Raw genomic sequence first — 141,525 nt, forward strand, 5'->3', positions numbered from 1 at the left:
ATTAGAATATGATCAATCCCGTGTGCGTGTGATTACGTTGGGAGGATAGGCGGGCTGAAGGTGGGGTGAGAGTGCAGCTGTCAAATAGGGCCAACCACCGAGTGACCCCAATGGGAATTAAGAGGTGAGGGCTTTAAACCAACCACCTAGAAGGAAAACACTGAGAAAACTGAACAACAGCCAGACACAAAAGCCCGGTACGCAGAAAGACGGACGTCTGGGAGGTAATGGCCTTGGAGACCCCAGAGGTCACTAGAACTCTTACTCCAAGGGAAGCAGAGAGACAGCGGCGGGGGAGGGGGTAGAAAGGGGCTGACTGGGATGTTAAGGCTCACTGCAAGCTGTGCTCTGATAGGCCGCAGGGGGCTTTGGGGCCGTGACAGCTAAATGCACTTTCTAATCTCTGTGACTGAGCTCTCTCTGCAACAAACACTCCAGGAGGGGGGCTGAGGCTGAGGGCGCTCGGCGAGCCGTGAGGTCCCAACATAGCAGAGGGCGGCCCCGGGCCTGGACGCCGTGAGAGGCGGGTCAGTTCCTCAGGCGGCAGCTTGGGCTACCCGGCGGCTTTTGCCAACTCGGTGACGGACCCCGAGGCGCTAACCCAGCCATCAGCTGCAAACAAAACCAAACACGCGGGCGGCCCCAGCGGTAAGCGCCCCGCGGTGCTCGCTACCCCTTTGGGTGCTGACGAGCAAAGCAAAACAAAAGCCCGCCCACCGGCAGCACCAATCCTGTTAGCCGGACTCTTTTCGCCCTCCAATGAGCTGCCAGGGTGTGGTCGTCACGCCAGGCTCTTCTCGCCTGTGGTTGGCCGGTGTCTTCCTGGTGCGAGTCGCCCTGACCAATCAACATCCGTCAGCTCACTCCGCGAGCCCGGAGTTCAGCGGCGCCAGCGCCCGAGGTCGGTTGAGGTGGGCGGGGAAGTAGGCGGGACACCATCGCCCTGGACCCGCCCCCTCCCCGCCCACACGCCGAACCGCCTCGGCCCGGCTGTTCCCCGAGCGCGGCGGGTGCGAGCGGGAGATTGCCGGAGAGGTGATCACGGAGTACGGACCCTGGCTGCCGTGATGGAGTTCTTGAAGTGCTTGAGTCACCCGGAGGAGTTCTACAACCTGCTGCGCTTCCGGCTGGGGGGCAGACAGAAGGTGATACCCAAGATGGACCAGGTGGGCCGAGCATCCTAGCATCTCCGCCCGGCGGGAGGCTGCGCGCGGCGGCGGCTTCCGCGGCCCGAGGCCTCAGGCGCCTCCATTCCCACGGGGAGAGAGCCGTCCTGCGGCGGGGTTCGGTGGACTGTGTCCTGCTGACCTGTGGCCTCGAGGTCCCGAGGTGCTCCGTGGGGTTTTCAGGGAACTCTGCGTCACGCGGTGTGGGCGCAGGGTTCCAGAATAGAGAGGATCCAGACAGGTTAAGTGGGAGAGCGAGCTTGTAGTCATTTTTGGATATGTGTGACCATGATGAACTGTGCCTGTGTTACGTGAATACCCCTTCTGGAATGAAATCTAAACGTTTTCCATCATGCCACCTCTTGCATCAGGCTGCTGCTCCTCGGCCGCTTCTTGTTTGACACACCTGCGTCTTTGAGCTCTTGTGCTGAGGACTGGCAGAGGTATCGGTTGCTTGGAGGCCAGAACCGGATTTTATTGATGGCTCATCTGCCTCCTGTTCATTTTCTTTATTGAATGAATAACTTCAGAGGTTTTTATTTCAACAGTTATTCTTACCTGATGCACACATACAGTCCCATCAGTAGTTTTATATCCCCACCAGAAATATCACCAGTACTACACTTAGTTTCAGTGGACCTCTAGTTGGGTTTTTGTTTGTTTGTTTATTTGTTTTTAGTAAAAACACTTTAATTTTATGTCAGAGAAGTAATTTTCCCCTTTTGTCTTGTAACTAAGAATGCTTCTTATCTTTTAGGGTGAATGCTGCTGGCTGGTCAGCACTTTTGGGCACCTGTCCGCAGGTCTGGCATTTTTGGGGTGCAACGTGACAGAAAGACACCCTTGCCCAGCTATCTCACCCAGCTGCCAGGGCAATGAAATGTTATGAAACTGTAGAACACTTTGAGAAGACAACACACCCCTTAGCTGGGTTGTCTTCTGCCCCTCTGTTGGGTTGCCTTGGCTTATCTGTGCATTGGTTTTATAGTCCCAAAATCTTTTCAGATTTGAGATCTTCTGATTCTGAGGTTTAAGCTATTTGCAGATAGGAATCTTTTTTGGATGTGATCTGTCTACCGTGCCTGATCACAGTAACCTGTCAACACACATCAAGGTGAATTAATGCGCAAAGGATGGGCGCCCCGCCTCAAGGAGCTATTTTTTTTTTTAAAGAAAGTAAACAGGATAGGAAAAGATAGTAAATGTATAGGATATTTACAAAAGGAGCAATTCACTGTTGGCTAGCTAGCATAGGAATATAATTTGTTGATGGCAAGAAACCTCAAAGAAATACAGATTAAAATTGTTCTTGTATCTTGTTGAATAAGTATTTGTTTAGCTAGAGATTCTTATTGGGATTTTTTACTTAGGGTATGCTGGAGATTATTTGCACATATAGGTTGGGAATATCTCACCTGAAGACCAGAGTTCCAGAATGCTAAAAACTTTTTGAGCACCAAGTTGAAGCCAGGAGTGGAAAATTCCACATCTGGTCTTGCGTGACAGGTCATAGTAAAAAATACAGATGCACTAAAGACACTGGATAAAATTATCTTCAGACTCTGTGTATCAGGTTTATGCAGCAAATGAATTTTCTGTTTAGCTTGTGGCTGATTTCAGGATGACCCTCCTGCTTAGGGACACATTCTGAATCTGAGGTTCAAGCACTTCTGTTTCCAAGCACCTCAGATAAGGGATCAACTATACTTGTTATTGTACATTTAGTTTTTTTTTTTAAAAAGATGTATTTATTTTATTGGAAAGGCAAATGTACAGAGAGGAGGAAAGACAGAGAGGAACATCTTACATCTGATGATTTACTCCCCAAGTGGCCGCAACGGCCGGTGTTGCGCCAATCCGAAGCCAGGAGCCAGGAACTTCTTTCTGGGTCTCCCACATGGGTGCAGGATCCCAAGGCTTTGGGCCGTCCTCAACTGCTTTCCCAGTGCAGGGAGCTGGATGGGAAGTGGAGCTGCCGGGATTAGAACCAGCGCCCATATGGGATCCCGGCGCGTTCAAGGCTAGGACTTTAACCATTATGCTATCGCACTGGGCCCATATATTTGGTTTTGAAAGTTTTTTTTTTCTTTGTTCATTTTATTTGAAAGGCAAGAACCAGAGATTGTTCATCCTTTAGTTTGTTCCCCAAGTGCCCACAACATTTGAGGCTGGGCCAGATGGAAGCCAAGAGGCTGGGACCCAAGTGCTTGACCCAGCCAGGCCACATGCCTTCCCACATTTGTACATCCTGTGGGGAGGAGAGCTGTGTTCTCTGTTGCCATATTCTTCCAAGGGATCTATGACCTGAACCCAACAATATAGGGTGTATAATTTGCTGAATACCTCTACTGATATTTCACTGCCTCTGGAGGCGGCCAACAAAGTTTCTGGGTGGTTCTGGCATTTGGAAGTGTTACCTTAGGGTAAATCGCACTTTTACACTTTGTTCCCCTTCCAAACCAGAGAATCTAATCCCTGTTTTGTAATCTAGCACTTTTAAGTATTTTAAGGGAACTCTCATGTTCTCACTTAAGAATCGTGATGTGCAAATCCAGTGCTGTAGGTTCTTCCTCTCGATGTCGTATGTCTCTCTTCCCCAGTGGTTTACTGACCTGCTTAGAGTTGTACAATACTTTAGGTGTGGTCTGGCCACTTCAGAACTTTACATTCTTTTCTTTTGGATGTTGTTCATTTTATTTGATATAGTTTAAGATTGCTTTAATTTGCAGCTGGTGTTGTGGCATAGCTGGTAGAGTCGCTGTGTGTGATGCCAGCATCCCATATGGGGTACTGGTTTGAGCCCTGGTTATTCCGCTTCCTGTCCAGCTCACTCTTCATGAGCCTGGGAAAGGCAGCAGAAGATAACCCAAGTGCTTAGGAAGCCCTGCTACCCTCCTGGGAGCCCCATCTCAGCCACTTGGGTGGCCGTCTGGAGAGTCAGCCAGCAGATGGAAGATCTCTCTTCTGTCTTGCTTCCATCTCCCTTTGAAACTCTGACTTTAAATGGATGAGTACTTATTAAAAAAAAAAAAAAAAAAGAAAAAAAGATTTATTTTATTTATTTAAAAGAGAGGTGGAGAGATATCTTCCATCTTCTGATTCACTCCCCAGATGGCTGCAACAGCTGGGGCTGGACCAGACCAAAGCCAGAAGCTGGGAGTTTTCTTTGAGTTTCCTAAAGTGAGTGCAGGAGCCCAAATACTTGGGCTGTTCTTCACTGCTTTCCCAGGTACATAAGAGGGAACTGGCTTGAAAGTGGAGCGGCAGGGACATGATCCAGTGCTCGTAAGGGATGCCAGAGTCACAGACAGCTTTACCGTACTACACCACAACTCCAACTCCTGGATGCATAACTCTTCAGAAAAAAAAAAGTTCCTTTAATTTAATTTCTTTAAAGATTTATTTATTTTTATTGCAAAGTCAGATATACAGAGAGGAGGAGAGACAGAGGAAGACTCTCAGTCCGATAATTCATTCCCCAAGTGAGTGCAACAGCCAGTGCTGTGCCGATCCAAAGCCAGGAGCCAGGAACCTCCTCCAGGTCTCCCATGCAGGTGCAGGGTCCCAAGGCCTTGGGCTGTCCTTGGCTGCGCTCCCAGGCCACAAGCAGGGAGCTGGATGGGAAGTGGAGCCGTGGGGACCAGAACCGGCGCTCATATGGGATCTCGGTGCGTTCAAGACGAGGACTTCAGCTACTAGGCCACCACACCGGGCCCTAATTTAATTTTAATTTAAAAATACATTTGTGATTATAATATATCTCAAATGAATAGGGAAATTCTGAAAATAATGATATAAACATTTTGTGGCCATCTGTGAGATAAAATATACTTTTTGCCATATTTGCTTCGTCTTTTTTCTACAGCTAACTCCCTTTTTCCCCCAGTCTCCCATAACGGTCTCCCACTGAAAGACCTTTTATTTCTTTATTCTTTTTTTTAAAGTTTATTTATTTGAAAGGCAGAATGAGAGAAAGAGAGATAAGGAGAGAAAGAGATCTTTCATCTGCTGGTTCGCCTCTCCAAATGGTTGCAGCAGCTAGCTCACCACATCTCCACATGGATGGCAGGACCACCACTCAGCTGCCTTCCTAGGCCCATTAACACAAAGCTGGACTAGAAGAGGAGTAGGCAGAACTTGAACTGGCCTTCTGAAGTCAGGTAACAGTGTCCTCAGGGTCGCAAGCAATGGCTTAATCCCCACAACACCCGCTCCTGGAAGGCTTGCTCAAAATTTATTTATTTTTGTTGGTAAAGGCAGATTTACAGAGGAAAGGGGAGAGAGAGAGAGAGAGAGATCGTCCATCTGATGAGGTGATCTGAAGCCAGGAGCCGGGAGCTTCTTTCTGGTTCTTCCACAGGGTACAGGGTCCCCAGAACATAGGCCATCCTCCACTGCTTTCCCAGGCCATAAGCATGTAATATTTAAACCTCCAATGACCTTATGAGGAAGTTGGAGTTGTTTTACCTAATTTATACATGAGGAAGCAGGTACAGAGTTTAATTGCCGAACACCCAGTAGCTTTCAGTGGCAGAGCAGCCAGGGTATAACTCTGTATTCCAACTACAGCGCTCACTCCCTTCACCTCACCTGTTCAGAGTTCAGACAGGAATTGTGTAAGGGAAGCAGTCTGGCAGGAAGTGAAAAAGGTGACTAGAAAGTTCCATTAATGTGTAGGGCTTCCAGAAGTGGTGTCTACTAAGTGAGACTCAAAAACAGTGTTTTTGGAACCCTAATTTGGCAGGTTATATTGACAGTTAAAGTAGCCAAATTGTGATTTTATTATGCATAGATTCTTCACTTGATCTTAGCCAAAAGGCCGAGAAGCAATATGCATAGATTCTTAAAGAATTGTTCACCAGGCATTACGCTAAGCTCTTGAGGTCTGTTGCACCATTTAGCTGGTGTTGAGTGACACACCACCCCACAACTTAGTAGTTCTGGAGTTGCACAACAGTGTAGGTGAATGTAGTTAATACTATTGAACTGCCTACTTTAAAACCGGCTAAAGGACAGGCCTTTGGTCTAGTGGTTAAGGCACCTGAATCATACACTAGAGTGCATCATATATCTAGTTCCTGATTCTGACTTCCTTGCTGTGCACAACAGGCAGCAGCAATCTCTCGGGTAGTTTTGTCCTTGACACGCATGTAGAAGACCTGGATTGAGTTCTTGGCTCCTGGCTCTGGCCTGGCCCTGGCGTAGCTGGGTCCTTGTCACTGCTGTTGGGGAGTGAACCAGAAGATGGGAGCTCTGTCTGTCTCTCTGTCTGTCTCTCTGCCTCCAATTTAAAGAAATGTGTAAATAAATTTAAGGTGGACATTTTTAATAAACATTTTTGAAAGACACAGCAACAGAGAGGGAAAGCCAGATCTTCCATTTGCTGGTTCACTCCCCAAATGGCCCTATAACCAGGTCTAGGTCAGGATTAAGCCAGGAGCCAGGAACTTGTTCTCAGTCTTCCACATGGGTGGTGGGGACCCAAATACTTGTACCAGGTACGTTAGCTGAGAACTGAAGAAGAAGCAGAACAGCCAGGATTTGAGCCCTCCACACTGATGATATTGGACACTGGCATTGTAAATAGCAACTTAATGTGCTGTGCCACAGTGTTCATCCCTAGGATGATAAATTTTATGTTTTTTTTTTTAAAGATTTATTTTTTTTGGAAAGTCAGATATACAGAGAGGAGGAGAGACAGAGAGGAAGATCCTCCATCCATTGATTAAACCCCTCAAGTGGCCACAAGGCTGCAGCTGAGCCAATCCAAAGCCAGGAGCCTGGAGCCCCCTTGGTCTTCCATGCGGACACTGGTCCCAAGGCTTTGGGCCAACCTCAACTGCTTTCCCAGGCCAGAGCAGGGAGTTGGATAAGAAGCGGGGGCCACTGGAATTAGAACCAGTGCCCATATGGGATCCTGGCATGTGCAAGGCAAGGACTTTAGCCACTAGGCTACCGTGCTGGGCCCTATGTTTTTTAAATATATGCATATATGTAGTACAACAATTTTTTAAAAAGGTTTATTTTATTTTTATTAGAAAGTCAGATAGACAGAGAGGAGGAGAGACAGAGAGAAAGATGTTCTGTCCAATGATTCACTCCCCAAGTGAGCCGCAACGGCCAGTGCTATGCCAATCCGAAGCCAGGATCCAGGAACTTCTTCCAGGTCTCCCATGCAGGTGCAGGGTCCCAAGGCTTTGAGCTATCCTTGACTGCTTTCCCAGGCCACAAGCAGGGAGCTGGATGGGAAGTGGAGCTGCCGGGATTAGAACCGGTGCCCATATGGGATCCCAGTGCGTTCAAGGCGAGGACTTTAGCCACTAGGCCACGCTGCCGGGTCCACAACAATATATTTTTAAAGATTTTTTTGAAAGGTAGAATTAGAGAGATCCTCCACCCTCTTTTTTGCGCAGCAGTGAATCAGATATAGTTCCACAATTTTTTAAAAAGTTATTTTTTATTTAACACGCTTTTGTTTTTCCAATATGAAATTCAGGCTGTGTTCTCCAGTCATGATATTTCCTGCATAAATCACTTGAACTTTGTGCTACGAATCCAGTTTGGAGCTCCTGAAGGGAGACCAAATCTCAAAGACCAAAATGGAGCCACAAGCTTAGAGTGGGGAACCTCCTTACAGAATTTGTCGTACGAAGCCTAGACCAACAAAACCACGTGATTGAACTTGTTTCCAGCTCTATCTTTGGACCATTTCTTTTTAGCCTCACCTCCTGGTTTGATCATGGGGTCTTTATGTTTCTCGGCCGACTTTACAGCGTCTTTCTCCACGTCCTTGGGCAGCGTGTGAAGTTTGCAGAGCTCTGGGGACTACTACTGCAGCCTTGCAAGATGTCGGACAAAAAGCTATTTGGTTGTTTTTCATTTGATTTCACAGGCAGAATAATAGAGATCTTGGCATTTACTTTAAGTTTATGCCCTAAAGTCCCCAATAAACGATGCCTGGGCCAAGCCGTCATCAGGAGCCAGGAATTCTCATCTAGGTTTCCCACATTGGTTGCAGGAATCCCACTACTTAGACCATCCTCTTCTGCCTCCTGAGATGCGCTGTAGCAGGGAGCTGGTTTGTAAGCAGAGGCAGGACTGGATCACAGGCAATCTGATTTGGAATGTGGGTGTCCCATGTGCCCTCCAATTTTACTATAATTTTTGGAAAACCAAGCTTGTGACTTAGTTCCAAGAATTCAACCATGAGTGAACCTTGTCGTGGCAGTAGAAAGGGGGCAGGGAGTGTCCTGGTATGGACCAGCTGGAGATGGTACCCCACATTGGCGAGGGCTCTGCAGGGTTTGTGTTGCCTGTTTGGTAAAAACACAAAAAATCCTTAACACTTCTGTGCTATGTCTGGCCACGAATGTCTCAGCAAGATTGTGGGCCTATGATAACCTCCCTTAAAGGCTTTTAGTAAGGATTACAAGCTACATATAGGCTGCCTAACTAACGGTAACTCCTCTTTTTGCTGTACAAGTTTGTAGGACTTTGTGGGTTCCCAACCCCCCCTGACAGAACCTGCTTTTTCTCAGGAAGGAAGGCTGTGGCACTCTTTTAGCTTGAGCTGGACCCCAGATCTGGGAGTTCGACCTTGTCCAGGAAGTCCCCCCTCTGCCGGCTTCTTTCTGTACTGTGCCCTTTGGCTGTTCTCTCACTTGGCAGTGCTGGGGAGAGCACTGTCTGCCAGAGATCCCTAGGAAACTGCCTGAGTTCGGCTTTAGGGCTAGGCTGGCAGTGCCCCCTGGAGCCGACCAGTAGTGGGAAACGTTGATGGTGAGCCCCACATTCTCAGCTTCCTGTATGGCGTTCATTCTTTGTAGTTTGAGGGACTGAAACAGATGACCCAAAGGCAGTTCTTGAACATGTCCCCTGGGCTGGAGCTGTAGGGAAGAGGGAGAGTTTTGAGACTGTAGCTGTTCAGATCTACTGAGACTATACATTTGCATTTATTCATATTAGCTCCAAAAGCACTAGTTGCAGCTGCGGATAGAAAGTTCTGGCAGAGCAGTGAGGAGCTCCCTGGAGCTGGAGCTCAGGCAGGTTCTGTGAAGGTTCTGCAACTCCAGAAAGAACATCTGCTCTTGTACCATAAAATCGTGTCTGTCCCCCGTTTGTGGTGCACTTTTCTTTTCTTTTTTAATACTATTTTGAAAGTCAGAGTAACAGAGAGAGGAGGAGGTAGAAAGACAGAGAGAGAGAGAGAGAGAGAGAGAAAAGAGAAGAGAATATCTGTCTGCTGGGAGTTTGTAAGACTGGGCCAGGTGGAAGCCAGGAGCTTCCTCTGTCTTCCACATGGGGGATGGAACCCAGCACTTGGGCCATCTTCTGCTGCTTTCCCTTGTGTATTAGCAGGGAGCTGTACCAGAAGTGGAGTAGCCTTGACTGGTACTGGCCCCATATGGGATGCTAGGGATGCAGGTGACTTGGCTGTGCCACAGTGCCAACCCCTGGTGAATTGTTCTCAAATATGCTGAGTGCATTCATTTAATCATCAAGCCTTCAAATAATAGTTTTTGCTAATAATTGTTGGAAATGGCAATAAAATGAAACTATCCACACTGTATGATTCTTTTTAAAAGAAAAAAGCCTTATTCTTTTGGAGAAGATACTATTCATCAGTGAGGAAATTTGCAGCGGAGGAGTGGAGATCAGTACAGTGGCTGAGCTGGCTAATCCTGCATTTGCAAGCACCAGCATCCCACTGTTCCACTTCCTATGCCGCTCCCTGCTTATGGCCTGGGAAAGCAGTGGAGGATGGCTCAGGTCCTTGGGTCCCTGCATCCAGTGGGAGACCCAGTGGAAGCTCCTGGCTCCCTGCTTCAGATCAGCCCAGCCCCATCATTGTGGCCATTTGGGGAGTGAATCAGGAGATGGGAGATCTTTCTGCTTGTCTGTCCTCTCTGTAAATCTGCCTTTCAAATAAAAAAAGAAAGAAAATTTTGAAAATGTACATGAGAAAAAACAACATAGTGTGCTGTGATCCCCTTAGGACCCGCTTAATATTCCAGTGTGACTTCATGTGATTTCCTACTGGTAAATAAGCCTTGTATGTCTTTTTAATCACTCATCTGTTATGTATTTCCAGTGTCTCCCAAGTCTCTTAAAAACAGGTTGGGCCTGGGAACCCAGGGCAAGATGACCCAAGTCGTCTGATGCCACTCGTGTGGGAGACCCAGATGGAACTCATTGACTGAGCCCAGGCTGTTGTGGCCATTTGGAGAATGAACCAGCAAAATCTCTCTTTCTGTCTTATCTCTTTCCCCTTCTCTGCTTTCAAACTTTTTTTTAAGAAGGTGGAGGAGACTTATGGGGAACTCTTGGTACTTTGTACTCAAAACTGCTTTTCAAAGGAAAAGCCTATGTAACAGGCTACACACAGAGAAGTGGCAATTCGTTGAAAATAAGGCTTTCCTCTCTCACCCCCCAGAAACACACTGTTTGTTTTCTTTAGGGAAGAGCAAAGTTCAGGAAAAGGCTCACTGCATTTCACTAATTTCAAAGGAAAAGGCAAGAAGAAATCCTACAAGAGGGAGCCAGCTTCCAAAAGACTCTAGAGGCTTCGCAGGTGTAAGAAAAATGACAGCTAGACAGTAATGAAGTAGTAAAAGCAGAGTTGTATTTTGGGGGGAAAAAAGATTGCAACAGGTAGAGAAAAGTTGTGTGGAGAACTGCGCATAGTTCCAAATATGTACAAAGAAAAAGGGAGGTCACAGTGGCGCCCTGGGTGGATAGGAGGCCAGGACGGAAAAGGGGCGGCTCCGAACCAAGGTGCAGGTAGAGTTGGGAATTCAGCGGAACCCGTCTGAAGTTCGGTCCTGGAGAGACTGTTCGAGAGGAAGCCCAAGCTGCGCCCAGATGGCCTGGGTTCCTTCTGCAGCTACCGGGGTGGGCGGGGCCTGGGGCGGGGAGGCCTCCACGTGTGGGGCGGGCGAGCGCTGGCCCAACTCGGCTGTGATGGGAGGGGACTGAGTGGGCGTGGCCTGGGGCGGGGCGGGGCGGCCTCCACGTGTGGGGCGGGCGGGAGTTGGCCCGACTCAGCCTACGCAGTTTTGTGTATTCGGAGATCCCGTTGCGCCCCTCATTGGGAGCTTCCCAGCTCTGCTGGGCTCTATGGAGGAAAAACTCCGCTGGGCCCTCCATTCCCATGGCCTCAGCCGCTTGCAGCACCAAGACCATGGCCCTGTTCAAGCGCACCTTGGTGCTGAGCCCCGCTGCAGCACCCAGGGGCCCCAGCACTGGTGCCCCACCGAGGGGCTGCCCCTTGCCTCCTGCCGCCTGGCCCTCCAAGGACTGGCTGCGGGGAGAGGGCATTGGCGGCAGGCTGTGGAGCCCAGCAACAGCTGGCCGCCTGCCCCAGTCCCACTCCTGCTGCTCCACGCCACCCAGCGCTGTGTGTGTTCTCTGCCCGCAGGACTCGCTCAGCAGCAGCATGAAAACTTGTTACAAGTATCTAAATCAGACCAGTCGCAGTTTCGCAGCTGTCATTGAGGCGCTGGATGGGGAAATGCGGTGAGTGACAGATGGGCGGTGAGGCCTCAGTCTTGGGGGAGGAAAGATTTTCCAGGGACCGTTGAGTCATTGGAAACTACTTTCGGAGCGCTTGCTTACGACTTGGCCAGAACGTGGCCTCGCCTGCGTGCAGGAACTGTTCGGGGCTGGAGATGTCTGTGTGTTTACTTTAGAATGCCCTTCCAGGCACCTAGCCATCTACTAGTGTCCCTGTAGGCCCAACGCTTTCAGGGAGAAGGGATGGGGGATGGGGATGTTTATTCACTTTTTTTAGTCCTGGCTGCTGAACCTACCTCCTAGTAGGTCATGTATTTCCTTTGCTTCCCTTACTCTGCCTTGCGTTTCTGGCATTGCAGGTTAATTCCTCTGAAGCTGCTTTTGTGCGGAGTATGTATAGCAGTCTACACCAGCTGCCTTTATGGCGATCTCTTGTATAATGAGTTGTGTTTTTCTTTGTTTTTTTGGTGTGCAAGTCAAATTTCTATTTGCTCACTTCTTGCAGTTGAAGTAGTCTTTAATGCCATCTTTGTCCTGAGGGAATTTTGCCGGAATCCTTCACCACCTGCAGCCGGCCACTTTATGGGGTTGCCTTTCGATCAGTTTTACAGAGGACTATCCATTGCCCAGGTTTCTTGTCATCAACCTTTATAGGGAGGATCTGGTGGTCAGCACTCTGGGCCTGTGCCAGCTTGGCATCCATGGACCCATCATGATTACATGCAGGTGCCCAAAGGTGGGTTTGGCACCTGGCTAAGGCCTTGGCAGCTTCCTGACTGCACATGCTAGGCCATTGTGGATGAGGCCAGTCTTTGATACCTCTTGTAAAGCAGCAGTAATGTCCATGGCCCCTGGCAGCAGCAGTGCCTTCCTTGGCCATGGTGGTGGGTTATGGGTGAAGCTGAGTCTTGAACGCAGCCAGGCCTCCACCTCCATGTGATGTGAGCAGCAGGCAAAGAGGCAGCTTTCTTTTTGGTCTGCAGAGTATTAGTTTGGTCTCAGCATTGGGTCCATGCAGTTGTTCTACATCAGTTAAATTAACTCATGCCGGAAGTTAATAACTCAGCTGGTAGTTTTATTTAAAATAAACTGCAGAGATCTGTTACAACTAAGAAAAGAAAGCTAGTGTAAGATTCATTTAGTGTGAGAGGCCTTGGGTATCCTTTCACAGTTCTATAGTGTTGAAGTAACGGTAGGTTTAGAAATTGACCTGCAGGACCCAGCGTGATAACCTAGTGGCTAAAGTCCTCGCCTTGTACATGCTAGATCCCATGTGTATACTGGTTCTAATCCTGGTGGCCCCGCTTCCCGTCCAGTCGAGGACAGCCCAAAGCCTTGGGATCCTGTACTCATGTGGGAGACCTGGAAGAGGCTCCAGGCTCCCGGCTTCGGATCGGCACTCCAACCATTGTGCCCACTTGGGGAGTGAATCAGCAGACAGAAGATTTTTCTCTTTGTCTCTCCTCCTCTCTGTATATCTGCCTTTCCAATAAAATTAAAGCTTAAAAAAAAAGGAAAAGAAAAGAAATTGGCCTGCATATGGGGCCAGTGTTGTTGCATGGTGGGTTGAGCCACTGTATGCAACTCTAGCATCCTATATGGGTACTGGTCCATGTCCCTGTTGCTCCAGTCCCAGTCCAACTCCCTCCTAATGACCTGAGAAAATGAGTGGAAAATGGCCCAAGTGTTTGAGCTCTCACATGGGAGACCTAGATGAAGCTCCATTCTTGGTGCTGGCCCAGCACTGGCTGTTGGCAACTGTCTAGGGAGTGAACCCATAAAGGGAGATCTGTGTTGCCCTCTCTTTGTAACTCTTTAAAAAAAAAAAAAATCTTGGCAGGGTAGGAGGGTAAAAGTAAAAGAAAATGGCCTGCACAAATTAGATGTTATTTTGAGCTATGTGTCTTTGGATGTTCTATTGTGTTAATGGTTCCTCCTTTCTCACAGCCATGCAGTATGCATATTTTATCTGGTTCTCCGGGCTCTAGACACCCTGGAAGATGACATGACCATCAGCGTGGAAAAGAAGATTCCACTGTTGCACAACTTTCACTCTTTCCTTTATGAACCAGAGTGGCGATATATGGAGAGCAAGGAGAAGGACCGACAAGTGTTGGAGGACTTCCCAACGGTAGTGGCATTCATTCCATGGCTCTTCTGCCCACATTTGTGTTTGTCCTGGGTTCTATAGTTGTCAGCCTGCATGCCATGGAGAACAGTAAAGTCAGCAGTGTGTGAAAGCAGCACACAGGGATGGGCAAGGACCTGGGCAGCCAAGAACCTGGAGCTGACTGCCCGGGTTGCTATCCTGGTGATTGGCTTTACAGTTTCTGTAAGCCTCTGTTCTTTTCATCTATAATATAGGGAGTGTGGTGGTACCTACTATATAGCATTGTTGTGAGGATTAAAGGAGTTGATAGAGGAAAGTTCTTGGAACAGAACCAGCTGCTGTTTGATGGCCAGTGTGTTGCATTGAAATCCAGTGTGTCTTCCTGTGGTAAAATGCATCCCAATGGCAGTGTTGTGGAAGATGGACTTTGAGGATAGCTCCCACACTCACCATGTGATATGACTGAGTTCTAGAACATGCTGGGCCTTGTGGCATGAGATTGCTGCTCAGGAGGGTTAGGAACATGGGCGGGGGGGGGCGGAGCTTGTTTCCCAGCTGGACATAGGGTTGAGAAGCAGGAGGGTGCTCAGCTGTGTGACCCTGGGAGTAGTGCCTCACTGTCTTTTTGTAAAGGTAGAAGTGTGCGGATCAGATAATTCCATACCTGTCATATACTTAGAGTAGTGATCACACTTGGTGCATACTCATTGTTCTCTGAATATTAACTATGTTGTCCATCTTGGTGGATAAAAGTTGTAATTAGAACCTTGAGCTATAGTGTTCCTCACATTTGTAGTGTGTGACTGTGTCCCGCTTTCCTAGGATTTTCATGTCTTAGCACATAAATAATGGATTCTTCCTTTTTGTATCAGTAAAAGTTGGATATATCAAAGTTCCTTAATAGCCTAAAGAAGTCCATGTTGTATACATTTGCCCGACTTGGGGAGCAGGACAGTGCTTGTGTGGGAGGAAGCTGCGTGTGCAGCGGAGAGTCCACTTACTACAAAAGGACATTTCAGAAGGCTTTCAGACCAAGGGCTACTTCTGATGGCTGAAGTCGCATGTCTAGTGTCAGGGTCCAAAATATAATACGGAATGATCCCAATAATAAAGAGTCTGTGAAGATTGAGACATTAGAGCTGCAATCTAGGACAGGTGCTGGTGATTTAGCTGTCACGGGACTCCTGCTGACCAGGGCAGGGCCCTGACTGGACATCTGTGACTGTTGACAGATGAGCCTTTGGACCCTTTAAGGCGGGTTTAGTGCTGCAGATTGGGCACACACCACTCATACTATGTTTTTACTTAAAAATAAACTGGTGTCTGCCAAAGGCAAAAATAGCCTTTCCAGACTCCTTTTGCATTGATTAGATTCTGTACATATAATTTATGGTCATGGGATCAATGCTTTAGGTAATACAAAAAACAAGGCTGGGATGGGCATTTGGTATAGCAGTTAAGGCCTGGCTTGGGGCACTCGTACCCATCATATGGGCATCCAGTACCAAAGTGCCAGAGGAGTCCCAGCTGCTCTTCCAACCCTGTCTTCCTGCTAATGTGTACCCCAGGAGGCAGCGGGTGATAAATCAAGTATGTGGGCCCCTGCTACCTGTGTAGGAGAGACCCATGTTGAGTTTCTAGTTCCTGGCTTAGTCTAGGCCAACTTTTGTTGGAGTAGACGAGTGGATGGAAGATTTCTCTTTATTTCTCTCCCTGCCTTTCACATGTTTGTAGAAAATAAACAAAGTGATAGATTTTTAAAAATTGACTTGAACAATTTTGGGTAGTAAAGCTGATACATTTCCAGGCACTATTTCAACATATTTGTCAAACTTAAGACCCTCTGTATTTATAGCATCCCAGTGAATATGAAATGCATCTCTTCCGTTTTGGGTAGTGGGAATAGAAAGCAGAGCTACAACTCCTTGAAAGCAGAGGCTTATCACTACAGACAGAATAAAGGAAGCAGAAAGCTCAGGACAGGTACTGTGGTTGTGCTGGTGGTTGTTAGCTTTTTATAACCTTGGAATGTCAAGCTGTATGAAGCTACGTTTTGTGCACATGTATGATTTTAAGCTTCTTAAGTCTGAGTTCCTTTCAGTCTGATTCAGCAGGAGATAGGAATAGATAGAAATTGTCTTGTTAGGAAATGACCTGTGCATGCGCTGGTGAGTGGTTCAGTTAGTTGCCTGGTGTTAGGCTACTGTTAGGTTTTGACAAGGTCTTAGGATAGAACAAGTAGCTTAAAGGATTGGGAGTTTGGCCTCATTTGCGTAGTTCTGCTCTTAGACTTACTTAATTTTTTTTTAATATTCCCAGGATCCAGGAACTCAATCCAGGTCTCCCACAGATGATAAGAACCCAAGTACTTGAGCCATCATCCACTGGCTCCCAGCTCATCAGTAGGGAGCTGGAATGAAAGCACAAAGTACCCAGGATTCAAACCTGTACCCCAAAATAGGAGGCTAGCATCCTACACACTAGCTTAAGACTATCACAATGCTTGCCCTAAGGGGCTCCTCAGTCTGCCTGACTCTGGGCCTCCTTGCCTCAAAGGTGCAAGGAGTGCCTGGAGCCTTGGGAATGAATTTGGCCATATCTTATGCCCTTCCTCTTCTCAACCACTGTTATGGATGTCTGGAATCCCTGGTCTCTGTCATTCCCTGAGGCTGTGTCCAGGGTCTGACTCTGCTTCCTTAAGATCATGTCTTCTATAATGGAACATGCCACCAGAAACTGTGCCCTGAGGCCTGAGTGATGACCAGGGACTGTGTTTGGGAGGATTATGGATGAAGCTGTTCCTACTGGCTGGAGTATCCTTACAGACAAGTGTGAAGTCCTACCCAGGGCCATACACAGAACGGGGGTGGGATGGGAAGGGAGCTGGGGATCCACAGTCTCTGCTCTGCTGCATCTTGGAGCAAAACTGTTAGGGACCAAGCATTTTAGATTCAAACCTGAGCCATCCAGGCTGTCAGGGCAGGAGGAGAGAACATACTTAACAAGTTCAGTGCATTATTTCAGACGTTTTAGCTACGTTTGGTATATGGGTCGCCATTGCCCTTGTGTCCCAGGTCCACAGAATTCAGGACCAAGCCTAGATAACATAATCTAACCAAGTAACTTGACCTCTGTACAGCCCGTTTATGTCTTGAGATTAAACCTGGTGCTTTAATACTTAGATATCATTTTTTGATACTATTTCAAGTCATGCTTCCTAGAATTCTTGTGTAATATAGATCCAGTTAAAGGGTCGTTGTCCCTTGGTCTCTGGAGAAAATCACTGGATATGCAAGTCCCTTGTACAAAGTGGTACAATATTTGCGGTCTTCCCCGTGCTTCAGTCCTGCCTAGACTTCTGATATCTCATGTAGTGTATACCCTATGATCATTACTGTACTGTGTAATCCTAGGGGGAATGACACAAAGTCTGCATGTTCGGTATCAACACATTTTGTTTAGGAATGTTTTCAGTGTGCAGTTGATAGAATCCAAAGATGTAGAGCCCATGCATATGGAAACCCACATAGCATCTTACCGCAAGTCTTAGTGCAGGGAGTAATATAGTGTTTGACTTTTTAAAATTATTTTTATGTCATTTTGAGAGAGAGCACTTGTCCATTGATTCACTTCCTAAATGTCCACAATAGCTGAGGCTGGGCTGGCCTGGAGCTGGGAGCAGGAATGTCATCCAGGTCTCCCGGATGAGTGGCAGGGACCTCATTGCTTGGATCACCTGGATTAAATCCAGGCACTCTGATGTGGTACACAGGCCTATTTTCTTTTTTTAAACATTTGTTTATTTTTATTGGGAAAGCAGATTTATTGAGAGAAGGAGAGAAAAAGATCTTCTGTCCACTGGTTCACTCCCTAAATGGCCACAATGGCCAGAGCTGAGCCAATCCAAAGCCAGGAACCAGGAGCTTCTCCCTGGTCTCTAACATGGGTGCAGGATCCCAAGGCTTTGGGCCATGCTCTACTGCTTTTCCAGGCCACAAGCAGGGAGTTGGATGGGAACTGGAGCAGCCAGGACACAAACTGGCACCCATATGGGAATCCCGGTGCTTATATGATGAGGATTTAACTGGTTGAGCCATTGTGCTGTGCCCATACACACAGGCTTCTTAATTGATAGACTGAATTGCTTTTTTTTCTGGCCAGAGCTGAGCCAATCTGAAGCCAGGAATCAGGAATCACCCATGTGGGTGCAGGAGCCCAGCAACTTGGGCTCTCCTCTGATGCCTTCCCAGGTCATTAGGCAGGGAGCTGCTTGGACTCAAACTGGTGCCCATATGGGATGCTAGCCCCCTAGGTGGAGGCTTGGCCTGCTTACAGTACCCACAGGCCTCATATCAGTGTTTTCTATGATTACCTGTGAAGTGGTAGAATCCAGATTCAAATTCAGACTGTTTTGTACTTGATCATTGAAATAAGTAGCTGCCTGTTATAAACTGTTAAAAAAAAATCAAGCAAAAAAAAAAAAAAAAAAAACAACCCACTTCTAAGTATATTAGCATTTGAAAAACAGTGTTCCACCATTTATGATAAGGGGAGTTAGAATTTACAGGGGAATTGGGATTTGGCCTTTGCCCATTCTGCCTGTGGACTGCCATAACATGCTTGCTTTGTGTGCTCATAGTCGCTGGGAAGTGGCCTGAGGACCGAGGCATCCCCTGGGCTAGAGCTCCTGGCTGGAGGGGCTGCTGAGGGGCTGCCCTCTCACAGCAGCACTGGTTGCTGTGCCTGTGGAGCGTGCACAGCTGGGCACAGAGCCTGGAGCTGGCAAAGCCCTCTTCTGCCCTTGAGTTCACTCACTTCTTGGATATTTTTATTTTCATGTTTAGAATTGCACAATTTAAAAAGTTACTGGGGGAGGGGGCGTCATCTCTGTCTCTGCGGACACAAGATGAGTGCAGGAACGTCTCTGGCCCACCTTCCCCTGCTGTACCCACTCTGTCCCTCAGTGTGTTCCTGTGGCTTCCTCACCTTCTAAAGAAACGGGACAAAACAAACAAGCAAAAAATGTTTTGATTTTTAAAAAGGGGCATTGCAAAAGAAGTGAGAAAGTGTTTATTTTTAGCTCCTCCTCCCCACCCTCACTGGCCTTTTCTTCTATAAATAGAACTGGGCTGGCCAAGGATCTGTGTAAAGAAGAGTCCTAGAGAGACTTGGGGTTCACAGAACTCCAGCACGAGGTGCACATGTGTTCTGTCCTCGCTTGGAATCCCCTGTGGGCTGACTTAGAACAGCTGTTCTGGAAGGAGCAGGGCTTGGAAATTGATTTTATCGGTTTTGGGGGATTTAACAATGGATTTAACAAGTGTCATGATTTGTTAATAGTTTATTTTGATAACCTCAACATTTTGAATTTAAACAAGATGTTTCTGCAGTAGCAATGAACTTAAATATCAGTGCTACCGTTCTTTTAAATTTTTTTTTTAAAAACTGGGTTGCATAAAGGGAAGGAGCGACAGATCTTTCTGCTAGTTCACTCCCTAAATGGCCCCAGGAGGCTGGGCCTGAACAAATCCAAAGCCAGGAGCCAACAGCCCCCTTCAGGGTCACCCACGTGGGTACAGGGACCTGAGGCCTTGGGCCATCACCCACTGCTTTTCTCAGGGCATAAGGAGGCAGTTGGATCTGAAGTAGAGCAGCTGGGACACAAGATACTGCCTACATGGGATGTCGGCGCTGCAAGAGAGAGGCTTAGCCTACTGAGCCACCTCGCCAGCCCCCATCACTGTTACTTTCCTACATCAGAGCTTGGGCCACTAGAAGAAAGAATACTACCTCATATTGAGTCAAGGTGCTTAAGGAAATTAAATATAGCCTTATATTGAGAGGATACACTATGGCTTCATGCTATGGATTCAGAAACTGATAACTAGGGTATGGCTGGCCGATCTCACAGCTAGAATAGGACCAATAAGGCTAGAAGTTTGTGTTTCTCTCCCTAATGTCTATTCCCAGTGCCTAGAGCAGGACTTGTCAGATAGAAATGACTTGGTACATGGACACACAAATGAATCTTGGCCATAACAAGGTTTCTGTGAAGCAAGACATTCTTCCTAAAATTCTTACACGTAGGTCCTACTATGTGTAGAAGCAGCTCATTCATTGTGTATCAGAAATATGAATGTACAATGAGAGTTTGAATTTCATTTGAGTCTTGAAGCATTAGCATTTCAGTTTTGTTTTTTTATGAAATGTATAGAGCTTATTATTTGGAATATAGGGAAGTATAATTGGGGCAGGCTGTACAGATTAACCGTTGGGGGGACATCCTGAGGGAGTGGCTCATGTGTTCTGTTTTCTCTCTGCTTTTCAGATCTCCCTAGAATTTAGAAATTTGGCTGAGAAATATCAAACGGTGATTGCTGACATTTGCCGGAGGATGGGAATGGGGATGGCAGAGTTTTTGGAGAAGCACGTGACCTCTGAACAGGAGTGGGATAAGGTCAGTGTCTGTGAACTAGTGTCTGAGCATGGGATGTGGGCTGAAACCCAGTGGTCTTCATCTTGGAGTGAAGAACAAGGAAGAAGTGTGCTAGCTCCAGGTTTTCTAGTTTGACAAGTACCTGTTAAGAATTAAAAATCACATTTACTGAGACCTCAGCTGAGAGATGAAGGGTTTTACTAATGTTATAAAAGTATAGCTCTTAAACTGGATTTTCTGGTTTTGGATCTCTGGCGTCTTGGTTTCCTCCTCTGTGATATCATGGTGATAAGATGTCCTTGATGACTGAAAACGCAGAGTGCTTCCAACAGTGTGAAGGCGTGGTCGGGATACTTTGTTCTGAGTTCTCATTAGATGGCGGTCAATGTTAAGTCTTCTGTGCACAGTCCTTCCATGTGCCGGCACATACTTGTTTACTTGTGTTTTATAATCAAATGAGATCTTGAACATTCTGCTTGGAACCTGCCTTTTCTGTAACTAATTATCTCTGATGTTTCCATTTTGGTTAGCATGACTACTGAAGTACTTTAAAAATGACCTTTTACAGTACTGTCACTATGTCGCTGGACTGGTGGGAATTGGCCTTTCCCGGCTGTTCTCAGCCTCGGAGTTTGAAGACCCCTTAGTTGGTGAAGATGTAGAGCGTGCCAACTCTATGGGCCTGTTTCTGCAAAAAACAAACATAATTCGTGATTATCTGGAAGACCAGCGAGAAGGGAGAGAGTTTTGGCCTCAAGAGGTAACAAGATTCAGAATATTTGGGGGGGAAAAATACTTTTAGACATGCTCTGTAAACTAATCATAAATTGTTTGTAGTTGGAAGTGACAGAATGCAGGTCAAACTGCCTTAGGCAGTGTAGTGTAAAATAGGTGAAGATTTAGTCTGCTTCGGATAGGCTGATGCTGCTGAGATCCAGGGAGGTGAATGTTAGACTATAGACCTGCTTGTTCTCCCCACATGTGCTTGTCCTGCATTCTTACCCGATGGAGCACTCTAATGTTAATCATTTATTATCTTAGGCCTGGTCATCTTGGCAGTGTTTAATGATGTAGCCTGTAGTACTGTTGTAACTAATTTTGTTTATAGATAGGTGTTGTTTTTTTTTTTTAATTTTCAGGAATAAACTCCTCCTCAGTTGAGGTCATTAAAATACTGCTTTGTACATGCTGCAATAACTGTCTCAAAGGACATTCCTATTAACTCACTCCGGCGTTGTGATTGGGCCCTGAATGGTGGTTTTAAATGGCTATGGCATTGAAACCTCCCTGGAGTTGCTAGATGAGTCAATGGCAAAGGGAATTTTTACTGTGTATTACAGTTCCTACTCCCAATGATCCCTTATTATCATTTGTAAATTCACCCCTGCTACACGTGTTGACTCGCTGTTTATCTGTCTAGGTTTGGAGCAGATATGTCAAGAAGCTGGGGGATTTTGCTAAGCCAGAGAATATTGACTTGGCTGTGCAGTGCCTGAATGAACTGATAACCAATGCCCTGCACCACATCCCAGATGTCATTACCTATCTTTCAAGACTCAGAAATCAGAGTGTGTTTAACTTCTGCGCTATCCCACAGGTATGGAAGGGGGCTCCTCTTGGTGCCAAGGCGAAGCAGGAGCTAAAGGGAGCAGGGTGCTGGTGAGGGTGGGTGGGTGCACTCAGTGTTTGGCTCTGCTGTATTTCAGGGGTGTGAGTCCTTTCAAAGATGCCCATTTGCTGTTGCTGCTGGACAGGAAGTGATTCACAAGCCCCCCATTGTCTCCCCGCCATTTTCTTAGCTCTGCCTCCAGGCTAAGTCTACTCTCCCTTCCCCCTCCCCCCAGCTTCCTTTTGGACTTTTCTATCAATTTTTTTTTTAATTGGAAAGTCAGATATACAGAGAGGAAGAGAGACAGAGAGTAAGATCTTCTGTCTGCTGATTCACTCCCCAAGCGACTGCAACTGTCAGTGCTGCGCCAATCCAAAGCCAAGAGCCAGGAGCCTCTTCCAGGTCTCCCACATGGGTGCAGGGTTCCAAGGCTTTGGGCTGTCCCGGGCCACAGGTAGGAAACTGGATGGGAAGTGGGGCCACCGGGACATGAACCCGGGGCCCATATGGCATCCCATTGTGTGCAAGGTGAGGACTTTAGCCTCTAGGCTATCACACAGGGCCCTTCTGTCAGTTTTTCTGAACTCACTAGATCAAGTATGTTGAATTGAGGGCTTCAGTCTATTTTCATTGGGAGTGCTAGGTAAAAGTTGATGAAGTTGTTACTGAGCAGCTTATGACTACTGTCCTTTTTCTAGATTCGGGATTACAAAACTTGAGCTTACAGACCTAACCCCTGATATTCTAGGAGTTGACCCCAGTTGCCTTTAAAGGTTACTTCAATTATTAATCAAATAAGTGAAGAAAGTAGTAGGATTTAACTGATTGGGGAAACTTGGCTGTTCTTGTTCTAAGGACCAGCTTTGAATTGTAGCTGAAACTAAAATCTGTATCCCTGCCTTAGGTCTCCAGCTATTCTAGAAATTACCTTTGAGGAAATCATCTCCCTCTGATCACCCTCCTGTATTCTTTTGTTTTTCATTTGAAAGGCAGAGAGGCAGAAAGATCTTCCATCTACTGGTTTATTCCTGCACATGCCTGCAACAGTTAAGTCTGGGCCAGGCTGAAACCAGGAGCCCAGAACTCAATCCTTGTCTCCCACCTGGTGTTGTTGTGCCGGTTTCTGAAATCCCCAGATAATCATCAAGTCTGAAGCCGGTGCTAAGGCATAAAAGTGGTTTATTCAGATCAGCCCAGGTCTCCCAGCCACCTCCCCCAGCCCAGCATGGCCGGGCGGGGGAGGGGCAGCCGCTGCAGGATCCGCAGGGCTAGCAAACAGCAAGCCCGCAAGCCAGAGAGAGCTCGAGAGAAAAAAAGACCCCGAGAGCCCAAGCTCCCCAGTTTTTATACATTTCAGGCTATTAATTAAACAGTTATGATCTAGCAGGCTTCTATTGGTGGGTTTGAAACTAGCAACTTTCAAAAAGTACAAGTCGATGAGCTATAGGGCGGTGGATCTTATCAAACACCAGGTACCTCCTTCCTGAGGAGTGGTCTGCCTACGTGACCTGCCAGGTGTCCTGCTGGGTGTCAGGCCTAGAATCCACACAGCCCCCAGCCAAGCCATCAAGGCGGGATCACAAAGGGCAGAAAACTTCCAGGCTCTTCAGTGTCAGGAACCCGGCTACTTCAGCTGTCCCCGCGGCCTCCCAGGGTATACGTTAACAAGAAGCTGGATTGGAAGTAGAACTGGAACTCAAACTCAGGACTCTCATGAGAGGTGCAGATGTCCCAAGTGATGTCCCAACTGTTGCATTAAACATCCTCCCCTCCAGTTTTTAATATACAGTGAATGTTCGTTGTAGGAAAAATAGGAAAGCAACAAAAAATAGAAGAACTTTTCCTGATACCATTTTGAAATGCATATTTGTTATCGAATAACTTTATACTGTTACATGGGAAGTGTGTCGTTTGCTCATATTTATTTCTCCCAAATAAAGTGGAACCACTGTGGCTAAATGACAGAATCATTTTGGATTGAAAAAACTACTTGATGGGCTGTTGATGCAGCTTAGCTTGAGCCACTGTCTGCGATGCTGGCACTTGGTGTGTGTACCGGTTTGAGTATCAGCCGCTCCACTTCCGATCCAGCTCCCTGCTAATGCACCTGGGAGAGCAGCAGAAGATGGCCCACGTGCTTGGGTCCCGGCCACCCAGATGCAAGAATCATTAGAGGCTCCAGGCTCCTAGCTTTGGCCTGGCACAACCCTGGCCATTGTTCTCATATGGGGCATGGAGCTGTGGATGGAAGATATTTCTCATTTTTTCTTTCTGTATGTCTTTCTGTCTGTAGGTATATCTGCCTTTCAAATAAAAATGTAAAAAGAAACAATAAATTTTTTTCTAAAAGACTGCTTGATTGTGTTGGCGAAAAAAAAGGGAGTGGGCGATACTTGTGCTGTAGTGTGGCTCGCTAAGCCTCCACCTGTGATGTCAGCAGCCTATATGGCCACCAGTTTGAATCCCAGCACCTCCACTCCCAAACCAGCTCTCTGCTAGTGGCCTAGGAAGGCTACAGAGGAGAGCCCAAGTTCTTGGACCTCTGCACCTGCATGGGAGCCCAAGAAGATGATTCTGGCTGCTGGTTTCAGACCAGCCTAGCTTTAATTATTGTGACCATTTGGGGAACGTACTAATGGATGGAAGAACTCTGTCTCTCCCCATCTCTCTGTAATGGGAGCAGTAGGAAAAGTATTAATCTTAAAATACTGTCTTTACGGATAATTTTTCTTGACTCATTAGCTCTTTGCGTTTTGGATGTTGTTCATTTACAGAAAGTCTCAATCTTTTCCTGAGGACAACTGCTTGTAGCACCATTTCTAGTTTTTTATCATGAAATGAAATGCATTTGGTTTTCTTTCTCATTCTCCTTGTCTTCTGTAGGTAATGGCCATCGCTACTTTGGCTGCCTGTTACAACAATCAGCAGGTTTTCAAGGGGGTCGTGAAGATTCGGAAGGGGCAGGCAGTCACCCTCATGATGGATGCCACCAATATGCCAGCCGTCAAAGCTATAATATGCCAGTATATGGAAGAGGTGGGTTTCACCTGGATGAGTTGTAGTTACTTTTGTGATCTAAGTCATGCCAGTATGTAGTCATGTGATATGTACTAACGGCTTACAGGAATCTGTATCCTTCCTAGGAGACAAATATGTGCACAGGAGCTGGGTTCAGAAGTGCTTGGGGCCCCAGGAAGGGGCCCGGCAGTGGAGCCAGGGCTAGGCCTCAGCTAAGTGGAGTTGTGTGTCTTGAGCTGGGAGGTGGGGTTAGAGCCCCCTGGGCTCCTTGTTTCAGGGTGAGGAGTGTGTGAGGCAGAACTTGGGTGTGCTTGCATGGGGCATGACAGAGTGGACCTCAGGCACTGTCCATGTCCTCATCCCCGACTGTTGTGCCGTAGCTCAGCTGAGAAACTACAACCTGGAATTCCAGTGATTGGGAAGCTTTCTTCTGCAAATGTAATTTCAAATTCCAAACTATGCGACAAAGCAAAATATGCCTATTCAGGTCATGTCTCCGACCGTGAAGGGTTCAAAAATGATCTTCCCGGAGGCCTGAACTCTAATTCTGGGCCCCGAGGTGGTTCTCCGAGAGGACTTTTCCTCCTGCCTTCCTGTGTTGCTCCACTGCAGCTGCTAGGCGGTCAGTGTCTGGAGAGTTTCTGTGTGTCATGAAGAACAGGAACAGGTGCTGTGGCAGCTGTCGAGGTCTGACATGATCCTTAGATATGATCTGGTTGACGTTGGACATGCTACAGAAGTTTATGAAAACAAAACAAAAAAGACCCTGGTCTTCCCGAGGCTGTGCTCCCTCCTGAGTGAGCCCCTCAGCAGTCTGTGTGGCCTGCCAGGCCCCTTGTTAAGCTTTTGTAGGGATATTGTTGGTCACAGGGCTTTCCTCTACACAGAAGCCCACTGCACCACATATTCTCCTTGCATTACCTGCTGCATTTCCTCCCTGCCTTCCACCTGACAAGTTGTAAACCTCAACCTTTCTGCCAGAGGCATCTACCTGTTTGTGGGCTAAGGGAAGATTGAAGCTTTGTTTTAACACCTGAAATGTTAGTGGGTAGATGTGCACATTCAGCCATTGGTTTAAAAACGATTACTGCTGGAACAGTCGTCATCAGCATGCAGCAGTTACAGGAAGCAGACAGCTGAGTGCTGGTGTTGCCAGGGAGACTGGAGGCCCCAGCTTCATGGCCAGACCCAGCGCTTGGAGAAAGGCCTCTCTAATTTCACAGCCTACACTGTTGACCATGGTTCTAAGCAGCTAAATTACCTTTCTAAATAGAGTAGTGTCACACTGTATGCTGTTTCTTCATTTTCTGTAAGTTAGAAACATTTATATAGTCTGTTGTTAAGGGAGCATTTTGATTTTCTAATTTTTTTCTTTTTTTTTAAGATTTTATTTTATTTTTATTACAAAGTCAGTTATAGAGAGGAGGAAAGACAGAGAGGAAGATTTTCCATCCGATGATTCGCTCCCCGAGAGACTGCAAAGGCTGGAGCTGAGCCAATCCAAAGCCAGGAGCCTGGAGCCTCTTCCAGGTCTCCCACACCGGTGCAGGGTCCCAAGACTTTGGGCCGTCCTCAACTGCTTTCCCAGGCCACAAGCAGGGAGCTGGATGGGAAGTGGAGCTGCCAGGATTAGAACCGGCACCTATATGGGATCCCAGCACATTCAAGGGGAGGACTTCAGCCCCTAGACCATTGCACCAGGCCCTCTAGTTTTTTTCTAATATATATTTTTTGAAATATTGTTTTTATTTAAAACGCTGATTTGCAGAGAGAAGAAGGAGAAAAAAGATTTTTCATTCACTGGTTCACTCCTTAAATGGTTGCAGTAGCTGAAGCTGAGCCAATCTAAAGCCAGGAGCTCCTTCCAGGTGTCCCATATGAGTGCAGGATCTCCCACCTTACCAACCTCTGCTGCTTTCCCAGGACATAAGCAGGGGGTTGGATAAGGAAGTGGAGTAACTGGGACTTGAACCATGTGAGAAATTGGCACTGCAGGTGAAGGATAAGCCATGGTGCCAGCCCCACTAATTTTTGTGTTTGTTTGTTTTTTTAAGATTTGTTTACTGGGGCTGGTATCCACAAAACCCACGTTTCACATCAGGGTTCAGCTCTAGTCTTGGCTGCTCTGCTTCTGATCCAACTCCCTGCCTATGTACCTGGGAAGGTAGCAGGAGTGGACCAAGTACTTGGACCCCTGCCTCCCACTTGAAGTAATTGAATGGAGTGAGTTCCTGGTTCTTAGCTCTAGGTTGATTCAGACCTGGCTGTTTGAAAGGCATCAGAAAAAGAGGGAGAGAAATCTTCCATCTGCTGGTTCACTTGCCAAACAACTGGCTGTCACTAGAAGGGCTCATTCAGGTTGAAGCCAGGAGCTGGGAATTCCCTCTGCATATCCCACATGGTTGGCAGGACTCTCCATAACATTTCTACTGCTTTCCCAGGCATATCATCAGGCAACTGGATTGGGAACAGAGCAACTAGGATTTGGACTGGCACTCTGGTATGGGATGCTGGCATTCCAGGTGGTGGCTTAACTTGCTATACCACAATATCAGCCCCCAAAGTAACTTTAAAAATTTTATAATTAAAAAAAATTATTTTAGGGGGCCAGCACTGTGGCATTCCACATTAATACACCAGCTACAGAGTCAGCATCCTATACATGCCCAGGGTTCAAGTCCCAGCTGCTCCACTTCTTTTTGTTTGATTAAGAATATGTTTATTTTTTTAAAGAAAAACAGAATAAATAGCCTATTTATTTTTCAACTCCAATTTTGTTTTATTTAAATTTATGAATGACTTATTGATTACTGTTTTAAAGAAACCACCCTTACCCCTTTAATGTTTATCATCTACTCGTGCTGAATCCTTCCAAAGAGATCAAGTAGGCTGCCCCACTTCTGATTCAGCTCCCTGCTAACGCACCTGGGAAAGCAGTGAAAAATGGCCTGAATTGCTTCGACTCCTATACCCACATGGGAAGAAGCTCCAGGCTCCTGGCTCTGGCTTAGCCTAGTCCCAGCCCCAGCCATTTCTGCCATTTGGGGAATGAATCAATGGATGGAAGATTTCTGTCTTTACCTCTGCCTCTCTCTTTCTATAACTCCTCCTTTTAAATCAGTGAATCAGTTTTTAAAAAATGATTTTAGAGGGTGGCCATTTGGCGAGGAGTTTTAAGCAGTGCTTGGGACATTTTACCTAATAGCAGAGCGCCTTGGTTTAGGTCCTAGCTCTGCTTCTGGTCCAGCTTCCTGCTGATGCACCTCTGGATGACAGCTGTGGATGGCTCAGGTACTTGAGTCCCTGGACACCCGTATGAGAGACCCAAAGTGAGTTCTGTGATTTCAGCCTGGCCCAGCCCTGCCTGTTGTTGGCATTTGGAGAGTAAACCCGTCCTTCTCTCTGTCTCTTTGCCTTTCAAATTAAACAAACTGAAAAAATAGATAGCATTTAAAAAATAGTTTTCTGTATTTGAAAGCTAGACAGGTATGTCAGGTATGTCTTATTCACTGTTTTATTCCCCAGATACCTGCAACAGCTGGAACCAAGGCAGGCTGAAGCTGGGGCCAGTATCTCGTTCTGGGCCTCTCCCACATGGGTGGCAAGGCTACAACCACTGGAGTTTTACAGCTCCTCTGAGGGCATTAACATGCAGCTGGGATAGGAATAGAGGCAGGATTCAAACTCAAACCCTTTGGTGTGGGATGTAAGCATCCATGCTGGGTTTTAACTGCTGCCCCAAACACCTAGCCTGTTATCTAATTTTGGGAAATTTCCCATCCAACTCTCCTTTTTTTCTGAGTTTTGTGGGGAATCCCATTACCATCCAGGTTTTACTTAGATTTTTCTTAAGTGTTGGAGCTAATTCCTAATTGTGATTGATACTTTGAGAGCAAAGTTGAGTAAGCTGTGGTTGGTTGACTCATTGTTTTCATAAATGAATCTTTGCTCTTCCTCTTGTCATACCTGTTTGTTGATTATTTCATCTATGGCTGTTGTCATGGTGTAATGACAGAGCTGCAACAGAAGGTGGCCCAGCAAGCTCAAAATGGTTCTTGGCTCCTTAAGGGAAAATGTGCCTACTTCACACTTAAAGGGTTATGTTGTTCAGTGTGACTCTAGTGGAGCTCAGGTTAATTTGGAGGAAATGTTCACATGCAAGTTGATTCCACTTAGAAAAGTCTCGGTTGTAAGTCTAACACAATAGAATCTGATAAATGTTTTCATGTCAGTACTAAGAACATTTTGCAAAGAAGGTTTTAAATAAAAACTTTCCATGTGAGGTCCATGAATGATCTGGTCTTTTGCTGGCTTGAAAATATTAAAACTCAGCTTGTCTCTGCCCACTTATCACGGATTCAGCCTCTAGGCTTGGTTGTGGCCTGAGTGCCCCTGAGATGGCCTTTAAAGAGGAGCTCCGTGTGCAGCAGTGATGCTTACATGAGGAGATGGGATGCACACTTGGTCCTCCTGAACAGGTGGACATGACTCTGCAGGGCTGTCTGCTCCAGCTGGAGCAGCCTTAGCTGGAGACCAGCCCATCTGATGGCTCAGGAGATCACCCGACTTTGTGGGGAAAGAACAGACACATGGGCAGACAGCTGGACACTTTGGTTCTCCTCTGGCCAAGTGAATTCCTTGGAGAGCCAGGAAGCTTCCAGGGCCACCTATCCTCCTGCCCACGTTTGGTCCTTTGTCCAGCAGCATCCATGTCCTTGGGGGCTGTGACACCCTCAATCCTTGCTCAGAATGACTGAATTAGAATTGTCCTGGGTTTTGGAGTGGTGTTTGTGCTCTATTGGAACTTTACACATTTACTCGTGAGATATGCAAGTAGCTGGGAGGCTGTTCTGTGTGCGGCTGCTGACATCACTTGCACTCGGAGAGGAGCTGTCTGAGTGTGCCACTATTTCTATAACATGTAATCAGATCCAAGTCTGCTTGACTCAGACAGTGCTGGCTGGGTGTTCCTGTGAAGACTTTGGTAGTCTGCCCTTGTAATGCAAATGGAATTCCCTGATTGGGACAAGCAGGTCCCTGCGAACAAGCTGTGTCATCTCATGAGTTACCAGGGAAGCAGGAGCTGAATAATCACACAGGGAAAAACCCAAGATGCAGAGTGAAAGTACAAGGTAGCAGGTGAACAGTCACTTGGGCCTCATTCAGTGTGGATAGCTCACCTCTGCATGAGCAGTGTTGGTAGCCTCCCCCGCGAGCCTGCCACCTGGGTGTGAGACGTGACGATCAGAAGGACTCACAGTTTCCTCACTGATCTTCCTCCCAAGGGTCATTGGCAGCTAGTGTTGCTCTATGTTTGTTCACCTTTCTGTCGAGGGAGGGTTTATTTAAATGCTTTTGGAGTTCTCCAGTTTTACTATAATTTTTATTTTTGGTAATTGATTCCAAATAAACCTTTTTCCCAAAAGACAAAGCAGCTTATAGTTATACATGGGGTCCAAAGAGGCTAACAGATAGTAGCAGGTAAGAAAAAAAATAAAAGACTGAAGTTAGGAGATCAAAAAGCCCCAGGAATGTAGCCAGTTATGATTGTATAATTTGATACTACTGCTGTCATCTGATATATGCACATTGCTTGTAAAGGTACAGGATACATCTAAAGTATTTTCAAATGTGAAATTTGAGGTGAACTGTTTTTCAAATATCCTGTCTTAGCTAGAATTGAGTTTACAAGCTTCTTGCTAATAAGAGGTTGTTATTGTTGTTTTTTAAGATTTATTTATCTTACTTGAACAAGTTACTGAGATAGAGAGAGGAGGAAATAGAGATCTTCTGTTTGCTGGTTCTTTCTGCAAATGGCTGCAATAGCTAAAGCTGTGCCAGTCCGAAGGCAGGAGCCAGAAACTTCTCCTTGGTCTCGGGTACAGGGGCCCAAGGACTTGGGCCTTCTTCTGCTATTTTCCCAGGCCATTAGCAGGTAGTAGGCCTCAAATTGGCATTCATATGGGATGCTGGCACCACAAGTTGAGGGCTAACTTGCTACAGCATTACACAGATCCCAGGTAGTTGTAGCTGTCAGGTTTATCCTGTAACGGAGCAGGCTATAGTAAGCACTGCCCTTGTATAGGCCACAGCTTATTTTTCCTTGGGTATCCTGACTGGTCCTTTTCTGTCTATCTTTGCTTTCCTGTTTGTGCCAGTGGTTCTCAAAACTTTGCACTTGGGAGGGTGTTAAAACACACAGATCCCAGCCCCCTCTCAGAAACTGGGAAGCGCCGGCCAGGGGCTACAGCCAGAAAGTCTGCATTTTAGCTCTCTGATTATGTGCCTGGGAAAGAGCAAAGGATAGCCCAACTGTTTGGGCCCCCACACCCACATGAGAGACCTGGGTGTGGTTCCTGGATTCTGGCTTCAGACCAGGTCAGCTCTGGCCATTGCTGTTGTTTGGGGAGTATGAACCAGGGAATGCAAGTTCTTTTCTCTATAGCTCTGCCTTTCAAACAGATCACTTTTTTTAATGCCCACCTGTTTAGTATCAAGCAAAGCCATGCAGTGTGTGTGAAGAGGCTGGTCGCTGACACCCAGCACTGACTGCATCTCCCCTGCCTTTCACAGATTTATCAAAGAATCCCCAACTCCGACCCGTCCTCTGGGAAAACCCGACAGATCATCTCCAGCATCAGGACACAGAACCTCCCCAACTGCCAGCTCATCTCCCGGAGCCACTACTCGCCCTTCTACTTGTCGTTTGTCATGCTCTTGGCCGCCCTGAGCTGGCAGTACCTGAGCACCCTGTCGCAGGTCACAGAAGACTATGTTCAGACTGGAGAACACTGAGTGGCAGGTGCCTGAGCTGCGATTCACCAGAACCTGGCTTGACCTGGCTTCCCCTTCAGGGACCGATGTTGGCTTCTCTTTTGTTATATTGTTTCTTCCGATTTTAATCTCCTTGGAGATGTGTGTGCTTGAACCTTTGAAGCTGTGAAGTGCAGTTAAGACGACACACACACACAAAAAGGAAGGTCGCCTGGCCCCCCGCTGGCTCCCACAGTGACAGCTCTGAGTCCTGGTTGCAGCTGAGGTGACTGACGCAGCCACATGGGGGACTGTCCCAGCATGTCAACCGGAGTACATCCAGGCTGGAGGGATAATTAAATATATTTAATTTAAAGCAACCTTTGAGTACCTATCATAGTGGAAAATGAAGTGAATTCTCTTTCTGTCCAGTTCCTGTTTTCTCGCCATTGTTTCATTTGTCTGAATGTGGCACATCTGAGCGTTGAGGGTTCCAGGTGACATTTCTGTGCTTCCCTGGAATGCAGGCTTGGCTTCTGCTTCTGAAGGCTGGGAATAAAATTCTGGGTGTCCTGATATTATTCTCTGTCTTAAAGAGGGTAGGGCTTTCAGAGACAGCAGGAACGCCTCAGACCTCATTTTAGAGGCTTGGCCTCCAGCTAAGGCTGACATTTCAAGGGGGAGTTTTAAAATAAAGAATTTAATGATTCTGTATTTGTCAAGTGCAGTTCACTTGAAAGTCTGATGAAAGGGATTAGTGACTGAGGAATGGGGAGCCATCTGCTCTCACTGTTAACGCCAGCCAGCGGGAGCCGGGAGGACATGCCGCTGGCCACAGCTGGCAGCCGCAGCACCTCACAGTCACAGTCACCACCAGCCTGTACCCAGGGCTAAGTCTCTTAGCAACATCCAGAAGTTTTACTTTGCATATTACTATTACCAGCTATGTACAGAAATCTGAAGAAAGGTCAGGGTATTTTCGGCCATTGTGCTTGATCTTTTCCTCTTGCCACAGTGGTATTCCCCTTCCTCTTTCTACCAGCATGGCTGGGATGTGTGGTGTATTCTCAACAAGAGCCACTCACAGAGATTCTCAGCATGAGCAAAAGAGAGGATGTAGCCCTTTGCCAGGGGTGTGTTTGGGAAAAAAAAAAACAAACATAGGTTGAAAAGCGGTGCCATAGGTCATTGGAAGACTGCAGAAGCCACTGATGCGCTCGATCTCTGGGTTGGCCTGAAGCCGAGTTCCGCATTAAAAGAAGTGTAAGTAGCTCATAGGTTTGGCTGTCCAAGGGCCGCCCCATTGCTGGGGCTCTGGTGAGGGCCTCATGGCAGAGGATATCACAATGGTGGGCGCTCGTACAGAAGAGATGGCATAGTGGGATAGGAGCATGGAAGAAGGGGTAGGCCTCCTCTTCTTTTTTTTTTTTCAGGATGTAAAGAGTAGTCTTTATTTTCAAAAGCTTTATTTTTATTGGAAAGGCAGATTTACAAAGAGAAGGAGAGACAAAGATCTTCCATCTGCTGGTTCACTGCCTAAATGGCCACAATGGCCAGAGCTGGCCGGATCAGGAGCTTTTTCTAGGTCTCCCACACGGGGTGCAGGGTCCCAAGGCTTTGGGCCATACTCTGCTGCTTTCCCAGGCCACAAGCAGGGGGATGGATGGGAAGTGGAGCAGCTGGGACTGAACCAGAGCCCATTTGGGATCCTGGCACTTGAAGGAGTAGGAGTAGCCAATTGAGCCATCACGCTAGGCCCCAGCTTTCTCTTTATAACACGGCTGACTTGGGAAAACTGGCTCACTCCGAATCATCACTAATCCTTTCTGGGCACAAAATCCAGTTGCTAAATCAGGCAGGTGCCATTCCATGGAGTATAGCTAGATTACAAGCCAATCCAATAATTGATTAAAACTTGGTTTGAGGGAGGTGTTTGGCTCACAGGTTGGGGAATACTGCTTGGGATACCTGCAGCTTGTGTTGCAGTTTTAATCCCTGAGAGGCTGCAGGTAAGATGGCCAGGGCCCGCTTCCCATGTGGGAGCTCCAGACTGATACACCTAGCTCCTGGCTCCAGCCTGGCTAGAGATGCCAAGGTCAGTTGTTACAATTCATGTGTCAGAATCTGGGATTCTGTTCTCAGGTTCACGGTAAGACGGAGGACTGCCTGGTGAAAGAGCCTTGACTGGGGGTGCACATACTGGACGCTAAAGCTTTGTTAGTTTTTCCATCACTGCCTCAAACTAAGGTCTTCTTAGCTCATTCAGCAGCTCTTTGAAAGACTTGCTGCGGTTTGAACATTGTCCTTCAAAACCTAATGGCTTGCTCTTCCAAAATCTGAGACTCATGGTCTTGGGAGGGCAGAAACAATGCACTAATGATATTTGGAGGTGGCGCTTTGGGAAGTAGTTTGGGTGGGGTTGTGATAAGATCCTGGTAGCTTATTTCATGTGATACCCTGTGCTACCCTGGGACTCTGCCAGCAAGAATGTCATTGTCAGGCTAAACCTACAATGGAGGCCGCCAAAGTTAGCTTACCAGTCAGCTGCCTTAGGCATTTCATTATAGTGATAATATACTAATAACATTGGTTTCCTAGGTATGGAAGGTTACCAGGAAAAATACAAGTTGCCCAATTAAACTTGAATTTCAGATTAAACTTTTTTTTAGTATAATTATATAAATGCATAGGACATTTATACTAAAAATTATGTATCTGAAATTCAGGATTTAGTTGTACACCTTCTATTTTTACTTGGCTAAATCTGGCAAACCCACCCTCCAGTCTCCACCTCTAGTAGGTCTTCAGTCTATTTGGTTCCTATTTAACCGCTGAGTTTTATTCAGAACACCAGACCCATTTGAACGCGGCTTAAAATAAAAATGACATTGGGAGCAAGAACCTGGTCTTGGCCTGGGGTACTTGTGCAAGCCTAGGTAAGACACATGCAGACCCTCTGCCCCTGAGTTGTCTGGCCCCCACTGAGAGGCTCCCCCCATTGTGTCCCAGGGGCTTGGCTGTACAGAGAGGGACAGCCAGGCATCTGCCAAATAAAGCATTCTGAACATCAGAGGCAGAGCTGCAAGGCTGTGAGCTTAAACCTGTCAGAGATCTTCCAGCCCTGCAGCTGCTGCTGGCCAGGGTGCTTGTGTACCATGCATCTCAAGTGCATCTCCAGCAGGCCCTTGGGGACGGCCAGGCCTGCCGTCGGTCTGCAGACAACTGGGAATAGCAGGGCTTGCCGAGGCTTGTGAGAGAGGAAAAGGCTGGCAGGCCTGCCTACCTTTGCTGGAACCTCTAAATCCTGACCGCCTCAAAGAATGCCCTTCTCTAAGGCTATAAAGGCAGCGCCAGCATCATCTGTCTTCCCCGCCATGGGCAAGCACTGAAGAAGGCACTGAACTGCGACAATTCATGGGAGGTGCATCTGCTGAGAGCTACCACGGCCACCACAGGGCCAGGGCAGGTTCCTCCACTACAAGCTGCCTCATGTGTAGGGATGCCTCATACTTCCTATTTTACTGAACACATCTCGGTTGGTTCCAAGGGGCAAGGGTAGAATTGTGGTAAGGGGGGGGGGGGGGGAGAAAGCAACACGGGAGTAGAAGTACTCAGTTTGGGGGCAGGAAGAGCTAGGTCTGAGCAAGGAACTCGGAAGCTATGAATTTATTTGAAATCCCAAGAATAAAGTGACCACACGGAACCACTGTTAATCGCAGGATCACAGTTTTTTGCTCATGACATTTGGGTTTTGAGAGCTTACTTGAGAAAGTGGAGCGCTGGCAGAAGCCAGGCTTTCCATACTTCGGCAAAGAGCCAGCCCAACTCAGGCACTCGGCTAGAAGGGAAATAAAAGGCATTGGAACTGGCCAGCAGGATTTTGTGTGGATTCTTCTGGTCTCTGTTTCCGTGCTCTGGGTTACAATTCTCAACCAGCATGAAACAATGGGAAAATTCTTGACCAGTAGAGTAAACCAGTGACAGAGGCAGAAAATTCTCAAAATGCTGTACACAGGGCTCTGGCTCCACCCACCCTGAGGACCCCCAAGGGAACAGGTGCCCAGGTAGGATGGCGTCTTGGTTCCCTGAGACACGGCACGCCTGCCTGTTGCCAGGCAGCATCCTCTCTCAGCCTGGTTGCACTGGTTTGCAGTTAATATGCCCTTCATGTTGGAAGGAGGGGCCAGCATGCCAAAGGCTGGGATGCATGCAGTATGTGGATTTACAGACCGTTGAGGGTGGCAGGGAGCTAAAAGGACGCTACGGCCTGGAAATAGGTTTGCATGGTGAGAGCTTTAATTGCAGTAGCCAGGACATATGGTTCCACGCCCACAGGATGCTCCCTTTGTGGGCAGGAGTGCAGAGAGCAGCCACTGGGCTGCAAGGTGAGCAGGGGTCAGACACCAGCAGAGCACAGAGCTTGGGTGGAAGGAGAAACCTTTTATTGGCACAGTCATTCCTTGTTAAACTGACAGGGCAAAGCAGTGATTTTTATCAAACAGTAAAAGCTGGTTTCTCCCACGCTAGTCTCACTGTGCTAGTTGATGTCAGGAGAGACCAGCAGCAAATCCAGGCCACTGGGGTTTGTTTTTGTTCTGTTCTAAGCCATATCATTGGGAGATGATCTGTCAAACAAGTACAGCTCTTCCAACCCTTACATCTGTTTGTTCACATGATCAGTGGAAGTATGCAAAAAAATAAAACTTCTATTAAAAAAGGACCATGCTGAAGACAAAGCCAGAGGGGGTTTCTGACACTGCAGAGCTTGCCAAGGTGCAGGGACCCTGGGGGAAAGTGGCTTTTTGGGTGGGCTGCTGCCTCCCTCTCTCCTCCAAACGAGGTATGAATCCAAGAGGCCACTTGCTCGGAGGTGCTGCGCCGGAGGGATAACAGTCGTTGTCAGGAATCCCAATACTGACAGGTCTCTGGAGAGAGGAGGGGCAGAGGGTAACAGCCAGAGCTGGGAGCAGCAGGGGTGACAAACAGCCTAGTTTATGGGGGGGAGGGGGCGACAGGGAAAGGGAATCCTGTGCTCACAATGGTGGCCCCCAGGGCCTGTTGTGTCATGACCACTGTCTGCCAAGCAGGCTAGAAGGGGGCCGGCCTCTGAAGCATCTCCGTGGAAGAGATGCTTTGACAGTGGCCACAAGCTGGGCCCAGTCCAGTCCTTCAGGCCCTGTCAAAAATCTCCTGCATCTTGTGTGGAAAGACATTCCTACCCACCCCCACCCCAACTCTTCTCATCCCCAGCCCGACTTGGATACAGCGAGGGGTGACTCCCCCAGGATGGGGGAGGGGGCTGGCCAGTCCGCCACCCAATTAGATCTGTCGCCAGTACTGATCGGTGCGTGGGATTCCGGCCACCACTTCCGACTCGATGCCGCAGTGGTCTTGCCCTCGGAGGATTTTGAAGAAGCCTACGGGAGAAGAAAAGGTGCTTTCACGGTGGGCCTGGGACCTGGACTCTCATCACAATGGACATCCTCATCCCCCAAGAGACCCAGGAGGAGCCAGCCACCAAGCCTGTCCCAGACAGCAGGGTCTGTTCCATGATGCAGCCACCTGGTGTGCAGGGAGCCACATGCTCCTGGAAGCAAGGACCCAGCATGGCCAAGCAAAGTGTACTCCCGCCAAGTCCTGGTCACCAGCTCCCTGCCTTTGGGTGGGAGCAGGCTGCCACTCACCTTTGTCACCCCAGTCAGTGTTCCATGAGTTGGCCACCAGCCAGTAGGGGGAGCCGTCCTCCACGCCCCAGCCCAGGATGCGGATGGCATGGCCGCCCATGATTTCACCGGTCAAGTGCTGGTACACCCCTAGGGAAGGCAACCAGCCCCGTCACACCTGTGTCACCACCCTTCCTCCCTCAGCATCCGCTCTAGGAGACACAGGCTCCAGTGGGACCTGGAGACTCCCCACAAGGGAAGCACCCATCCCCTGACGTTCCTCCCCACCGAAAGCAGGCTTCTGTGACCCAGGGTCACTGCTCGGCTGTAAGAACCCACTAGTAGAGTAAATGTCATCATGAAAACATTTCTCGGCCATGCATACCAAGGCCTTCTACAATGCAGGCCCCTCCTACTCGGATCTGCCCAAGCAGATGCCTCGGGAGTGCCTTCCAGCCCTACCAAAAAGGAAAATGAGATTCTGACCAGGCTACTGTGCCACTTTGGGCATGATTCAAGACCTTTCTGTCTCCTACCCCATACCAACCTTTTTTTCAAATAAATAAAAATACGTTAAGAAGACAGACTTGGCATCTGGTGCCAGCTGGGCTGCCTTGAGGCAGTAGGCAAGGCCGGGTCTGCTGCCAACCCCCCAGATGTTCCTTTCCCACCCCCTGGCATGGAGCTTGGTGGCCCCCACCCTACATCATATGCACACACCTGACTTGTACATCAGGAAGTCTGAGTACACGGTGAAGGCGCCCTCCACGGGGCCGTTCTTATAGATCTCCGCCTTGATCTCATTCTCGTCGCTGGTGACACTGTATGAACTGTAGCCTAAGGAAGCAACCAGGCAAGGTGACCAGCTGTCACCCACTGATCTCCTGCTACCCAGTGGAGGTGAGGGACACAGGCTTCCCAGCAGTAGGCTTCCCTGAGGACAGGTACCCTGCGGGAAAGGCCCTAGGAGGGTCCCTGGGAGCTCCCCACCCCTTCCAGCTCACAAGCAAAGGTAAGAAGTGTTCCTCGGCCTCTGGCCAGGCAGAGCCAACTGGCTGTCCTTCCTTCCTCTACCCTGTGGCTGCAAGAGGGTGCCAGGAGCCCTCCAGCCTGCTTACCGTAGTGCTTATCGTCCTTGTAGGATGGGGCATAGCCAGGCTCGCAGGTCTTGCTGCACCTGGGTGTGTCTCCCTCTCCTGTGCACGCGGGCCGGGTGCCATTGACGTGGTGCTCGCACGGAGGGATGGAGTAGGGTTTGCAACCTAAGGCATCCAAGGAGAACAGCAGAGGTCAGCCAACAGCCCTCACTGAGACAGAGCCCCACTCCAAGGCAAGGTGAGGCCAGGCAGAAGTAGGCGGGTCTTCTGTCTGTGGCAGCAGCACAACTGACTCTGCTAGTAAGAGGGCTGGTATATGTCTACCCTGCCATGCAGCTGGGCCTGTGCCCTGAACTGACATTATAACAGAGGAGGGAGCCAGCATAACTCAGAGCTTTTCCAACCCTCCCTCTGGGCAACCCGGGGCTCAGGGTGCACACTCACCAACGTGGGAGTCATAGAGGCCTCCGGACACCAGGCCTTTCTTGGTCCAGAAGTTCCAAGCGCCAGCGGGGTAGCCACCATTACAGCTACAATAAAAAAGTGGGGTGATGTTCTTGTTAGAGTCACTGTGAGACCTTCTAGTGGCTCTGCAGACCACAGCCAGGTACCAAGGAGCCAGGGGCACACCTGAGTCCATCACTGCCTAGGGCACCTGGCACGGCAGCCCTCAAAGCCCCTGCAAACCTCAGCCCCTCCGCCTGAGAGGTATGTCTCTCCTCTAGGGGATTGCCCACACCCCCCCCACTACGGAGCCTCAGGAAGATGGGACTCACGTCACACCACACTAACACTGAGCACCTTCTTTTTCTCTCGCTGCACTTCCCCAAAGTGAATATTAGCAGCCCCCTACAGTCCACCCCATCATCGGCGGGTTTCGTATGCTGCAGCTTCAGTGACCCGTGGCCCATCACATCTGGAGAGTGTCCACGCCTTATGCACACCCTGCCTGTCAGCTACTGGGTGCTTAGTTTGGTGGTTGGATCAACCACAGTAGCGCAACAGTGACCTGCCTTCAAGTCACCCTTGCTTTACTTCTTAGTGGGCCCGTTTGGGTATGGCAAGAACGCGAAAACTGCTTTTCTTTACATGAAAAAGTGTGTGAAGTATGAAACGGCACAGGTGTTGCGCATGTTTATGCACTCAGTGAAGATGGATGAGGCATTGCGAGTGTGTGCACGGATGGAGAAAACATGATGGACCTGGCACAGGCAGCCACCAGGGGTCTTTAGCAAGTGCCTCACAGGTAAGAGGGAAGGGGAGCTCCAGACTTCAGACAAGCTGCCAGGGCTGCAGGTTCAGATTCCGCTGGTTTGGGACAAGCACTCATGTGTTCTGCTTCCCCTTCCTGCTAGGTATTGTCCATCTGTAGCCACAGCAGGAGAGCCCAGGCCCTGGGAAGCCCTGTTGCCCATGTGGGAACTCAGCAAAGCAGCCGACAGGGGTACTCGTGAGGATGAAGAAGAACATGGGGTGTGCTGCTTCCCCAAGGTTTAGGAGATCCAGCTTTGCCAAGACCCTGGATTTTGGCCCCTGCTGGCCGATGGCCTCCCTCCCAGCCCAGTACCCGTGTCTCAGTCACAATTGGCTTTGGATCTCAGGAGTGTGCCCCCCTCCAACACCCAAGTACCCCCAGGGTCCAGGGAGGCAGACTCACCCATCCCCACACTGGCCGCCACAGCAGGTGAGCATGTCCTCAGCCGACACCTCCACGTTGACGTGTCCATTGGTGTGGATGCAGATCCGGTCCGAGATGGCTTCCACGGCCCCAAATGCCTGCAGAACAAAGTCCCTGGCATAAGGAGGCCGCCTCACTGGGTGGTAGGTGGCCCTCTCCAGCTGGAGGACTCCAGACCTTCCAGGGATGAGGGAGCCAGGGGTGGGTGCTCTCTCTGTACACTGGGTGCTCAGCACCTGGGCTCTAACTTGGCTTTTCCATAAGAACTACCCAACCCTGTTTCCGAGACATGTAGGGTTGGCTGGGTTCTTCTTAAAGAAGTGCTCCAGTAAAGGCACAGAACCAGGGAGCAATGTGGGACTGGCAGGGCTCTGCGGGTGTGGAGAGCAGTGTCGGCAGGTATGGGGAAGGGACTGAATGCAGCTGGACCATGGGCTTACAAACGGCCATGAGGCTTCCATGGCCCTGCTCTATAGCTCTTAGTACAAGGAAGCAAAGCCCAGACAGCATACTGGGACCCTTTCCCGAAGCCATGGTCAGAGCTGCTATGATGTGCTGAGGAGGTGGGCCACGGGGAGGGACTCAGCTGCACAGCCAGCCTGCAGGTGCTTCTGCACAGCTGTGGTCACACCTCATCTGCACCACAGCTCCCGATAAAAACAATGCCTAAGATTGTTTGAATGGATGGAAACAATGGCTCTGGAAATTTCATGTGGCTGGCTTTGTCACAGCTGGTCCTGCCCCTCAGTACTCCCTGCTCCAGGCAGCTCCTGGCTACTCAGCATCAGCGACTCACCCAGCAGGAGCCGCAGGAACCCTGGTCTCTGATCTCCTTGATGGTTGGGCAGTTCGGCCACTGCTCCCGGGCGTCGAAGCTTTCAGGCAGTTGTATGTCATCAGCAAACTGAACTCTGGTTAAAAAAAGGTGTTTCTCAGCCATGCTCATCCCATGACTTAGTCCCACCACCCCACCCTGCAGGGTCTGCTCAGTTTAAGCAGCAGTTGACTAGCTGGGGCCGGTGCAGTGAATTAGTGGATAAAGCTATTGCCTGTGGTACCGGCATCCCCCAAGGATGTTGGTTCAAGTCCTGGCTGCTACACTTAGCAATCCAGCTCCTTGTTAATGCACCTGGGAAAGCAGTGCAGGGCAGCCCAAATGCCTAGGACCCTGTGCCCATGTGCAAGACCTGGAAGAAATCTCCTTCCCCCTATCTTTGGACCATCCCAATGCCAGCAGACTGACGTTCTCTTTCATTCTTCTTCTTTTTTTGGTTTTTTAGGATTTATTTATTTTTATTGCAAAGTCAGATGTACAGAGAGGAGGAGAGACAGAGAGGAAGAACTTCCATCTCATGATTCACTCCTCAAGTGACTGCAATCCGGTACTGCACCGATTCGAAGTCAGGAGCATGGAGTCTCTTCCAGGTCTCCCACAGAGGTGTAGCATCCCAAGGCTTTGGGCCGTCATCGACTGCTTTCCTAGGTCACAAGCAGGGAGCTGGATGGGAAGTGGAGCTGCCGGGATTAGAACCAGCACCCATATGGAATCCTGGTGCATTCAAGGCGAGGACTTTAGCTGCTAGGCCGCGGCGCCAGGCCCTCTCATTCTTTCTCTATAACTCAAACTTTCAAATAAATAAATCTTAAAATAAACAGAGAAGAGCTGGCTTGGCTGGGCTACACTTACCCAGACAGGAAATGAGGCACAAGATAGCATGAAGTCTGCAGGGATTTTGTCCTTGGCATTTCACAAAACCTAATTATTTTGTTCAATGCGACCTGGCCTTTTGCTGGCTTCCTTCCAGAGCTACATCATGGTACAACCACAGGGTGCAGACATAGCTTCCTGTTTCTCCCACTCCTAGTCACACACACACACTCCCAGGCTCCTGACATCACTATCTTCACCACCGTATAGATGGTGCAGTCCCAAAACTCAACTGCCCCAGCCTCAGGGAGACACCTGAAGCCTACCCGAGACAGTATCTGTGGGAAAATGTGCCCTAAAGATTTTGTTAGGAAAGGAAAACTTTAACGGCAGATCACATGGTTTTTCTTAGCTCTCACCCTGCAGACCCAGCAGACCTGGACCAATGCCATCACACCTGGGGACTGCCCCTGGCTCCGAGACCCCTGGGAGCAACCCAGCAGGAAACTCCAGCACTTGACGACAGCCCCTCACCTCCTGTGACTTCGGCAGCCCTGTGGGGTCAGCAAGTCTCAGGAGCATTCTCTGTCCCCTCCTCCCCACCTGTCCAACAAACACCCACTGGCTTGGACAGGTGTGCTCACCCCACGATCAGACACTCACCTCCGGGGCAGCTTGGGCCCACCCAGGATGGTGCCGCACAGCTTCTTCAGGTAGCTCACCTCCACATTGTAGAAGTTGTGCCCAGCCTAGAAGATAGTCGTCCTCCCCGTCAGCCACCACCAGACAGAGGAGATGCCTGGGATGGGGATGCGGTGGGGTGCTGTAGGGAGGTACACTGCCCGCTCTGGAGGCTGCAAGCAAGGGATGCATATCCAGCCCAGGAGAGCAAGGGAGCCAAGGTAGAGTGCAGGCAGACTGGGGAAGAGCCACAGGAACCCACAGGCAGAACATGGCCCTCAGCATCCCCTCTGACGGCCACTGTCTGCAGCTAACCAGGCCTGAACTTGCTCCCCAGCCCTGAGCAGTGGCCAGTACTGATGAAGCACTGTATGTCCTCTGAGAGGGCTTCACAGGGCCTCCCTGGCAGTGAATGTTTCTGAAGCTCACTCACTCTCCTGTCCACCCCCCACAGACCCACACACACATGCCCTCTAACACACACATAGCATACAGGATGGGAAGGCAAGGGCATGGTCCTGAGCTTTAACTGTCCAAGACAAATGGCCTGTGGCCAGTGTGGGCATCTGTGTGCAGAGCCACAGCCAGAGCAGCTCCCCCGCACCTGCCACGTCGTGTTCTGCTTGTTGATGAAGTTGACCAGCTCATCCGACAGTGGGTGCAGATGAGAGTTGCTCCAGGCACTGGTGAGTGCCAGCAGGCAGCAGAGAGGGGCCAAGAGCCGCCACATCCTGCAAGTTGGATCCTCGATGGCCCTGGGGAGGACAGGACAGCAAACATCAGTCTGTTTCTCCTTCACTGATCTCCCATGCTCTGCTCACAGGGTGCCGTCTAGGTGGATCCTCATCCCTGCTCTGTCCCCTCTCATTTCCTCTTCAGCAAAGCCTGATGGGAGGGCAGCAAGCCCTCAAGAACCACAGATGTCCAAAGGGCTCCCAGCTGTGTCTCACAGTCTCACCCTGTGCCCAGAGCGCACAGCCACGTGTATGCCCTGTCTGGGTCAGAAGTGCCAGAGCCAGCCTATAATGCACCTACAGGGAGACAGGGCCCAGCTCCTCGCTTCCTTCCTTCCTTCCTTCCTTCCTTCCTTCCTTCCTTCCTTCCTTCCTTCCTTCCTTTCTTCCTTCCAGCTTCAGGGACAAGCAGATCTGTGGAACAAAGCTTGAGACTTAAGCTGCATCAGAGATCTGAAAGAGACAGGTCTCTGCAGAATTATGTCCTAAGACGAAGACTAAAGGGATAGCAGAAACCAAACAGAAAAAAACTGTGACCCTGGAGCCCCATTCGCAACATAACACATGCAGGCCCAGGTGTGCCTGGCGAGGTGCCAGCCTGGGCGTGCAGCTGGTCTGGCCAGTGGTACCAGTCTCCAGTGTTCTACTCTGGATTTTCTGGTAAGCCCAGGGTTCTGCTTCCAGCCTCCGAGATGAAGCTTATGGAAAATCCTCACATCCATGCCACAGTCTTTGACCTTTGACTGGCTCCTTGATTAAGAAACCAGCGAGCTGCAGCTTGATCCCATGATTCAACCTCTTGCACAAGTGGCGGGCACAAAGGCAAGAAGCCCTCCCTGAGGCCAGCACCTGGGGCCTCGTGAGCACCTGGCCCCGACCTGACGCAGGTGCCACGTAGATGCTCTGCCTTGCACACATGGAGTCCTCATTGCAGGGAAAATCTCAGGTTCACTGTGCCTTAGTTCATACAACCATTCATGTGGAAAGGCAGATGTGGGAGGAGCGCAGGATCGCTCCAGAAAAGGGGTTCTTTTTGTTTTTTTTTAAAGATTTATTCATTTTATTACAGCCAGATATACACAGAGGAGGAGAGACAGAGAAGAAGATCTTCCATCTTTTGATTCACTCCCCAAGTGAGCTGCAACGGGCCGGGAACCTGGAACCTCTTCCGGGTCTCCCACGCGGGTGCAGAGTCCCAAAGCCTTGGGCCGTCCTCAACTGCTTTCCCAGGCCACAAGCAGGGAGCTGGATGGGAAGTGGAGCTGCCGGGACTAGAACCGGTGCCCATATGGGATCCCGGGGCTTTCAAGGCGAGGACTTTAGCCGCTAGGCCACGCCGCCGGGCCCAGAATATGGGTTCTGATGGAAGCCCAGGCCTCCAGGGTAGCCAGCAGGCACCACACACCATCAGGCAATGCTGGCCCAGGAGCCAGGCCACCAACGTGACACACAGACGCACAATGACTGGGTGGGAGTGCACACAGGCCCTAGGCAAGGCCACAGAGGAAGGTGTTGCCTGCACCACTGCTGTCCATTTAAGGGTGGGGGGTGGGAAGTAAGGTTGAATCCTGACTCCTAAAAAAAGTACCACCAACAAGATAACTATAACAAATGCAAAAAAAAAAAAAAATTTAAATCAAAAGTTTTATGAAGAAAATCAATGTTCTATCAGAATTGTAGCTTCGTTTTAAGGAATGCCCAAGACTGATACACAATAGGGCCTACAAGGGGAGATATCTGATGATGTGAAAAAGTCTCTAAAGAGAAAAATGAAAAACAAACAAAGAACAAAAAAGTTTTAAAAACAAATACCAACAAATATGTAAGACTTTGTTTCCTTGATCTACCAAAGGTTGTTGGGAATCAAAAACTAAGGTGGGCATGAAATCTAGCAGCAAGAATGCCTGAGCCCTGTATCAGAGAGCCTGGCCTGGGGTCCCAGCTTCCTGCCAGTGCAGATGGCTCAAAGCTGGAATCCTGCTACCCAGGGGGGAGACCTGGACGGAGTTTCTAGTGCCCAGCTTCCACCTGGCTCAGCTGCTGTGCTTATTTGGGGAAGTGAACCAGCAGATGGGAATTCCCCGTCAATCTGTCTCTTCCCCTCTTTAAAAAGTAGCAACATGGGAATAGCACTGCGGTGAGCTTGGCTCAGCTGCCACCTGCTATGCTAGCACCCCGTGTGAGTGCCAGTGCCAGCCTATCTGCTTGACTTCCCAATTTAACTCTTTGTTAATGAGACTGGGAAGACAGCAGGCAGGCACTTGGGCCCCTGCCACCCATGTGGCAGACCAGAGTGGAGTTCCAGGCTCTTGGTTACAGCCTGGCCCAGTCCTGATTATTGCACCCATTTGGGGAGTGAACCAGCAGATGAAGATCTCTGTCTCGCCCTCTCTCTGTAACTCTGCCTTTCAAATAAATTTGTAAATGTAACAAAAAAAAATTCAGAAAAACAGAAGCAGCATGATAAAATAGGAAAAAAAAAAAGATATAAAGTGACTTTATAGAAAACTACAAATGGCAATGTAGATATACAAATATTCAGCCTCAGAGGCATGTAGATAAAATCAAGATGTTCATTACAGATCAAACAGGGAAAGGTCGGACAGGTTTCTTACTAATAACGGGTACCCAGGGGCAGGGCCAGCCATGTCGGGGCCAGCCTGGGATACCTTCTATACTGCTTCAATTTTAGTGTATGTGCTGCCAAGGTGAGCACCTAGGAATTCTTCTAATCCTTAAATCTGTCGGCTGTGGCACCCAGCAAGTGAACATTTAAAAAATTCACCTGACGTTTATATCAACTCCTAAAAGCATAGATACCATTACAGGATTTTCACAAAGTAGTCCTGGCTTGTAGTAACAAAACACCAGAAACAAAGCCAAGTGCCTAATAACCAAATAACATGACTTACAGTAAGTGATCAAATGGAATACAAAGTAGCCACTGAAGAACCACGCAGGCTAAGTGGTTCTATCACAGATAGAATAAAACGCCCACACCAAACCGGAAGTGTGAAGGATTAATCTGAGTCCATTACGCAGTGTGCACAGGTGGATGCATCCTTGTTACCAAATCCAAAATAACACAGGAAGGCTGCAAGAGTAGTAAGGAACTGTGGGAGGGAGACTTGTCACCACACTCCCTTCCAGTCCCTGGGTTCAACACCTGACTCCTGTTTCCTGCTGGTCATGGCTAAGGTACTCGGGTCCCTGCCACCCACAAGGGGCCCCTGGATTGAGCTCCTGTCTCCCAGTTCCAGACACTGCAGGCATGGGGAAGGGATGTGATGAACTAGTGGATAATGGGAGACCTGCCTGCCTCTTAAGTAAGTTTTTTAAAAATGCAAGAAACTGGGCCCGGCGGGCCGGCGTGGCCTAGCGGTTAAAGTCCTCGCCTTGAAAGCCCCGGGATCCCATATGGGCGCCAGTTCTAGTCCCAGCAGCTCCACTTTCCATCCAGCTCCCTGCTTGTGGCCTGGGAAAGCAGTTGAGGACGGCCCAAGGCTTTGGGACTCTGCACCTGTGTGGGAGACCTGGAAGAGGCTTCAGGCTCCTGGCTTTGGATCAGTGCAGCTCTGGCTGTTTCGGCTGCTTGGGGAGTGAATCAAAGGATGGAAGATTTTTCTCTCTGTATATCTGACTTTCCAATAAATAAAATAAAATAAATCTTTAAAAAATGCAAGAAACTTGTTCTTGCATTTTCAAGTTTCATTTCTTTTAGGAAGAATGGTGGGACTGCTTCCAAGACCTCAGACCACAGAACCAACAGACATCTGCTTGCCACACGTGTTCTCAGTGATTTCCGAGACTGCTTCCTGGCAACTCTGGGTTCACGCACTTCACCTCGTGTTTCCAGTGACTCACAGAGACTGAATGTCACATGACCACATGTCAGCTACCCACACAGCCTCCAAGCTGTTAGGTAAACGGGTCGCTGGGCACCCAGGCATGGGAGGCTGGTTCTTTTCTCCTCGGTGGCACCCTCTGACTTACATGTGACACTTTAACCTTTCTGCAAGATGGGAGAGGCAGGTGCAAGAACACCATCACCAGGGTATCCACTTCCTGCAGGTGGAGTTGGGCACACAGGGCTGCCACCCCCGGGGTTCTCCGGCCAGGGCAGCCCGTGGGACCTGGCTGGGTCCTTAGGGAAGCCTCCCACAAGGCAGGATGCTGCACACAGGCATGTCAAACCAGAGTCGAGTCGGGCTCCAGGGCTTAGAGCAGGGAGGAGCCCTGCTTGTGGGTCCTTAGCTCTGCCACCTGTTCACTGATCTTCACTAAACCTCAGCTTTCCCCATCCCCCTCTGCCTGTAAAACAATAAACAGGCACTGTGTCTCTGGGAGGAAGTCAAGAATGAACTGAGGGTGAACAAAGCTCCTGGCCTGGGGCCTAGTGAGAATGTAATGAAAGCAGCTTTGCTGCCCTCCTTTCTTCTCTTCCTTCCAATTCTAGCCTAGGTCAAATAATTCCCTTCACTCCAAACTAACTGAAAGTAACTCCAGGACCCAGCGCAATGGCTCATTTGGCTAATCCTCCCCCTACAAGCACAGACATCCCATATGGGCACTGGTTCGTATCCTGGTTGCTCCTCTTCCCATCCAGCTCCCTGCTTGTGGCCTGTGAAAGCAGTCGAGGACCGCCCAAAGCCTCCCTGTACCCATGTGGGAGACCTGGAAAAAACTCCTGGCTCCTGACTTCAGATCAGCTCAGCTTTAGGTACTGCAGCCATCTGGAGAGTGAACCAGAGGATGGAAGATTTTTCTGTCTCTCCTCTCTATATATAAATCTGCCTTTCCAATAAAAAATTTTGAAACGAAAGAGAAAAAATACTTCCAACATCACAAAAGTCTGCATTGAAACAAGCTTTGAATCACACCTATTCTGCAGGCTCAGTGCCCCAAAGGGCATCCTTGGTACTTTGAAGGTCTCTGAGACTATAGAAATCCCAAAAAATATGAAGCCAGGTGTCCCTTTGCATGTCACACCAGTGAGCACCTGTCACGCTGGACATGGGCAAGGGGTGAGAAGGCCAGGCCACGCTCTTAACAAGCCACTCCTGGGCACCCCAGGCCTGAGCACAGAGCCATGCCCGACCATCTCTTCCCCTTGGGGAAACAAACACTCCCCTTGATTTCTCAATCCCATGGTTTTCTGTTTTCTAATCCTAGGAAAGGAAGAACAGAAAGTACTGATCTCATGAGGAAAGGGGAAGAGGCCCAGGAAGAGGGAGAGCAGCTGGGAAGTCAGCAGACCCCTTTCTCCGGAAGGGGCCCGGGCGGGGACAACAGCTAGGAGCAGATGCTACTTGCAGTGCTCAGGCCCAGCTGAGCTCTGGGGCAGACATGGCTGCCACCACACTGCTCTGCCCATTCCCTAAGCCAATCCCAGGCAAAAATGCACATGTGCTACTCATGTCTTCCCTTTTCAAACCCATGCACAGCACTCAGGGGCCACTGTGTGCCACAGAAGGCACGTACAATGTTGTCATTGCCTGGATCACCTTCTGCTCGTGCCAAGTTGCAGGAGGAATGGCATATTGGTACCTTTTAAGGAGCTGCCCAGCCTGGGATGGCTGCATCCCAGATCAGGGTGCTGGTTCTAGTCCTGCCTCCTCTGCTTTGGATCCAACTTCCTGCTAATGCAACCTGGGAGATGGCCAGGGTGTCTGGGCCCTTGCAAGCCTGTGGGAGCCCTGGATGGCGTTTATGGTTCCTGGCTTTGGACTGCCCCAGCCCAGACTGTTGTGGCCATTTGAAGGAGTAAACCAGTGGATGGAAGTTACTCTCCCTCTGTTGCTCCACCTTTCAATTAGAAGGAAGAAACTGAGCATTTTTAAAGAAGTGAGTGAACATCTAATGACATGGTGTAGCGGCCAGTGGCGGAAGTGGAAATAGTGCTGGCTTCTTCTACAGTCCACTCTCAACAATGAAAAAAACCAAGTGCCCATGTCTTCCCAGCTACCGCCATGACACAGCTGCTTACAGACATGTCCTAGATTAGGGGGATGGTGAAGGTGGGAGGGCAGGGAGGCCTGGGCAAGCCCTGGCCTGAGAACCCCCGAAGCCCTTCTATTCTCTATAAAAGCCTCGGGGCTTTACCTCTCATCAGAGGCAGTGGTTTTGAGTGTGGACCACTTGAGCACATCTCCAGCCAAGGCCTTACTGTTCTGCCTTCCTGCTGTGGCCTAGCTAGACACAGGCGGCGCCATGGCAGGTGGGAACGTGTTGACCTACGCTCGGAACAGACCTGAGGCTGAATCACAGTCTTGATGTGGTTTCTCAGCATAGGTTGCTGCTCCTCGTGATATTTAACACCTTTTTACTTGACAGTATTTAAGGATAAAACCCAAAAAAGTGCATCCAGGCTCAGCCCCATCCATCTCCTTAGGAACAGACACCCACCAGCTGCCTATCTCTCCGCTAAAGCTGGGCTCCACTGTAGCCAATTTGTGTGTGACCCACAGCAGTCCGGGGGAAGTTGACAGGCTGCTGGCCAGCCCTGGAGCCAGGAGAAGCTGCTAAAAGACCCCATCCAGTTGAGTCACCTGAGCCCTTAAGCCCAACCACAGGCACTGCCCCTGCTGCCCACCTGTCAATCACCTATGCAAAATAAGTCACTCCTGTGCACCAGGTGCACAAGGCCAGCCTACTCAAGCTACTCCCCTGCATGCCTGGGGAATGTCTCACTGTTATAATACCCATGCTTGCAATTCAGCGCAGTAAACCCCATGCTCCACACATCAAAGAAAATGAGGCCCACAGCCTCAGATACCATGAGAGCTCCCAGCAGTTCAAAATGTGTTTATTGTTGGTGGCACAATGTTCCAGAAAGTTCTGGATGCTTCTGTTCACCAGCTCTGCTCTCTCCAGCTCTATTACCCACTTAATGAGATGCACATCTCTGATTCTAAAGTGGGCATTCTGCCTAGATACTGAAGGATGCCGGATCTGCTTCACACAAAAGCTTCAGATCCTTTGAGAGTTGAAGGAGATTGGTGTTCCTGGCTTCTCTGGCCTGTATAGCATCTAGGCAGCCTAACTGGATTGTAGGCTAGATTACTTCGCCACCAGAAGTTCGATGGCAAGGTATGGAAATACTCCACACCTCCAGCACTTCCAGCTCCGCACTGCTTCCCTCTCTGAGCTCTGGGGAGTAGGGTAGTGCTGGGACACGGAGGGAGATACAGCCCAGGAACCCTCCGCATCTGGGAGAGGGGGATCCACATCTCCCCAGTGTATGGCAGGTGGCACCTGCTGCCCCAGGGTCTTTTTATTTACTGTGCTGTGACTAACCAAACAAGTCACATTTCTAGTACCACAGGGTTAGTGAATAGAGTAGCAGAGGAACAGAAAGCGGCCCAGACCCTACCAGCCTCTGTGGGAACACCCTGCTGATCCCCAGGGCGCTGTGCAAGGTCTGCTGACTATCCGCGCACTACAATGCCTTTCTCCTCCACCCATGCTATCTGGTAACATCAGACTATCTTGACCAGACCAAAGAAGTTACTGGTCTGGTCATTACAGATAACATGGTCAAGGCTACAAGCCACACATCCTCCCCAGCACAGGCCATGTTTACATTAACACCAGGACCTTCGCATTTGTATAAGAGTTCCATTTTCCAGGTGAGGAAAACGGACACTGAGGTGTCCCTTAGTAGAAACTGCTAGCCATCAGGTGATCAAATTCTAGCCAGTGCTATGGCATAGCAGGACTCCACCTCTAGTGCTGGAATCGCAAATGGGAACCAATGCAAGTCCAGCTGCTCTGCTTCCCATGCAGCTCCCTGCTAATGTGCCTGGAATACAGCAGAAGATAGTCCAAGTCCTTGGGCCCCTGTACCCATGTGGGAGAGCCAAAAGAAACTCCAGGCTCTTGGCTTTGGACCAGCTTAGCTACATCTGTTGCAACCCGCTGGGAAGTGAACCAGCAGATCTCTCTGTGTCTCTCCTTCTCTCTCTCTCCCTAAATATTAAACAAGTGCTATCTATCACTGACCAACCACAAGAATAGGAAAATTTTCACTTACATCAGTGTTTTCCCAAGGCAGAGAATTAAATGTAAAATTTTGGTGCCAGACACTGTAACAGCAATACCATTTCAAACTCACCAGACTGGCAAAAATTAAAGTCTGGTCATATCGAGTGTTATTAAAGATGAGGAGCTAGAACTTTCCACACTGCTGGGGTACAAGTCGATACATGGGTACTGGATAACACTCTGGTAGCATGTAATCATGGAAGACACCCCTGCCCTGTGGTCTAGCACTAAACTCCACTTCTTTTGTCCCAACTCTTTTAAGTGTCTGAGAAAAACAAGGATACCTACTATAGCACACAGTAACAGTAAAAAGCACACTGTACATTTAAGAAGGAAAGAAATCTCACAAATGAGATTATGCATGCCATATAGCTGAAGATATATGATGTTGCTTCTGGATTGAAACAGAGTAGCAAAAGGACCCAAACATCACAGGAGACCTGGGGAGGAGGAGCACGCAGGTGATACAGTGTCCCTGGGCAAGAGACTCAGGGACAGCAATTGACACAACAGGACAGAGAACAGGACCCTGCTGCTTCAGTCGGGGGCTCCTCAGACAACCCTGCGATGGAAGGTCCCACATCTGCAAGGCAGGGAAGGAAAAACAAGAGGACTGGTTCAAACTCAGCGAGTCCTAGGGTCCAGCCCTGGACTCACATCCCACATGAACCCGGGAGGAACACCAACACCCACACGAGGATACCCCACACAAGCTTCACCTCCCACACCTCCTGGAACCTCACCAGATGTAGACAGCTGACTGCACCCCAATATTCAGTAAGTAAATACACCCCCAGATAGACTCCTCCCTCAGCACCCTCCCTTCCTGAGAATTCTGAGCAAGTGGAAAGCTCTCGTTTCATGTAGTTCAGCCTCATGCAGTTCCAATGCTCTCCTTAGGCCAGAACACCAGAAGCAAGCAGGCAGCAGACCCCTGACACTGCCCCCAGATAGGTAAGCCCAAATCTCCCAAGCCTGGGGCAGTCTGTACAATTTACTAATCCCTTTAAGCTGCATGTGGGGGAGCAGCTAAGATGCTGCTTCGGACACCCACATTCCACCAGTGGGAGGCCCAGCTCCGGGCAACTCAGGAGGCAGCAGGTGATGGCACACTACTTGGGTCCTGCTATCCTTGTGGGAGACACAGATGGTCTTCCAGGCCTTAAAACTACAGCCTGGCCTGATCTGGGTTGCTGTGACCATAATGGAGAGGGAAATCAATGGACGAGAGCTCTGGGTCTCTCTCTGCCTTCCAAATAAAATGAAATGAAAAAAAAATTTTTTTAAAGCATGCAACAGCAGTGTCCCTTTCCTTCTCAATCCACTGCCAAGAACAAAATATCATCTTCCACCCGAAATTTCTGTGACCAATTCCAACTCCCAGGCCCAGGGGTGGTGGGGGAGGAGAAAAGAAAACAGCTGTCTACAGCCAGGGTCTCAGCCTGAGTTGCTGAGTCAGCACCACAGGGGCCATTCCAACTTGCAGCTGAAGGGTTTCCACCCACTCTCCATCCCCCACCTGACCAGTCTGGACACCTAAACATGTGACCTGAGCCAGTGTCAAAGGCAGCTGTGGCTCCGTCCAACCCAGGGTCACAGATGCAGCCACAGGACCGGCCAGCACCCCTGAGTCACCCCCAGTTGTGTTAACTTCTTGGTGGGGCACCTTCAACTTTCAGAGGCAACATCACAGCTTGTGCAGCCCTGCCGCTTCCTGCTATAGAACTCCAGGGCCTGAGGTTCTCCATCAGCAGGGCTACGAGGCAACAGGCCTCCCCTTGGGAACGGATATGCGGAAGGAGTGGCCTTTCCCTGGCCAGCTAACCACTCATCTGTGCCTCATCACTCACTTCTCCCTCTGTCTACACAGCCAGGGTGGACTCACTCAGGCCAGGCTCCACCAGTGACAGGCACCTGGAGACAGTTTTTCCCCAGACACCAAGCAGAGATGCTAGGCCGCCCTCTGCACCCCACAATCAGTGGGGGTGGGGTGGGGTGTCTCTCCAAGGTTAGATGGAGACAAATGTGGCCTGAGCCATACTTTGGGACTTCACCCCAGCACTCAGTGAAGGGTGTGACCTACACCTGACTTGGGGAAGGGGTGATCTACACCTGCTAAGAAACCCAGTCCAATTCACCAACCCTGGTCTGTCTGCCAACTGGGCCAGCAACTGCTGCTGCCCCAGTGCCAAATCCTTCTCCCCAGGGGCGGGAACTGCAGAGGAAGTGATGCCCCAGGGACTCGCCCAGTTCCCCTGACCCCATGGCACCCAAGGCCGGCTTGGGTACTGCCTGGCTTCCACCTCCTCCACCCCGGTGCGGGCACAGCCCTGCTCCTGCCACAGCCCAAGCTCCCAGGGCACAAGAGGGGCGCCCCAAGCCTAAGCCAGCCTTCTCTCCTCCGCGCAGCTTCTCTTCCTGTTTACATATCTCATTCCTCCGGTCCCACACTAGCCACCCAGTTTCAGGTTCCTGCTTTCAAAAGGACCTGTCTCACGGGGTTCCAGGAATGGAGTGTAGAAAGATGCGCCCCGGCAAACCTTGCAGAACGATGGTGGCGGGGAAACGGAGCAGGAGAGACGAACCAAATCCACAATGACGGCAAGAGAGATTATTAGCTCAGCTGATAATCTGGGTCTCTCAAGAACCCACAGCCCCAAACGCAAGCTTCCAGCTGGCAGGACAATCCAGGCCAAACTCTGCCCGGGGCATTCCCCACCCCCATCTCCTACGTCACTGCGCCTGGGCCGGGCCCTAAACGTGGGCCGAGCAGGCCGGGGTCACCGAGCCCAGTGATGGCGCAAAGGCAGCTAGGCGAGCCGCCGGAGCCACCCTGGCTCGCCCAGCAGCGAAGGGTGCACGAGAGGCCCCTCTTTCGCCGACTGAGAACGTCCGCCTTCTCCGCCCAGGCAGCGGCAGGGGTCACCCGCGCCCCGGCCCGCGCGCCCACAGTCCCCGCTCACCGAGCGCAGCCGGGAGAGCCTGGCTTGCAGCCTCTTCGCACGCCCGCCGCCGGTGCCGAGCAGCCGCCGTAGCCCCGCCGCCCGCCCCGCGCCCTTTTACCCGGCCGGCCCCGCCCGCCCGGCGCCCGGCTGACTCGCCACGTGACGCCCGCTCCGCCTCGCCTGGCCTGGCCTGCGGGCTCTGCACCCCCGCCCGGGCTCCTGCCCCGCCTGAATCCCCGAGGCGGCGACCATCCAGGCGGGTTTGATGGGACCGGGAGGAGGGGGAGGTGGACCTGTGTCGCCACCGCCGCAGAAACCTACCCCGTGGTCCTTTGCTGCAGGCCAGATAGCTTGTCAAGCTGCTGGGTGCTTGCGTGGGAAGTGGGTGGCGGTGGCTTATTTTATTAATTCACAAAGCAGGGCTGGGGTTGGCGGTTCCGGGACAGCCAACCTCTGAAGCTTAGCATTCTGAGAAAGAACCAGGCATCCCAAATGCGGTGCCTCTGTGTGCTGTTTTGAATCGAAGGAAAAGGCTCACAGGCAAGAGCTTTTGACCTTTTCTCCCCCAACGTGGACACAGAAGCCAGAATTTCTGTTCCCCAAGCTAAGTCCTAGCACCCAGACCCTGCTCCAGCAAACCGGGCAGTAAAGCTAGAAGATTGGAGCCTTGCTTGGTCTTTCTGTGTAAGAGTTAGCCGGAGAGTTCTGGGACCTGCCCTGTCTGATAGTTGGTCCGGGGCCTCTTCCCACCGCTGGGGACCCCAAACAGGAGAGGTCAAGAGAAATCTGAGCCCATGATGGACATACTGGAGAGGCAAATGGAGATGGTACTGTGACCCCTGCCCCAATCTCTTTAACCCTCCTGACAACCTAGCAAGGTAGATATGGTGACCCCAGCTGAAATCAAAGTCTGGCATCTCATCCAGGCTCTCCTTAACGCCAAAGAAACCGAAGGCTGTAGGTCCAGCCACCTACCCTTCATGTGTCACACAGCTCCTGCACCTGCCAGGCCCTGTCAGGGAGCTATCTGCACACTTCCATGCCCACCTAGGTGGCACCAATTAGACTGCAGTGGAGGGCCTCTAAGCCTGGTTACTGAGCACCCAGCTGTGTGGGGAGACAGGGAATTTGGGACAACAGCAGAAGATACTGGCAGTCGAGGCCTCCCCAGCTGCCTGCTTCCCACCCCTCCTCCGGTTGTATCCTGAGAACTGGGGACTCCAGATTGCACATCGGGGCTTTGACAAGTCGTCCGCTACACACGACTAAGAAGGCCTCATGGGTTAGCACCCATGGGGAGCACACAGATTAGGATCGTGATATAGCCACCCCTTTGCATGCTTTTGCCTCAAGATTCTTCTTCTTTTTTTTTTTTTAAGATTTATTTATTTATTTTGAAAGAGAGGAAGAATCTATCTGCTGAAAGACAAACAGAATCAGAAGTGAAGGAGCTGGGGCTCAAACAGGCACGCTGATATGGAATGTGGGTGTCTCAAACATGGCTAAAGCTGCTGTGCTACAACATCAACCCAAGGCACATTATTTTATTTTTAAAATTTTTATTGGAAAGGCAGATGGAAAGATCTTTTGCCTGCTTGTTCTCTCCCCAAGTAAGCTGAGCTGATCCAAAGCCAGGAGCCAGGAGCTTCTTCTGGGTCTCCCATGTGGATACAGGGTCCCAAGACTTTGGACCATCCCCTGCTGTTTCCCAGGCCAAAAACATGGAGATGAATGGGAAAGTAGAGCATCCAGGACATGAACTGACACCCATATGGGATCCCAGCGGGTGCAAGATGAGGACTTTAACCACTAGGCTATTGTGCCGGGCCCAAGGCTCATTTTTTTAAAGCAGATTTTGAGTACTCTGTGACGTGAGAACAACGATTTCCAGCTTTCAACACACACTATTTTTTCTAAAGTTCTATTTACTATTATTGTAAAAGCAGCTCTACAGAGAGAAGGAGAGACAGAGAGAAAAATCTTCCATCTGCTGGCTCATTCCCCAAATGGCCACAACTGCTGGAGCTGATTGACCTGAATCCAGGAACCAGGAGCTTCTTCTGGGTCTCCCACACAGACGCAGGGTCCCAAACTTTGGGCCATGCTTGACTGCTTTCCCAGGCCGTAAGCAGGGAGCTGGAAGGGAAGTGGAGCAACTAGGACACAAACTGGCACCCATATGGATGCCAGCACTTGGAGGAGGAAGATCAGCCAATTGAGGCCTCATGCCGATCAATCCCTACACACATTATTTTATAGATTAAGGAAAAAGGGAAATTCTAGTAAATTGTAGCTATTAGGTTTTAGGACTGTAGGGTTGGGAAAAGGCCACAAGGTGGCTAAAGTAGAAAAGAATTGAGTTTAGTGGGAACAGAACAAGGGCAGGGTTAAGAGAGTGGAGTTAAGCCTGCTGAAATAGAGGACGGGGTGGGGGGTTTGTGAAGCCAGGCTTCATCTCATCTGAACAGAGGGCAGAGTCTCCCTCCGAAGCTGCTTGTTGGGATGTCCAGAGCACCACAGGGGGCCCTGATAAGTTGGGCAGGGAAGAAGCAGATGGGCTCCTTGGGGAATTTGGCAATGCATTGTTTTAGCAGCTTGGAATGTCCCAGGTGTGGGGCTTTCCTGAGCAGTAGACATTATGCTCACCTTTAGATTACCCATCGGTGGCCACTGGAGTTCAGGCACTGGTAACCTCGTGGGTTCCTCCAGACCTCAGAGACCCACATGCTCTAACAGTAGCCAGAGCAGCTCTGGTAAGCTGTGGTTTGACAATGTACTCCTGCCACAGACTTTTAGAACACCCCCTGGGAAATCTGAAGCCAGTGCAGCTCTCCTGCACAGCAGTCATGTTGGGTCTCCTGGCGGGGACACAGAACCTGGCCATCTTCTGCCACTTTCCCAGGTGCATCAGCAGGGAGCAGGATCAGAAGTGTGACAGCCGGGACTCCAACTGGCACTCATGTGGGAACTATAGTTGACAGCCTCTTACACTGTGCCACAATGCTGGCCCTGTTTTAATTTTCTCAATTATATTTATTTAAAGATTTATTTTTGCTTGAAAGGCAGAGTTGCAGAGAGAAGGAAACACAGAGAGAATTATCTTCCATCCACTGGTTCACTCACAAATGGCTGCCAAAACCAGAGCTGAGTTGGTCCAAAGCCAGGATCCAGAAGCTTCTTCCATTTCTCCTAAGAGGGTACAGGGTCCCAAGTCTTTGGGCCATCCTCCACTGCTTTCCCAGGCCATAAGCAGGGAACAGCTGGGACATGAACCAGTGTCCTTATGGGATACTGGTGCTTGCAGGTGAAGGATTAGCCTGTGAGGCATGGTGCTAGTCCCAGTTTTTTCAACTATATTTTAAGAAATATATTGATATTAGGTTCTGTAGAGTGCCCCAAGCACCACGCCTGTAGATACAACGCACAGTGGTGGCAGATCCCCTTGATTTGTCCAACAACCACAGCCAGCTACATGAAAAGTTCACGAGAGGTAAACATGGACAACAGCAGATGTCAGCAAGGCCATGCAGCACTGGCTGTGGGGCTCTCCTATACTACTGGTGGCAGCATAAAAGAATGCAACCCACCTTAAGCAGTATTTAAAACTGGGCCTGGCGCGATAGCCTATGGCTAAATCATTGCCTTGCATGCGCTGGAATCCCATATGTGTGTTGTTTTGTGTCTCAGCTACTCCAGTTCCCAGCCAGCTCTCTGCTGTGGCCTGGGAAAGCAGTTGAAGAAGGCTCAAGTTCTTGGGACTCCGCACCCACTTGGGAGACCCAGAAGAAGCTCCTGGCTCCTGGGTTTTGATTGGCTCAGCTCCAGACATTGTGGTCATTTGGGGAGTGAACCAGTGGACAGAAGATCTTCCTCTCTGTCTCTCCTTCTCTGTGAATCTGCCTTTCCAATAAAAATCAAAAAGTCTTTATTTAAAAAATACTAAAGAGTATCAGTGATTTTTTAAGGCCAAAGCTGAATACCTTATTACCCTGTGACCCAGAAATCGTGTTCTTATTTTTAAAAATTATTTATTTGGACTACAGAACAATAGACACAGAGATTTTCCATTTCAGTTTCACTATCAAAATGCCTGCAACAAGCAGACCTGAGCTAGAAACTAGGAATCCAGCTAGGGTTTCCCCAGAAGGAGACCAGGAGCCCAAGTACTGAGCCATTGTCATAGCTAAAATAGCACAACAGAAGGCATCCTGGCCTCCTGTCTTCTCTGGGGAATCTCTCATTGCCGAAGCAGTGAACAAAGCTGGGCTTAAAGTCACCAACTGCCCCTGCAGTCATCAGGGGCCCGCCCCAAGAGAGGAAGATCCAGAACCTCATCGAAGTGGAATCTTTTTATTTTATCTGTAAGCATATTTATGATTATTCCTTAAAGATGTGTTTATTTTTTATTGGAAAGGCAGATCAGATTTGAGGAGAGGAGAGACAGAGAAATCTTTCATCTGCTGGTTCACACTTTTATAACAGGGCCTGTGTTCATTGCTCCACCTTTTTCATTAAGTAGGGGATGTTCTTGCAGGCGAGTTCAAGTAGCTAGGCCAGGTGTCCCAAGCATCTTTGAATGCCCCTCTGCTGGGGCTCACAAACCCGCACCCACCTAGTGGAATGGCCCTGATACCTGGGCCAGGAGACCCAAGCCCCGCCAGATTTCCCACCCCACTGGTGGGGTGTGGGTCACCTGGCCCAGATCCTGGGCCCACTTGCTAGGTGGGGGTTGGTTTCATGAACCCTGATCCACTTCTAAAGAGACTCCCCCTTTTCTCATTCCAATAGGGACCTGACCCTAAATGCTGTCACCCTGTCACCTGCTGCCTCCCAGGGTTTGCATTAGCAGGAGACTGGCCTGGAAAGGGAGCTGGGGCTGGAGTCTGGCTCTCTGATGCAAAGATAGGGGATGCATGTGCCTCAAGCAGTGTCTTAACTGCTGTGCCTATGCATTTTTATATAATAATCCCAGAGAAGGGAAGTTATATAGTTACAAAAATACTTGTGCAGGAATAGTCTTGTTTTTTTTTCCTGACAGCTAGGAACTGGAAAGAGATCAGATATCATGTATAACAAAACAGATCAAGAGCTATTGAATATGCAACAGTAATTCCTAAGTACTGAGAGTTATCTGCAGTAATTTTTAAAGAAAAGCAATCTGCTTCAAAAATCATGTGAATGCTCTTACCCAACAAAGTACCTAGCACAGGATTCTTTGTAAATGAAGTTCTGGAATAGGCAAGACTTATCTGTGGAGGGACAGTATCATAACTGATTGTCTCCGTGGGTGGGAATTCATGGGCAAAGGCCCCAGAGAATTTTGTAAGTGATGACTTTGTTCTGTGTCTTCTAACATGAGTAGATGTGCTTGTCAACGCTTGGTGACTATACACTTCAGATGTGTGTGTTTTGTCATTATAGATACATTGAACATCAAAAGAAACTGCTGTAAGCAAATGTGGACACTGGTAGATGATAAGAATGCTGAAAGGAAAGCTACAGATACCACAGTTTACTTTGAAGTGCATTAACATGCTGGACTGATGGATGGATGGCGGGAGGCAGGGTAGCTGGATGGACCTGTGGTAGGGCAGTTGAAGTAAAGCATTCATAGTAGAATTTAGGTGACAGGCATCCCAGTGTTCATTGTGAAAATTCACTGAAAATGCTCTCAATTTTGTTGCTTCTTAAAAATGTTCACAGAACACAGGGCCTTGGAATAAAGTTCTGGTCTTTTAGTGTCACCATGAAAACAAAATCTAAAACAAAAATGACTTCACAAAGCTATTCTTCAAGGGTAGGCGAGAATATCCCTTGTTCCAAAACATTGGCCTAGCCAGTTGCCTAGTCAAAGATGCTTGATCCTACCTCTGCAGGCCCACTGGGCTGGCTGCCAGCCACAGAGCTGGTCATACAGCCCAGGTGCCTGGCAGCTTCGCTGTCACCACTTTTCTTGCTATGGTTTCTGTGTAGCCAATCCCTATCGTGGCCCTCAGTACTTTGTTAGCTGGTAGAATGCAGGGACCATGTCTCATTTCCAGAGTACGCCGTTGTGGGTTATAGGATTCTGCTTGTATGTAGTTAATTGTGCTCTATTCCTATAATCTGCAGGTAACTGACAGCAAGGCAAAATAATTTCCTCCTTACACGAGCAAGTTGTATCACAGAGATTTGGTACCTCTGCACCTGCTGGAGCTGACGGCTGGGCTCCCATTTGCCTGCAGGCATGTTGCTGCTCCATATGTGTGTTTGCCTTTATGTTCCTCCTTTGGAGCCTTACAACACTGCACCAGTTTCCTCATGAAGAAGTTTGACAAGCCCTCTGATACATGTACTTTTTTTAAAAAAATCTCTATTTGACACTCAGGATTTTAATTAAAAAAAAATCATTGGATAAGTGTAGTGATGCATGCTTAGTTGAATTCTGGGTGGTCCATCTCTAGTTCAGCTCCCTGCTGAGGCACCTGGAAAGAAGCAAAAGGTGACCCTAGTCCTTAGGATCTGCCACCAACCTTGGAGTCCAGGATGGAGTTCCAGGCTCCTGGCTTTGACCTGGCCTGGTCTCTACTGTTGTCAACATTTGGAGAGTGAACCAGCAGATGGAAGATCTTTCTCTCTCTCTCCCCCTGACTCTTAGCCTGTCAAGTTCATTAAAAGAAATAAATAAACATTAAAAATTATCCTTGGACACCTCACAGTGCCTGATTCATAGTGCTGAGCTGAGCAGATTTCCCAATTTCCCGATTTTAAGTATTTTCATAAACATGTTCTTTCATTTCCTCTCTGAACTCAGTTGCTTTGGGGAAGGGCCCCCGTCTATTGTATCAGTTTCATCCTCTTGGTTCTTCTCCCTCCAGCAAGGAGGTATGTGCTATGCACTGGGACACCTCCATTTTCCTGCCTGATTGATGGCTCTTTCCTTGGGGGTGACCATCACTAGACACAGGCAACATGGATGTGTTCCATGTTCCAGCAGTTTCTAAATTTCTCAGTAGAGCCCTCTTCTATTGGTTTCCAGGAAGAAAACTCTTTATTCTTGTACCAGTGTTGCCTCTGTGGACTTTCTTGGGTTGAGGATAAACAAGACATGGGGTCTTATCTGTCCTGCCCAGGGTCTCAGCCTTGCCAGGCACCTTTGTGGGATGGAAGCCATGTGTACCTGCTGCCAGGGCTTAAGCAAATGCAACTACCCTCCAGCTTTGCCTCCTGGATGCCTAGCTGTTGACTTTTTCTGTGGGTGTCTGTGTAACCCTGACCTTGTCATCCTCACTGGGATCCACATCCTTCACTCACCATCTTCCGTGTCAGATGTGTCTATTGTCTCAATCAGTTTCTGTAGCTATAAACATACCCAACTTCTCATATTTCTCATTTTCGCAACTTTTGACTACTTAGAAAAAACAACCCAAACATGTGTTCATTTTCATCTTCAAGAAAGGAAGAGCAACAGAGAGAGAGATAGAGATGTTCCACACATTGGTTCGCTCCCCAATTGCCTGCAATAGCCAATAGCCAGGTCTTGGACCAGGCTGAAGTCAGGAGCCAAGAACTCCATCTAGGTGTCTCATGTGAGCAGCAGAGGCTCAAGCACTTGGACCATCACCTGGGATGTTGCATCAAAAACAGAACAGCCAGGATCGAACCTGGGCTGGGCTGTGGGCATCCCAAGCCGTGGCTTGATGTGTTGAGCCACACAACTCCGACTCAGGCATTTGACTGTGAAGAGCTCTAGCAAATGGATCTGGGCAGACTTGGCCATCTGCATTTTAAAAAAAAGATTCATTTTATTTTTTTATTGGAAAGTCAGATTTACAGAATGAAGGAAAAACAGAGCTGAGCTGATTTAAAGCCAGGAGTCAGGAGCTTCTTCTGGGTCTCCCAAACAGGTACAGATCTCAAGATTTTGGGCTGTCCTCTACTGTTTTCCCAGGCCACAAGTAGAGAGCTGGAAGAGAAGTGGAGCAGCCGGTACATGAACCAGCACCCATATTAGCCAGTTGAGCCATTGTGCTGACTCCTATCTATCTTTTTTCAAATTTCCCCTCTGGGGGATTCTCAAACTCATGCAGGTTTGGGCATTACTGTTGTATAATGACATGTGGTGGCATAGAGAAGAGGTTGGGTGTCTATTTAGAGAGGGCTGCACCCTGGGCTCCAGGACTGACTCTCCATCATGCTCTGTCCTGAATCCCACACGGACTTCCCTGCCCAAGGGCAGCAGCAGTTTGCTGTTGTAGTCTACCTGTACTATTCAGAGGCCACAGCAAGTCTGTGCCTCCAGGCCACCCTACATGGGCTGAGGGAGGTGCAGGGGTCATCGGCTGCTTGGGCCATCACGAGGTCTGCCCAGCCTGGAGAGTTACCTGGTGAACCTGCCGGCAGCCCTGTGTGAGCCCGTCTCCAGAGAGCTTGTATTCCTGGCAGCTATGTAGTGACTCAACCAAGGGGTTTTTTTTGTTGTTGTTGTTTCCCTGCAAGAGAAATAGAGTGAGATGAGTAGCCCCAGGAAGCTGGAGGCCTGGCTTTTTTTTTAGAGGGTGTGTGCATTTCGCACGGGGCATCCATTACCGGGGATGGCAGGTGACGATGTCAGCAGAGGTGGTGAGGCGCTGAATCTAAACAAAGACATCCTGTGTCTGCCTCTGGCTGAACGTGTGGTCATCATGGAGAGCCAGAACTGCAGTTTCCAAGCGCCTTTCTGTTGAAACCATTGTTGATACCATCAAAATCAGGATATTGCTAGAGAAAGTAAGTGTATTTTAGTACCCTCCCCCCCAAAAAAAAGAAGAAGAAAATTCTTTGAATACTAGGCATTTTCAAAGAGTTCATGAAAAATGTATATTAAAAAAAAGAGATGAGCTAGCTCTGTGGCAAAGCATGCCAGTTCTCTGCCTGCAGCACAGGCATTCTATATGGGTACTGGTTCGAGTCCTGGCTGCTCCACTTCCATCCAGCTCCCTGCTTGTGGCCTGGGAAAGCAGCAGAGGAATGCCAAAGTTCTTGTGACCCTGTGCCTGCTTGGGAGACCTGGAAGAGGCTCCTGGCTTCTGGCTTCAGATTAGCTCAGCTTTGGCCATTGCACCCTTTTGGGGAGTGAAGCAGCAGATGGAGAATCTTTCTCTCTGAAAATATGCCTTTCTAATCTCTTAAAAAATCAATTTATTTGGAAGATGGAATTATAAGGTTGTATATAGGGTCAGAGAGTTTACTTCCAGGATGGTCACAATGATCAGCGCTGGGTCAGATGGAAGTCAGGAGCTTCATTCAGATCTCCCCTGTGGCTGGTGGGGAACCATGCATGTGGGCCATCTTCCACTGCCTTTCCCAGGCCGTTCACAGGGGTCTGGATCAGAAGTGGAATGGGTTGGATATGAACGACTGGATGTCACAGGAGGTGTCTTCACTTGCTACACCGCAACTCTGGCCTCCTTGCTGCTTTTCTGACTCCGACTTTCTGCTAATGCACACTGTGGTAGGCAGCAGGTGACAGATCCAGCACTTGTGTCCCTGCCACCCACATGGGAGACCCAGATGGAGTTGTTGGCTGCTGGTCTAGCTTCGGATGTTGTGGACATCTGGATGAACCAGTAGATAGAGGATCTCTGTTTTTGTCTTTCTACCTTTCAAAGAAATAGACCAGAAAAAATATTTTTAAAAAAATTCCAGTCTCTATGACAAACAGGCCTATCCAACAACAATAGTTTTCACCTTTTCTCTTTTAAAAATACTTGACAGTGAATTTTATTTATTTAGCCAGGATTGAAGTGAGGAACTGGGCCCTCAATCCAGGTCTCCCATGTAGCTGGTGGGACCCTAATCACGTGACCTAGCACAGTGCTTCCCAAGATCTATGTTAGGAAACTAGAGTTGGGGGAGCACAGCCAGGAGGCAGCCCCAGGCTGTACTGAGTTTCTCATTCAAGTTTGAGACCCTTGAGGTTGGTTAGGGGGAATTCACACAGATTCCTGAGTCCTTACATTCTTGTCTCCTACACACAGATGCTGAGAACCTTTCAGGAGGGAAGAGGGGGAGTGGGAAAACCCCCATTACCTCCTGGTCACCTTTGACTGTGCATGATCTGCGGGAGGTCCGGTGATGGAGGCTGTGTGGCTGTCAGAAGGCTGGAAAGTATGGTTTAGCTGCCTGCCTGGGAGCCCAGAACAAAGACATGGGGTTTGCTCAGTTCTGGCTTGTCATTGCCACAGGCTCATGAGCCTGGTCCCACCACTTCCCACTTCAGAGACTTGGGGAAGCTCCTGAAAGCCTTTGGGCCTGCTTTCCTCATTTGTCGAGTTCTGGCAATGATGTAGCTGAGCCATAGAGATGTGGGGAGGTGTTTTTACTCACAGGACACTCAATGCCTTGCCCAGAACAAGCTCCAGAAGCATCAGCTCCGCTCCCGGCTGCTCCAGATCATGGGTGCATCATCCCTCAGTTTGCACAGGGGATTTCTTTCTCCCCTCCACAGATCCCAAAACTCTGGATGCTCAAATTCTTCCTATAAAATGGCCTAGTATTTGTATATAACCCTCCTGCATGCTTTAAATCATTTCTAAGTTACTTAAAATATGCAGTATAAAGTAAATGCCATATAGTAGTTGCTATTCTGTGCTGTTTTGAGAAAGTGACAAGAATAAAGTCTGGATTTGGGCAGCCAGCCTAGTGGCTGAGACATCCCAGTCCCACATTAGAGTCCCTGGGTTAATTCCTGGCTCTGCCTCTAATTCCAGCTTCCTTGCTAGAAGGCAGCAGGCGATGGCTCAAGTAGCTGGGTCCCTGCTACCTATGCAGGAGTCTTGGTTTGAGTTCCTGGCCCCTTGCTTCAGCTCCCACCCAGTTGCAGCCACTGTAGTCATTTAGGAGAGTGAACCAGTGTTGGGAGCTTTCTGTAAAACTATCTCTATTGCACATGATTTTTTGACAAATATATATATATATGAGAGTACACATTTGGCAAGGTGCTGCAGCTGCCCTTCAGGATACTGCTTGCACAGTGGAGTGCCTGGGATCAATGCCTGCCTCTAAGATCTTGTGATTCCAACTTCCTGTTAATCCTTGGAAAGAAACAGATGATGACTCAAATATGCAGGTTGTTGCCACCCCAAGGAGAGGCCGTGGGTATCTTCAGCACTTCCTTTACCTCCTAGCATTTTCTTTTCAGATGTTTCACCTCTGTGGGAGACTCAAGTTGAGTTCCAGGATCCTGGTTTTGGGCTTGCCCAACCTTAACTATTGTATGTATTTGGGAAGAGAACCAATGGTTGGAAGATCTCTCTCTCCCCTCCTCCTGTGTGTGTGTATGCCTTTCAAACAAGGAGAACATAGGAAATGAATATATATACATATATATATGTTTTTAAAAGAAAAATAATTTTTAAAAGAAATATCAGATTTACAAAGAGAAGGAGAGACTAAGAGAAAAGTCTAGCCTCTGGTTCACTCCCCAAATAGCCTTAACAGTCAGAATTGAACTCCTCCAAAGCCAGGAGCTTCTTCCAGGTCTCCCACATGGATGCAGGGCTCCAAATCTTTGGGCCATCCTCTGCTGCTTTCCCAGGCCATATGCAGGGAGTTGGATGGGAAATGGAACCACTAGGACATGAGCTGGTATACAAATGGGATCCTGGTGCTTACAAGGTAAGGATTTAGCCACTGAGATGTCGTGCTGGGTCCCACATTATATTTAAAACATGTCTGTGTATGTTGAATGCTTTTCCTCCCCAGTCTTTTCCATCCGAGATAGGTGGAATCTGGGTGTGGGGTTTTGCAGACACAAAGGTTGATTGTAGGGGCTGGTGCAATGGCTCATTTGGCGACTCCTCTGTCTGCAAGCATGGACATTCCATATGGGTGCCAGTTCAAGTCCCAGCTGCTCCACTTTCATTCAGCTCCCTGCTTTTGTCCTGGAAAAATAGTGGAGGATGGCCCAAAGCCTTGGGACCCTGTACCCACATGGGAGACCCAGAGGAGGCTGCTGGCTCAATTCAGCTCTAGCTATTAAAGCCATTTGAGGAGTGAAGCAGCAGATGGAAGATCTTTCCCTCTGTCTCTCCTTTTCTCTGTAAATCTATCCTTCCAATAAAAATGAATACATCTTAAGACAACAACAAAGGCTGACTCTACTGAGTACCCTTGTGAGTCGCAGCTGCCCTCCAGCTCCTTGTCTTTGGAAGCTCTCCTCATTTGAGCCACTCTGCAGTGTTGCGAGGCAGGCACGTTACGGATGAGAAGACTGAAGGAAGGCTGGGATGTTTGCCAAGGTCACATGGCACGTAAGTAGCTGAGCCTCTGACTCAGCTCTCGTTGAGATCACGGCCCTCACCCTTGGGACTCTGCCATCCCCTGGAGCTGCTCCAGGGCTGCTGGGAAACTGACCGTCAGCGAGGTAGGCTGTGGACTTCTGCTTCCGCACTTTGGACTCTCGTGGGATGTTTCAGAGCATTTCCCCTGTGGATAGATCTACTGACTTAGCTCTCTGTGCAAAGGAGCTCTGGGCTGTTGCCTGTGGGTTCTATCTCCCCAGGAAAGTTCTCAGTTGTGGCTGAAGAAGAATGACAATTGGAAAGTCCTTTACTCATCTTTTTCTTGATCATTTTGACACAGGCCACAGGACACAGAGAAGTTTTTGAGGAACCCTTTTGTTAAGGGAAGACAGAGAATAGACAACTGTCATTTCTATGCATTCCTGCTGCTCCAAGTCACTTCAATACCAGCAAAATCAGTCCACCGGGTAAGGGGGGTGCAGGGGGAAGAACAGTCCTTGTTTGTTTTCAAAAGTATTGGTAAGATTGTGAGGGTGGTTAGTATGTTGTTTTCAAAACTATATTGGTCAAAAAAAGGAAAACTGTACCGGTCTTCAAAAAAGTGGTTGGATTGATGAGTTCTGCTTTGGCTTGAGGAGGTCTTTGGATGTCAGATCCACGCTGAAACATGAACTCCTTTGTCACCCCAGATGTTCACCTATCTGAACACGCCACCCCTGTTGATGTATGTGGAGTTCTGTGTAGACATGAGGACTTCCTCTAATTGTCATGTGTACGACAGTGGATATATGGAGTATTTCTCCTTTTTGTGTGGGAGAGAAGTAGAGAAGAGATGAGCATTGGGCAGGTCAGAATCCTCCTTCATCCTCCTCTGGTTACTGACATATATGTTCAACAGAAGCGTCCTGAGCTGGAGCAGGCCTATAGCAGGTCTGGCTTGGGGTCACTGGTGAATAAACCTGTCCGAGAAATTTCCTTTGAACAACAGAGGAAAGGTGCTGTGAGGAGGCAGGCTTCCAGCACACTCTAATGTGTGGTCAGAGCCACTGGTAACAAGGGTCTGAGCAGGAGGCCAAACTGCCGAAGCCTGAAGCCAGCTTCTGCAATGAATCAGTGTATCAGTCATAGATCAAGGACCAGAGGGGAACCATAGTCTGTGTGTCCCAGATGGACATAAGTTAAACAAAAGAGTACATGAATATGTAAATCAGCCTGAGCTCTGTTACTTTCTCCCTTGTATGCCTTTCTACCCTCTCACTTGACCTCTAAGTGGTCTGTCCTGTAAGTTGGACAGAAACCTTCCATTTCTCTGGTTCCTGGTTGTTGAAAGTCAAGGGATTGGTGTTGTGGTGCAGTAGCCACCTAGATGACTCCAGTATGCCATATCAGAATGCTGGTTCGAGGCCTAGCTCCCCTGCTTCCGACCCAGCTTCCTGCTGATGCTTCCCTGCCTGGGACAGCAGCAGAAGGTGGCCCCAGTGTGTGAATCTCAGCTACCACACAATAAACTCAAACGGAGTGCCAGGCTCTTGGTTTCAGCCTGGTCTATCCTTAGGCTTTGTAGCCATTTGGGGAATGAAAGAGTATATGGAGGGCCCGGTGGCGTGGCCTAGTGGCTAAAGTCCTTGCCTTGAACGCCCCGGGATCCCATATGGGCGCCGGTTCTAATCCTGGCAGCTCCACTTCCCATCCAGCTCCTTGCTTGTGGCCTGGGAAAGCAGTTGAGGACGGCCCAAAGCCTTGGGACCCTGCACCCGTGTGGGAGACCTGGAAGAGGTTCCTGGTTCCCGGCATCGGATCGACGCACATCGGCCCGTTGCAGCTCACTTGGAGAGTGAATGATCGGACGGAAGATCTTCCTCTCTGTCTCTCCTCTGTGTATATCTGACTTTGTAATAAAAATAAATCTTTAAAAAAAAAAAGAAAAAGTATATGGAAACTCTTTCTCTTTCTTTCCCTCCTTGTCCCTCTGCCTTTCAAGTAAATAAAACAAGTCTTTAAAAAGCAAAAAGACATTGTTTTCAAGACATTGCCCATCTTCTTGGTGATGGAGGAAGGTCTGGGGCCAGAGACTGTGGCATCTCGCAACGTCTCTTGCCCATTAGCTTGTTTCTCTTCCAAGTCTTGCCTTCTGGGCATGTCTTGCTCTGACCACAAAACTTAACTCTTCGCTGGAATTTCCACACATATATGAATCACTGGGAGTGTGGCAGGCCTCTCTGGAGTGTTGGGGATGGGAACAAGGTAGCCAAGTGATGAGGGAAAAACACACTTGGAACACAGACTTCTCCTTCTGGACATAGTCATTGGAGCCACTGCCTTGCTGACTTTCATTGCATCTTGATTTTTCCACCCTTTTTGGTTCTCTATCCCCTTCTTAGGCCTTTCCCCTTCCCTTGCAGGTCTTCCCTTCCCACCCTGTCTTCCTTGTCCCAGTAAGAACAGCCTCCTTCCCTCTCTCTGCTTCAGTTCTTGCTGCTGTCCTACGGGGCTTCACCTGGTCTCTTTAGACTATAGACTTCCTGCCCCATTCAGAATTCTGGGGCCAGCCACACTCCCTGCCATTCATTTCCTTTCTCTAGTAAAGTTCACTGTGTTGAATTTTAGTCAGCTCAATTAAGAAGGTTAGGGCAGGACTGCTGGGAAGGTTGTTTGTACATGGAGGTGTGGCATTGGGCCAACCCCCTCAGTCCCAGGTGTGCCCATAGAAAATACCTGGCAGCTGGAGGAGGGTGCCCAAAGGACATAATCGCTGTGTTTGTGTGATCCCAAGAGCTCTCTCAATAGAGCATGTTCCAAAGACATGTCTGGGTAGCACACTTACCCTATGGTTTTCATCTGAAAAATGGATGTGAGATATGGCTTAACCTTCTAAAATACTGTCCACAAAAGTTCGCTGGAAAATACTTCTGGATAAAAACAGAAGCTGTGTTTCATGAAGCAGTCAGCATTCATGGATGCAAAAGCAATGTGCTTGGAAGGAACAGAGGGCAGGGCTGTCTTACATAGAGAAGTTTCCCTCCCAGGTTCTCCCTCCAATCTAGCAGGTGAAAGAGAGGTGCAAGTTTTTTTTTTTTTCAATAGGAAACTCAGATATACAGAGAGGAGGATAGACAGAGAAGATCTTCCATCCAATGATTCACTCCCCAAGTGGCTGCAATGGCTGGAGCTGAGCTGATCTGAAGCCAGGAACCAGGAGCTTTTCCGGGTCTCATGGGTACAGGGTTTCAAGGCTTTGGGCCATGCTTGACTGCTTTTCCAGGCCATAAGCAGGGAGCTGGATGGGAAGCAGGGCCACCAGGATTGGAACCAGCACCCATATGGGATCCCGGTGCATACAGGCAAGGACATTAGCCACTAGGCTACCACGCTGGGCCAGAGATGCAAGGCTTTATGTAAGCACTGATTTTAAAACATTTTTAATTTATTTATTTGAATGAGAAAGAAGTGGGGGAACAGGGAAAGGGAGAGATTGGGAGGGAGGAGGAAGAGGAGAGAGTGAGAGGGATGGGGGAAGAGAGGGAGAGAGAGACAGCAAGGAGGGGAGAAAGAGGGAGAGAGAGAGAGAGAGAGAGACAGAGAGAGAGAGAGAGAGAGAATCTTCCATCTGTATGTTTAGGGCTGGGCCAGGCTGAACGCAGGAGCCCAGAACTCCCTCTAGGTCTCCCATGTGAATGGCAGAGACCCAAGTCCCTGAGCCATCATCAGCTGCTACTTCCTCTTAGGGTACACATATCAGAACATCAGACACAGAGCCAGAGTGTGTGCTCAGGCCTTCTGAGAAAGGATATGGGTATCTCCCCAAGTACCATCCTAACCACTAGGCCACACGCCTGCCCTTGACTAACTGACCCGCAGGACTGAGTCACAGTCCATTGGTCAGGCCTGGCTGTTGACTTGGGACTTCTCAAAGACTGTTTATCTCAGTAGCTGAAACCAGAATAGGCCCTGGTAAGGGTGTCAAGTGGTTTTCCCAGGAACACAGCATAACAGAGCACAGAACTCACTGGTCAGCAGACGGCTGCTGGGCTGAGTTTTGAATCTTAGGCTCATTTTGCCTCTCAGGAGCCATCTCAGAGGTTTGGCCTTTCCCAGGGCTTACAACACCATGTCCATGTTTGCATTCATAGGAAAGCAACAATCTTCCCTATGCTGAAAGCCTTTGATATTTATCTTGCCTGTTTTGTGCCAGGCACTATACTGGCAGGGAGAATTGAGGGGCAAGCCCCTTGGTGGAGAGACACAAATCCTAAGACAGCCAACGCAACCACCCACAGGAATGTTTGGGCTCTGGTCCAGAGACTCTCTGGGGCTCCCCTACTTTTGCCCCTAGGTCTTTCTGTACCTCTTTCAATACTTGGTTCATGTTAGCACTTTGTAGTTGAGCAGAGCGATAAATGTATACATTCTAAAGAATGACTCTGATTCCTATGTGAGAGTTTGGTACAACCATTCTGGATGAGAGCAAAACCCCAGGGTATTTTACCAACCTTCAGAAAGTGGTGTGCTCTACTCCCTTATCAGAAGTGAGGAGGATCAGGCCCAGAGAAACACCATTTGAACTTCAACCACTGGATAAAGCATTGTGGTTCTGAATCCCCTGCACCCACACTGTCTGTCCTTTGGGGCACACCCAAAGGACAGACTGACATCACCCCTTGGTACAGATGTCAACAAACATGACATAGGATTCAACTGATAGGAATCAGCCTCATGCTCATGTTACCTAGACCTGAGTTAACAAGCACCAAGGTCATGGTGTTGATGCTGGCTGCTTCTCCTGCCCCCTGGCTGCATGTTGGAGTGGGGATAAAGGGCATGCAGTGACAGGAGAATGGCATGCCAGCAGCTACTGAAATGGCTTGGCAGAGCATGCTGTCTGTAAGTCATCTTTGGTTCACTCCTGGTGGGGTACCCTTCTCAACAGCTGCATCACCCATGGCATGTGAATAATATTCACCTCCCCTAATGGGTGAATGATTAGAAATGACTTATGCCATTGGAGGGGCTGTTAAGTCACAGGTAATGGTCATCATCACCATTATTGTCATATGGCAAGGGGCCTCAGTGTCTGGCATCCTGAGGATAAAGGTGGGGCTCAGGCTTGGCATAATGTCAGTGCAACCTTCACTGTGTAAACAAACAAACAAAACCCACCTCTGTGCTTCCCTTCCCTCTGACAGGTGCTTCCTGTGGATCTGTCCAACACCCCATGACACTAATGTTTGAGACACAAAAGGATTTGAGTACTTGGTGGAGCATCCAGAGGTTCATACGAATTTGCCATGAGTAATGGTAATGTAGGAGTAGCCCTGTTGTCCCATGGTCTTCGCAAGATAATCTCTTCTAGGGCCACTGCGATGACTCAATTGGCTAATCCTTTGTCTTGCAGTGCTGGCATCCCACATGGGTGCCAGTTAGTGCCCCAACTGCTTCATTTGCCATCCAGCTTCCTGCTTGTGGCCTAGGCAAGTAGTGGAGGATGGTCCAAAGCTTGGGACCCTGCACTCCTGTGGGGCAGACCTGGAGGAGGCTTCTGGCTCCTGGTTTCAGATTAGTTCAGCTCTTGCCATTGCGGACATTTGGAAAGTGATCCAGTGAACGAAAGATCTTTTTCTGTGTCTCACTTTCTCTCTGTAAAATCTGCGTTCCAATTAAAATAAATATTTATTTTAAAAATATTTATTTATTTTTGTTACAGAGTCAAATATGCTATTTTTGTTACAAAGTCAAATATGCAGAGAAGAGAGAGACAGAGAGAATTGTTGGTCTTCCATCCGACAATTCACTCCCCAGGTGATCGCAAGAGCTGGAGCTGAGACAATCTGAAGCCAGAAGCCAGGAGCTTTCTCCAGGTCTCACATGTGGGTGCAGGGTCCCAAGGATTTGGGCCATCCTCTACTGCTTTCCCAGGCCACAAGCAGAGAGCTGAATGGGAAGTGGGGCCACTGCGATTAGAACCGGTACCCGTATTAGATCCCTGTGTGTTCAAGGCGAGGAATTTAGCCACTAAGCTACCATGCTGGAACCCAAATAAATCTTTTTTTTTTTTTTTTGTAATAATTCTTTCCTTTGGGATATCCTCCAATAACTGGTCCAGTACTGGGTAAGTCCTGGAGTATTTCCAGTAGACATTTTCTAGTTGAGGCCGAAAGAGGATGGATTCTGTAGTATCCTCAACCTGACTTTAGACCCTGCCTCTAACATTCACTGCATGGGGGAGCTGAGGCAAACTGGTTTAGTGAGCCATGATTTCTTCTGCAAAACTGGGAAAAGGCGTGGTAGTTCCCAGGGTGAAATGAAACAGCATGGATATGTCGGCTTGCCAGGGCTGCCATGATCACTGCACATGCCAGGGGGCTTCCTCCACTGCTGTATCTTTTCTCACAGTTCAGGAGGCTGCAAGATCAGGTCCAGGATCAAGGTGCAGGCCTAATGGCTGCCCATTGGTCTTTGCTCTGTGCTTGGGTACCTTTGGTATCTCTGTGCACCCAGTCCCTTCTCATTTAACTGTGACCCCATCTCCCTGGGGGGTAAGTGGCAGCTCCTCCAGGTTGGAGCCTCTATCTCACTGGACTGTTGGTCACTGAGGATGTCAATGGCAAGACCTGGGCTGTGACCCATGCCTCTGGTCCACCAGCCATAAACTAGGATCCCTGTGATGTCCTCCTTGGGTTCCTTATGTACCAGGAAGGCTCACGGAACTCAGGGAGGCCAGTGAGGCTGGCTGCAGGGCTAGCTGAAGCACCTCTGTAAAGGGCCTTACCCCAGGAGAGTCCCTCCTGAGACCCTGCAGGCCAGAGCGTCGCCACAGGAGTTTAGGGGGCACATTCCCCAGCCCATAACACAAGAGAAAGAATCTGCTGAGTGGCCCCCTGAGGTACTCAATACTGTGACCTCCTGCAAGTCTTTTCTTCTTGCTTTGAGAGGCAGAATTGCAGGGAGAAACACAGAAAGGTCTTCCATCCACTGGTTCACTTCCCAAATAACCACAATGGCTGGAGCTGGGCCAGTACCAAGTCTGGAGCCAGGAGCTTCTTCCAGGTCTCCCCCATGGGTGGAGGGATCCAAGGATTTGAGCCATCCTCCACTGCTTTCCCAGGTGCACTAGCATGGAGCTGGATCAGAAGTGGAGCAGTTGGGACTTGAACAGCCCCCATGTGGGATACCAGCATCACAGCTTTACTTGTGTGCTACGGAGCCGACCCTCTCTGACGATGTCTTAATTCTGCAGCATATGTGTGGTGTTTTGGAGTTGGTAATTCTGAAAGACTTAATAGTGATTTTTTTTATATAATCAAAACTAATTAATGTCAAGACAGAAAACAGCATGGCTTCTAAAACAGCGTCTACCCTCAGGTATTCTCTGGGGCTAATACTGGTATGATATGAATAGGCAGGCAGCTGGTGAGCTCTACGTGAGCTACGAGTATTGCAAGCCCTGCAATTTCACGTTATCTCTTTACCTGTCACAAACGTTCACCTTCCCAGGATGCCCTGTGTCTTACTCAGGGCAAAAAACGAGGAGGACACATCACAGCCACAGGCATATTAACCTTCACCTTGAGATACCATAAAATTCCCTGATAGTTTTATGTATGCTAAGGCACCAACCTCCACCTCATAAAAATGACTCAAAATGGGGGAGAGCTTGCTTTGTGTCCCCGACCACAGTTGGGGTGCTATTCAGTCTTCTTGTTCTGTCTTTCTCTCCTCCCTCTTGCTCTCTCACTCTCTCTGAGCAACCCTGTGGCCCACTCATGACAGGTGATCTTCCGTGGAGAGTAGTCCACCTTGTGAGTGAATGTGTGTTTCCTCCCTCACTGTTAGATAAATGCTATTTCTACTTGTGCACATTACTGCGCCCTCTAAAACTCTTATCCCTGTGAGACTCAAGACCTGAAGACCCACATCAATTTTACCAAGACTTGGTTTTGCTGGTTCTAGAATATTCTGGGATGTGTTGGAACCAAGTAAAAAACATGCTGTGTGGTTCAACTCCACTTGCCTGCCCGAGAACAAAATGCCCTTCAACAGCTTTCAAAGCGTTCAAGGAAAATGCCTACTGAGGTTTGCCCATGTCTTGGCAGGACAAAACTACTTACCTTATCTATCAGGTATAGTTCTACCCGGTGGTGCCCCAAAAGTGTCTATGTTGCCTTAACCATTTGGAGTCACCTTGTGCAATCCTTAGTTCTTTATCTGTATGTCCCTTACCCATTCCAGAAACGCCCTCCTTAAACATTAATCAGTGGCCTTCCTTCTAGGCATCTTTTTGCGGACCCTCCCTATTTCTGATGGTGTTTTGGTCAATCAGTGCCTAAATCCTTTCTCTGGGGAGCCCAGGCAGCGTATATGCTCATGGTATACTGTATCCATTCTGACCACAGTTTGACCATTTAGGGGAATGGCTTGTTGCAAGTCACTGAATGATCTGAGTTGGAGAAGCACAGCCAGACACTGCCCTGAGTGAAATGGATATGGACCTTTTACAGCTCCTGCTTGTTTCTGTTACATTGCCCACTGCCACGGGTTGCTTGCTGCCTGAGGATGCGAATGGGGGCAGGCAGCAGAAAAAGGTGTTCTTTTCTGTCATGTGGAGCAAGAGCCAACTCGCTGGCTTTCTCTTGCTCCTCGCTGCGATGCCGGGCGTAGAAAGAACCTCCCCACACACTGACCACCCATAGACACTTACTATCTATCCTGACATTTTGGGCCTGGAGTCACACAAGTTTGCCCCGCCTCCTTGCTTTGGATGCCAATGGCAAGTCCCAGGTTGTAACCTGTGCTTCAGGCCCACCAATTAGGGCTCCAACAACCCCCTCCTTGGGTCTGGTAACTTGCTAGAATGGTTCACAGAACTTGACTCATTACCTGTTCGCTCTGAAGGATGAGATGAAAGGACCGAGAGGGCAAGATACAGGGAGAGGGCAGGGAGGTCCCTGCGGTCTCCTACACTGGCCACCCAGCACCCACTTGCATATGTTCAGCAACCGGGAAGCTTTCCTAACCATGATCTTTTGGGTTTCTAGGGAGGTTTTATCACACAATGTGACTGATGACATCACAGGATATTGGTGATCCACACATTGCCCCGGTCCCTCTCTTCTCCCTGGTGCTAGGGGAGGAGACTAGACTGTCTAGGCAAAAATTATAGCCTGTAATCACATGATTGGTTCCTCAGCACCTAGTCTCCATCCTCGGGCCATTTAGGTGCCGCCCTGATCAGTCATCTTACTAGCACACAAGAAATGACATCACCTTCCCGGGGTTTTAGGAACCGTACTTTGGGAAATAGGGATGAGGATTAAACACATAACTCTTACTGTATATCACACTGTCACATTCCTAGTGAGTGGAGTCTCTTGTGGGAAGGTTTTTTTAAAAATTTATTTATTTTTACTGGAAATGCAGATTTATAGAGAGAAGGAGATATAGAGAGAAAGATCTTTTGTCCACTGGTTCATTCCCCAAATGGCCATAAAGGCCAGAGCTGGTCTAAAGCCAGAAATCAGAAGCCTCCTCCAGGTCTCCCACATGGGTGCAGGGTCCCCAGGACTTGAGCTATACAGGCCACAAGCAGGGAACGGATGAGAACGGAGCAGCTGAGATATGAACTGGTACCCATATGGGATGCCCATGCTTGCAAGAGGGGATTAGCCAGTTGGGCCATCGTGCTGGTCCCCAAAATTATGTCTAATCTTAAAATGCAAAGGCAGGAGCCAACATTCTGGTGCAGTGGGTTAAGCTGCCACCTGTGATGGCTGTATCCCATCTAGGCTTTGGTTTGAGTCCTGGCTGCTCTACTTCCAATTTACATCCCTGCTATTGCGGGTGGGATAACAGCAAACGGTGGTTCAAGTGCTTGGGCCCCTACACTTATGTGAGAGACCCGGGTGGAGTTCCAGTTTCCTGGCTTGGACTTGGTCAAGTCCCCGCCATTGTTGCCTTTTGGGGAGTGAACTAGTAGATGGGAGATTTCTCCCCCCCACCACCACCATAACTGCCTTTGAGGTAAATAAATAAATACATATTTTTTTAAAAGTGTAATGGCACACTGTGTCTGAGGATGTTTTGTGTGGCTGGTCCTTCGCTGGATGTTGGGGGTACAAGAGGGACTGACAGACTCGAGTACCAAAGAGTTTGCAGTGTAGCAGTACCCTCCTTTTTTAAGGTTGTTGCTGTTGTTAAAATGTATTTATTTATTTGCAAGTCGAAGTTACACAGAGAAAGACACTCTTTGAAAGTTTATGTACTTGGGTCCTGGAGTGATAGTCTAGTGGCTAAAGTTCTTGCCTTGCACCTGCTGGGATCCCGTATAGACACCAGTTCATATCCCTGGCTGCTCTACTTCCCTTCTAGCTCCCCACTTGTGGCTTGGGAAAGTGGTAGAGGATGGCCCAAAGCCTTGGGACCCTGTACCCACATGGGAGACAGGGAAGAAGCTTTTGGCTCCCGATTTTGTATCAGCTCAGCTCCCACTTAGGAAATGAACCAGTGGACAGAAGATCTTTCTCCTTATCTCGCCTTCTCTCTGTAAATCTATCTTTCAAATTAAAATAAATAAAATATAAAAAAGTTTATTTACTTATATGAAAGGCAGAGCAATTGCAGAGAAAGAAAGAGAGAGAGAGAAAGAGAGAGAGATCTTCTATCCACTGGTTCATTCCTCAAATGCTAACAGTATCTGGAGCTGGACCAAGCCAAAGCCAGCAGCCAGCAAGTCCTCCAATGTTCGACATGTTGTCAGGGATCCAAATGTCTGAGCCATCGTCTGCTGCCTTGCTGAGTGTGCATTAGCAAGAAACAGATTGAAAGCGAGGCAGAATTGTTTCCCAAGCACTTGAACATGGGCTCCAAGTGTCCTAAGTGCCAGCTTAGCCTACTGTGCTACAGCCCCTTTCAAGTTCTGCAGTTACTTATGGATTTATTCATCTTAAGATTAATTTTTCAAAATTTATTTATTTATTTATCTAACATGTAAGGAGACAGAGAGAGCTCTCATTCATGGGTTTCCTGGCTAAACGCCCACCACTCCTGGGACCAGGGACAAAGTTGGGAGCTGGAAACTTAACCTTGTTTTCCTACATAGGTGGCAGGGATCTGACTCCTGGAGTCACTGCCTCTGCCTCCCAGGGCCTACCTTAGCAGGAAGCTGGAGTCATGAGCTGGAGCTAGGAATCACATCTAGAAACTGCAGTGTGGTCATGCAGGTGTCCTAACCACTGTGCTAACTGCTGGTCTTTTCTCTCATATTTACTCTCATGAATGATAATAGGATCATAATTATTAATGTTGCCAGGCTACAGGAAGTCTGGGGTAGGGGCAGGGAAGGCCCTGTGCTAAATATCCATTGCATTTCTCCCTTTTTAAAAAAGCAAACATTTATTTATTTTTAGTGAAAATGCATTTACAGAGAGGAGAGACAATGGTCTTTCACCTGCTGGTTCATTCCCCTCATGGTCACAATGGCTGGAGCTGAGTCAATCCAAGGTCAGGAGCATCTTCCGGGTCTCCCACGTGGGTGCAGGATCCCAAGGCTTTGGGCTGTCCTCTATTGTTTTCCTAGGCCATTAGCAGGGAGCTGGATTGGAAGTGGAGCAGCTGGGACACAAACCGGCACCCATATGATATACCAGTGCTTGCAAGATAAAGATTAGCTAATTGAGCGATTGTGTCAGGCCCATATCCACTGCATTTCTAAAAGCCGGACCGTGGTTTGAGCTGTGAAGAGAATGACAGGAATTGTTTTTTGTTTCTAGGATAGTCCCAGGTCACCATGACACTCTTGGCAGGTCATTGTTGTCAGTGAAGCAGATTCTTCTCCCTGGGCACAAGGTGAGACTTACCTTGCAAATTTCCAAAGCAGATTAAAGACTGCAGTTGGCTTTGTGTCTTGTCATCTTCAAAGAGCTGGCTCCTGGCCCCAGGATACCCAAATGGGTGAATGCACAGGGCTCCTCATATAGCAGCCTGGTATTTGCCAATAAGCTATGTGCAGTCTCCCAGATACATAAATCACGTCAAGATTGCTCCTAAAGCCTGGTACAGTGTAAATACTGTGCATGCAGTTATTACACTGTTACTTAGGGAACAATGCCTGGAACCGTTCTGTGCATGTTCAGTACAGGTACGACCATTGTGAGCTTCGTTACAGGGTGTGCGTCAGTAACTTGGACCATTTCTTTCAAAGCAGTTTATGTTCAATTTTGTTTAAATCTGAGAGTTTGGAAAATGTGGGTACAGCAGGCCAACTCCATGTTTTGTATGCTTAACAAGTCAGTTGGGGCCGGCGTTAAGGTATAGCCAGTGAAGTTGCTGCCTGCGATACAGGCACCAGTTCAAGACCTGTTCAAGACCTGGCTGCTCCACTTCCTAACTAGCTCTCTGCTGTTACACTTGGGAAAGCAGTAGGGGATGGCCCCGGTACTTGAGTCTCTGCTCCCCATGTGGGAGAGCCAGATGAAATCCCTGGTTCTAGCTTTGGCCTGATCCAGTGCTGGCCATCATGGCCATTTGGGGAGTGAATCAGAGGATAAAAGATCTCTTTCTTGGTCTCTCCATCTCTCTAGCTCTGACTTCAAATAAATCTTGAGGGAAAAAAGAAATCCTAGTCAGTCTAAGTGATAATAATATCATACACTTTTAGTATGTAATGCCACTCCATTCTTTTAGAAAAATAATTTATTTTCCTTTTTTTTTCTTGAAAGGCAGAGAGTCAGATGATAACCTTCCACCTGAGAGGTAGTCCAGCCCACAGTAACAGGGGGTGGCCACACCAGAGCCAGGAACCCAGAACTCCATTCGGGTCTGCTTTGTAAGTCACGGGGACCCCAATACCTGAGCTGTCTTCTGCTGCCTCCCAGAGTTGTTTGTTTGTTTTAAACTTTATTTTCATTCATTCAGTTCTTTTTTTTTTTTTTAAAGATTTATTCATTTTATTACAGCCAGATAAACACAGAGGAGGAGAGACAGAGAAGAAGATCTTCTGTCCGATGATTCATTCCCCAAGTGAGCCGCAACGGGCCGGTGCACGCCAATCCGATGCCGGGAACCAGGAACCTCTTCCGGGTCTCCCACGTGGGTGCAGTGTCCCAATGCATTGGGCTGTCCTCAACTGCTTTCCCAGGCCACAAGCAGGGAGCTGGATGGGAAGTGGAGCTGCTGGGATTAGAACCGGCGCCCATATGGGATCCTGGGGCTTTCAAGGCGAGGACTTTAGCTGCTAGGCCACGCCGCCGGACCCCATTCAGTTCTTAAATCATCCCCCCTTTGACATCTTTTGGCAGATGAGGAAACTGAGGCGGAGGGAGTGAGGTAATCTGTTCAAGGTCCCAGAGTGAGTCAGCAAGGCCAGAGCCTCGTCCCAGCTTGGTGCCTGGGCCTCAGCAAGTCAGTCAGGAGCAGGCACCGAGACCGAGAGCCCTCCTGGGGCCAGGTGTGGCAAGAGGATGGAGGGGAGGGGTGTGCTGACAGCAGAGTGGGCCCGGCTGAGCTGGCACTTTATAACACGCACACACACATACACACACACACACACACACACACAGAGAAAAAGAGAGAGAGAGAGAGAAATTGGTGGAGAAAGAAAAAGAAGGTGGCTGGGAGAATCACAAAGGCTCTTCCTGGCTAAGAATCTACAAAAAAGTGTCACCAGCGACTACCCTGTCTAGTACACACGTCTTGGCTGTGACTTGTTTAGATTACAGATTCTAAAAGCACCTGATGTTTTCAACAATGTTTTTCAGGTTTTCCGGTTTACTCTGGGGACAGACGTCATCCCCAGCTGTCCTGGACTACTCCAGACCTGGCTCTGGGAACAACACCTGTGCAGTGGGTCAGCAAAGGCGTCACCCTGCCCTCCATTGCAGCAAGGAGGCCTCTTTCCCCAGAGGACTTAGCCCCATTGCCGTCACACATGGCCAGTGCTGGAGCGTGTTTCTGACCTGTACCTGCGTGAGCAGGTGGCTGCATGTCCATTTCTTCTTCAAATCAGAGACCACTGATGACCCCTGCGTGGGGTGCCACAGGAATGATTCTGTATGGTCTCCCTACTTACCGCAAAGAGAGACAGTGTTAATTCTCCAGAAAGTAGACCCTCAACTTTGCAGAACTGGAGTTTTTTGAATTTTTTCAGCACCCCTTCTCCCCAGGAGGAGGAGGGCTGGGTGTGGAACCTGGGGAAGGGAGGGGCTCCAGCCACAATAGGGGTATGGACATTCTCACCCGGCCTTGGCCTTTCACAACCTTGCCTTTGATCTTTGTTTTTGCTGCTGCCTGTACTTCAAATACCCTCCCCACTCACCATCTACACCCCAGAGCTTGGAGCCAAGAGTAAATGCATCTCTTCCCTGAAGTGTTATTGATTGCAGTGAAGGGAAGTGAGCTCTGATTTCCCAAACATGCGGCAGTTGGTGCTGGAAAGTCACCTTGGAGGTTCTTGGAGCACAAGGCCACTGGAAAAACTGTAGCTGTTATCTAGTCTTGAGATGCTTCACCAAGACATGTGGTCCCCTCCCCAGCAAACAGGCTGGACAGAGAAGACAGGCTTCCATGTGTTGGCAAGTCTGAGTTCTTTTTTCCATTACTTCTTTGTTTATTTGAAAGGCAGAGTGACAGAAGGGAGAGAGATCTTCCATCTCTGTGGTTCATTTCTCAAATGTCCATCAAAGTCAGGGCTGGGCCAGGTCAAAGCCAGGAGTCAGGAACTCCCTCTGGGGTGCACTCATAGGGGCTCAGGTACGTGGGCCAGCATCTGCTGCTGCTTACCAGGGACATCAGTAGGAAGTTGGGTCAAAGTGGATGGGTGCAGCAGGGTATGGGAGCACAGTGTTGTAGGCTCAGCTGCTGCCTGTGATGCCGTGTGAGCGCTGGCTGGAGTTTCAGCTGCTCCTCCTCTGATCCAGCTCCCTGCTAATGTGCCTGGGGAGGCGAAGGTGCTTCAGGTGCTTGGGTCCCTGCAACCCATGTGGAAGGTGGCCAGGTGCTGTGGCCATATGGGCAGTGAATCAGAGGATGGGAGATCTCTCTCTCTCTCTGCCTCCCTCTCTTCCTCTGTACCTCTGCCTTTCAAATAAAAATGCATCTTTAAAAAGAAGGAAGGGGACCCAGCATGACAGCCTAATGGCTAAAGTCCTCACCTTGTATCCCATATGGGTGCCTGTTTGTGTCCCGGCTGCTCCATTTCCCTTCCAGCTCCCTGCATGTGGCCTGGGAAAGCAGTTGAGGACAGCCCAAAGCCTTTGCACCCTGCACCTGCATGGGAGACCTGGAAGAAGCTCCTGGCTCCTGGTTTCAGATTGGTTTAGCTTGGGGATTGAACCATTACGTGTAAGATCTTCCTTTCTGTCTCTCCTTCGCTCTGTAAATCTGACTTTCCAATCAAAATAAACAAATCTTTAAAAAATATAGAGGAGGAGAAGAAATAAAACTTAATGCCAGGCACTCTGTTACGGGATGTAGGCATCTCACAACACCTGGACCCCTCCCCTTCTTGTGTTTGAGAGAGTCATGTACAGAGAAATGCTTCTGTATTATAAGAAAACAAGTTCCGGGACTGTAACCAGTGGTGACTAACATCCAGCCTCAGTGCCAGGAAGAAACTAAGGGATAAGAGAGGAGTTCTACAGAACCGCCAAAAGGACTTACAGAAAACCACTCACCAGCACCAGGTTGGCTGGAGTCAAGGGAGAAAGGAAGCATTTCAGTGCCAAGTTCAGACAAGGAGCTGGCAGCAGTTGCTGACTCCCAACCCTGCCTCCAGGCTGGCTGGTGGGGGTGGTGCTGAAGGTTCTCACGGATTGCAGTCACAGGGTGTGTGTTAGCAATGTGCGCAGGTTCCTGCTGAATTAGCTGTGATTGTGGTCTTCCTTGATGGGTCTGCAAGTCTGTGGCCTTTCTAACAGAAAAGTGGGCTTTAGTCTGGGGCTGTGGGCGGGTGGCAGTTACTGGCTGCCCTGGGACCTGCCATTCCGGGAGCAGAAATCCCTCAGGACCAGCTCGCACATCGAGATACTATCTATTGGAGAGACAAATGACGTCAGTAGCACTGCCTCGGTTTGGGGAGGTAATTTTAGTAAGTGGTGGGTGGGCTGGGGAGGCTGGGCGCCTGGGAGCTGGCGCAGCGTGGCGTCTACATTCAAGGCACTGTGAATGAGCTCACATTCCATCTTTAAAACCTCCCATTGGCGAGGTGGTCACAGAAGGTGGATAAGAAATCGCATTTACTTTTACCATATTGGTTACTCGTTACTATGTCAATTAATTCCATGGTGATGTAAATTTTTGCTGATGGTATGTTGGAGCTTTTAATTGATCGGGATGATAGTCTGCTGGCTCTGTCTTCAGACCAGAGAGTGTATACCTAAGAAGCCGTTGAACTTATCTGGACAATAAGATGCTGGACTCTATGTTTGGTATATGCTTGCAATGGGGGAATCTCAACTGAACTTGAACTGTGGTTATGCAACAAGGTGGAGGAATCCACCATGGTGGGAGGGTTTGGGGAGGGGCGGGGAGAATCCCAGTACCTATGAAACTGTGTCACATAATACAATGTAATTAATGAATTTAAAATAAAATAAAATAAAAAAAAAAAAAAAAAAAAAAAAACCTCCCATTGGCGACTGTGCCTCCTGTGCTAAGACTTTCTTGGGGACACAGCATGTAGGTGTGAGAATTTCTGGCATGGATATGGGAGCTGCAGGCTTTTCTACAGAGAGGACCTAGCTGCCTGGTTTTTGCCACCTTCTCCTGGCGCTGGCTGCTATGACTCCAGTCTTTGGGGCCTGAGTTCCTGGATGGACAGGCTCTCTCTGCCTCTCCTCCCAGGATCCCAATATTCAAATGACCTTGCCACTCCTATTGCTGTCTGGTTATTAGCTTGGTTCTACAGTCTTTTGGCATGGCTGGGCTGTTTAATGTCTAGGGATGGCCATCAGTGTGGATGTAGGAGTGTGACTTTATAGTCATAATGTAGCTAAATGCTTCTGTGATGACAAACAGCTCTCTCCTACTCCCAAGAACTCCTCCCATCTCCCAAGGCTTCCCTGTGACATAGCAAATAAAATGCAGAGGAGTCTCCAGGCACCAAGTTGGTCACTATATACAGGTTAGGCAGGGGAGGGACATGAAGAATGAAGAGTTCATGTAGGGGTTGTTGCAATGGCTCAATGGGCTAGTCCTTCTTCTGCAAGCACCAGCATCCCATATGAACTCTGGTTCATGTCCTGGCTGCACCACTTCCCATCCAGTTCCTTACTTATGGTCTGAGAAAGCAGCAGAGGCCTTGGGGCCCTGCACCCACATGGGATACCTGGAAGAAGCTCCTGGCTCCTGGCTTTAAATTGGCTCAACTCTGGCTGTTGGGGTCACTTAGGGAGTGAGCCAGTGGATGGAAGATCTTTTTCTCTGTCCCTCCTTCTCTCTATAATCTGCCTTTACAATAAAAATAAATAAATCTTTAAGAAAAATCTCATCCAGTAATACTATAAGGGAGGCTCCAGGCCTGGATATCTGCCGGTCCTAAAACACTCCCTGGAGAATGGGAGTTTCCCTGAACCCTGGAAGTTTTCTTTCCAGTAGCAATCTGGAGAGGAGATGGGGCAGGAGAATCAGGGGAGTATCACCCCATTCCCACAGCAACTCCAGGTTGAGCACACATTCAGCTCTCTACTTTCTGCTGAGCGGCCCACCTGCTCTGCCAGGTGTATCATTAACCTTGGCTGGCTTGCTCACCGTCCCCTCTCTCAGGGGGTGAGCACTGCTCCGGCCTTCCTGATGATGCTGTCCGTGGTTGGGCTGCCTCCCTGAGAGACGCTGGGGACTGTCCCCAGAAGCATCCAGGCCTGTCTGCATTGGGAATTTCCCTTTCAGTCTCACACAAAGGTGCAGTTACTGCTTTTTTTACATTTAAGAATGGGAGTTGGCAAGGGTGAAGCTTCAACTTCTAGGTGTGTCGGTAACAGATACTTGAAGTATTTCTCAGAGGGTCTCTGCTTTTGGACAGAGAAAAGAAGTGTAAAGATTTTTCTCAGGTTTCCTTGTGTCATGCTGCCTACCGAATGGTTGAACAAATGCCAATTTAGTTCTAGATTTGGCAACTCTCTTCCCTTAAGAACATGGCATTTTCAATGCATGTAACAGTTCTGAGTGCTGACTTCTTTTATTTTAATATATATATTTGAAAAGCAGATTCACAGAGAGGAGAGACAGAGGAAAGATCTTGCATCCACTGATTCACTCACCAAGTAGCTGCAATGGCCATAGCTGAGCCAATCTGAAGCCAGGAGCCAGGAGCTCCCTTGGGGTCTCCCACACAGGTGCAGGGTCCCAAGGCTTTGGGCCGTCCTCTACTGCTTTCCCAGACAACAAGTAGGGAGCTGGAAGGGAAGTGGAGCAGCCACGGTTAGAATCAGCACCCATAAAGGATCCTGGTGTGTATAAGGTGAGGATTTAGCCTTTGAGCCATTGCACCGGGTCCTGGGTGATTTTCTTTTTCTTTTTCTTTCTTTCCCCTTTTAAAAGATCTATTTACTTATTTATTTATTTATTTTTGAAAGGCAGATTTACAGAGAGGAAGATCTTTCATTCACTGGTTCAGTCTCCAAGTGGTCGAAACACCCAGAACTCAGCTGATCTGAAGCCAGGAGTCGGGATCTTCTTTTCAGTCTCCCATGTGGATGCAGGGTCCCAGGACTTTGGACCATCCTCTACTGCTTTCCCAGGCCACAGGCAGGGAGCTGGATGGAAGTGGAGCAGCTGGAACACAAACTGGTGCCTGTATGGGAATCTAGCACATGCAAGGTGAGGATTTAGCTGCTAGGCTATTGTGCTGGGCCCTGGATGTTGATTTCTTAAAAGTAACACCACTCCTGAGGTTTTCACCAGAAGTAAAAAGGGCAGTGTTCCAAGCAAAAGGACATGTGTAGTGACTGATGTCGTGGCACAACATGGTAAGCCACTGCCTGTGAAGCCAGTACCCCATGTGTGCAGGTTCAAGTCAAGTTATGCTCAGGGAAAGCAGTGGAAGATGGCCCAAGTCCTTGGGCCCTTGCCATCCATGTGGAGGACTGGATGGTATTCCAACTTCAGCCTGGCTCATTCCTGGCTGGTGTGGCCGCTTAGGAACTGGACTAGTGCATGAAAGAGTTCTCTCCCATCTCTCTGTCACTCTGCCCTTCAAATAAATAAATACATATATATTTAGAAAGGATATTGGAAGGGCTCCCATAGGGAAAGTTGCTGGTTAAGCACGTGTTCCTAGGGGTGTTTGGACCTTAGAACAAACTCGAAGCTGATATGAACTGAGTAAACCCATGGTCTGCAGCTGAGACTGCCAGTTTAGACCTGCACGGTTATACAAACCACCCTGAACACTGATTGGTAGAATTGCCTTAGAACCTGCAAAACTGGCACCATTTATCTGACAGCAGTAAATGAATTACTGATGCTAGGCCAGTGCAGACAGTAGCTTATTTACAATATACAGAACATGGCGTCGAGGGAGCCATTGATCTATTTGGGATTCCCTAAGGGATTAAAGGCAGCCCTTTGGGGCTAGGTACTATGGTGTAGCAGGTTAAAGTAGGACAGAGTTCCTGGCTCCAGGCTTCCATCTGGCCCAACCTCGATTGTTACGGTTGTTTGGGAAGTAAGCCAGTGGATGGAAGGATTTCTGTCTCTCCCTCTCTCTGTGTGTCCTTCATCCTTTCAAATAAATAAGTCTTTAAAAGGGGAAAAAAAAAAAAGAAGTGGTGGTGGTGGGGGGGAAATCAGAGAATCACAGTTGGAAGGTGGTTAGATGCCTTGTATGGTCAGCTCTTGTGTGGGCATCCGGTCTACAGTGCACTTGGCTTTCTTTTGATTGATCAGTGACAGGGGCTATTTGCTGCTGTTGTTTTACGAATGGCAAAGAAGGCCCCAGTCTGTCTCAGTCTAAGGGTGGACTGTGTATGGGCTTTGCTCAGGGCCTGTGAGCACCTGCAAAGCTAGTAGAGGCTAGACCCAAGCGGTTACTTAGGTCAACAACAGGGGCCAATGGAGCTGCTGATTCAGGCTCGCAGCTCTAGCTTTACCAGTGTGTCTCCTCCCTAACTTACTGATTTACTCTCTCCAGAGGAACTACCAACCAAGGAAAAGATACTGGGCCACCAGTTGACCTGCAAACCTACATAAACAAGAGATCAGTCACCTGTTGGGATTGTGGGGTGATGTGTAATACAATGTCATTGTGGCTAGAGCTGACTACCCACAGGAGTTGACCAATGCTTTGTTATAAGCTTGGTCTTGCTTTTGCCACTGAGTTGTTAATTCCTTACCAACACAGCATCGAGTCTGCCTTTGTGAGAATAAATGAGATTTTGTGTAAAAAAAAAAAAAGAAAAAAGAAAACCTGTCACATGGAAGAGTTCGAATATTAATAATAATTAATTTTAATTGATAATTCTAATTTTATTTATTTATTAAATATTTGTTTATTTTTATTACAAAGTCAGATGTACAGAGAGGAGAAGAGAAAGAGAGGAAGATCTTCTGTCCAACGATTCACTCCCCAAGTGACCGCAACGGCCGGTGCTGTGCCGATCCGAAGCCGGGAACCAGGAGCCTCTTCCAGGTTTCCCACGTGGGTGCAGGGTCCCAAGGCTTTGGGTCGTCCTCAACTGCTTTCCCAGGCCACAAGCAGGGAACTGGATGGGAAGTGGAGCTGCCAGGATTAGAACCGGCGCTCATATGGGATCCCGGTGCATTCAAGGCGAGGACTTTAGCCTCTAGGCCACGCCGCCAGGCCCCATTTATTTATTTTTAACATTGTTTACATAGTAGAGAGAGTTGCATGCCCATGTGGGTTTCTGATTAGGGTGGAGAGAGTTGATATGTGGAGGAAGGCCAGTGGAACAAATGTTTCAAATTTTTTTTCTCCTGTGTCCATAGGGAGGGAAGAGGAGAGGTCCTCTCCTTGCTGTTGAACTACATCAGCACCTGCAGATGAGGGCATAGTTGTTTTAGTTGTTTGATAATGGCTTGGAGACCCTCTATGTCGGAAAGAGTGTTTCAGGGGTGTTACTTGAGTGGTTCTGAGACATCATTGGCTTTATTGACTGGGGTCGAAAAATTTTTCCAAGGTGAATAGGCTGACAAAGTCTACCTTAAATAAATCTTAAAAAAAAAAAAAAAAAAGAAGAACATGTTGCAAAGCTTGGCCAGGAGGGTGGTCCAACTTGTTCTTTCCATTTTCCAATAAGGCAATGTCTTTTCCTGGTCCAGATGAGCCACCATCATGTCCCCTGTGTGCATCTGGGCATGCTGACCACTGACTGCACAGGTATCAGCAACTGAGGAAAATAATACTAATTTTTGAACATATTTTTTGTTAAGATTTATTTATTTTTTATTATTGTTTTAATATGGAATGCTTCACATATTTGCATATCATCCTTGCACAGGGGCCATGCTAATCTTCTCTGTATCATTCCAATTTTAGTATATGTGCTGCCGAAACGAGTACAAGATTTATTTATTTTATTGGAAAGGCAGATATACAGAGAAGAGGAGGAGACAGAGAGGAAGATCTTCTGTCCATTGGTATACTTCCCAAGTGGCCGCAGCAGCCAGAGCTAAGCTGGGAGCCAGGGGCCTCTTCTAGGTTTCCCATGCAGTTGCAGGGTCCCAAGGCTTTGGACTGTCCTCAACTGCTTTCCCAGACCACAGGCAGGGAGCTAGTTGGGAAATAGGGCCACCAGGATTAGAACCAGCGCCCATATGGGATGCTTGTGATTGCAAGGCAAGAACTTTAGCCACTAGGCTGCTCTGCAAGACCCTGAACATTCATTTTTAAATTTTGCCTGTGTTAATCTCGCAAAAAGATATAAGATCTCTCTCTCTCTTTTTTTAAGATCTCTTTTTAAAAGTGAAGTTTCAGCTCCGTATTATCACCCTGAAGAAAAAAATCACTGCTTACTTTTAAAAAAAATTATTTATTTTCATTTGAAAGGCAGATTTTACAATGAGAGAAGGAGAGACAGAGATCTTCCATCTGCTGATTCACTTTCAGGTGCAGGTTCCAGAGCTGAGCTAGTCTAAAGCCAGGAACTAGGCCTAGTAAACTGAAATCTGTAGGCTAAGCTGGAAAGAGGTGGCCTGTGACCAACTGGGATAAACCAAGACCATCTCAAGAAACATTCACTGGTGAGGCAGCCGCTATGGGCATTCCAGGCATCAGTGCCCAGCGTGGGGATACTTGGTGACTGTTAATGACATGGTTTATCCCATAGGTTTGGAATTACTACCAGGGTCTGGGAAACATGGCAGTTACAAACAAGGTGGTGTGGTCGTGCTATGTTGGGTCCCTACATGTGGAGCAACAACCAAAAGGAGCTGTACAAAATGAGACTAGCTGGTAGGGTAGCAAAGTCTTTAAAAATAAATTGGCATTAGTGGGGCTAGCACAGTTGGTATAGCAAGTTAATCCACCAGCATCCCATATGGGCCCTGGTTCATGTGCCAGCTACTCCACTTCCCATCCAGCTCCCTGTTTGTGGTCTGGGAAAGCAGTGGAGGACGGCTCAAGTCCTTGGCCCCCTGCATCTACACAGGAGACCTGGAAGAAGCTCCTGGCTCCAGACCTTGGATCAGCTGAGCTCCAGCTGTTGTGGCCATTTGGAGAGAACCAGAAGATGGACAATCTTTCCTTCCCTGTCTCCCCTTCTCTCTATAAATTTGCCTTTCAAATAAAATAAAATAAAACAATAAAATAACTCCTTAGGAAAACAAAAATGTCAGCCTACTGCCTCAGGGTTTGGTCTGGCAGGCAGCCTCTGAAGACCAGGCGTCTGTCCCTGCATGGACTGTGTGCAGGTCATCCTGGAGTTGCTTTCCTCTTGGCTTCACAGCCTCTTCCACCTTTGGTGGCAAGTTTTCAGGCACCAGGTTTCCTTGAACACCACATGAATAACGTATTTTAGATCCTTGTAATCATATTGCACATAACCACTTTATACTTTGGTTTGAAACATTATTCTTTGTTTCTATACAACTTTCAAGATCTCACCTTTTTTATTGCTTACAGAAGTTTTTATACAGAAAGACTAAAATTCTATTGTGCATTTGTGATTTTTTTTCCTAAAATTTGTTTATTTTTATTGAAAAGTCAGATACACAGAGAGAAGAAGAGACAGGGAGGAAGATCTTCTGTCCACTGGTTCACTCCCCAAGCAGCCGCAACAGCTGGAGCTGAGCCCATCTGAAGCCAGGAGCCAGGAGCTTCTTCCAGGCCTCCCACACAGGTGCAGGGTTCCAAGGTTTTTGGCCATTCTCTACTGCTTTCCCAGGCCACAAGTGGGGCGCTGGGAGGGAAATGCAGCATCTAGGACATGAACTGGTGCCCATATAAAATCCTGGTATGTGCAAGGTGAGGACTTCAGCCACTAGGCTATCGTGCCAGGCCCCATTTGTGATATTTCTATTACAAATTTCCAAGGATACAAGTGGTGCTAATTCAAGCATTCTACCTGCTGTGTGTTCACACTGTTCTAGAAGTTCATTGTTGCTATGGTTTTGCTATTGGTTTGGGTGTCCCCAAAGGCCTAAGTATTGAAGGTTTAGTCCTCCCCATAATTGTTGTTAACAGTTAATGGAGTCGTGTTAATGGTTAATGAGCTAAGGGTGGAGATGCTGTCCGATAATGATATCTAGAAGATGGGCCTAGCAGAAGGTCTTTTGGTCAGCTGGGCATGTGATGTTTCTTGTCTTGTGACTTGTGTTTGTCTAAAAATATCAGGAGTCCACTGAAAGGAAATGACCTGAATGGCAGAGGAAAGAAAACTGTAAGTGCATGCTACAAGTAACTGAGCTCCAAATAAAGGGCACGGCCATCTGACAAGGGCCAGAGAGGCAGCAGGACACATCCAAACTGTGCCTACAAATCAGTGGACTAGAGTCAGTGGTGTTTGCTAACTTCCCCCTGAAGCTGCCTCCTTCCCTTAAAAACTCCTCCTGTTGACGCATGGGGTAAAAAAAGCAGATTTTGAAGCAAGAGAACTGCCTTTCCCCTAGGTTACTTAATCTTTCCCCTTCTCAACTCCCCGCTCTGGTTTGATCCAGTAATACTTACTGTCCTGATTTGACTTCTTCTGACTTTTGCTTGTTCCCTAATCTTACACATCTTTAAAGGGCACTGATTAGTCTTCAGTGAGTGATGTCAAAAGGGCATGGACATGAACATGGTTCAGTTCCCTGGGTCCTCAGTTCTTCAGATGGATTGAACAGCTGGTATCATCATGGAGCTTAGGTTGAGAAATAAGGTTTATATTTTTATCTTTCAATTACATTTTTATGGGTATTTTTTAAATTCCTTCAGGGCTGGTACCTATGGTGCTGGCATCCCAGATGGGTGCTGGCCTGAGTCCCAGATATTCCACTCCTAATCAAGCTTCCTATTAATGTGCCTGGGAGAGCAGTGGAGGATGGGCTTAAGGTGCTTGGATCCCTGGACCTGCACGGGAGACCTGGAAGAAGCTCCTGGCTTCTGGTTTCAGATCAGTTGAACTCCAGCTGTTGTGGCCATTTGGGGAGTGAATCTGTTGATGGAAGATCTTTCTCTCTGTCTCTCTTTTATAAAATCTGCCTTTCAAGTACAAATAAAAGATTTATTTATTTTTATTGCAAAGTCAAATATACAGAGAAGAAGAGAGACAGAAAGATCTTGTGTCTGATGGCTTCCCAAGTGACCTCAATGGCTGGAGCTGAGCTGATCCAAGCCAGGAATCAGAAGCTTCTTCTGGTTCTCCCATGTTGGTGCAGGGTCCCAAAGCATTGGGCTGTCCTCGACTGCTTTCCCAGGCCACAGGCAGGGAGCTGGATGGGAAGTAGGACTGCCAGGATTAGAACCAGTGCTCATAAGGGAACCAGGTTATTCAAGGCGAGGACTTTGGCTGTTAGCCCACTGTGCCGGGCCCAAAAATAAGTAAAAATTTTAAAAGAGATTTCCACATAGTCTGAAAGCAGAATTGTATCATAAGATGAAAAAATAAAAAATTAAAAATAAATACCTATTTCAGAGGTAAAAGAATAATTTCTTAGCAGTTAATATGCCAGAAAAAAATAGAATATATAATTTATTTTTTTAAAAAAAAGATTCTGCAAGCAGAAAATGTCAGAGAAAGAGCCAGAAAGGAAAAATCAGAGAAGCAGCTTGGGAAGGAGGAGAGCCAGGAGGATCTGTGTTCCAGGGAATCAGGGAGGAAAGAGGAGGGAAATGAGGTGAGGTGATGTGAGGTGAGGAGATGTGAGGTGAGGTGAGACAGGAACTCCATCCAGGTTTCCCACCTGAGTGGATTTGCATCTTTCATTGCCTTCCCAGGAGCATTAACAGGGATGTGGATTGAAACTGAAACAGCCAGGACTCAAATCAGTAATCATATGGAATGCCCATATTACAGGCAGTAGCTCGACTCGTTGCACCACAACATCGGCTCTTCCTCAAATAAAACTTTCAAGTGTTTAATTAATTAATTTTCATGTTATTTGTAAAGCAAAAAGACAGAACGAGAATTTCCCTAAATGCTTGCAACAGCCAGGGCTGTGCCAGGCTGAAGCCAGGAGCCCAGAACTCTGTCCAGGTTCCCAGGTGGGAGGCAGGGAACCAAACACCTGAAGCAGGTTCAGATAGGGAGACATGTGGGCAGGGAAGATGAGTGTGCCCTCTCTGTCTCTCTGCTTCCTGCCTCACCATGTGAGCTTCCTTGGGCACACACTCTGCCCCTGCCAGGATCCGTGCTCACTAGATGCCTGAGCTTGGAGCCTCCAACACTCTAAGGCAAAGCAAGCATTTCCCTTGGTGATCTGATCAGCTCTTCTCAGGTACTTAGTAGTGGAAAACTGACTTACACAGCTCACAGTGGGCACAGACCTGAGACGTACCACGTGAATATCATAGGAGGTGCAGTACCCAGACCTCAGTTCCATACCATGGCCCCTCCCATTTCTGATTGATGACGCAAGGGCTTTGGCTGAATCACCCCATCCCGACCGACTCAATCCTCCTATTGTAGAAGGCTGCAGGTAGTATTTCTGGGCTGGTTGCCTCATTTCACAGCCAGCTTTTGGTGGTCCAGAGTCTTAAGAGTAGGTAGTTACGGTGAGTGAAATGGTGTCTCCCACCCCCTCCAACTGATGTCTACTCAGAACCAGAGGGTGTGACCTTATTTGAAAATCGGCTCATGGTAGGTATAACCGAGAATGCACTGGGTTGGAGTGTGTGCTGACGAGGAGAGGGGAGGACACAGAGACACAGAGAAAACCAGATGTGGACACAGAGGCGGAGCGCAGTGTGATCGGCCACACACCAAGGAACAAGGATTGTCAACAGAACCTAGGAACCAGAAACTTCCTCTGGGTCTCCCATATGGGTGACAAGTACCCAAGCCCTGGGTTGACTTCCTGCTGTCTTTCCCAGGCCCTTAGCAGGGAGCTGGATTGAAAGTGGTGCATCTGGGACTCAAACTGGCATCCCTATGGGGTGCTGGTGTCACAGTTGGAAGCTTAATTTACTATGCCACAATGCTGGTCTCTCTAGGGATTTCCGGGGAACACAAGACCTAATCTCAGATTTTTAACCTCCTGTGTTGGGAGAACCCAAGTATCTATGTAACTGTGTCACATAATACAATGTAATTAATGAAGTTAAATAATAAATAATTAAAAAAAAAAAAAACCCTCCTGTGTTTTGGGATAATCTATTCCTGTTGTTTTGAGTTGTGCCATCTGTGCTGAGCTGTTATGGCAATTCCCTATAGACCAATACATCAACATATTCATTTTCTCTAAAAAAAAAAAATCAGTTTTATTTATACCAAAGTCGTTAGGATTCTTGACATTTTTGCAAGGATTTTATTTATTCCACTGTGTGGCTGTTAAGAAGGATGATTTTAGAGATTTTAGGAAATTTGGCATACTACTTATATATGATAAAAGCAAAAACAAGAAGTATACACTCAATTGGAAAAGTTCATGGAAAGTTTACTTAGGTACTGGAGATACAGAGAGCGACAGAGCGCTCGCATCTGCTGAGTCACTGCCCCAAATGCCTACAGCAAGTGGGAGTCAGCAACACCACCCAGCCTCCCACGTCGTTTCTAGGGAACCAATTCCTTAAGCAATGGCCATCACCCCAATTCCCAGGGGCTGCCTTAGTAGGAAACTGCAGTCGGGAGCTGTAGCTGGGTACTCCAACGCAGGATGTGGTATCTTAACTGCCACGCAACCCGGGGGCAAAGCATTTTGCAATCTATCTCTGTTATTTTTTTAATACATGTTTCCCCAGAATCCTGTAAAGACGGTGTATATGCAGTTTGCCAGTATGGCTGAAATTATGTAAGAAAATCTTGGGGCCAGCATTGTGGTGGAGTACTAAACCAGCACCTGTGGTGCCAGCATCTCACATGGGCGCCGGTTCAAGTCCTGGCTCCTGTACTTCCAATCCAGCTGCTTGCTAATGCTGAGGAACCAACAGAAGATGGCTCAAGTCCTTGGGCCCCTGCACCCATGTAGGAAACATGGAAGAAGCTGCTGACTGATGGACCAGTCCAGCTCTCTCTGTTGCGACCATTTGTGGAACAAAACAATGATGGAAGATATTTCTCTCTCTTTCTCTCTTTCCCCCTCCCCGGTAACTCTGCTTTTAAATAAATCTAAAAACAAACAAATAAAAAAAACCACAGAAAACAACATCTGTGGAAGTAAGGGAGATAATATGAGTTAAAATATAGATGTTGGAACTGTGAAAGCTTTACTTTTTGAAAAAATACTTAATGTATCTGTGTGGTAGGCACATTGAAAGAAAGAAATCAAGATAAAAATAATTTACATAATTTTTTGTCTTTTAAAAATACTTTTTAAAAAGATGTATTTATTGTACTGGGAAAGCCAGAGTTACAGAGAGAGGGATGAGAGAAACAGAGATCTTCCATCTGCTAGTTCACTCCCCAATGACTGTAATGGCCAGAGCTGGGCCAGTCTGAAACTGTGAGCCAGGAGCTTATTTTTTTTCTCTCTTTTTTTTTTAAGGTGTATTTATTTTTATTGGAAAGGCAGATGTACAGAGAGTAGAAGAGACAGAGAGGAGGAGAGACAGAAAGGAAGATCTGTCAGATGGTTCACTCCCCAAGCGGCCTCAATGGCTGGAGCTAAGCCAATCTGAAGCCAGGAGCCTGGAGCCTCTTCCAGGTCTCCCATGCAGGTGCAGAGTCCCGGGACTTTGGGCTGTCCTCGACTGCTTTGCCAGGCCACAAGCAGGGAGCTGGACGGGAAGGGCAGGGCATGAACTGGTGCTCATGTGGGATCCTGGTGCTTGGAAGCAGAGGATTAGCCTCTAGTCTCCACCATGCTGGTCCCTAAAAGTACCTTTGTCAGTGGAAATCATAGTAATATTTTAAGAAGTGCTTCTGGATAACAATAGCAACCTTTGGAGGAGCAGGTTTCAAGCATGCTCAGCCTATAGTGCTGGCGCCTCTTTTGCTTTCCCTATCTGCCTCCCTGTGGGCTTGGTTTGCACCTGACCAGCCACGCACCGCAAGGAGCATTAAACCAGCTTGTTGATGGCATTGCTTGTTCCCCACATCCTCAGGTCAGCTCCCATCTAGCAGGGCTTGAAGATAGGGTGCAGGCTGGGGAGGCAGGAGCTGCCAGGCCCTGGGCCTTGGACTGCCCAGGCCAAGAGGGCACGAGCATTGCCTGCAGCCGTGCTCGGCTGTCTTCCACAGCTGTCCTCATGCAGGACACTGTATTCTTGCTTCCTCTCTGGGTCTGGCCTATGTTCATGGGCTCAGCGTCACCTGACCCTGGAATCACATGCCTTTCTCTACTTTGGAGTTTGAGCTTTGCAAAGCACCACCACCTCTTGAGCAACAGTTGGCACAGAGGCCTGATGTCAGCAGGAGTCTTCCTGTGGTTTTCTGCCCACGACCATGTAACACCAGCACAGGACAGAATGAGGCAGAACCCCTGACTTCGGTCTCCCCAACCCCGAGACAGACCCTTAAATGCGGACCATAGCATTTCTTAGTTCTGTTGAGGTTCGTCTCTTTAAAAATATATATATTTTTAATTTATTTTCATTGAAAAGACGAGGATGGAAAGAAAAAGATACAGAAAGAAAGATTTTCCATCTGCTGGTTCACTCCCCAAATGGCTGCAATAGCTGGAGCTGAGCAATCTTAAGCCAGGAGCCAGTAACCCATGTGGGTGCAGGGTCCCAACGCTTTGGACCATCCTCCACTGCTGTCCAAAGCCATAAGCAAGGAGTTGGATGGGAAGTGGAGCCCACATAGGATGCCAGTGCTTGAAGGTAGAGGATTAGCCAGTTGAGCCATCATGCAGACCTCTGAGTTTACAGTCTCTCCAAGAACAGACTTCTGTTTGATTCCCACAATGACACCAAAGCCAGGTTTTTCAAGTTCATTTTATAGGTGAGAATATCCCACTTTGCTTTTTTTAAAAAATCTTTTATTTATTTTTATTGGAAAGGCAGATATACAGAGGAGAGATAGAGAGGAAGATCTTCCATCCGATGATTTACTCCCCAAGCAGCCGCAACAGCTGGAGCTGAGCCCATCTGAAGCCAGGAGCCAGGAGCTTCTTCCAGGTCTCCCATGTGGGTGCAGGGTCCCAAGAACTTAGGCCATCCTCAAGTACTTTCCGAGGCCAGAATCAGGCAGCTAGATGGGAGATAGAGTAGCCTGGACACAAACTAGCACCTATATGGGATCCTGGCACTTGCAAGGCGAGGATTTACTCACTGAGCCATTGCACCAGGCCCAAGAGAAGATGTTATCTTTAAGTGGGAGGATGAGAGCGGGGAAAGTGCCATTAGAATGGAGAACTAGCATTTGTGAAGGGTCTTCCCTGAACCTACACATTAGATCCTGTAAGTAAAGTTTTAAGTTAGCGTCTTCATATAACATTTAAAAATTCACTTGTTTATTTAAGAGGGAGAGAGTGAGTTTGCCTCTGGTGGTCACTTCCCAAATGCCTATAAATAGCTAGGGCTGGATCAAGCCAAACCCATGAGCCGGGAACCCAAACCAAGTCTCTCAGATAGGGGGCAGGAATTCGACCACTTGAGCCATCACCCTCTGTCTCCCATATCAGCAGGGAGGACTGTAGGGCCAGGAATTAGAGCCAGATGTGCAGCCCAGGGGAATGTGGGCATGTTAATCACTCGGCTAAATATCTGCTCCCCCGATCCCATTATTTTTAAAGAGAAATTAAGCTCAAGGAAGTCAGTGACATAGCAGGAAGTGAAAAGGCACGAACTGACTTAGCCCTTGTGTTTTGTGATGAATGCTCTGCCCATCGCTGCTCATATGTTATCTTCTGCTGAGCTATAGTTGAGAGAGGAGGGAACTGTGGCATCAAGGGTTAAGCTGCCACTTGGGCTGCCCCCAGCCTACATCAGAGTGCCTGGGAGAGTCCTCACTTTGCTTCTGACCCGGTTTCCTGCTGATGTCCATCCCGGGAAGCAGCAAATGATGGCTCAAGGACTTTGGTCTCTGTCCTACATGGGGTAACCCAGATGGAGTTCCTGGCTTCTGGCTTCTGCCTGGCTCAGCCCTCGCTGCTGTGGGTATACAGAGAGTAAAACAGCATGTAGAAGATCTGTCTCTCTCAATTAAATACATTATTTAAAAAAAAATAACAATTCCTTAATATCATCCAGACCCACTCCAAGCAGTGTCTGAAATGTCCTGTCTGGGTGGTCTCTGGTGTTTGTGTCTCTTAACTAGCGACTGGAGTTAGCCCTTCTGTGATGACACTGATCTGACACGAAGCCAGGCCAGTAGATCTGCAGAAAGCTTCACCCTCCGGCTGGGCTGATCTCTTGCTTGCCATGAGGCTTAGCTTGTTTTTCTCTCTCTCTCTAATTTAATTACAGAGATGAGGGAATGGGGGTTACAGGCCACGTGGGCCACTGGTAGGGTTGGGGAGGGACTGAGGGAGCGGAAGGACAGCGAGAAAGATGTGTCCTGGGTGAGGTGTGGGGTGGGCAGAGTATAGGCCACAGACTGTTCCTTGTTGTCAGACGACTTGGGGTGGAGATGGTTTCTGGATGCTGCCTCCAGGGCCTCAGTGGTGGGAAGAATGTCCTGCGGGTGTTGCTGGAGTGATTCTTGTCTCAGAGGTGACCTATTCTATTTGTCCTTACAGGGATTCTTCATTGTTCCCTGTGTATAAGTTCCAAGGCCACGTGCCACCATCGACATGTATTTTAAGTGCACATTTGGGTAAGTTTCAAGTCATATTCCCTGTGGAAGCATCACTACAACCACAGTGACAAGTGCACTGTTCACCCTCCACATTGTCCCTGTTTCTTTAGAGCCACTTTCTCCTGCTTCTTTCCCCAAGCATCCACTGATTTGGCACTCATTGCACATTCATTTGCATTTCCAGGGTTTTATGTAAATGGGATATTGCAGAAATAGAATCTCAAATACATTATGCATTTATATTCTTTTTATGGTTTCTTTTTTGTAAGATTTTATTTATTTGAAAGAGTTACAAAGAGATTTTCTTTTTTTCTGTTTTTATTTTATTTTATTTTTGATGATGTTTACACAGTTGATCAGAGTGGGGTCAGGGGATAGTGGGTGAGACCATTGTTTACACATTTTCTTTCTCTTCTTCTTGTATATGGGAAAGAGGGGGGTACAAAAGGAGAAACCACACCCAGCCTCCCAACTGCTGCACTACCCAGGGGATGGGGAGTTGCCACCTAATGTCATCCCAGGGTCCCCACGTGGAGCATTTTCTGAGGGTTTTGTTCATGTGCTTTCAATAGTTCTGAGATGCTGCTGATATCACTGCTCCACGGATGAGAAAATCCTTCCAAGATCGATTGGTTGTCATAGTCCACCTCCCAGTCTCCATTAGCCCAGATATTTGCTGTCAAGCTTCACTGGGGTAGTTGATCAGTTTGCTCTCCATCCTCAGCAATCCAATGGGTGCTGCAGCCCAACTCAAGCCTTGCCCACCACACACTTGTTCCCACAGGGGGAGCTGCAGCCCAATCAGAGCAGCCCCCAATAACCCCCACTGGCTTGGCCCCCCAGCTCTGGTTTCTGTGTCTGCCAGCACGTGCAGTGGATTGGTCCATTCTGCCCCACATCCCATTGAGATCTTGCGTACATCATTGGGCACTGAAGCCTAACTCAACCCAACTGACTCCACCATCCAGTACACACTCGTGCCAGAGGGTGCCATTCCCTGTCCAGCCAGGCTTGACCCCAGTCCTGGTTCTCATATTCACCAGTGCAGTTGCAGCCCATCAGAGAGGAGCCCATAACCTCCCCATGGACCAACTCCTTGCCCCAGATATTGCACTCTCCAAGTGGTTCTGCAGTCTAACTTGACAGGACTTGTCCCCAGTCCCAGCACTTGCTAGCTAATGATGAGGCAAAGCCTAACCCGCCTGCTCTTATTCTGGCTCATGCCTGTACCAGTGGATACAATCAGATACCACAGCCTGGCTCTCTCCCTAACCCAGTTCGCATGTAGGCCAACAGGTAGACCCTGCCCAGCCTGGTCTGCCCCCAGTTCCAGCTCTCATGCTTACCAGCATGAGCAGTGGCCCAGCAGCTGGGTCCCCACTACTCCCCTTCCAGTCTCACTACCCCGCCCCAATCTAACATGTGTTGGAGGATGCAGCAGTCCAGTCTAGCGTGGCCTTTCTCACCTTGGCATTTACTGGTAGGTGGTGCAGCCTGGCCCGGTCTGGTTTGCCCCTAATCTATCTTGTGCTGGCTTGAGCTGCTACTCAACCTAGCACAGCTGGCCCCCAGTCCCAGCCCTAATATGAACTGGCTGATGATTCAGCCAGACCCAGCCTGGCCCATCCCCCTACCTGAACCACATGTATGCTGGCTGGTACTGTAACCTGGTCTGCTCTGAGCTGCTCCTTGCTTTGGTTCTTGCGCTCACCTGCGGGGACTGTGCCCCAACAAAGGAGTTCCCCAAGCTTCTCTGTTGGGTCTCCTCTCAGTGGCAGATTCATGTACACTGGTGGGTCCTTGGCCTGGGATGATTTAGTTCGCCTCCTGTCCTGGCAGGAACAATAGCCTTGCCCAACTGGTCCATAACCAACCCAGTTCTTACTGCTGTGTGTTACAGTCTAGCCAATCCTGGTCCTCGCCCTGACACAGCTCTCAAGTGGTCTAATGCAAGCAGAAACCTAGCCCAGTCCATCCTATATCCGTTGTGGCTCTCATGAGCACCAGTAGATGCTGGAGTCTATCCCAGTCTGACACACCCCAGATCATGGCCACACCCATGCCAAGGGACACTGCAGTCATGTCCAGCCCAGACCACCACCCACATTCTGGGTGTTGCATTCACCAGTAAGAACCATAATCTAGCCGGGGCATCCCCTTAGCTCCAACCAGTCTTGTTCCCAGATCCAGATCTTATGCATGCCAGTAGTTGCTCTGACCCAATTTGGCATACCCCATCCCCATCTTGACCTTTTCCGTTGGATGCTGCAGCCTGGACTGATTCAACCTGCCTTCAGTCCCAACTCTCACTGGCAAGTGCTACAAGCCAAGCCTTGCCCAGTCCGTTCTCATCCCTGACTCATTCAAACCAGTATGTGTGATAGCCTAGCCCAGCATGCCCAGCAATCCAGCCTGGCTCCTGAACTTGCCAGTGAGCTAAGGTTGGCTTGGTCCTGCCTGGTCCACCCCGTTCCAAAACCACCTGATACACATGTGGACAGGTGGATCTAGTCTGCTCGGTCTGACCAACCCCTAGGCCTGAATCACATGCTCACCAGCAGGATCAATGGCCAATCAGTTTTCCTAGTTCCCCCACCAGACTCACATCCAGACTCTGATTTTGCCCATGCCAGTGTATGCTGGGTCCTTATTGGTCACAGGCTACCGACTCTGTCCTACATATGTATAAACAGTGGATGTTGTGGCCCAGTATGCCCCATACTATATTCTTGGGTATGTCTGCGGGTGCTACAGCCTAGAACAACCTAGCCTGTACCCAACCCCAGTACCCATGAGTGTCTGGGGGTTCCATGGTCATTCCTAGCTGAGAGAGATCTTCAGTGTGCTGATTCACTCCCCAAATGGCTGCAACGACCAGGGCTGGGCCAAGATAAAGCCAGGAGCCTGGAGCTTCTTCCTATGGCCTAAACACTTGAATCATCTTCTGCTGTTTTTCCCAGGCCATTAGCATGGAGCTGGATCAGAAGTGGAGCAGTTGGGACTTGCCTGAACCTTTTTTTTTGCTGGTGATTAATGTTCTTTTGGGTAGCTAGATCTTGGTTTATTTATTAATTCACCTATTGGTGGAAGCTTGGGCTTTTGTTTCTGGGCTATTATGAAGAAAGCTGCCACGTTTTAATTTTCCTCTAGTATCTAAAACTGCTGCATTACATGTAGATGTGTTTATCTTCTTCTTGGTGGATAGCATGCAAGCTAGTCAGAGCTATGAAGATGAAGGCTTTTTGTACTTGGAGACAATAGTCTGTGTCCAGTTGTCCCCCTAATGTCTAAGACCTCACTGTTCTCATTGTGTTGGGGATGGAGCAACCACAGGTCCTGGCATAAACTCAGCAAAGCAGTCACATGGTGGGGCAGGAAGCAGGGCAGGAGGAGAAGGGGAGAGAGGTGAGCTCAGCAGGTGTCTGACAATGTTATAACCTCTGAAACACGATCTGTGGCAGAGGTGGTTGAATTTGGGAGCCCTGACACACTTTCTGGTCATAGCACCCACATGACCACAGGTTGATTATTCCTCAAACTATAGATTTATACATTTGGCTGCAAGGTGAAAATAGTTAGGTTAATTATGAGTTGAATTATGAGTAAAACAGAAGCAACAAGTGTGTGGTTTGTTGGAGCCGGTGTTGCAGTACAATGTGGTAAGCTGCCCATTGCCACACACCCCATATCAAACTGCTGATTCAAGTCTTGCTTCCTTGTTTCCAATCCAGCTTCCTCCTGGGCTCCTGTAATCCTCCATGTGAGTGACCTGGAAGAAGCCCCTGGCTCCTGGTTCCTGGCTTCAGACTGGCCCAGCATAGCAGGGAAATGTAACACTGGCATTTCATATAGGCTTGTTTGCTTCCCAGCTGCTCCATGGCTGAGTTTGTTCCCTGTTAATGGGCTGGGAAAAGCAGCAGAAGATGGCCCACATGTTTGGACCCCTGTCATTCACGGAGGGAGGGGAAGGATCTGGAAGAAGCTCCAGGCTCCTGCCTGGCCCAGCACCCCATTATTGTGGCCATTTGGGGAGTGAGCCTGCAGATGGAAGATCTGTCTCTCTCTCTCTCTCTTTGTGTAACCCCGCCTTTCAAATAAACAAACACAGCCTTTGCTGGGCTACCTCAGTAGGTTTTGTAGCTCTGTGGGAGCTAACTGAGGTCTTATAACAATAATGAGGACTGGGATGATGACTTTCATGCTTTTTTTGATGTATCAAATATCTCCTTGCCTACTCTAGTTCTCCCTCTGTGTTGGGCGGGGATTGGCCAACACCATTTTACAGTTCAACTAAGCAAGGTTCCCAGAGGTCAGGAGAAGGAGCCAGAATTTTCCTTGGCTGGGGGAGACTCGCGGTGGTCGTGCCTAGCACAGCTTGGAATGGCGCCAATGGTCAGGGCTCATGCTTTTTGTTGTTCCACCCCAATCTGCCTGGCGGCAGTTCGGCCCCACCAGTTCTCTGTGGAGTCCCGCTCATTCCATTTTTACTTATCACACAAATGCTCACTGTTCACAAAACAAACAAGAGAAGCGGCTGAGCTCATTGGACTTTGGAGCCAAAGAAATCTGAGCAGGTGCCACCGCATTCAAGGAAGCACAGCTTCTTCAATCATAGCACGGACAGTCCCCGCCGGTCCTGTCCTTTCCAGCCAGGACAGGTTAGCCCTGGCCTCCTCCCGGTCTGCACAGGGTCCGAATTTTGGCCAGCGAGTCGGGGAGCCCCGGGACCAAATCCGCACCGAAGCGGGTGCGCGGACGCCCGGCTCAGGCCGCCCGCGGCGCCCCCTTTGTGCCCGCAGCGCCACTAAGCGGCGGGTCCGCGGAGTCAGGAGCTGTGTTCCTGTGCTGAGCGCCAGGATGTGCGTTTCCCTCTTCCTGTCCCTGCAGGAGTGGCGTTTGAGGATAGGGTTTGTCTATCTTTGTCCCTCCTGTATGTCCCACAACATATTTGAAAGGCACGTGAAGGTGCCTGGATGACCCACACCCTACCACACCCACATCCACCCCTGCACGTACCTGCGCTTGTACCTGTGCCTCTACCTGCCCCAGCCTCCGCCTGACCTCTACCTGCCCCACAGCTTTCTGGACACCAGGCTCCTCCAGCTCTGGGTGACCTAGGGGGTGCTCTCCTGGGAACCCACCCTTCCAGGCATGACTCCAACTATTATCTAGCCAGGCAGGTGGGCTCCCAGTGTCCTGAAACATCTCCATGATTTGCTGTCTCCCCATTACAAGCAGTGCCATTCCCTGCGTTTGGAAGTCCTGTCCCCTGGCTCACCTGCACCTATCCAAACATCCATGCTGGATGTGTGCACGTGTCCTGTTCACTCTCTGAATTACGAAGATACTGTGTGTATTCTTCTCTATGAAACAGTTCCAGGGAAAATTGAGACCCACTATTATCCTGGTACTCTGATAACTACTGTTGTGCAAATTGTTACTCATTGATTTCAAAAGCAGAGATGGGAGAGAAAGAGAAAGATCTTCCAGCTGCTGGTTTACCTTGCAATGGTCACAAAATCTGGTTCTAGGCCTGGTTGAAGAAGCCTATTTTTTAAAAAAAGATTTATTTATTTATTTAAAGCCAAAGTTGGAGAGCAAAGGAGAGAGAGAGAGAGAGAGAGAGAGAGAGATATCTCCCATCTGCTGGTTCACTCCCCAGATGGCCACAACACCTGGGGCTGAACCAGGCTGAAGCCAGGAGCATGGAATTCCATTCAGATCTCCCATGTGGGTGGCAAGGGCCCAAGCACTTGGGCTATCTTTTGCTGCTTTCCCAGGTGCATTAGCAGGAAGCGAGATCAGAAGTGGAGTACCTGGGACGCTAAATGGTACCCATAATAGAGGCTGGCATCACAGGTGAGTTTTACCCCCTATACCACAGAGCCAGACCCCAAGAGCTAATCGTCTTTAACATGCAGGAGACCCTGGGAAAACCTAGGGTGCTGTTGGGTTCTTCTATTTTTTTTAAGTGATTAGTTTTGTTGAAAGGGTATAGTAACACAGAGAGAGAAGTAAAGAGAGGGAGAGACAGAGTGAGAGAGATCTTCTAGGTTCAAAGTAAGCGAAGGGCATTCCCCAGCTTAACCCTGGACAGGAGGGACCTCTGGCCCAACACCCACAATTTAGAGGACCTGCCCCACCCCCTTCCTGAGTGAGGAGCCTGCCAGTTCAAGGGACCATGTCCATTGCAAGCTCAAATTGTTCTGGATTCTATTCTGACTTCTCAGGGCCTCAAAAGTTCAGGTCCAAGTGTTGCTGAGGCCATGTCCAAGGTTTGGGTGGGTTCTTAGAGGTCCAACCTTGAGAGAGTGGAGTGAAATGCAAATTGTGCACTATAAGCCAGTCTCCAGGGGTCATGACTCGATTGCCGTGTGTGTGTGTGTGTGTGTGTGTGTGTGTGTGTGTGTGTGTGGTGGGGTGTAGGACAGAAATGGGGGTAGGGAGAGCACAGGGGCAGGTTTTATGATGGGGACCACAATTTGTACTCTTGCTGCTTGCGAAGAGGCCCTGGGGACTAGCTGAGGGACATCGTGACAGCTTCAGTAGGAGGTTAGGGATGACCTACCCCATTGTGTGTTTGTGCAAAACATAAGGGTGACAGGTCCGTGATCCAGATGGAGCTGACCCCTAGCAGCAGTGCCTTGCGGCAGCAGCAGCAGCAGCCCCAGCTCCCTCCGTGTCCCTGTGCTGAGCTCTGATCTCTGCGACCCAGAACTTCTCTTTTTTTAAAGATTTATTTATTTTTATTGGAAAGGCAGATATACAGAGAGGAGAGACCTTCCATCTGATGGTTCACTCACCAAGTGACCGCAATGACTGGAGCTTAGCCAATCCGAAGCCAGGAGCTTCTTCTGGGCCTCCTACACAGGTTCAGGGTCCTAAAGCTTTGGGCCATCCTCAACTGCTTTCCCAGGTTACAAGCAGGGAGCTGGATGGGAAGTGGAGCCACCAGGATTAGAACTGGCACCCATATAGGATCCCTACACGTTCAAGGTGAGGACTTTAACCACGATGCTGTCACGCCAGGCCCCCAGAAAGTCTCTTTTTCAGGCCAGGATTTTGCCGGGCTTTGATGTTTTGTACACCACATTCTGGTTCCCTTGGGGCTTTTGCCTTATCACCTCCACCTTCCTGTTTGCAGCTCCCCAACAGCACCGTGGGTTTCCCCAGGGTCTCCTGGCAAGGTCGCCTGCATGTCCATTGCCCCCAGCCTTAGGGGCTCCTCAGAGACATGTGACTCCTGGATTTGGCTGCAGACACAGAGCCAAGAGGAGAGGATGGCTGTGGGGACAGGGGCCACAGACCCCTGGCTGGAGATGGCAGCAACTCAGGTCTGAGGAGGGAAAGATGGGGTGCTGGGGGCTTGAACAGTCACTGAAGGGTCTCAGCCAAGGGCACATTGTCAGATGCTTAAACAAAGGGGGAAAAGACCCTAAAAGAAACCCTAAGAAGTCAAGAGATTTTTGTTTTGTTTTGTTTGTTTTAGGTAGTTGTTTATTTATTTGTATTTGAAAGGCAGTATGACAGAGGCAGACCAATGTGTGAGCCAACTGCTGGTTCACTTCCCAAGTGCACAGATCAGCAAGGGCTGAACCAGGCCAGGCCAAAGCCCATAGCCTGGAACTCAGTCTGGATTTCGCATGTGGGCAGCAGCCGTCACCTGCTGCCTCTTAGGGTGTGCGTGAGCAGGTGGTTGGAGCTGGAAGTGGAGCCGGGATTCAAATGGAGACCCTCTGGTTGGGGACGCAGCTGTCTCTAGTGGCAGCTTAGCTGCTGCACCCAATGCCTGCCCTGGTCAGGGTGGTCAAACCTGGCACAAAGCTTGGATGGGATTGTTCAGCTGGTGGCTTCTTTAGCTTCCGTGCGCCGTCCTGAGCACCTGCTAGCCACTGTGCCTGTGCCCTTTTGGCTCACCTTTACTCTCACCCCCTTCCTAAGCCTTCTTTGCTGGTTGTCTCTTGTGAATCCCTCCTATTCTCATTAGCCTGGGCAGCACCTGTTCAGCTTTAGGACTCAGCTTGGGTGTCCTGGCCAGAGAGGGTCAGTAAGACTGTTGCTCCTCCAGCTCCTATAAACCTTGTGCTGGCTCCGTTACTTTCATTAGCTTCCCTTCCAGGTGAGCTAGTTCTCCAATCTTGCTGACAGAGACTGTGTCCCAGAGTCCAGCACAGGGTTGGGCGTGCATGGTGGATGTCAGACTAGTAGTTTAACCAATGGCCAAGTAGGAACCAAACCCTGAACTGTGGTCCCTATCAATGTTGCAAGTGTCATAGCAGACATCCAACGGTGCACTGGCTATCTGGGAGAGGCCGCTGGCTGGCGTGGCAATGGGAAATGGGATGAGCCGCATTTGCCAGACATTCCAAAGACCAAAGAAGCCCTCATCCATGCTTGTAGTCGGAATAGAAACAAAGAGTTTCAAATGTGGCAGCCAAGTAGGGAATCCAGGCTGCTGCCAGAGACCTGCCCCTTCCTTCTTTGGGCATCCTCTTCTCCACATGGTCTCTTCTGTGGAGTCAGGTGCAGGCACAGCTGGCCTTGGGCGGGGTGTGAGTGCCAGCTGGCTCCCGCCCACAGAGGACATGGCTGCCCTGTGACTCAGGGCTAGTCACTCCTCTGCCTCGTGTTTTTGTTAGATGAAGAGTCTGAAGCAGGTGCTTTCCACAGCCTCTCTCAAGTCTCTGAGCTCACAGATTTGGGCCTCTTCCAGAAGACATGGAGAAAGCATATTTTAAGAAAGATCTCTCCCTGACTAAAAAAGGGAGGGGTCTTCGTGACAGCTGGTTGGAATGCCCAGAGGTGGCTTGTCTGAAAGAGATGGAACTGACCCCCTGTCCCTGTTCTAAGCCCATTTCCCAGGCCCTTTCCTTAACAGGTGCTCTGATTTTTCTTTTCTATTTAAAAAATTTGTATTTTTATTTGAGATGCAGTTAAAGAAAGGAGAGACAGGCAGGGAGAAAGATCTTTCATCCACAGATTCACTTCCCAAATAACCACAATGATTAGGGCTGAGCTCATCCAAATTCAGGAGCCAGGATCTTCTTCCAGGTTTTCCACATGGGTACAGAGTTCCAAGGACTTCGGCCATCCTCTGCTGCTTTTCTAGGGTCCTAAGCAGAGAGCTGGATCAGAAGTGGGACAGCCAGAACTACAATCAGTGCTCATGTGGGATGCCAGTGACGCATGTGGAAGCTTAGCCTGCCGTGCCATAGCACCAGTCTCCACTCTGTTTTTCTAACTGCCCTCATCATCTTTGCCCTTGCATCCCTTAGGGGAAGGGATAAAAAGAGGTCTGTAAAATGAGACGTTTAGATGAATGAACTAACTTGCCTTGCAGTTATATCATTTCATTAAGCATGCTCTGCGTTTTGAAGTGAGTATAATTATTTCCATCTTATAGATGAGTAAGTTGAGGCAGGATTAATGATTATGACTGGACACTTAGGAAGTTCTGAGGACCGTGTGGTTTATTTATTCACTTGTTATGCATGCTTATGTGTAGACTCTCAATTACCCATGTGTGTGACTTCATTGGATCTCACCAAACCCTAAGGGACAGCAGAGATGCAGAAATGGGGCTCAACATTGGTCCATCCCCTGGGGGGCTGGTAGGTTTGGGGAGTCACGCCAGGCAGTCTGACATCAGTTAACTTAGTAACAGCGTGGGATAGTTCCTAGGGAAGTGAAAAGCCATACATGAAGTTGCTGGCAGAGCCTGGATTTGAACTCAGTGCCCACTATGGAGTCACACCTGAGGCCCAGGCTCTGGTCTCTGAATACGCAAGTGAAATTTTCTCTGCTGTGTAAGTTGGGTAACGTGGTATCTGGGTGAAATAGTCCCACTGTCCTGGGCCTGGGGGACTGGTATTCCCTGAGGACCACTGGCACCTTCCCTAGCCAGGCTTCCTAGTTCTGAGACTCCATTAACCCACCTGGCAAGAAAGTCACAGCCTACTTCTCCCTGTGGCTTAACTCCTTCTCTAACACATCTCAGAATTCGAGCAGGACAATTGGTTTCTGTTGATTGAGTGCTGTCTGAGATTAAAAAAAACATTTACACTCAGCAGGAAACAAGCAGGAGCATCAGGACAGTGTACGTTCAGGATGGAATGGCCCGCCTGGCGTTGAAGCTGGAGTCTCAGAAGTCACTTGTGCTGCATGTTTTTCCGGTGGTTTCTAGAGAATGGGGTTCCAGAAGGTCCACAGGGAGAGGTCAGCAATATGAGGGCGGCCCTAGGGACATCCACAAACCCCCCAGGGAAATAAGGATTTTACCAACTGGGTTGAACACGTCTAAGTAGTTTAAGAACAGCTGAGCCTGTATTGGTGCATTCTGGCTGAATATTAGCTTACATAAACCCTTTGAGATTATTTATTTTCTTAGTTCGCAGATTAGGAAACTAGGGTCCTGGAAGTTCAGGCACTCCTTCAAGGTCACTCAACTCTTCTGTGATGGAGCCTGAATTCGTACATGTCTTGGCTGACTTTGGAGCACAACGCCCTCTAGAGGGCAGGCTAAGCACTGCTTGGGCCCTGCAGAATGTAACAGCATTATGATCCCCAGGCAGCCCTGCCTGCTGGGTTCACGCCCGTGAGTAGTTTACCTCTGTGATGAGACCTGAGACATGACAGCTACCCGGAAAGCAGGCTCTTGTTGACTTTGATAAAGTGAGTTTGGGAGGCTCCCAAGGCCAGGCTGTGAGGGCATCTGCAGGCCAACAGCCAGGTGTGGATGGAGACCTTCAGTCCAGCAGCACACGAGGGGTGGAATCCTGCCATGTGGGTGAGCCTGGAGCAGGCTCCTTCCAGAGCTGAGACTTCGGATGAGGCCCAGCCCTGGCTGACGGGTTGAAGGCAGACTTGTGGGAGAACCCGAAAGGAGGCCCCAGCTAAGGCATTCCTGACTCAAAGAAACTAGGAGCTACCAACAGATGTCGTTTTAAGGCTCTGAGTTTGGGATTGCGTGGTTGTTCAAAATCCAGACAGATAGCGAGTAATGTGAAGAATGATGGGCATTATCTTAGCCAGAAAAATCAAAGATTAAAACAACAAGCTTTTTTTTTTTAACTTTTGCCCATGATGACAACACAAGCAGATTTTTTTTTTTTTTTAAAGATTTGTTGTTTATTGGAAAGGCAGATTTACAGAAAGAAAGAGAGACAGAGAGGAAGATCTTCCATCTACTGGTTTACTCCCCAAGTGGCCTCAGCAGCCAGAGCTGAGCCGTTCCGAAGCCAGGACCAGGAGCTTCTTCCAGGTCTCCTACACGGGTGCAGGGTCCAAGGCTTTGGCTCACCTTTCACTGCTTTCCCAGGCCACAGACAGGGAGCTGGATAAAGTGGAACATCCAGGACAGGAGCCAGTGCTCAGATGAGATCCTGGTGCTTGCAAGGGGCTCAAGAACTGGTTTTTCAAAATCCTATCAGCTGTCTGTCTCAATCTCTTCCTCTAAGACAGTTTTATTTGATTGAGGGAAATCACCAAACATGAATACATGTTAAATAAACTCATGGCAGAATAGGTTCTTTGAACCAAATTCTCTCACTTAAAACAACATGTTTTGCAGAAAAAAAAAAAAAAGCCCATAAGGGGCTGGCGAAGTCAACACCTGCATCCCATGTCAGAGTGCTGGTTCAAGTCCCGGCTGCACCACTTCCAATCCAGCTCCCTGCTAATACACCCAGGAAAACAGCAGAAGATGACCCAAGTACATGGGCCCCTGGACTCACAGGCAAGATCCAGCTGGAGCTGTTGGCTCCTCCTGTTTCTGCCAGGACAAGGTTATTTGGGGTGTGTGTGAGCCAGTATATGGAAGATTCTCTCTCTCTCTCTGAATATATATGTATATATATATGTATATGTATTTATAGATATATGTATGTGTTTATGAATATATATCTTAAAGGCATTTAAGTATGGACAGAAAGTATCAGATTATTAAGCTAGAACGGGGACATAAGCAAGCACCTGAGATAAAAGTGGATGTGGAAAACTACTTTGCTCTGAGAACATTTATTGATCCCGGCTAATTTAGACTTTCCCTGTAGCTTCAGGGATGATGGGAGACAGAAATAGAAGTCTAAGCCCAGTTAAGTCAGGATGTCTAATAGAAATTTTCTGCTACATTAAGCTGGTGTCACAAGCTGTAGACTAGAGGTAGACCAGATGTGTACATTTTTCCAGCGCATTAGCCACTGTGGTTTATATTGCCTGCTTGATAGAAGGAGCATCCAACTCTAAATGGAGCTTAAGGTAGCTGGAGATGATCCATGCTCTCTGAGGGAGGCAAGCAAAGTCCTCTTTGGAGACAGTTTCATCTTGAACCTGAATTATTGTTACAAGTTATGTTTTAAGGAGAATGAGAATGATACAGTGAAAAGTAGCATGGCACCAAAAGAAAACAAGGCGCTGTAAGGAGGGTCAGCAGGAAGAACAGATGGCAGCGGCAGCTCTGTCAATACTTTGACTATTAGATCAGTCAGGGAGCTGGCGCCATAGCATATAAGGCTAAGCCTCCATCCGCAGTGCTGGCATCCCATGTGGAGTTGGCTCGAATCCCTGCTGCTCCACTTCTGATCTTCTTGCCTGCGAATGCGTCTGGGAATGCAGACCCAAGTCCTCGGGCCCCTGCTACCTACATGGAAGACCCAGAAGAAGCTTCTGATTTTGGCTCTAACTCAGGTCCAGCTGTTGCAGGAATTTGGGAAGTGAACCAATGGATGGGAGATCTGTTCCAGTCTGTTTGCCTTTCAGATAAGTAAGTTCTGATATAAAAGTTCTGATGTGGGCCCGGCGGCGTGGCCTAGCGGCTAAAGTCCTTGCCTTCAACACCCCGGGATCCCATATGGGCGCCGGTTCTAATCCCGGCGGCTCCACTTCCCATCCAGCTCCCTGCTTGTGGCCTGGGAAAGCAGTTGAGGACGGCCCAATGCATTGGGACCCTGCACCAGCGTGGGAGACCCGGAAGAGGTTCCTGGTTCCCGGCATCGGATCGGCGCGCACCGGCACGTTGCGGCTCACTTGGGGAGTGAATCATCGGACGGAAGATCTTCCTCTCTGTCTCTCTGTATCTGACTTTGTAATAAAATAAATAAATCTTTAAAAAAAAAAGTTCTGATGTTAGACTCGCAGAAGGGAGTGCTGTAGGATGCACTGCCGTTAGACGGTAAGGCAGACGCAGCAGAAAGGGCTGAGATGCAAAAAACATCTGAGACAGGAGATGAATATGTGAGTTGAAACGAGCATACACCATTTAAATCAAAACATTTTTCAGTTAAAAGTATTTATCTTATTTATTCAAATGGCAGAGTTAGGTGGAGAGACATAGAGAGAGGTCTTCCATCCATTGGTTCATTCCCGAAATGGCCAAAATGGCCAGGGCTGGGTCAGGTAGAATCCCGGAGCCGAGAGCTTCTTCTCGGTGGGTCGGTCTCCCTTGTGCGTGCAGGGGCCAAACCACATGGGCCTTCATCTTCAGGGAGTTGGATCAGAAGCAGAGCACCCACAACTCAAGCTGGGACCCATGTGGGAGCTGGTATTGCAGGTGATGGCTTACCCAGCTCTGCGACCCCCACGGTATTTTCTTAAGGGAGCAGAAAGCACGCTGGCTGTAGTCTGACTTCCCTGAGAGCAGGCTAGGTGACATTTGGAGGCTGCGTCTGGGAATGGCTCTGGCTCCCGCGGCTGGGCTGTCCTTCCAGTGGGTACACTTGGAGGGGAGAGCTGCAGGAGGGGGCTTTTCCGCCTGAAAATTCATCAATGTGGTTCTGTGTGCTGCAGTTATCAGTGTTGCTATTTCGGTGAGTAATGGTGGAGCCTTGGCGGGGCTCACGCCAGACGCTGGGGGCGGGGCTGCGATAGGGCCGCGTCCTCTCTGTCGTCAGGAGGCATGAGCTCATGCCAAGGTTTCCACGGGTCACTGAGATAGTGCTGGCTCTCTGGAGACAGGCATGACCTCAGGCCGGCCCCAAGCCATTGAACTAAGGGGGCTCAGTGTCAGCCTGGACGTTGGCGGTGATAAGGGCCGGATAATGGTAGCCAAACTCCCACGGCCTCTTCAGGCCAGAGAGAGGGCAGGTCAGGGAAGGCTGCTGGGAGGGGGCGGCCGGCGAGCACAGGCCGGTGGCCACACTGCTCCGGGCCTTCCAGAAGCTGGGGAAGGGGCCAGGGCTGCAAGGCCCTGGGCCTTTCCAAGCCGATCAGCCCACATCCTGCTTCTGGACAATCCCCAGCCTTGGAACACCATCCGGCTGGCAGCAATCCCCTTTCTGGACTTTTTCTTTCTTCATCACCTCAGCTGTATCTGCTGGTACGTGGTAGCCAGTGAGGAAGTGGGGGAAGAGGCCATTTCCAGTACCCCAACTGTGGCCTTACCGTGAGCTCGATTAGCTGTTGAGTACAGCTCTGTTGAACTTTAAGGTCCCTCAGGCAAAGCCTTCGTACCTTCACATAAGACAGCTCCACTCCAGCAGTGACCCCTGTGTGCCCCCGAGATGGTGGAATGCTGCTCTTGGCCGTGGGCTGTGATCTCAGGGGTGGATGGAGGAGAGTTGAGGGGCCTTCAAAGATGATCTCCTTATTGCAGTGTGGCCACTTCTGCCCTTCTTCCATTCCATTGCTTGCCCATCATGGATTTCATCTGCCTCTGCCCAGAGCAAGCATCCAAGGCTGTAAGTTGGTGTCAGGTGCAACGATGAGCTGGCTCCTCTTCTCAGAGGAGTGCCCCAAAGCCAGAGCTCATGGGCCTGCCCAAGTCCACACAGCCTAGGTTAACTCCAGTTGGATCTGGGGTGCAGGTTTTCAATCTTTTCTCTCTCTAAGGAAAAAATTGGTGTGTGGGGGGGCAGAACTGAAGGATAACTGTTTCCAGTGTTGCATTTAAACATTAAAAAAAAATTTTATTTGAGACTCGGAGACAGAGAAAGAAGAGAGATGAAAAAGTGACCTTCTGAATGTCCACAACAGCTAGATCTGGAAGGGGCCAGAGTCAGGAGCTAGGAAGTCTATCCAGGTTTCTGATGTGGGTGGCAGGTGCCTAAGCATGTGAGCCATCCCTGTTGCCTCTCAAAGGGTGCATTAACAGGAAGCTGGAGTCAGGAGCCAGAAGCAGGCATTGCACCCAGGCTTCCGACACAGCCTGCAGGTGTCTTAACTGCTTCACTGCACGCGTGCACATCCAGTGTTGCTTTAAGCTCTGAACGCTAAAGCACCTATAGTTCGCAGTATCTTGCGGGAAATCCCAATTGGTCTCCCTTGTTGGCTGGGACTCTAGCGACATCTACTGGGATGTGTGAGTTCTGCAAGTGCGTGGGTAGCTTGCCCTTCCCTTCATCCAAACACATTTTCATGTGTGCAGAAAGTTTCAACACATGCACTATGGATGTGTGCACATGGACGAACAGTCCCAAAATTCCTGTTAGTGATAAGCACAACTTCCAGCTTAGTAGTTACCTCTGGGTTAGGTGCAGATGGGGACTTAGTAAGGCTGTTTACAGTTATTATTATTGTTTTGTTTTCTTTAAAGCCATCTGAAGCCACTGTGGCAAAGTATTAACATCTATTAAAATTTCAGCTGGTCAGTCATGTTGAGGTCTGTTTTTTTCTGTATTTATCTCTGTGTAAGCTATTTTATAATAATAGTAAAGATTATTGTATTTTATTATTTAGTGCATACTATATTTTAAAATATTTATTTATTTTGAAAGAGAGGCAGGGGAAAGAAATAGAGACAGAGGTCTTCTAGCTGCGGGTTCAAGCTGCTGGCTCACTCCCCAAACGCTCACCTTGGCGAGGCCAAGGCCAGGAGGCAGGAATTCAACCCAGGTCTCCCACACATGTGGCAGGGAACCAACTGTTTATTTCACTTGAAAGAGTTACAGAAAGAGAGAGAGGGAAAGACAGAGAGATCTTCCACCTGCTGGTTCACTCCTCAAGTGGCTATAATGGCCAGAGTTGGGCTGGTCCAACACTGGGAGTCAGGAGCCTCTTCCAGGTCCTCTAAGTGCTTACAGACCCCAAAGACTTGGACTGTCCTCTACTGCTTTCCCAGATCATTAGCAGGGAGCTGGATTAGAAGTGGAGCAGCTGGGACTAGAACTGGTGCCCATGACAGCTCACTGAATAGAGGATATGGAGGATGTATCAATGGAAGGAGGGCAGAACAAATTGGACAACAATCCTGGTCCAGTTTTGACTGCAAGTATTTGGGTGAATGGAGACTCTAAAGTGGACTGTGTCAGCCAATGGACCGTGGGAGGATTTCCTCAACCTTGGAGCAACCAAATCAATAGCATCTCAGAACTATTGAAACCACTTAAGCAGCATCCTTGGAACATGCTCCACATAGGGGACCCTGGGATGACACTGAGTGGCCATCTCACATCCCCGGAAACCAATGTGGTTGGGGAGCAGCTCTCTCCCCTTCTCAGACACAGGAAGAAAAAAAATGAAAGTAATTGTCTCACCCACTTTGCCCCATGCCTCAGTCCTCCCCACCCTAATCAGTGGTCCACATAGGAATACATCCTCTGAACTATGTAAGCATCATTTAAAATGAAAATAAATTTACAAAAACCATTTTTAAAACAAAGAGAAAAAGTAACCAGTGCCCATATGGGATGCTGGGCACCATGGGTAGATGTGGGTGGGGATCCAACTCTTGCAGCTGTCACTGCTTCCCTCCCCCAGGGTGCACATTAACAGGGAAGCTGGAGCCAGAAGCAAAGGGACGTGGCACCCCGACACGGATGCCAGCACTCCACGTGGTGTCTTAACTGACTGGGAAACAATGCCAGCCCCACATCATGTTTTTTTTTTTTATCTCTCATGTGTGTTGTAATATTGTTTAGGCATTATGTATTTTTAACAATTCAGTTTTAAATCAGAGGTTTGAATATAATCATCTGCATTCCTGGGATTTAAAAAACATTCTCAGTTGATTCTGAGGCAAGATTGAAAACTCTTTCTTCAAAGAAGAAAGGCGGCTCTGGAGGGTCATGATCCCACTAACAGGAGGGACTGGAGTGGTGCAATCATAGAGACAGAAAGTCTCACGTGGCTCTCAGGGCTCAGGGCAGAGCAGAGCCGGGAGTTCCTGCTCTATGGGGGCAGGGTTTCAGTTTGGGACAAGTCAGGGAAATGATGGTGGTGCTGGTTGTACAGTGGTGCAAATGTGCCTAAACATTCCTGAAAATGGTTCACCAGGCTTTTATTTAGGGTGTTTAACATGGTCAATTTCATGCTATGTACATTTTACCTTAATAGAAAAAGATTGTTTCCCAGTGTAGGACATACTGGAATGTCTGGCACTGTACTCTGACCAGCACTGCAAGTCCACTTGGCATCTGCGTGCACAAACACACACACACACACATACACACACACACACACACACGTTGGACAGGGTTGATGGTTGAGGGTCACACAGCCATTGTCCCTGGATGACACACCCGAGACATTCTCGATTGACTCCCCCCTCCTAAAGGGACTGTCTCTGTATCGTCCTCCTTTCCTTTGTTATGTGGCATCACCTAAATACTCCCTGCCACAGTCTTTAACCCGATCTATTTGGAAGAGTCTTTTGGCATTTTGGTGTAGAGGTTTTGGTGTTACTCATTCTGGTTGGCAGATTCTGCAGGGTGCCATATGCCTTTCTGTAACATATGGTACCATGGCCTTGTCTGTGGATGCTTCGGTTGCTCAGAAATTTTGCTACTACAAATAATTCTGCAGTGACCATCCTGTACCCACTTCTGTTTTCCATCTTCAAAGGCTTTTCCATCCAGTTGGCTGGATTTCCATTTCCTGTCCCATGGTCGCCCTTCTTGCTGTCTGCTTTGCCTACAACATGTCACACACACACATACACACTTCACAGACTGATGCGTCACTTTCAAGACATGTAATGACACAGGCATAAGTTCACATGGTCAGAAGTCACAGGCTGAAAAATATCCCGAAACAGCCACACAGGAGTGTGCAAAGTCACACACACACACACACACATCTTTACATGCAAACACAGCCTCCTTTTTCCAGTCAAGATAAGAGTATTAGTGGGAAAAGTGCTGCCCAGCTATCTTATTTCCCTGTGTGGGCGTCCCAGATAAGTGCTCCCCGAGGTCTGGACAATACCACCTGGCCTGACAGGCTCCCTGCAGCTCCCCATTGCCCGCCCTCTGCATCAGTCCAGCGGCCAGAGCTGTGCTAGGGTCTGGCCTCAGGCGGGGTCATGGAGGATTCTATGCATGGCAGGAGCTGAGTGGACCAGCCGAGTGGACAGCCATGGCTCAGGAGGAGGAGCTAAGCCCCCAATTCCAGCATTCCTGGTCGTAGGCGGCAACTAGATGGGTGGCCAGCATCCTTGTCGCCCAGGGTATCTGTGATTGTGACCAGTTGGAGGTGTTAGGCTAGCCACAAGGGGTTTGAGGGTGGCAAAGCTGAGCTGTAGAGTGGGCCTGTCCTTCTTCCTCCCCAGGGTATTTTTGGGTGGGAGGATCTCTGGGCCCTGCGTGGCCTCTGGCCTCTCGCACAGCCCCCACAGTGCAGCCCTGAGCGCATCAAGGACAGTAAGTCACGTTCCTGTGCTCCATGGTCTGGTGAGTCTTCACCTCCCTTGCAGCATTGTCAAACCAGATGATGTCCCTCCGTGGTTTCTTACTGCCACGTATGATGCTTAGGGTCGTGGTCCTATGGTCCCGCTTGCCATTAGTAACTATTTGAAGTCTCTTCCTCCAGGCAAGGCACTTGGGGGACAAGCTGTGGAGGGATGGTGGGCAGATCTATACTGACCCAGGCTGAGAACACAGTGTTTCTCGTTGCTCCATGTTGGGCTTGGGCTGCACAGAGCATGGCGGTCACCTGCTCAGGTATTCTCACAAAATCCTCATCACCGTAAGGGCCCCAAGCAGGGCTTCTTGCTTCTGTTCCCTGGGGGTGGGGGTGGGGATTAGAAGTGCCAGGTGGTGTCAGTGACTCATCTAGGGCTGCATGGGCTGGGAAGTGCAGGAGCCAGGCCTCTGTGGTAGAAATCTGGCATCCTGGGATTGACGCTGTGGTGTAGTGGAAAAGGCTGCTGTCTGCAGAGCCAGTATCCCATGTGCATGCCAGTCCGAGTCCCAGTTTTCTCCACTTTCTTTTTAATTGGAAAGGCAGATATACAGAGAGAAGGAGATGTAGAGAGAAAGATCCATCCACTGGTTCACTCACCAAGTGGCCGCAACGGCTGAGGCTGAAACATTCTAAAGCCAGGAATCAGGAGCTTCTTGGTCTCCCACATGGGTGCAGGGTCCCAAGGCTTTGGGCCGTCCTTGACTGCTTTCCCAGACCACAAGCAGGGAGATGGGATGCGAAGTGGAGCAGCTGTGATAGGAGCCAGCACCCATATGGGATCCCAGTGGATGTAAGGTGAGGACTTTAACCACAAGGCTATCCTGCCAGGCCCTTGCTCCACTTCTAATCCATCCAGGGGCGCAGCCAGCAGGGTGCGGGCTTTCTTTGTCCAAGCGAGAAGCGGAGACAATGAGGTACTCATCCAACACAAGGAGGTGTTGGGGGGGGGGAGCTGAAATGTGTGCAAAAGCCAAGGACTGGGAAGAGAAACCCTTATTCAAAATGCAGGAAGCTGAAGCCGGTGCGGTGGTACGGGGAGTGACACTGCTGCTTGCGATGTCAGCATCCCACATGGGAGTATCAGTTCATATTCTGCTGCTCTGCTTGCTACTCATGCTCCTGGGAAAGCCATCAAAGACTACCCCCAGTCTTGGCTCTTTGGGGTCATTTGGAGAGCAAGCCAGCAGGTGCAAGATTCGCCCTCTCTTTGCCTTTAAGTAAAATAAAACTTATTTTTAAAATAACAAATGCTGTAAAAGAGGCAGTAAGCCCTTGGAGGTGTCAGCTAAAAATGTGAAATCTGTTGATGGGCTGTGTCTAAGCCGCTGCTGTTCTCTGCTCCTCTCTGACCGACCTGGCCTCACATCCTTTGTGTAAGTCAGAGGCCCTGTCCATGCAGGAGGCGGCTGTGAGTGAAGCAGGGGCCCTGAGACTCCACCCCAAGGTGCCAGGGAGGGGCCTGGCCTGGCTCTGCTGCACCGGAAGGGAAGCAGCTATCCAGGCACAGCTGGTGCGGCATTTACCTGCGGAGCCTCAGGTACCTCCTCCCCGTGGGGTGCGTCCTCTGCAGCCAATGGGCAAAGTCCACGGCTGCATCCAGCAGTTTCGGAGGTCAGCAGCAGTTACCATGCAGATGGGAACTGCCGTGTGTCTTGTCCTGGGTGTGGGCGGAGGGTGCCCTGTGGGTCCTATTTCCTGGCAAGTGGAAGCCCAAGATGGCCTTGTGGGTCCTAATTCATTTTCCAAAAGGCGGGCCACTAAAACGGGATATCGCCCACGTGAGAAGGTTTCCCCTAGACTCCCTGAGGGACACCCCTATCTCCAGTCACACATCATCACACAGGAAATGAGCAGAAGGCTGGCTCTGCGGGCTGTGTCAGATGGGAAAAAACCGTGGTGGACCCAGCCCTTTAACTTGGACAGAAAGAATGAATGAACCAATGGGGGGGGGGGGGTGTTAGCCCCGGGGGCTGCTGTCTCTGATTCCTGCTGTCCTTCTGTGATGGAGGGGTCAGGCTAGGGGAGTAGCCAAGTGCGGAGGTGGGGTGGAGGGGCGCCGTGGCTTGTGGCACCCGAAGGCTGTGGCTGACACTCCACAGAGCCTGGGCTGGCCCCTGCCTCTGGGATCCCACTCGCTCCTGTCCCGGGGAGGCCCCGCCGGCTGATAGGAGCTGGCCCCGCAGATGAAGTCATCTGTTTTGGTGCCAGGGAAGGGAAGGGATGGGTAGGTGGGAGCAGGCGGAGGCGTGGCTAGGCTGGCGCCACGGGCTGGGGACTGCCTGGGTCTTGTCTGGGGAGTGCCCATCGCGGCGGCGAGAGGCCGGGACCCCCGAGGGCACAGACTGGTGTGCAGGGCTTGGTTTTGGCCTGCAGTGTGTTTTTCGTTGACCCAGAGGCGCCGTAAGAAATTGAAAGGGACCCGAGTGGCCTTCGCGGTTGCAAGTCTGCGCTTGGCTCTCCAAGTACCCCGGCTGTTTGTCACATGCAGCTGTTTGGTGGCTTTGCGCTCCCTGGGAGAGCGGGGCTGCAGGTCCATTTTTATCAAGAGCGAGGAGGCACACTTCCTAATGGCATTTTCTCTCTCTCTCTGCTTTTCGAATAAATAAACATTACATTTTTAAAAATAAAAGGAAGACTGTAAACTTCATGATACTTGCAAATTTTTGAGTGATTATAAAAATGGCTTAAACTAAGTATTGCCACCTGCTGTGTGACTAAGGTGTCCCACAGATAATGATTATGAAAAAATGGAGAAATGCGAGCAGGAATTGTCTGTAGCTCCTTCGGGCATTAAAGTGAAAAATCAAAAATACGTACTGCCCAAAGCCTTAAGACCCTGCACCTGCGTGGGAGACCTGTAGGAAGCTCCTGGCTCCTGGCTTCGGTTCGGATCAGCTCCGGTCGTTGCAGCCACTTGGGGAGTGAACCATCAGATGAAAGTTCATCCTGTCTCTCCTCCTCTCTGTATATCTGATTTTGCAATAAAAATAATTAAATCTTTAAAAAAGAAAAAAAAAACAGGAGGCTGGTTATAGCCAGTATTTGGGGAGTAGGCCAGCAAATGAGAAATCTCTATTCTTCAAATAAGATACATAAAAATTCAGGCAAAAATAAATATCCAGAGAAGTAAGTTTAATCAATTTAACTAAAATTACAAAAGATTTTGATTGGACACTTTCACTTGTAAAATTCTAGGAGTTACTGTATTTCCTGATTGTTTTCTTTGCTTGACTTTTGGTGTAGAAGTTAATGGCTTTGTGTTGTCTACAATTGCTGAAATGACATGCCTGTTTTCTTGTTTAAAAAAGCTTTGTTTATTTTTATTGGAAAGATAGATTTACAGAGAAAAGAAAAGCCAAATCTTCTGTCCTCTGGTTTAATCCCCAACTGACTGCAACAGCCAGAACTGAGCTGATCTGAAGCTAGGAGCCAGGAGCTTCTTCCGGGTCTCCTGTGCCGGTGCAGGAGCCCAAGGCTCTGGGCCATCCTTGACTGCTTTCCCAGGCCACAAGCAGGGAGCTGGATGGGAAGTGGGGCCGCCAGGACTAGAACCAGCACCTATATGGGATCCTACTGCATGCAAGGCAAGGACTTTAGCCGCTAGGTCACTGCGCTGGGCCCCCTCTCTCTCTCTTTAAGACTTATTTACTTGAAAGAGTTACAGAGCAAGAAAAGGAAACACCAGAGTCAGAGGAGATCTTGCATCCACTAGTTCACACCTCAGATGGCTGGGCCACGCTGAAGCTAGTAGCCAGAAATTCTGTCTGGGCCTCCCATGGGGCGACAGGAGCCCTTGGGACTTGGGCTGGTCTGGCTGCAGAGCAGCCTGGAATCAAGCTGGCACATTGCAGTGGTGGCCTAGCTCACGGTGCCACTCCCAAGACCCTGGTTCTGCCACAAGATTTTAGAACCATGTTCACACGAGTGTTTGCATGTTCCTTGTTATGTCTCTTCCCTGTATGAAATTTTAGTTTGCTATTTAAGGCTGCTTTTTGTCAATGGGCCTCTAGCTGACTAAGGTTTGTCTGTACCAATGCTAAAAGAGGATTGTTTGGAAAGCTAGAAATGCTAGATAAGAAAGTACGTTGCACACGCCATGGAAGAGGTCTCGGGCTCTCAAGTCAGACCGCGGGGCACCTGCCGGATTTCCACCACATTCCACATGTGGCACAGACCACGGCTCACCCGGGTTCTGGCACCTGTGGATTTTTCCTCTTTGTGAATGAATAATGAAGTTGCCAATGTCCCTCAGTTCATTAGCAACACTCTGGCCCGGGGGAAATCAAGGCTTTGTAGAGATCACAGTTCAGTGTGGTCTTCCTCACTGGCTCTTTGGAATAGAGGTTTTTCAAATTCTATCCTTTCCTTGCAGACATCTTTACCTGTATAATTAAAAACAAAACAAAACAAAACCCTAAACCCCATCTAAATGCCAATCGTGTCAGTCATCATTTCTGCTAAAGATTTCCAAGACTTACAACCGTCAGAAATCAACTACACTTAAAAAACTGACATCAATTTATCGAATTCCTTCTCCCCACCTCCTGCTCCAACGTCTGACCCTCCCCTAAAATTACGGTGGGTGGCTTTCACCCAAGTTCACGCCTTTCCTCTATCACTTCCAAAGCTTTCTAGAAGTCGGTAAAAGTGCTTCTGGTAATTTTGAAGCTGCAAGAGACAGAGTGTGGTCCCCCTAGCCTTGGATGGGAAAGCTGCCTACACTAGCAAGAAAGCAAGCAGGCCGCGCCCTCTGCTGGCGGAAATGGGAACTGAGCGCTGGGTTCACCTGCTGGCCTAGCCTTTGGGTTCGGATGAGGCCAGCAGGTGAGCAAGCGGCCCCACAGGAAGTGGGGAGGATCCTGCCCTCCCCTGAACCTTAACTTTCTCATCAGTTGCGCTGGTTTCCAGAGGGTCTCCCAGGCCCTTCCAGGCACCTGCGTGTTTGGTTTTACCTGGGGATCTGCCCAGGGCTGCAGGCCATCCAGGATCTCACTGTGGCTGCAGGTCCGTTTGGTCCAGCCTCACTTGTCAATCTTTGTGTGAACTGTGGCTTCCACTTGCTGAGTGACCAAAGTTCACAGCTTACTCTCTCTCTGCGTTCCATAAACTGCCCTGTGGGGGCGAGCTAACTCACTTTTAAATTTTTGTCTTACTATTTTAAAAGTTTACTTTTATTTATCTGAAAGGCACAGTTGGAGAGAGAGAAAGAGAAAGAGAGAGAGAGAGAGACCATTTATTCACTAATTACTTCCCACGTCTCCCACACAAGTGCAGGATTCCAAGGTTTTGGGCTGTCCTCAACTACTTTCCCAGGCAGTAAGCAGGGAGCTGGATGGGAAGTGGAGCTGCTGAGATAGGAACCGGCGCCCATATGGGATTTCGGCACTTTGAGATGGGAATCAGCCAGTAGAGCCAATGTGTGGGATGCAAATGGTCGGGTAGATACGGATCTACTGTTTAAGTACACAGATTGGAAGTGCTAACTGTGTATACGTTGTTATGCAACATGTGTCTAGACCTTGATCTCAGCAAAGCAAACCTCTGTCCTCACTTCACCTGGTGTGAAATGAACATAGCACCGGCCTGGTACTGGTCAGAAAGGGAAGTAACAGGGATGCGTTGAGGAAAAAGGGGTTTGGTGGAATGGTGAAGACACCGATGAGCACACCTGTGCCCTATGGCGGACCATCTGCACTCAAGTCCTCCTTTGGCTGTGAGTTCAGCTTCCTACTAGTACAGACCTTGGGAGGCGGCAAGGACGGCTCAAGTCCCTGGGCTCCTGCCAGGCACGTAGGAGATCAGGGTTTTGCCTCCGGCTGTCATGTTTGGCCTGCTCTTTGTATCTGGAGGAGTGAACCAGATTAAGGGGTCCTGCCTCCCTCTGCCTCTCTAATTGAGGTGCAGCCTTGCCGGTGGGAGACCTGGGGAACGCTAGGCAATTGTGCAAAGGGTGTGAAAAGGAGCAAAGACGGGCAACGTCTGCCCTCTGGTGGCCAGAAAGCACCATAACTCACAAGGCTTGTTTCTGGCGGTGCAATAAAACAAAAATCAGGAAACAGGAAAAGAGTGGAACACTTAGAACTTATTGTCAGGCCCAGAGAACAACAGGAAGTCCTGGATAAACAAACGCTCTCCGTGCCTTCTTCTGAGTGGTCTTTCTTCATCTCTGTAATGTATCTGGACTTGGTCTATATGACAGGTAATGATTATGTAGTAAGAGATAATGATATAAAGTACTTCCTTTACAACTTGGTAATTTTACTAAATTGTTAATGGCTTAGAAAAGCAGGCGGGTATGGTGGTGAGCCATCCCATGCAGAGACTGGCTCAAGTCTCTGATGCCCCACTTCCATTCCAACTTACGGAAAAGCAGTAGAGGATGCTCCAATATCTTGGGACGCTGCACCTGCGTGGGGGACCAGGAGAGGCTCCTGGCTTCAATTGGCTCAGCTCTGGTTGTGTGGCCATTTGAACAGTGAGCCAGCAGATTAAAAAAAAAAATTCCAACTTTTAAGTAAAAGAATTTTTCCCCCAAAATAATGCCTTTCCTTTTCATTAGCATTTTATCATATATGCTTAAATAAAAGCATGAGCAATTTCTTTTAAATGTTTATTAATTCATTTATTTTCACTTTATTTGCTATAAAGTTGAAGGACAAATCTTCTACCTGCTGGTGCATCCCCCCAGTGTCTACAACATCCAGGACTAGCCTAGGCGGAAGCCAGGAGATGGGAACGCCATCCGGGTCTGACAGGTGAGTGCGAGGGGCCCAAATACCCAAGCCATCATCTGCACATTCAGGATGTGCATTAGCAGAAAGCCAAGGAGCTGGGACTTGAAGCAGGCACCGTGATCTGGGGGTGTAGGCACCGTGATCTGGGGGTGTAGGCTCTGTGATCTGGGGGTGCAGGCTCTGTGATATGGGGGTGCAGGCTCTGTGATATGGGGGTGCAGGCTCTGTAATCTGGGGGTGTAGGCACCGTGATCTGGGGGTGCAGGCTCTGTGATATGAGGGTGCAGGCTCTGTGATATGGGGGTTCAGGCTCTGTGAGCTGAGGGTGCAGGCTCTGTGAGCTGGCGGTTCAGGCTCTGTGATCTGAGGGTGCAGGCTCTGTGAGCTGGGGGTGCAGGCTCTGTGAGTTGAGGGTGCAGACTCTGTGATCTGAGGGTGCAGGCTCTGTGATATGGGGGTTCAGGCTCTGTGAGCTGAGGGTGCAGGCTCTGTGAGCTGAGGGTGCAGGCTCTGTGATATGGGGGTGCAGGCTCTGTGAGTTGAGGGTGCAGGCTCTGTGAGCTGAGGGTGCAGGCTCTGTGATATGGGGGTGCAGGCTCTGTGAGCTGAGGGTGCAGGCTCTGTGATATGAGGGTGCAGGCTCTGTGAGCTGAGGGTGCAGGCTTTGTGATATGAGGGTGCAGGCTCTGTGAGCTGAGGGTTCAGGCTCTGTGATATGGGGGTGCAGGCTCTGTGATATGGGGGTGCAGGCTCTGTGATATGAGGGTGCAGGCTCTGTGAGCTGAGGGTGCAGGCTCTGTGAATTGAGGGTGCAGACTCTGTGATCTGAGGGTGCAGGCTCTGTGATATGAGGGTGCAGACTCTGTGAGCTGAGGGTGCAGGCTCTGTGAGCTGAGGGTGCAGGCTCTGTGATATGAGGGTGCAGGCTCTGTGAGCTGGGGGTGCAGGCTCTGTGAATTGAGGGTGCAGACTCTGTGATCTGAGGGTGCAGGCTCTGTGATATGAGGGTGCAGACTCTGTGAGCTGAGGGTGCAGGCTCTGTGAGCTGAGGGTGCAGGCTCTGTGAGTTGAGGGTGCAGGCTCTGTGAGCTGAGGGTGCAGGCTCTGTGAGCTGAGGGTGCAGGGGTGAGGAATGCGGGAAAGTGGATTAGACAATTGCCTCCAATCTCCTTTTTTTTTTCTGGTATCTGGGAAAGTAGAGAGAAAAGGGAGGAAGGCTGCTCCCAGCCACCCAACCACATCAGTACCCAGAAATGGGGAAAGTCCACCCGAGATCATCCCAGGGACCCCAATGGGGAGTGTGTTCCAAGGATATTCCTGAATTATTTGGGTAGTTCTGAGATGCCACTGATTTCATTGCTTCACAGCTGAGAAATCCTTCCAAGGCCCTCTGGCTGCATCCCATCAGAGGGGTGCCTACAGGTGGCCTCCTGAGCCCACTCCCAGCCCCAGTACTTGTACTCTTCTGCTGTCTAGCTTGACATAACTTGTCCCCAGTCCCAGCACTTGCCAGCTGCTGGTGCGGCAAAGCCCAACCAGCCTGCACTTACTCTGGCTCATATGTGCCCCAGCGGATATGATCGCTCAGCCCAGCCTGGCTCTTCCCCTAAGCCAGCACATATGCATGCCAAAGGGTGCTGTAGCCCTGCCCAGCCTGGTCTGCCCTCGGTTCCAGTTCTCACGCTCAGCAGCAGGAGCAGTGACCCAGCTGGAGAGCCCCTGCAGCTCCCCCTAGCAGCTCTCACTCCTATACATCTCCAGACCCGCATCTCTGAGCAATCCACAGACTGCCCCCCATTCCCAGTCCTCTGGCAGTGTGCCATGCCAGCCTGGGACCCTGCCTGCCTACCCAGGACCCACACAGGCTTGAGTGCAGGTCCCCAGACTCTGTCTGTTGGTGTGCTGGTATCTGTGCCCTCCACCACTGACCAAATATCTTAAAAAAAAATGAATATATGAGTCTGCTGACACACGGGTATAGTTAACACAAATCTGGCATTAACCAGGTCCAGAATGCCCCCAGCTCTTAGCTGCTTCTATCCCAGCAGTGTAACACTTGTGCACGTACAATACATCCTGGGCTGTTGCCTACAGCTGGGCAAGGAGAGCACAATTTAAAATACCAGCAGATACCACTGCCCAGCCACCAGAATGGTAAAAATTTAAGGCTGACGATTCCGAGTTCTCCTAAGGGGAACTGGCATGCTCCCTCACTGCTGGTGGGAGCTACAGTGGAGCGACTAGCTTGGAAATGGCTGTTTACTGAGAAATCAGTACTTAGAAAGAAAAAAAAAATATTAACTTTCATAGTATCCTAAGTTTTTAAAACATTTCACACGCATCCATGCCTCCCCAGGCCCCCTGCCCAGGTTCCTCATAGGTGCACACAGAGGAACATTCTGCCTGTTCTTGTGAGCCACGTGGACCAAGTGCACCTGCCAAAGGCAGGATGGTCAGCGGAGTGTCCATTGTGTGATCCAAGGCTGTTGTACTCTGTGGCAGAAACGCTTAGCTACACTTTCTGATTCCCTCAGGAAGCCGCCAGGAGGAGGTCCACTTCCTAGCGAGTTTTTCTATCACAATAGGAGGGAATCCTGCTAGGTCTCATGAAACCCCTTGTAGGAATCTATTGCCCGGGACAACCAAACTCACACTCTCTCAGGCAGCAAGCATGCAAGCCTGTGGTTGCTCTATCTCAGGCCATCCTGGACAGCCAGCCTGGGCTATGTGTATTGATAGAAGACAAAGTCCCCCTTTTCCTGGGGTGTGTCTGCTTCATCCGCACCCTGCGGGGGACATCATGACCATGTGGAGCTTTTGGCAGCACCATGTAATCGCTAGGTGTCCACCTGCTTGCGATGGCGTCACCCCCTTCCTCATACCAGGAGGCCCATGGGAGGACCTCTGTAGTTGACCCAGTGCAACTGAAGATGTGGAAAATGAAACTTCAGGAAGAGAGTACTAGTGTATGTACGAGTGATTACTTTCTCTAAAAATTTTTCTCATTTTGCTTGAAAGAGGGAGAGAATGTGAGAGACAGAGATTTTCCATGGACTGGTTCACTCCCCGATGTGCACAGACATCAGGACTTGGCCTGACTGAATCCAGGAGCCAGGAACTCCATCTGGATCTCCCATCTGGTGGCAGAGACCCATGGATTTGCGTTGTCTCCTGCTCTCTCCCAGGATTTGCAGCAGCAGTTGTGTGTAGGTTGTCAGCTGGTCAGCTGGGAACTTGAACCCTCTGGTGAGGGATGCAGGTGCGGTGAGCTGTGAGTTAGCTGCAGTGCCAGATGCCTGGCCCTAAACAGTCACTGCTTCCTTTGAATGTTGTTTTACCTGGGTGAGAATAGGCCAGGGGAAGGTCGGACAGAAAGGGGAGGGGGAGAACGAGAGAGACGAGAGAGAGAAAGAGACTCTTCCTCTTTAGGCCTCCATCTGTAGACAGGAAGCACCTGTCCTCCCCCTTGCTTGAGATTTGTGGAAGTGAATCCTTTCCCACTCTCACGTCTAACACCGAAAGCAAAACAAAATGAGCCTAACGCTTCGGAAGAACACAGGCTTCCGGGCCTGCAGCAGGTGAACCACAGACTTGGCACACCAGCCTAGACGCCCACAGCACTGCCTCCACCCAGGAGCTTTTATGCTTGCATTTGGCCTTGGCTTATGGTCCTCAGGCTTTGGGGTGAGCCGGATGGAGCAAACAGAAGTTCTCACTCAATCTGGCCAGCGTCCCAAGAAGCAATTAGCTTGTGGTAACTAACTCCCGGAGACATAAGGCTCGTGGAGCCAGACAGCAGGTTTGCTTATTTCTGGTGTGCGCAGGTCACATGGCAGAGTGCCTGCTCAGTGTCGGGGCCCGTGTGGGGACACCAGAGAATTGTGAATTCCCAGACGGAGGGAGAGAGAGGACTTGGGCATTCCTGTAGGTGCCTATCTGTAGGCTGGGCAGGATTTGCTCTACAGAAGAGAGTCCACAGTGCCACTGGGCACCTGCTTACTTCTCCCACCTTAGGCACCAAGATGGGACTGCACTGGTTGGGGCCGTGAGGAGGCCATGCTGCCCCAAGGTCCCAGAGAGAGACCCCCCTCTAGATGCGTCCCTGTGGGGCTGAACTGGTTGCTCAATGGAATGTTTGGCTGCTTCTCCTGTCTTCCTGGTTCCTCTTGTCTAGCTCAGCACAGTGTGAGCAGACATGGGGCACCAGATGGTACTGACAGGAAACGTGGCACAGGCCAAGATCAATTGTGCGCCTTTCCTGATCTCAGTCCCAGGTCCCTCTCAGAGGCTGGCTTTCTTCTTGTGTTCCTCTTCCACCTGACATCATCTCCTCTGTCTCAGGCTTGGTGCTTCACTTCCAGCACAGGTGGGCTCTCTCGGGGAGCCCAGGGGCTTCACCTACAGGTCAGGAAACAGGGGGCGCTAGTCCTGTGTCGGAGTCCTGATTCTACCCATTGGATCATTGGTGTTGGGAGATTGTCTCACCTGCTCTGAATGTTAGCTTCTAAACATGTTTTAAATTTTCTTTTTTGTTGTGGTTGTTTTGGAAAGGTATACTCACATATACACACAGAGTGAACAAGCACGAGAGAGATCTTGTATAGGCTGATTCATTCCTCAGATGCCCACAACCATCGGAACCGCACCAGGCTGAGTGTGCAAGGCTGGAACTCCTTCTGGGTCCCTCACACAGGAGGCAGTGACCCACTGCATGAACCACAGCCTGCCGCCTCCCAGGCTAGGTCTCACAGGAAGCTGGAGCAGAGAAGAGTGGCTGGGCCTGGAACCAGGCACACTGATATTGGGTGCAGGCATCCCAAGCAACAACAGGTTTTCTTTTTATTTTATTTATTTTAAAAGACATTCTTTATTGGAAAGGCAGATTGGAAAAAAAGAGAGAGACAGAGAGACAGAGACAAAGATATTCTGGTTCACTCCCCACATGGCTGCAAATGGCCTGAGCTGAACTGATCTGAAGTCAGGAGCCAGAAGCTTCTTCCAGGTCTTCCACGTGGGTGCAGAGTCCCAAGGCTTTGGGCCATCCTCAAATGTTTTTTCAGGTCACAGATAGGGAACTGGATGGGAAGCGGGGCTGCCGGGACAGTAATAGGCACCCATGTAGGATCCCAGTGCATGTAAGGCAAGGATTTTGCCACTAGGCCAAAGCACCAGGCCCACAACAACAGGATCAGGGATGTGTGCAAACACCCGACATTCATAGTAAATAAACCCTGTGTTTCACCCTGCCTCAGTCTAGTCTGAGTCCAGAAGCTGTGCCTTCAGGCAGCTAACGTCTACAGGAGTTCAGTCACTGTTATCTTGGCATGTGGCCACTGGTGCTGCCAGGACTGGGACCCTTGTGGGGACCACTGCACACATGCAGCATTTGGGGGCTCTGGAGGCAGAGAGCTTAAGGAATTACCACCCCTCCCAGCCCTGTGCCCCACAGTCACTATTGTTCTCAGAGGCAGGTGTCAGGGTTTGGAAGGATGAGTTCAGAACCCCTGACATTTGGGGAGAAAGCTGTGTCTGTTCCCAAATCAAGCCATCAACAGGTGGAGAAAGTGCTGGAGTCCCAACAGATGGCAAGCAGTCTTCCTTGTCTCATGGGGTCAGCAGCAAGCTTCCTGCTGGTGCCTGGTACAGAAGGTTCAAGGAACCAAGGCTTCCACCCAGGTTTTGTGGGGATGACACTGCCTGGGTCCCCACGAGGCGGGGGTGGGGAGGAGTGCAGACAAGGACCTTGGGTCTACCCATGACTCCTCAGCCACACCACACTTGGTCCTGTCTGCTGAGCCAGTTGGCCATGAGGTCAGCACGGTGAAAGTATCAGAGAGCGAAGAGACATGTACTCCTGCTAGAGGTCAGTCCAGGGGCACTCAGGAGGCCTCTGATCTCGCTCTGCAATGCCAAGTGTCCAGGGGGAGGGCTGGCTAGCTTTGCTCACAGGATTCTTCTGACACAATCCCAGGGGTACTGGGCAGAAGCAAGCACTCTGGTGCTGCTGGGAGAATTCTCATCTCACAAGGCCCTCTCAGGCCCCAGGGTCGTCAGCACGCCAAGACTCTAGGAGGTTACAATGGAGGCAATGCTGAACGCTAGAGCTGCAATTCTGGGTATTTAAAACCCAATGGGATGTACTTGGAAGATGGCAGGACCTCAGAACAGGCTGTTACCACAAACCCAGGGAGCTTGAAGAGCCATGGCCCGAGTACCCCCATGGGAATGGCATGCATCCTAATCACATTTCTGATGTGTTGAGCTTGAACTAGAGAACCTGCTATGGCTGTCCTGGGATGTGGAGAGCAAGAATTCCACCATCAGTATCCTCAAAGGGGCTGGCTTCTACCTCTAAGGCTCAACCATGGGGGTGCACATCAGTATAGAGTGGATCTCATGCATGATAACTCAGTATTCTAATTTGTTTCCTGTGTGAGCTTTTCAGCCAAGATAATCTGAACTATTCCAATCCTTTCTGAACTCTGCTGGAGAGGATTGTGTGAAGATTATATATTTTTTAAATATTTATTTATTTGAAAGGCAGAGTGACAGAGAGAAAGAGACCTTCCACTCATGGGTTCACATCCCCTTCCCCCCAAAAGGAGTGTGCAACATCATGGTACAGACTAGGCTGGGTTCAGGAGCCTGGAACTCCACCAAGGTCTCCCACCTGCATGGTTCGAGCACTTGGGCCATCTGATGCTGCTTTCCAGGCAAAGTAGCAAGGAACTGGATCAGAAGTGGGGTGACCTCCTGGTAGTCTCACATGGGATGCCAGTGCTGCAAGTAGCTTAGCCAGCCCTGTGTGTCAGTTCTCGTACCCGCTGTAAATGTTAGAGCAGACGACCCTGTGGCTGCTAAATCATGGCCTTGGTGACTGTAGGGTTTGGATTTTTAGCCTTTGCTTTTTGAGCTGCGGATCATTTCACAATCTGGTGAAGGAACACTTGCTTTTCCCTTTCACTCAGTTTGTACTTTGCTATTTTTATGTCAGTACCATCACATTTATATGCTTTCATGAGCTTTCCTACTTCCCTCTCCAGTTTTTCTTTCTTTCTTTTTGTAAAAACAGTTGATTTAAGTGAGCAAATGCAGGTAGCCTGATTCTATAGAACATCCCCAGACATGTCCAAAGTACCTGCTAAATACAGTGCCTAGGAGTCCAATGTGTAAACTCGTCTCAACCCCTGGTGTTTCTGTTCTGGTTGGACCTTGGCAGGGTAGGGTTGGGGCTGCTGTGAGCAGGCAGGTCCTCCCTGCGGTGCAGACAGTCCACATGTTCCCTGGAGACCCTCTTTGGAGAAGGCGGATTCTAAAACTTACTGTTTTCTCTTTTCTTCACAGAGAAGGACGAGGGTTTTGATGAAGATCTGTGGCCTCTGCCGCTGGGTGGGGACCCTGGCCATTCTAGCAAGGTGGTGCTGCTGGCCCAGGGCAGTCCTGCACTCCACTGGGCATCTGGGTGTGGGTGTGAATGATGCGCTGCTCTTAGCACAGTTGCTGAGAGCAGCAGTGTTGGGTGGGTGGCGCCTTAGGGGGGTACTGGAACTGACAGGAGACTTGGCAAGTAGAAGCATTATGGCTGTCAGGAAGCCACAGGAAGAGTGGGGAACCACTGACTGTTCTAGGGAGCCAGCAGGATTCTCGACTCCTCACTGAAACTCCAATCCAGCTAGGTTTTCCTCTTAACTGGGTGACAGCCGGTCCAGCTTAACCAGCATCACTGGATCAAGGCTGTGTGGGTTCAAGCCCAATGCTGCCGAACTCTGGCCAGGCGTGTGTGACCTTGGATAAGTTTCTTCATGTGCAAAGATAAGAAAAAGCCTAGATTGTGTGGTGAGGAATTTTAAACCAGTTGGCAAGCTATGGTTTCCAAGCTCAGCATAGGTGATCATTCTCTGGCCATTGCACTTGCATTAATCAGTTAATTTTTACTTGGAAACAGGATCGGTGGCTGGAGAGGAGAGGACAGAAAAAGCAACAGGAGGTGACTTACACTGCAATGTCAGCTTTAACAAAGTACTCGTAAATCTGGATCAAGAAGCTGGCTACAAGCAGGTGTCCTGTTCGCTACCCACAGCCCAACTGCGAGCGCTTAGATCCTTACAAACAGTCAGCCGGAGTCCTTTCAGTGGTTTATGTATCTTTTTGACTGAACCTATGAGGTGGGAATCAAAAATCTTTGGCTTGTGGGGGCAAATCCTTTCTCATCCTTGTACAACAAGACAGTATGTTGTGGCAGAAAGCCACCCAGGTCCATCCTGGTTTACAGCCGAAGAAACACCTGCCTCTCAGTGCAGTGCAAGTACGGATTTGTACGCCGTCGTTCCCAAGCAAGGCATTGCCTGCAGGAAAACAAAACATAACAAGGTGGACATGGGAACCTGCCTGGATCAGGCTCTGTTTCCTGGAGAGGGCTTGTGAGTTTGGAATCCATTGCTGGGGCCATCCCATCCTCAGCCCTCCTCTTGCAACTCAACCAGGCTTTCATTAGAAGCCAGACTCTGGAGGCTTGCAGGGGAACTGTGTATAGCCCGAAGCCGAGTCCTTCTCTTAGTTCTTCTGGGTACTCACTCACAGGTACCCCTGCCCCGGCCTGCTGCCTTATCTGGCACCCATGGCTCCCTGGCTGGCTTGTCTGCCTATAGTGTGTCCCAGATCTGCCGTCTTACCTGAGGGCAATGAAAGTAGCAGGAGGCAGAGCATCCCGGACAGAGCGAGGCTCATGACTGAGAGTGCGCAGAGCCAGTGCCTTTGCAGGTAGCTCGGGCGGTCCTTTTATAGAGACAGGCCAGGGTGGGTGGGGCTTGACTCCAGCCTAACCCTTTCTGGAGGAGAGTCCTCAGGGTGAGGGAGAGACCAGCCCTGGAGTCATGTCTTGCTGTGTTCTTGCCTACAAATCCCAAGAGCAGAAGAGGTTTGGCCAAGCTTCAGATGCTTCCTCCCAAAGCAGTGCAGGGCCAGAAGCCAGCTCTTCCTGGCCAGGCCCCAGAACTTTCCCCTCTTACTGATAGCAGAAAGGCCTAGAAACTTCTGGAGTCTCACTAAGGGCACAGGAGCCCAGAGATGTGATGCCCATGGAAGTGTGTAAGCAAGAACATTTTGCCTCAAGGCATCAAACGCAGATCGAGTCAGCTAGTTCAAAACAGTGATCAACAGCTCCCTCTGCTGGTAGGAGGTGACTGACCTGCCTGGCAGCAATATTGTCCAGAAAAGCAGGCTCAGACGGCTTTGTCTTCCAAACAGGCTAGCCTAGCGTGAAGCGTGGCTTGGGAGTTGGACCGTGAAGGTTCTGGGAGAAGTTTCCACTTTGAAGTGCATAGGTTGGGACGCTCGCTTCATCTCTCGCCACGGCAGCGTTCAAGGTTGGGTGGACAGGATTAGACAGCACTTCCTTGCAACTACTGACACACAGCCCCAGGGGAAGACCTGTCTCTCTTGGGTGTAACAATGGGTGACTAAGAAAAGGCTGACTTTGATTTGAGTGGGCCCCTGGAGGTAAGCTTGTACTCAGGTAGCTCACATCTGTAGGAATCCAAGTCTCTGATGAGGCCACAGAATGTGGTTTTATCATCTCCACTCAGCAGGTGCACGCCCTTGGGCACATCTTTTGGCTTCTTTGAGTCTCAGGGTCCTCTCTGTAGGTAGTGCATTTTGAAAAGAAAATGAAGGAGGGCTTATAAAATGCTTTACATCCAAGTTGGTATGTGTCAGGAACTTGCCACTATTCAATTAGATCACCAAAATGGTCCCATGTTGCTTGGGCCTCATGTCAGCAACTTGCACCCATAGACATGGGACTGGCTCCAGGGCAAGCCCTTGTGCTTTCAGAGATAGGAAAAGCAAAGCTCAGAGATGGGCTGGCCGGAGAGATTGGCTACAGTGGGCTGCGGGGAGTCCCACGTCAGGCCTCCTTGCTCAGAACCCTGTCTTTCACCTATTTTTAAAGTTGCCCACACATTTGTTAGTCAACACAGAAAGTCTGATTCTAACATTTTCTAAGGGCACATGAGCCATCTCCAAGAATTGCACAATTTTGAAAAAGCGGATCTGAACTGTGCTTAGAGAGCCATGCGTGTTCAGGATGGCCTTTTCCTGATCCCACTCCCGTCCTTGCTGAGCGCCCCCCACCACGGGAAGGTGGTTCTTTCTTCCAGTGGAGCCCAGCAGGCCCCGAGTCTGCCCCTGGGCTTGTTGGGAGAAGCTGCCAGGGAGATAAAAACGGCCTCCTGGTCTCCCCATCAGTGTGGCTCTCCTTGTGTGTTCTTTTGTCCCTAGTTTTCTAGAGCTCCTACACTGCCTTTGCCATTTGTACCTTTGAGAATAAAGCATATAGGGACCGGCGTGATAATGCAATTGGCTAATCCTCCACTTGCAAGCACCAACATCCCAGATATGGGTGCCAGTCCTTCCTGTTCTAGCTGTACCACTTCCAATCCAGCTCTCTGCTTATGGCCTGGGAAAGCAACGCATGATGGCTCAAGTCCTTGGGCCCCCACACCTGCGTTGGGAGATCCAGAAGAGGCTCCTGGCTCCCAGCTTTGGATCAGCTCAGCTCTGACTATGGCAGCCATTTATGGAGTGAACCAGCAGATGGAAGACCTTTTCTCATTCTATTCTCTCTGTAAAGTTTGCCTTTCACATTAAATATGTATATGTCTTAAAGAATAAAGCATTCAGCCTAGCATCTTCCTCCCTTCAACTTTGTCATTCACAGCCAGATGGTTCCTGGGGACAATGAGCTCACTCTGATTTTCCTCCTTACAAACTCACATTTTCATGTAATTTGTATTATTAACTTTTGAAAATAAACTCTTGATAAGAGATGTAATATGTATAAAGAAAAATGAATGAGTCCTAGTCACACTTCATTGCTCCCTAGGGAGCAAGCATTGAGTAAGCACCACTGAGATCATAGCAGTATGACTTTCCAGCATGAAGTCATGCGCCAGCACACGCCTATGATGGTCACAGAGGCGGCCTTCCCACCTGGCTCAAATGGTCACCTGCTCTGCCTTCCCCTCATGATATGCACCTGCCAGTCTGCATTATGAAGTCATGTAATTGACTCTGACTGCTTTAGACATACACAGAAATGGCAGCAACAAATACATTGCTATTAAACACATTTTATGGGCCTGGTGCAGTAGCCTAGTGGCGAAAGTCCTCACTGTGCATACACCAGGATCCCATATGGGAACTGGTTCATATCCTGGATCCTCTACTTCCCACCAGCTCCCTGCTTGTGACCTGGGAAAGCAATGGAGGGTGGCCCAAAGCCTTGGGATCCTGCACCCACGTGAGAGACCTGGAAGAAGCTCCTGGCTCCTGGCTTTGGGTTGGCACAGCTCCGGCCATTGCGGACACTTGGGGAGTGAGCTAGTGGACAGAACATCTTTCTCTCTGTCTCTTCTTCTCTCTGTAAATATGACTTTCCATTAAAAATAAGTAAATCTCGTTAAAAAATATATTTTGTTTAAATCTATTCAAGTCTGTGGCCTATCTTTTTCGTTGATTTTTAACCATGTAAAATAGTTTGTGAATTATTCAGGACATGTTCCATCTATGCACCCTTTGATACTACTATATGCAACAAGTATCTTTGACTAAACTACATTTTAGCAGTCTGCTTGCTTGCTTGCTTGCTTCCTTTCTTTCTTCTTTTACTTGAAAGCTAGAGAGAGAGGGAGAGAGAGGAGAGAGATCTTCCATCTGCCTGAGCACTCCTGAAATGGCTGTAATGGCTGTAATGGCTGATCTGAAGCCAGAAGCCAGGAGCGTCCTCCAGGTCTCCCATGTGGGTGCAGGTGCCCAAGGCTTTGGGCCATCCTCTGCTGCCTTCTTGGGCCATAAGCAGGGAGCTGAATAGAAGTGGAGCAATCAGGAACCAAGCTGCTGCCCACACAGGATGCTAGCACCATAGAGTGGAGGATCAGTCTCATATGCCACCATACCAGCTGGTGCTTTTAAAAAAAACTATCTTTAAAGATGCTGTTGTGTTTTAAGATTTATTTATTTATTTGAAAGCAGAGTTATGGGGAAGGAAAAAGAGAGATCTTCCATCCACTGATTCAATCCTCAGTGGCCACAATGGCCGGGGCTGGACCAAGCAAATGCCAGAAGTCTGAGCTCCATCTGGATGTCCCATGTGGGTAGCAAGAGCTCAAACACTTGGGTCATCTTCCACTGCTTTCTCAGGTGCATTACCAGGGAGCTGGATGACATGTGGGAGTAGCCGATACTTGAACCAACATTGGATGGAATGATGCGGGCATCACAGAAAGTTGCTTAACCTACTGTGCCACAAAGCTGATGGCCAGTTTACTTTTTTTTATGGCATCTGTGGTGCCCCTCACCCCTCCTCAGTGATTCTGCAATGCCTCATCCACAGAACCTATGAACCTGCCTTGTCCAAATTGGACTTGGCCCATGTAATTAAATTGAGGAGCCGGAGAGAGGCCCTTATCCATGATGTCTCAGTCCTACCCAGGAGTTCCAGGCAATGAAGATAACCCTGGTTATTATAGCCATGAGAAGACATGGGAGGAGGGGAAGACACCGAAGTGCCCAGAGGAAAATGTTGTGTTCTGTGGCCAGTTTGTCAGAAGCTGAGAAAGAAGCAAGTGAGCCCGGAGGACTCTGGGCCCAGTGCTCAAGGGCATCTGAACTTGATAGCAAGTGCTGAAGTCTTTCTGTGCCGTGAACAGCCAAGAAGAGCAAGTTTCAAACCCATGTCTCCTCAGGCAATGTCATAAGACCCCAGATAGAACCTAGTCTTACCAGGTATGGTTCTACAGGCCTTTCCAGGCAAATATCTTTCTTGATCATTTGGGGAGACCAGCTTCACCTCCCTGTCCCTCTCAAATTCCCTGGAGTGGACAGGATGTCTTTATTATCTTTGTGTCTAAGAGCTGTGTTGTGTAACCATCTGGAGTGCCCCTGCTTGAGTTTGGGTCCAAAGCCATTCTCAGAGATTACAAGGGTCTACGTGAGCTGGGGGCCACAAATTACCCTGCAATCTATGTCATGTTCCAGTACAGCGTCAGAGAAACATGGTGAAGGGGTGAAGAATTCTGCAGCAGGCCGGAGAATAGCCAGGTTTTCCGGCTCCTTTTAAAGAAAGGATTTATTTATTTATTTAAAAAGATTTTTTTAGTTGTTTTAAAAAGGCAGATCTACAGAGAGAAGGAGAGACAAAGATCTTCCATCTACTGGTTCACTCTCCAAGTGGCCTCAACGGCTGGAGCTGAGCCGATCCAAAGCCAAGAACCAGGAGCTTTTTGCAAGTCTCCCATGTGGGTGCAGGGTCGCAAGGCTTTGGGCTGTCCTCCGTTGCTTTCCTAGGCCACAAGCAGGGAGCTGGTTGGGAAATGGAGTAGCTAGGATATGAGCCAGCTCATATATGGGATCCCAGAGCTTGCAAGGTGAGGATTTAGCTGCTAAGCCATTGCGCCAAGCCCAGGTTTTTCAGGTTTTACCCAACACCTCTTTTGGGCTGTCCTTTACACAGAGGCATGGTTCAAGCAGGCAATGTGCACTGTAGAACTGTTGACAAGAAAGGTGGTGTTGTATGAGGAAGCCTGTGCAGAGATTGAGTGGGCAAATACAATATGTGGAGAAGAGTGGTCCAATCTTAGGTTCCATATTATGCTTGTGTATTTCTCCAAACCCAGAGTTTATCCCTTGCTTTTATGCTCTTCCAAAGCACACCCAAACTTCAGGGGTTTTTCATTTTATGAAATCGCAGATGCTATCAATTACCTAACTTTAGAGTCATTTATTAAAATGCAAAAGGTGCAAATCTTATTTGATTTCTAGAAAAATGGTTATGTCAGAATGAATTGGGACATTCTAAACCTGCTTAGTCCTTGCTTGAATAGTCCATGCTGTTGAAAAAAGTAAAACTGAAACACAGAGGCAGCTGTCTAACTTTAACTAGCTGTTAGTTCTCAACCACTCACTTGCCTGTGGAGTTTTGAAGGTGATGACAGATACACAGGTAACCAAAGCATCAAGCTTGCTTGATGAGTCATCATCCTTGTCACATTTTGTGGACAATTGCAGGTGGCTGCAGATTGGGACATTCCTTCCCTTTTGGCCAGAATGGCTTTGTGGAGCCCAGTGTCTATGTGCATAGCTGGGACCACCACCTCCTTCATGGCCAACTTATGCCACTCTCTGAGTGCCTGAGGAGTGTTGGTCCTGATCCCCACTCCATGGATGCACTTGGGAGTGCTTGATGGTGGTGGTGTGGATTACCGCTATGTTGATGAGCTGAACAACCCCACTTCATCTTGCCACCCTTCTTTGAGGGCCCACATTGGAAAGGAAAACCACCAAGGATTGTGGGAGAGGAGAAACAGTGGCAGTGGGCACAACTCTAACTTTAGGAGTTATCACATTCACATAAAACCAGCTCCAAGATCAGTTTATAGAAGTATTTGCATCAGAGGTGCACCCCTGATGCCCTGTTGGAGGAGGGTAGAAGCAGTTCAAGTATTTTACACTTGATCTTTGCCAAAAGGCTAAGAAACAGTAATAATAGTTGAAGGATTCTGTGCTCATCATTACATTGGCCCAAGTTTGGTTAGAAAATGTTTCTTACGGGGATGGGCGTGAAGCCTTGCATACCCTACATTGGTCTGTCTTTGGTTTGTGTTCTAGTTAATTTTGAGGATTACATCATGGCATCATGGGTAAAGTGTACTTTTACACTACTTCTTTTGTTATCTTTTAAGATGGAGGGAACTTTTTATTGTGTCCAACAAGTCGTTGATCGTGGAGTCTGTGGAAGGCAGGTGGTCTTCTCCTGACTGATTCCGAGCTGGGAGGATATGTGCTTTCCTGCTGCTCGATGGATTTCCATTTCTTCTTTTTCCTAGCTCTCCTTTATAGGACATAAGATTGACAAGCTCTTATTTAAGTTTTTATGTTTAAATCATTCCCCATTGTTTTCAACACAGCAGATCCTAACCACTACAGAAAAATTATATACAACAGGATGTTTATGAAACTGCATGACTATTAACAATCATGTGGATGAAAAACCCAGGGGGACCCAACATAATGGTAAGAAACCAACCAATAAACTTGCCAATGCCCACTTTTATGTCAAATTAAAGGATCCCACCACTCACACATCAGATATCCAGTCTCTAATCTGGAAGGGTCTTAGGTGCTAAAGATTTATGGCCTTCCATAGTTAGAGTTGCAGGAAGGAAAAATACGGAATTGATTGTATCTGCTGGTTCACTTCCCAAACGTAGACAGTGGCCGGGGCTGTGCTTTGCTGGACCCAGGAATGCAATCCAGGTCTCGCTGGCAGGTGGTAAGGATCCCTCACTTGAGCCGTCACTTGCATCTGCTCTGGTGGGAGGCTGGGCTCAGGAAGGAACAGCTGTAAATCAAACCCAAGCACTTGGATGTGGAATGCAGGTATCTTAATCACTAAAGTGCTCTAAAGTGAAATTATTTACAACAGGATTTGAAAAACACCCACTTATTTATTTATTTGAAAGGCAGAGTGACAGGGAAAGGAGGAGGCAGAGAAGGAAGAGGAGAAAATCATATATTGGTTCACTCCCCAAATGGTCACAATAGCCGGATGTGTTTGTGTGTTGGGGGAGAGAGAGAATGAGAATCTATCAATATATGAATCATGTATTAATATATTGATTCACTCCCCAAATGGTCATGTCACAATAACCAGGGCTGGACCAGGCTGAATCCAGGACCCAAACTTTATCTTTGTCTCCCACGTGGGTGGCAGGGGCCCAAGCACCTTGACCTTCTTCCACTCCCTTCCTACGTGCATTAGCAGGGAGTTATTTAGAAATGTAATAGTTGGACCTGAACCAGTGCTCAGATGTGGGATGTTGTTGCTTCATGTTGTGGCTTAACACCCTGCATCACAGCACACTGATGCAGGGTGTGCTAATGACATTCTAGACTAATGACATTCTGAAAGTATAAATGCACTGCTCTAAGTTTGAATATAGACAATAACAGTGCAAGCACTTGAATGTATTTTCTCCCCTGTTTTTCTATTTCAAATAGAAAATATAGGGTATCATCTACTTTTTCTAGGAACACTGGTAGGAAGCTGGATCGGATGCAGAGGAATTGGAACTTGAACTGTGAGATGCAGGTTTCACAAAAAGATGCTGAACCAGCTACACTACAGCTCCAGCCCCAAATTTAGAGGAGGGCTATTGACGAAGCAGTGTGCCTGAGAAGATGGGTGGGGATGTAACTAGAGTGTGGGTACAAGGATACAACTTAGGAAGAGAATTTCTACCTATTTCTCTGAAGAAGAAGAAAAAAAGGAAAGTGGGCATAGATACGGGTAGGTAGGGTGGGGATTGGTGTGTCAAGTTCAATTAATTTAAACCCTCTGATCTCTGTTTTCTCTGTGAGATGAAAAGCTAGAACATCTGCTGAGATTAAATGAATCCATTCCTTGCACACATTCTAGTCACTTCTGCATACCATAGCATCTTACTCTCATATGTTGAGGAGTGCTGCATCCATGTTCAACCAGATCTGCTCCTAGCCCCGGCTCTTGCACTCACCAGTGGGACCTGCAGTCTAGCAGAAGAGTACTCTTAGTTCCCCAGCAGGTTTGCTCTCAGTTTACATCTTGGCTGTGTGAGTGATTTCTCTGACCCAGTCTGACATGACCCTCTCCCAGTCTTGACACTTGCCAGTATATGCCGCAGCCTGACGGTGCCCAGCCTGTCTTCAGTCCTAACTCTCGCCAGTGGGTGCTGAGGCCTAGTCCTGTCTAGCTTGCCTCATTCTTTGGCTTTCATGCGAATCAGCTGGTGAAGTAACCTAGCCCAACATGGCCCACACCCTGTCCAGGTCCCTGTGTGTGCCAGTGGGTGTTAAGGCTTGGCCAAGACCAGCTACACCTCCCACCAAGCCAGCCCAAACACATGATTAAGAGTTAGTGCAGCCTTGCCTGGCTTGGCCCACCCTCAGCCCTGGTTCTCATATTCACAAGAGGGAGCTGTGGCCTAGTAGGGGAGTTCCCCAACTTCCTCTACCAGGTCCATTTTCAGACCCAGATCTGAAGTGCGATTGGCTTAATTTCTAGACTCAGCCTTCTACAGAGTTGTGTGACACTCTCCAGTACCTTTCAAAAGTCACAAATTTGTCTTTTTCATCTAGATAGATGGTTGTTGAGAGATTAAGGTAGTGATCTAGAGGTAAAAGTGGTTGACGTGACATCATTGAGGTCACCTAGGAACATGGAAGGAAGATAAACACCTATTTTGGGTTAAATTTTCTCTTCCTAAGGTATGTTGAAGCCCTGAGTTTTAGTTCTTGTAATGTGACCTAATTTGAAAGCAGTGTTTTTGCAAATGACCAGGTTAAGATGAAGTCATTAGTGTAGGCCCTAACCACTATGACTATATCTTTATAACAAGGGAAGCATTGAACTCAGGTACACATATATATATAGAACATGATGGAAAGATAGAAAGACAACATTGTCTCCAGGCCAAGAAATGCCTGAGGCTTCTAGAAGCTTAAGGAGAAGCCTGAAACAGACCGTTCTCTGATAGCTCTTGAGGTGCCGGAGACCAGCTCCAGCTGACTGAGAGCTTGCAAAGGATGCGTGGATCAGCGAGACTGTAAGAGGAAAAGATAAGACACGGACCACTATGGCTTGATGCTCATAATGGACAACTCAGAAAAGCTGCCTTCTTTATTTATACACAAATCATCACAAGCTTTTGCACAATATCCACTTCTTTCATTTTTACATCATGATTAAGAGAATACAAAAAAACAATCCTAAGAAAAACATTTTCAACAACCATTACTGACTGAAACCTGTAATCACCTGGCTAAAGCCAGGAACTCCACAGATAGCAGTGCATGTGGTTACATAGTGACAAATGATTTACTTATACTTAAAATCAATTTTTACTAAACACAAACTAATATTGCTTAGAATATTAAGAGTACAGAATTAAAAGATCATAAAAGGATCTTATAAAAGCATATAACATAGATTCTTTGCTAAATCTTATAATCAAGTCATGCATTAATTACCGTCACCTTCACCTAGTACTGATTCAATTGTTTTTTGTTCTTTTGTTAAAGGGCAGTGAAGGGGATCAAGGCAGCACAGCCAATCTACAGAGGGCCTTTACAAGAAACTTCCTTTTATCTTTATAAACTGTTTTCTTTCCCTAAACATAAGTGCCAATATAAGATTGAGATTTTAAGCCATTTTGGGGGGGTTCACATTTGTTTCCCTTTAGAAGATGCCCCATATACTTTTGCTTTCTGTGGTGAGAAACTAGAATACGTCATATCATGTGTTGTAACAGTTCGAGGCGCATGGTAAACAAACTCTTTGTACCTCCATGATTGCCATTAGTTGCAAGATATTATCAAGCTATTTCTTAAGGAAAACATTACTTATACTAGGGCAAATTCCAGGACAAAAGTGGGCACATAACAGGATGTTTGGAAACATTGTGGGCTCAATTGTACTATTGTATACTTTTAATTGTGTGTCATAGCCTTATGTCGCTAAAGATGTTTTTA

General features: G+C 48.8%; 3 protein-coding genes and 1 non-coding gene across 7 annotated transcripts; 1 reads left to right on the top strand and 3 right to left on the bottom strand.

The window, feature by feature from the left end:
- Nucleotides 1–1,010: 1,010 nt before the first annotated feature.
- Nucleotides 1,011–56,974, top strand: FDFT1 (farnesyl-diphosphate farnesyltransferase 1). 3 transcript variants are annotated; one of them, XM_058670099.1, is made up of 8 exons: nucleotides 1,011–1,166; nucleotides 11,584–11,681; nucleotides 13,626–13,809; nucleotides 20,117–20,245; nucleotides 20,793–20,984; nucleotides 21,645–21,821; nucleotides 24,717–24,869; nucleotides 31,425–31,792. In XM_058670099.1, the coding sequence occupies exons 1-8, from the start codon at nucleotides 1,068–1,070 to the stop codon at nucleotides 31,644–31,646; spliced, it is 1,254 nt and encodes a 417-aa protein (XP_058526082.1). In that variant the 5' UTR covers nucleotides 1,011–1,067; the 3' UTR covers nucleotides 31,647–31,792. The 3 variants fall into 3 exon arrangements, with proteins under 3 accessions (XP_058526082.1, XP_058526081.1, XP_058526080.1); XM_058670098.1 differs by lacking the exon at nucleotides 1,011–1,166 and adding an exon at nucleotides 56,963–56,974 and having other exon boundaries at nucleotides 11,229–11,681; nucleotides 31,425–31,656; XM_058670097.1 differs by lacking the exon at nucleotides 1,011–1,166 and having other exon boundaries at nucleotides 11,229–11,681; nucleotides 31,425–31,799.
- CTSB (cathepsin B) lies at nucleotides 36,030–54,258 on the bottom strand. 2 transcript variants are annotated; one of them, XM_004579106.2, is made up of 10 exons: nucleotides 54,112–54,258; nucleotides 42,976–43,126; nucleotides 42,354–42,439; nucleotides 40,839–40,953; nucleotides 40,022–40,140; nucleotides 38,809–38,894; nucleotides 38,386–38,529; nucleotides 37,988–38,104; nucleotides 37,289–37,417; nucleotides 36,030–37,021 (listed from the first exon to the last, which is right to left on the bottom strand). In XM_004579106.2, exons 2-10 carry the CDS (start codon nucleotides 43,099–43,101, stop codon nucleotides 36,924–36,926), a joined length of 1,020 nt encoding a protein of 339 aa, XP_004579163.2. In that variant the 5' UTR covers nucleotides 43,102–43,126; nucleotides 54,112–54,258; the 3' UTR covers nucleotides 36,030–36,923. The 2 variants fall into 2 exon arrangements, with proteins under 2 accessions (XP_004579163.2, XP_058526083.1); XM_058670100.1 differs by lacking the exon at nucleotides 54,112–54,258 and adding an exon at nucleotides 53,689–53,754.
- Nucleotides 56,975–87,754: 30,780 nt separating the features above from the next.
- Nucleotides 87,755–87,861, bottom strand: LOC118760102 (U6 spliceosomal RNA). Its single transcript, XR_004996578.2, has one exon. It is a non-coding gene; the product is annotated as a U6 spliceosomal RNA (small nuclear RNA).
- Nucleotides 87,862–131,081: 43,220 nt separating this feature from the next.
- Nucleotides 131,082–131,848, bottom strand: DEFB136 (defensin beta 136). Its single transcript, XM_004579301.2, has 2 exons — nucleotides 131,634–131,848; nucleotides 131,082–131,306 (listed from the first exon to the last, which is right to left on the bottom strand). The coding sequence occupies exons 1-2, from the start codon at nucleotides 131,686–131,688 to the stop codon at nucleotides 131,134–131,136; spliced, it is 228 nt and encodes a 75-aa protein (XP_004579358.1). The 5' UTR covers nucleotides 131,689–131,848; the 3' UTR covers nucleotides 131,082–131,133.
- Between the last annotated feature and the right edge of the window lie 9,677 nt (nucleotides 131,849–141,525).

This window comes from Ochotona princeps, chromosome 11 (assembly GCF_030435755.1).
Source record: "Ochotona princeps isolate mOchPri1 chromosome 11, mOchPri1.hap1, whole genome shotgun sequence".
Lineage (NCBI taxonomy): Eukaryota > Metazoa > Chordata > Mammalia > Lagomorpha > Ochotonidae > Ochotona > Ochotona princeps.

Bases quoted from the DNA above. Each gene is read 5' to 3' on its own strand.
- FDFT1 (XM_058670098.1), top strand. From the start codon at position 11,317: ATGGCCTCAGCCGCTTGCAGCACCAAGACCATGGCCCTGTTCAAGCGC. The intron at 13,810-20,116 runs GTAGTGGCATTC...TCTGCTTTTCAG, and splicing joins TGTTGGAGGACTTCCCAACG to ATCTCCCTAGAATTTAGAAA. The intron at 21,822-24,716 runs GTATGGAAGGGG...TGTCTTCTGTAG, and splicing joins ACTTCTGCGCTATCCCACAG to GTAATGGCCATCGCTACTTT.
- CTSB (XM_004579106.2), bottom strand. From the start codon at position 43,101: ATGTGGCGGCTCTTGGCCCCTCTCTGCTGCCTGCTGGCACTCACCAGT. The intron at 38,895-40,021 runs GTGAGTCTGCCT...TTTTTATTGTAG, and splicing joins GGCGGCCAGTGTGGGGATGG to CTGTAATGGTGGCTACCCCG. The intron at 38,105-38,385 runs GTAAGCAGGCTG...TTGCTTCCTTAG, and splicing joins CAAGGACGATAAGCACTACG to GCTACAGTTCATACAGTGTC.
- DEFB136 (XM_004579301.2), bottom strand. From the start codon at position 131,688: ATGAGCCTCGCTCTGTCCGGGATGCTCTGCCTCCTGCTACTTTCATTG. The intron at 131,307-131,633 runs GTAAGACGGCAG...GTTTTCCTGCAG, and splicing joins GCTACTTTCATTGCCCTCAG to GCAATGCCTTGCTTGGGAAC.